Source organism: Scyliorhinus torazame, chromosome 17, assembly GCF_047496885.1.
Source record: "Scyliorhinus torazame isolate Kashiwa2021f chromosome 17, sScyTor2.1, whole genome shotgun sequence".
NCBI classification, from domain to species: Eukaryota; Metazoa; Chordata; class Chondrichthyes; order Carcharhiniformes; family Scyliorhinidae; genus Scyliorhinus; species Scyliorhinus torazame.
Window position 1 is genome coordinate 26764874 of NC_092723.1, and position 144179 is coordinate 26909052.

A 144179-nucleotide genomic window follows, 5' to 3' on the forward strand; every position below is an offset into this window, starting at 1 on the left:
CTTCCCCATTACGAATCTTGCCCAGACGACATCCAGACCCATAACACAGATGACCGAGACGCCTTCCGTTTTGCGGTCATTGACGGGAACCGAGTTAACACGATCAATCCGGGTGATGAATGGTGTGCCACCCTGACGGTCAACCGATCGTCGATAACTTTCCGCCTGGACACTGACGCCTCCGCCAACCTCATAGCATGGTCAGCCTTCTACGCCATGAAGGTCAGACCACCAATTCGGCCGTCCCGGTGCAGGATGGTCGACTACAACGGGAACGTTATCCCGGCTATGGGATCCTGCCAGCTCCAGGTGACACACAACACACACACGGCCACACTCTCATTCGAGATAGTCGGCTCATCGAAGGACTCCCTGCCAGGCGCACAGGCATGCAAGGCTCTCCACCTCGTGCAACGAGTCCACTCTCTCTCTCCAGACGGAACGTCTGACTTCCCGGATGCAGAGTTTAACGCACAGCTCCAATCGCTCCTCGCCCACAACCAGGAGGCATTCGAGGGCATGGGAACACTGCCACACACCTCTAGAATTCGGCTCAAACCAGACGCCACCCCGGTCATCCACGCACCTCGCAGGGTCCCTGCGCCACTCAAAGACCGCCTCAAGCAGCAACTGCAGGATCTCCTGGACCAAGGGGTCCTATCCAGAGTCACGGAGCCTACGCCATGGGTCAACTCCATGGTGTGTGTCAAGAAGCCCTCCGGCGAGCTCCGGATCTGTATTGATCCTAAAGACCCCAATAACAATATTATGAGGGAACATTACCCCATACCCAAACGGGAAGAGATCATGAGTGAAATGGCCCAGGCGAAAATATTTACCAAACTGGATGCCTCTAAAGGCTTTTGGCAGATCCAACTGGATCCGTCCAGCCGAAAGCGTGCACTTTCAACACCCCTTTCGGCAGGTTCTGCTACAACCGAATGCCATTTGGCATCATCTCGGCATCCGAGGTCATTCATAGGATCATGGAGCAGATAATGGAAGGCATCGAAGGGGTGCACGTCTACGTGGACGACGTCATCATCTGGTCCACCACACCACAGGAGCACATCTATCGTCTCCAACGCGTCTTTGCACGCATACGTGAAAACAGCCTGCGCCTCAACCGAGCCAAGTGTTCTTTCGGCCAAACCGAACTGAAGTTCCTGGGGGACCACATTTCCCGGTCAGGGGTCCGTCCGGATGCAGACAAGGTGAGCGCCATCACAGCCATGCCGCAGCCGGCAGACAAGAAAGCAGTGCTACGTTTCCTAGCCATGGTTAACTTCCTGGGGAAGTTCATTTCCAACCTTGCCTTCCACACGACAGCTCTGCGCCACCTCGTCAAAAAGTCCACGGAGTTCCAGTGGCAGCACACACACCAGCAGGAATGGGAGGAGCTCAAACTCAAGCTCTCCACTACACTGGTACTGGCGTTTTTCGACACGTCTCGTGCCACTAAAATCTCGACTGATGCCAGCCCGGCATTGGGGCAGTGCTCCTGCAGCGGGACGACACTGCGTCATGGGCCCCGGTCGCCTATGCCTCGCGGGCCATGCCCCCACAGAGCAACGCTACGCGCAGATCGAAAAGGAGTGCCTGGGCTTGCTGACCGGTTTGGACAAGTTCCATGATTATGTGTATGGTCTTCCCCGGTTCACTGTTGAAACTGACCACCGCCCCCTGATCAGCATCATAAACAAGGACCTGAACGAGATGACCCCTCGCCTCCAGCGCATCCTACTTAAACTCAGGAGGTATGACTTCCAACTGGTCTACACCCCAGGGTAGGACCTTATCATTGCGGATGCCCTATCGAGAGCAGTGAGCACGCCGTCAGATTCGGAGGGGTTCGTATGTCAGGTCGAGGCGCAGGTGGCCTTCACATCGGCAAATCTGCCAGCTGACGGCTCCAGTCTGGCCCGTATTCGCCGAGAGACTGCGGCCGACCCCCTTCTACAACGTGTGATGAGCCACATGACGGGAGGGTGGCTCAAAGGGCAGTGCCCGCAGTTCTACAATGTCTGAGACGACTTGGCCGTCATTGATGGTGTCCTTCTGAAGCTGGACCGGATTGTGATTCCACACAGCATGCACAAGCTGGTTCTCGACCAACTACACGAAGGCCACCTGGGGGTCGAGAAGTGCAGAAGGAGGGCCCGAGAGGTATACTGGCCGGGCATCAGTGACGATGCCCAACCTGCCAAAAGTTTCAGCCGGCGCAACCTCCTGAAACGCTTCTGCCCCATGAGCTGGTGACGTCCCCATGGGCGAAGGTGGGTGTGGACCTCTTTCACGCGCTCGGCAGGGACTATGTCATCGTCGTAGACTACTTCTCCAACTACCAAGAGGTCATACGCCTGCCCGATTTGACGTCGTCCGCTGTCATAAGGGCCTGCAAAGACACCTTCGCTCGCCACGGCATTCCGATAACTGTCATGTCGGACAATGGGCCCTGTTTCGCCAGCCAGGAATGGTCATCGTTTGCTGCCTCGTATGGCTTCACACACATGACGTCTAGCCCTCTGCACCCCCAGTCAAATGGAAAGGCGGAGAAGGGCGTTCACATTGTCAAGCGGCTCCTCTGCAAGGCTGCTGCTGCCGGATCGGATTTCTGCCTCGCCCTGCTGGCCTATCGCTCGGCCCCACTAGCCACTGGTCCCTCACCAGCCCAGCTGCTGATGGGTCGCACCCTCAGGACTACTGTACCTTCCATTCTGGTGCCCACGATCGACCATGCTCCGGTACTGCACAAGATGCAACAACTGCAGCGCGGTCGCCAGAAGAGGGCATATGACACATGGGCAACTGATCTTCCCGCCCTGGCCCTGGAGACGAAGTCCGCATCCACCTACCAGAATGTGGCTGGTCAGCACCTGCCGAAGTTCTCCGACGCGTGGCTCCCCGCTCGTTCCTGGTTCGCATGCCTGATGGATCCGTTCGTCGGCGCAATCGCCGGGCTCTTCGCCTGCTTCCACGCTCGCTACGAGACCTTACACCGACACCGTGCCCTCCTGTTGTTCCTGTTTTCGACTTTGTGGAGCTGCCTGCTTCCATGCCCCTTCCATTGTCGCCCGTGGCCAGGCCCGTTCCTCAGCCGGTGGTTCCAGACCCACCCTTCAGGTGGTCAACCTGAATTCGTCGCCCACCTACTAGACTGGACTTATGAGATTGTTTATACATTGAACTCATGCAACCACTTTGTTAATGTGTTTATGTTCTTATCGTTACAGGAATTTGCTTTATCGTTCAACATTTCCCCGTTCTTTGTTCATGGTACAACCTCATTGTTATGTCACACCTGCCATCGCCCCTTGTATATAGTTAAACCCCATGTACATGCTGTAAATATTGCACAAGCACACATTTAGCTACACTCAGTACACATCTTTATTTATAACCACGTAGGCACACAATCCTGTAAAAAGGGGGGGATGTCATGATATTCAGGTGAACATCACAGCACATACATACACACATAATGATGGACAGATCAACGGACCAATCAACACACACATCACGACAGCCAATCACGGACAAGAGCATACACAGTACAAAGCAGGGAACACGACACTTCCTGGGCACTCGAGCAGGAGAGAGCTCAGAGCACAGCCAGCCACTCAGAGGTTCACCATGTGCTGAATACCAGAGTTTGCTATGTTTATAGTTCAATGAAATAAAACTGTGTTGTACCATTCGCAAATGTGTTGGTTCGTCTGTGTGTCAGAGTACCCAACACTTCAGTGGGGATGACAGTTGTGACTCCTTGACCGTGTCTTTCTTGGAGCCCTTTTCTGAGGTGTTCCCCTGGGAGGCAGGAGAGGGTGCCACCCGGGATGGGCCAGCACAGTCGGCTGGAGGACCTGTGGGAGAATGGACATGTAGTCAGTGGGAGGGATGGGTCAGTCAGTAACGCTATAACAACTCAAGTTTGACAGGTCCTTTGGCTGGGGCCTTGTGACTCCTCGCCTCTGTGGCATCCACCAGCCTCCGCGTTGGTGACCGTTCTGTCTTTGGTCACCCCCATCACCTCCAGGGCATGCTGCTCGAAGGTGGTAAGGATTATTGGGCGGGATTCTGTGATCCTGAGGATAAGTTTTGGTTTCCGACGGCGTCAACACGGTCCCAGGAACAGCAATTTTGGCCCCTACAGGGGGCCAGCAGGGCGCTGGAGCGGTTTAAGCTGCTCCAGCTGCTGATCCGGCTGTGGAATGGGCAGCGGGGATGCATGCATGCGCAGTGGGAATGGCGCGAACCCGCGCATGCGCAGTTCCACCGGCGCGATTTCTGCACACGCACGGTGTCTCCCTGGTCCGCGCCGGCCCCGACCCAACATGGCGCAGGAGTACTGGCGCCGGCGCGGAAGAAAGGAGGCCGGGAGACAGCGAGGCCAGCCTGCCGATCCGTGGGTCACGATCGTGGGCCAGGCCACATCGGAGGCACCTCCCAGGGTCGGACCCCCCTTGCACCCCCCACAGGCCACCCCCGGACCCTTCAACGACGAGGTCCGGCCGGCTCAGAGCAGGTTAGAACAGCGCCGGCGGGTCTCGTTTTTTTTTTTACGGCCCCATCCGGGCCGGAGAATCATGGGGGGACCGCACAGAGCGGCCCCCGACCGGTGCTGCGCCGACCACGCTGGCCCCGATGACGCCGATTTTCCTCTCTGCAGAGAATTGCGTCCCGGTGCCGGGGCGGCGTGGCGTGATTCGCGCAGCCCGCCGGCGATTCCCCGACCCGGCGCAAGGTCGGAGAATCCCGCCCACTATGTCTGGCACACGACCGCTGGTCTGGGTCTTCTCCTGGCGATTGAGGGAGAGCTTTTCCTGAGGAGACACAGAGAGGGCATCGATAGCCACCGCCTGATTCATAGTGCTGGAAGTGGGGGTGTGAAGGAAGGGTTGGGAGGGTTTGGGGGAGGGGTGGGTGTGAGGGAAGAGGTGGGGCGGTTGAGGGAGAGGATGTGTGAAGGACAGGTTGGGGGGTTGAGGGAGAGGGGGGGTGTGAAGGAAGAGGTGAGATGGTTGCGAGAGAGGAGGGTGTGAAGGAAGGATTGGGGGGGTTGAGGGAGAGGGCGGTGTGAAGGAAGAGGTGAGGTGGTTGAGGGAGAGGGGGTGTGAAGGAAGGGTTGGGGGGTTGAGGGAGAGGGGGTGTGAAGGAAGAGGTGAGGTGGTTGAGGGAGAGGGGGTGTGAAGGAAGGGTTGGGGGGTTGAGGGAGAGGGGGTGTGAAGGAAGAGGTGAGGTGGTTGAGAGAGAGGAGGGTGTGAAGGAAGGGTTGGGGGGTTGAGGGAGAAGGGGTGTGAAGGAAGAGGCGAGGTGGTTGAGGGAGAGGGGGTGTGAAGGAAGGGTTGGGGGGTTGAGAGAGAGGGGGTGTGAAGGAAGAGGTGAGGTGGTTGAGAGAGAGGAGGGTGTGAAGGAAGGGTTGGGGGATTGAGGGAGAGGGGGTGTGAAGGAAGAGGTGGGGTGGTTGAGGGAGAGGGGGTGTGAAGGAAGGGTTGGGGGGTTGAGTGAGAGGGGGTGTGAAGGAAGAGGTGAGGTGGTTGAGAGAGAGGAGGGTGTGAAGGAAGGGTTGGGGGATTGAGGGAGAGGGGGTGTGAAGGAAGAGGTGGGGCGGTTTAGGGAGAGGGGGTGTGAAGGAAGGGTTGGGGGGTTGAGGGAGAGGGGGTGTGAAGGAAGAGGTGAGCTGGTTGAGAGAGAGGAGGGTGTGAAGGAAGGTTTGGGTTGATTGAAGGGAGAGGGGGAGTGGAGGATGGGTTGGGGTCACATGGAGAGTTGGGGGTGGATACCCTCGTGGGGACGGAAAGGTCTCGGATGGGGTGGGGGGGGGCATTGGTGTCTACTGACTCGTGCTGCCCGGTGTAGGTCGTTGACCTTTTACCGGCACTGGAGGCCAAACCTCCTGGTCACATATCTGGCGCTCACTGCTGCTGCCACCTTGCCCTATGGCTCACCCCCTCGGACCCTCGGAGGATCAGGACATCCCTCCTGGCCTCCACTGCATCTAGCAGCCTCCCCAGGTCTGCATCCCTGAGTCTTGGGGCCTGTCACCTTAGCGCCATTGATGCGTGCTGGCTGGGATTGACTGAGAGTGCTGCTCGAGTGCTGCTCGACCTTGTTAGCGGGTGTGTGTGTTTGGCGGGGGGGGGGTTGAGGGGGGGCGGTTACTGGCGAGCCCGGTGCCGGCGAATCGGCTGGCAAGCCTTCATTTCTGGCGAGAAGCCCATGGGGCCTTGTTAAGTGGACCAGTTAACGTTGAATAGCGTTGCCGGCCTTGCTGGGCCGTGCGCCGGGAATCCCGCGGCAATTCCCGCTCGCTACAACACTTGGAAATGTTTCCAGAGAATCGGGCCCTTTGTTGCTTCTCCAAATATTCTGGTCACTCCCCATTCAGAAAATATTTCAACTTGTCATTCTTGGATCCAATGTTGATGACCTCACCCTTCTCCACTTTGGACTTTATCCATCATAGTTTAATCAATTCTCTCCAGTCCTTTCTCTTTCCATACACACAACTGTTATTCTTAATGAAGTGTCCTCTGCAAATTGGGTTTGACATCTTTATATTCCTTTATCCAAGTCAGTGACACATGTGGTGAAAAGTTGATTCCCTTGTAATCCCAGGGGAACACCACTTGCCATATCCTTCCAATTCGAGACGCTTGCATTAATTTGTACTCTCCATCCATTCCAACATCCTCCTGGACTCTCTTATTCTATCCTGGGAAAACCTGTTGTTTTTGTCCTAACATGCACCGAACCCTATTCACCCATCATCCCTCTGCCCTTTGCCCTCCACATTACTATTTGCCATTATTATTCAGTCCTTTCTGGTTGACATGGGAAAGAAAACAGCAACATGATATACTGAAGTGAACTTCATCACTCTATTTCCTTATCCCAACTAAGTGATGGATCAGTGATGGGTATAATTTGACTGTTTTAATAAGGAAAATCCTATTTGGATTCAATGCTAAATAATGCCTTCATTTCATTATGTTTTCATATTCTCCCATGGTCACACTCCATCCAGTCTCTGTAACCTCCTGAAGCTCTGCAACCTCCAATATCCCTAAACGCCTCTAATTCTGATCTCTTAAGTGTCCCTGGTTTTAATGGCTCCATCAATGCTGGTTGCATCTCTGCTGCCGGGACTCGAATATGTAGAATTCCTTCCCTAACCCTATCTCCCTCCCACCCCTCCTTTAAGAAGCTCCTTAAAACAGGGAAACACTTTCTCCAAACCCTTGGTCATCTGACCTAAATATCCCTTTTTATGGCTCAGAGTCAATTTGGGTTTGATAATACACTGGGGATGGTGCTTGTGATGATGAGAGACAATAAGAGGGCTGTATCTAACCCCATGTTGTACCTGTCCTGGGAATGTTTGATAGCAACAGTATAGAGGGAGCTTTACTCTGTATCTAACCTGTGCTGTACCTGTCCTGGAAATGTTTGATGGGACAATGTGGAGGGAGCTTCACTCTGTATGTCACCCTATGCTGTATCTGTTCTGAAAGTGTTTGATGGAGGTAGTTTGGAGCGAAATTAACACTGTATCGAATACTGTGCTGCACCTGGGGGTGTTTGATAGGACAGTGTAGAGGGAGCTTTACTTTGTGTTTAATCCTGTGCTGTACCTGCCCTGGAAATACTTGAGGGGACATTGTAGAAGGAGCTTTACTCTGTACCTAACTCTGCATTTTACCTGCCCTTGGAGTGTTTGAAGGGGACAGTGTAGAGGGAGCTTTATTTTGTACCTAACCCATGCTTTACCATTCCTGGGAGTGTTTGATGGAAAGTGTAGAGGGAGCTTTACTCTGTATCTAACTCCATGCTACACCTGTCCTGTCCTGGGAATATTTCATGGGGCAGTGGAGGGGAGCTTTACTTTCCATTTATCTCCATGTTCTTCCTGCCTAGGAGTGGTTGATGGCAACATTGTAGATGGAGCTTTCGTCTGTACCCAAACCTGCATTGTACCTGTCCTGAGAATGTTTGAAGGTGACAGTCTGGGAGGAGCTTTACTCTGCATCTAACGCTATGCTGTACCTGCCCTGTGAGTGTTTGAGGGAGACAATGTTGAGGGAGATTTACTCTGTATCTAATGCTGTGTCATACCTGCCCTGGGAGCATTTGACAGGGACAGTGTAAAAGGAAGCTGAACTCTCTATCTATCCCCATTCTGTACCTGCCCTGGGAGTATTTGATGGGGACAGTGTAGAGGGAGATTTGTGACCATTCGGGACTCAGAGTGAGGATTAACCCATGGTGAGAGAGGCTCCTGGGCAGAGACATTTTGGGAGCTAGCTACAGCCATGAGGCTACTGTACAATTGTTATTTATAAATACCCTTTGTGTTTACTAATAATGTCTATGAAAGTACATGTTTACATCTGGCGACAATGTTAAATTATCCTGACACTGCCTCTGGCCCGACACCTGTGAGTATCCTGTTTTAATTGAAATCTGAAAAAAAAGTACTCACCAGAATGCCTCTCTTTGGACATATAGACCCATTTGACTTCTCCACAGACGACTGGCCAAAATACATTGAGCTCCTTGGATATTATTATCAAGCAAATGAAATTGGGGAGGAGGCAAATTGCAAAGCAATTCTCCTAAGTCTTTGTGAAACGCAGACCTTTAATCTTATTCACAGTCTTATAGCCCCAAGTGCACCCGACTCCAAATTATTTGGTGAGCTCATAGATATAGTCAAGGTTCAATTGCATCCTCAATTATAAGTCATTCTTTAAAGATTCAAATTTAATTCAAGGGTGAGAGCCCAGATGAATAAATCATGACACATATTGCTAAACTGAAGCAATTATTGGAGTATTGTGGCAGGGTACGGGATTGCTTAGTCTGTGGTGTAATCAATGACCCTTTTCCACATAGATTGCTTGCAGAGATTGATGTAAATTGTAAAGGAGCAATGGAGATAGCGCAGGCCATGGAACGCACTGCAAAAGGTGCACAAGGGCTGCAGGGCACACAGAATGGCGCCATTCATCACTTAGGGCAGGAATCTGGGCGGCATGTGGCGCAGTGGTTAGCACTGGGACTACGGCGCTGAGGACCCGGGTTTGAATCCCGGCCCTGGGCCACTCTCCGTGTGGAGTTTGCACATTCTCCCCATGTCTGCATGGGTTTCACCCCCACAATCCTGCAGACTGGAAGGTAGCTCATGTCACTCCAATATTCAAAAAGGGAGGTAGAGAGAAAGCAGGGAATTATAGACCAGTAAGCCTAACATCGGTAGTGGGGGAAATGCTTGAATCCATTATCAAGGACTTTATAGCGGAACATTTAGAAAGCAGTGGCAGGATCAGTCAGAGTCAGCATGGATTTATGAAGGGAAAATCATGCTTGACAAATCTGTTGGAATTCTTTGAAGATGTAACCAGTACAGTTGACAAGGGGGAGCCAATCAATGAGGTATATTTGGACTTTCAGAAGGCGTTTGACAAAGTCCCTCATAAGAGATTATTGTGCAAAATTAAAGTGTATGGGATTGGGGGAAATGTATTGAGGTGGATAGAAAACTGGTTGGCAGAGAGGAAACGAAGAATAGGGATTAATGGGTCCTTTTCAAATTGGCAGGCAGTAACCAGTGGGGTACCACAGGGATTGGTGCTGGGACCCCAGCTATTCACAATATATATTAATGATTTGGATGAGGGAACAAAATGTGACATCTCAGAGTTGCAGACGATACCAAGTTGGGTGGGAGGGTGAACTGTAACGAAGATCCAGGGATCCTACAGCATGATCTGGACAGGTTGGACGAGTGGGCAAATCAATGGCAGATGCAGTATAATTTGGATAAGTGTGAGGTTATTCATTTTGGAAACAAAAACAGGAAGGAAGATTACTACCTGAATGGTGTAAATTGGGAGAAGGGAGTGTTCAGTGGGACCTGGGTGTCCTTGTGCACCAGTCGCTGAAGGTAAGCATGCAGGTGCAGTAGACGGTAAAAAAAAGGCTAATGGTATGTTGGCCTTCATTGCGAGAGGTTTCGAGTATAGAAGCAGGGATGTGTTGCTGCATTATACAGGGCCTTGGTGAGGCATGTGGAGTATTGTGTGCAGTTTTGGTCTCCTTCTATGAGGAAGGATGTTCTTGCTCTCGAGGGAGAGTGCAGTGAAGGTTTACCAGACTGATTCCAGGGATGGCAAGACTGTCATATGAGGAGAGATTGACTAGGTTGGGATTGTTCTCGCTGGAGTTCAGAAGAATGAGGGGGAAAGCTCATAGAAACGTATAAAATTCTAACAGGACTAGACAGGATAGATGCAGGGACGCTGTTACCAATGATGGGTGTGTCCAGAACCAGGGGTCACAGCCTGAGGATTCAGGGTAAACCATTTCGGACAGAGATAAGGAGACATTTCTTCACCCAAAGAATGGTGAGCTTGTGGAATTCATTGCCACAGGAAGTAGTTGATGCTAAAACATTGAATATATTCAAAAGGGAGAATGGGATCAAAGGCTTTGGGGAGAAAGCAGGATTAGGCAATTGAGTTGGAATAATTAGCCATGATCGTGATGAATGGTGGAGCAGGCTCGAAGAGCCAAAAGGCCTCCTCCTGCTCCTATCTTCTATGTATCTATGTATCTATGTGCAGGTTAGGTGGATTGGCCACGCTAAATTGTCCTTTAATTGGAAAAAAAATAATTGGGTACTCTAAATTTTAAAAGAAACTTAGGGCAGGAACCTGCATCCAGCCCTGGCTCCAAAACCTCTGAAGCAGCTGCAAGGCAGGAAACAATTTCAGCCACCAATAAAACAAAAGATACAGAATAAGCAATCCGTCAGTAATGCATAAAGTGGAATGTTACCAATGTGGCGGTCACCACATTCCTGAATCAGATCGGTTTAAGGAGGCTGAGTGTTTTTATTGTCTCAGAAGAGGACATTTGATAAAGCAGTGCAGAGCTAAGTCAAGATCGCCGAGTAATCAACCAACCATGCTGTTACAAGTATACAATGTGGAAGAGCTGAGCATCAGTGATTCTGGTATTCACTCTCTGTTTAATCGAAAAACAGGCAAGATAGACCCTGTCACTGTAACACTCCAGGTAAATGGGAAGCTTCTTAAGATGGAAGTGGATACAAGGGCATCAGCCATTGTGATGGGCGAACATACATTTCAGTACCTAAGAGAGGGAGTCCAACCATTGAACCTGAAGAGCACTTCTGCTACGCTGAAGATTAATACAATAGAAATAATAGAAGTAAAAGGCACCACAATGGTACCTGTAAACAATGGACAACAGTCTACCCAGCTCCCCGTGATAACAGTGACGGACGGTGAAGGACAAAGCCTTCTCGGTTGCAATCGGCTTAAAAATGTTAAGTTGAATTGGGCCGAGAGTTTTCAAGAGCAGGAAGGGGGACTGCCGGATAAGAAAATACGACAACTTCTTCTGAGATGAACTCTGCAAAATCAAAGGGCTCCAAGCTACTAGTTATGTGGATTTAGAGACGACATCCAGATTCTTGAGGACAAAACCAGCATCATCTGCCTTATGAGAGAAAGTGGATACTGATTTAAGCAAGTTGGAAGAACTAGGCATCATCCAGCCAGTTCAGTTCTTGGAATGGGCAGCACCTATAGTTCCCGTATTGAAACAGGGCCATCTGCATTTGCGGCGATTGTAAGCTAACTGTTAATCAGGCCACCAAGCTTGACAAACATCCAATGCCGAGAATTGAAGACTCGTATCCAAAGCTGGCAGAAGGTCGATCTTACACAAAGCTGGATATGAGTCACGAGTACCAGCAACTTGCATTAGATGTCGCTTTCTGTGATATGTCATGATAAAACACACACAAAGTCCTATTCCAGCACAGAAGCCTTTCTTTTGGTGTGTCTTTGGCATATGCAATATTTCAAAGGACAATGGAGAGTCTGTTACAGGGACTTCCTTCCAACTGGATCGACAAAGGGTGAGCATCCAACAAACTTAGAGAAGATGTTAAAGAGATTTCAGGAGGCTTGAGTTTGCTTCAAGAAAGAGAAGTGCACCTTTCAAGCCACTGAGGTAACCTATCTGGGTCACCGTGTAGATGCACAAGGATTACACCCAGTGGAAGAAAAGGTCAAGGCGATAAAGGAGGCGCCTGCCCCACAAACACAATGGAACACAAATTGTTTTGGGGGACGGTAAACTACGATGCACATTTTTTACCAAACTTATCAAATGAATTGGCCCCCTTGCATATTCTGCTAAAGAAGCACCATCATTGTCTTGAAAAGCTCTCCAGGAGGAAGCTTTCAACAGAGTCAAGGCATTGTTGCTCAAATCTGTTAGTACACTTCAACCCATCTAAAGAACTGACATTGACCTGCGACGCTTCTCCATATGGTGTTGGTGCCGTGTTGTCCCATGAGATAGACAATAGCTCTGAAAAGCCAATAGGGTCTGTGTCAAAAACTCTCTGAGGACTAAAATCACCTGCTCACAAACTGAGAAGGAAGAACTATCAATAGTCTTTGGCATCAAGAAATTCCACCAGTACCTACGGTGAGCGTTAATTCTGTCTGCTTATGAATCAACTTTCAAGCACTGACCTGGAACTCACAAAGCGAATGTGGCTGCTCATAACCATTTACCCTTGCAAGGAAGTACCACCTTTACTCCAGTACCACAAGAAATCATATAGCATTAAATCTTTAGACATATTGCCAGTCTTGGTGAAGCAGATCAGGCATTAGACCAATCAAAATCCTGTACCTGTCCTGGGAGTGTTTGGTGGGGACAGTGCAGAGGAAAGTGCAGGTCCTCACAGACCGCATGGTTCGGTTGGAGCAGCAATTGGATACACTTAGGAGCATGCAGGTGGCGGAAAGCGTCATAGATCGCAGTTATGTAAATGTGGTCACACCCAAGGTGCAGGCAGAGAAATGGGTGACCACCAGAAAGGGCAGGCAGTCAGTGCAGGAATCCCCTGTGGTTGTCCCCCTCTCGAACAGATATACCCCTTTGGATACTGTCGGGGGGGATAGCCTATCAGGGGAAAACAGCAGCAGCCAGAGCAGTGGCACCACGGCTGGCTCTGATGTTCAGAAGGGAGGGTCAAAGCGCAGAAGAGTAATAGTAATAGGGGACTCTATAGTCAGGGGCACAGATAGGCGCTTCTGTGGACGTGAAAGAGACTCCAGGATGGTATGTTGCCTCCCTGGTGCCAGGGTCCAGGATGTCTCCGAACGGGTAGAGGGAATCCTGAAGGGGGAGGGCAAACAGGCAGAGGTCGTTGTACATATTGGTACTAACGACGTAGGCAGGAAGGGGCATGAGGTCCTGCAGCAGGAGTTCAGGGAGCTAGGCAGAAAGTTAAAAGACAGGACCTCGAGGGTTGTCATCTCGGGATTACTCCCTGTGCCACGTGCCAGTGAGGCTAGAAATAGGAAGATAGAGCAGATAAACACGTGGCTAAACAGCTGGTGTAGGAGGGAGGGTTTCCATTATCTGGACCACTGGGAGCTCTTCCGGGGCAGGTGTGACCTGTATAAGAAGGACGGGTTGCATCTAAACCGGAGAGGCATAAATATCCTGGCCGCGAGGTTTGCTAGTGTCACACGGGAGGGTTTAAACTAGTATGGCAGGGGGGTGGGCACAGGAGCAATAGGTCAGAAGGTGAGAGCATTGAGGGAGAACTAGGGAATAGGGACAGTGTGGCTCTGAGGCAGAGCAGACGGGGAGAAGTTGCTGAACACAGCGGGTCTGGTGGCCTGAAGTGCATATGTTTTAATGCAAGGAGCATTACGGGTAAGGCAGATGAACTTAGAGCTTGGATTAGTACTTGGAACTATGATGTTGTTGCCATTACAGAGACCTGGTTGAGGGAAGGGCAGGATTGGCAGCTAAACGTTCCAGGATTTAGACGTTTCAGGCGGGATAGAGGGGGATGTAAAAGGGGAGGCGGAGTTGCGCTACTTGTTCGGGAGAATATCACAGCTGTACTGCGAGAGGACGCCTCAGAGGGCAGTGAGGCTATATGGGTAGAGATCAGGAATAAGAAGGGTGCAGTCACAATGTTGGGGGTATACTACAGGCCTCCCAACAGCCGGCGGGAGATGGAGGAGCAGATAGGTAGACAGATTTTGGAAAAGAGTAAAAACAACAGGGTTGTGGTGATGGGAGACTTCAACTTCCCCAATATTGACTGGGACTCACTTAGTGCCAGGGGCTTAGACGGGGCGGAGTTTGTCAGGAGCATCCAGGAGGGCTTCTTAAAACAATATGTAGACAGTCCAACTAGGGAAGGGGCGGTACTGGACCTGGTATTGGGGAATGAGCCCGGCCAGGTGGTAGATGTTTCAGTAGGGGAGCATTTCGGTAACAGTGACCACAATTCAGTAAGTTTTAAAGTACTGGTGGACAAGGATAAGAGTGGTCCGAGGATGAATGTGCTAAATTGGGGGAAGGCTAATTATAACAATATTAGGCGGGAACTGAAGAACATAGATTGGGGGCGGATGTTTGAGGGCAAATCAACATCTGACATGTGGGAGGCTTTCAAGTGTCAGTTGAAAGGAATACAGGACCGGCATATTCCTGTGAGGAAGAAAGATAAATACAGCAATTTTCGGGAACCTTGGATGATGAGTGATATTGTAGGCCTCGTCAAAAAGAAAAAGGAGGCATTTGTCAGGGCTAAAAGGCTGGGAACAGACGAAGCCTGCGTGGAATATAAGGAAAGTAGGAAGGAACTTATGCAAGGAGTCAGGAGGGCTAGAAGGGGTCACGAAAAGTCATTGGCAAATAGGGTTAAGGAAAATCCCAAGGCTTTTTACACGTACATAAAAAGCAAGAGGGTAGCCAGGGAAAGGGTTGGCCCACTGAAGGATAGGCAAGGGAATCTATGTGTGGAGCCAGAGGAAATGGGCGAGGTACTAAATGAATACTTTGCATCAGTATTCACCAAAGAGAAGGAATTGGTAGATGTTGAGTCTGGAGAAGGGTGTGTAGATAGCCTGGGTCACATTGTGATCCAAAAAGACGAGGTGTTGGGTGTCTTAAAAAATATTAAGGTAGATAAGTCCCCAGGGCCTGATGGGATCTACCCCAGAATACTGAAGGAGGCTGGAGAGGAAATTGCTGAGGCCTTGACAGAAATCTTTGGATCCTCGCTGTCTTCAGGGGATGTCCCGGAGGACTGGAGAATAGCCAATGTTGTTCCTCTCTTTAAGAAGGGTAGCAAGGATAATCCCGGGAACTACAGGCCGGTGAGCCTTACTTCAGTGGTAGGGAAATTACTGGAGAGAATTCTTCGAGACAGGATCTACTCCCATTTGGAAGCAAATGGACGTATTAGTGAGAGGCAGCACGGTTTTGTGAAGGGGAGGTTGTGTCTCACTAACTTGATAGAGTTTTTCGAGGAGGTCACTAAGATGATTGATGCAGGTAGGGCAGTAGATGTTGTCTATATGGACTTCAGTAAGGCCTTTGACAAGGTCCCTCATGGTAGACTAGTACAAAAGGTGAAGTCACACGGGATCAGGGGTGAGCTGGCAAGGTGGATACAGAACTGGCTAGGCCATAGAAGGCAGAGAGTAGCAATGGAGGGATGCTTTTCTAATTGGAGGGCTGTGACCAGTGGTGTACCACAGGGATCAGTGCTGGGACCTTTGCTCTTTGTAGTATATATAAATGATTTGGAGGAAAATGTAACTGGTCTGATTAGTAAGTTTGCAGACGTCACAAAGGTTGGTGGAATTGCGGATAGCGATGAGGACTGTCGGAGGAGACAGCAGGATTTAGATTGTCTGGAGACATGGGCGGAGAGATGGCAGATGGAGTTTAATCCGGACAAATGTGAGGTAATGCATTTTGGAAGTTCTAATGCAGGTAGGGAATATACAGTGAATGGTAGAACCCTCAAGAGTATTGAAAGTCAAAGAGATCTAGGAGTACAGGTCCACAGGTCATTGAAAGGGGCAACACAGGTGGAGAAGGTAGTCAAGAAGGCATACGGCATGCTTGCCTTCATTGGCCGGGGCATTGAGTATAAAAATTGGCAAGTCATGTTGCAGCTGTATAGAACCTTAGTTAGGTCACACTTGGAGTATAGTGTTCAATTCTGGTCGCCACACTACCAGAAGGATGTGGAGGCTTTAGAGAGGGTGCAGAAGAGATTTACCAGAATGTTGCCTGGTATGGAGGGCATTAGCTATGAGGAGCGATTGAATAAACTCGGTTTGTTCTCACTGGAACGAAGGAGGTTGAGGGGAGACCTGATAGAGGTATACAAAATCATGAGGGGCATAGACAGAGTGGATAGTCAGAGGCTTTTCCCCAGGGTAGAGGGGTCAATTACTAGGGGGCATAGGTTTAAGGTGAGAGGGGCAAGGTTTAGAGTAGATGTACGAGGCAAGTTTTTTACGCAGAGGGTAGTGGGTGCCTGGAACTCACTACTGGAGGAGGTAGTGGAAGCAGGGACGATAGGGACATTTAAGGGGCATCTTGACAAATATATGAATAGGATGGGAATAGAAGGATACGGACCCAGGAAGTGTAGAAGATTGTAGTTTAGTCGGGCAGCATGGTCGGCACGGGCTTGGAGGGCCGAAGGGCCTGTTCCTGTGCTGTACATTTCTTTGTTCTTTGTTCTTTGTTGAAACTTTATTTTGTATCTAATGCCATGCTGTAACTTCCTTGGGATCGTTTGATGGGGAGAGTGTAGAGGGAGCTTTAGTCTGTACCTAACCCAGTGCTCCACCTGTGCTAGGACTATTTGATGGGTACAGCGTAGAGAGAGTTTCAGTCTATACCTAACCCTGTGCTCCAACTGTGCTGCGACTGTTTTATGGTAGTGTAGAGGGAGCTTTCCTTAGTTTCTAGCCCATGCCGTACCTGCCCTGGGAGTGTTTGATGGGCCAGTGTAGAAGGGACTTTACTCCGTATCCAACCCTGTGCTGTACCTGTACTGGGAGTGATTGACGGAAACAGTGTAGTGGGAGCTTTACCCTGCATCTAACCCTGTGCAGTACCTGTCCTGGGAGTGTGTGACGGGGACAGTGTAGTGGGAGCTTTTAGTTTAGTATCTGACCGCATGCTTTACCTGCAATGTGAGTGTTTGATGTGGGCAGTGTAAAGTAGCTCTTTAATCCCATGATGTACCCACCCTGGAGTGTTTACTGGGGACAGTATTAATGGAGTTTAAATCTGTATCTAACCCTCTGCTGTCCCTGTCATGGGAGTGTTTAATTTACTGATGATAAAAAGCTAGGTGTGGAGGTGAGTTGTGCGGAGGATACTGAGAGTCTGCAAAGGGATATACGCAGCTTAAATTAGTGGGGAACAAGATGGCAGGTGGAGTATAATGCGGAGATGTATGAAGTTATTCACTTGGGTCAGAAGATTAGAAAAGCAAAATATTTTGTTATCGGGTGCATTTGTATGAGGAATGCAGACAGTGAGCATGCAGATGCAGCAAGCAATTAGGGAGGTAAATTATATTTAGCATTTATTGCAAGCGATTGGAATACATGGGTTAAAAAGTATTTCTCCAGATGTACAGGGCTTTGGACCACTACTGGAACATTGGGATGAATTATTTGGATGGCTGACTCCTGGCTCCCACCATCCAAAGAGTGGCACTGACTGCCCTACAGCCGTTTCATACTCGAATGAGTGTTAAGTAGCTGCAGGTGGGACTTCTGTCCCTTACTCGGGAAAAAGTTTCTCCTGCGAGAGATGCCGGCCAATCTGACGGATGCTGAGAGATTGTTTCCTCTGGCTGGGAACTCAAGAACACGGGGAGCGCTGCCTCAGGGTAAGGGGCTGATCATTTTGGACAGAGATTGGGAGAAATGTCTTCATTCAAAGGGTTGTGAATCTTTGAAATTCTCCATCCCAGAGGGTTATAGATGCTCCATCGTGGGATATATTTGAAGTCTGGGATAGACAGAGTTTTGGTCACTCAAAGAATCAAGGGATATGGGGAATGGGCAGGAAATGGCGTTAATATCTAAAATCAGCCATGATCTTATTGGACGTCGGGAGAGGTCCAATGGTTGCATTGCCTACTCTTGGTTCTATTTCATATGTTCCTGCTGCTTTTCCTGGAGGCAGATTGTAAGTGTTGACAGCAACCTGCCCAGCACCCATGGGAAGTGAATTGAGGCTGGTAATGAAGCAATTAGCTGATATTTTCTAAGGGTAATCAAATCCTGCTGACGGCATACGGGGCCACACACAGTGTTTGCGAACTGACAGGAGGCTAGTGTACTGAAGGATGAACGAAGTTCATGAAAATAAAATGGTATCTGCGTGTTAAAGATTCAAATTAGTAAAGCTGAAGCCATGTACAGGCAGGGGTTTGCAATTGTCCCCTGGAGATTGATGTCACGGACTGTGCTGATGGAATGAAGTTCCTACTGTTTCCCCATTTCACTCCTTAATTTTATCTACCCTCTCTGGGCCGTTTCATCTCAGCAGCATCCTCTCTGTAGAGACACTGAAGACCCCTCCTGTCATGCACTTAATCATTTGCCAACCCATCCGCCCTCCCTAAATGAATGGTGATCCCCAGAGCAGCCTATTCATTAGATACTTCGCCAAGCACCAACGTCCCACCTGATTAAAGGCCTTACCTGTCATGCGGTGATCATAGAATCATAGAATTTACAGTGCAGAAGGAGGCCACTCGGCCCATCGAGTCTGCACCGGCCGTTGAAAGAGCACCCCACTTAAACCCATGCCTCCATCCTATCCCCCTAACCCACCTCACCTTTTTGGACACTAAGGGACAATTTAGCTTCGTCAATCCACCTAACCTGCACCTCTTTGGACTGTGGGAGGAAACCGGAGCAGCCGGAGGAAACGCATGCAGACTCGGGGAGAGCGTGCAGACTCTGCACAGACAGTGACCCAAGCCGGGTATCGCACCTGGGACCCTGGAGCCGTGAAGAAACTGTGATAACCACTGTGCTACAGTGCTGCCCCAAGGGCATTAAACACCACCCATCAGGTTTCCAAAAGCAATACTTTGAGTTCTGAATGCTCCTGCGCCAATGTCTGCTGAGCTGTGAGAGGGATGCAAATCCTTCTTCCAACCCTTACCTTTGATTCCACTCGCCCTCCCCCACATTATTTCACTGTCTCTTTGTCCTCAGGCTCTGGGATATTCACCATTTAAAAGTAAATTGTTCTTCATGCTCCATTGAATAGAAATACTGCTAGAAATGCAGGTCTTATGGAAGTTGTTTGTGCTGCGGCGTCACGCCAATTAGAAATAAACAGCAGAAAGCAGCTAAAAACTAACAGTTCAGAGATGACTGTGTCGAATCTACAGATTCATGGTGGCCAAAACAATGACCATTGGATCCCTGAGGGTTCAGTTTAGTTTGACGTTTGCTGATGTCACTGGAATTGCCTTTAAATTTGATTTGCTCTTTCCCATTCCCAAATGGTTCAATTGGTCAAAGTCCAATGGAAGTGGTATAAACAAAGGGTGGGATTCTCCGTAGCCCAATGCCGAAATCGGGAACGCCGATCAAGCGGAGAACGGCTCCCCATGGCAAAATCGCGGCAAGATACCGGGTCGCGATGCTCCGCCCCCTCCAATTCGGCATCATTGCGACGCTCGAAGTAGCCAACCCGTTCGCATCTAATTATCGGGCCCACCCGCGATGCTCCACCTCCGATGGGCCGTGTTTCCAACGGTGTGGTCCACGTGTGCTCTCAACAGTCGTGAGCCTGACGTGGTGGCTGCTGAGAGAGAGAGAGGGCGTACGGACGGTGTCCACCACTGCCATACGTTACCGACAGTCGTGCCGGTGGCCAGGGGGCTTCTGCTAGGGCTGGGGGAGAATTGGGGGTGGTTGGGAGGTGGTCTGTGGGGCCGGGGCTGATGGGTACGTGGTCCAGCACATGGCACCATCTTTTTGGGCGCGTTCGGTGTGAGTGGGGGTGTAACTGTATGTGCGGCAGTGCGTGCCCATCACGGACCCAGCGATTCTCCCACCATTTTTCACGCGTTCTGCAGATGTTTCACGCATCGCCGGTGCTAGCCCCTCAGCGGTAGTGGAATCAGTGCGGGTGTGGCGCGAATCCTTCCATCGTGGAACTCCACAGATCCTCCATTGGCGTCAGCACAGCCCAGAATCTTTAGGGATCTACTTCTTCATGTTGGCTCTGTTATTGCCAGAGATAATGAAAAAGCCTGATCAAATCAGGAACTAACCATTCACAAGAACACAAGAAATTGTGGCAGGGGCAAACCATCGGCCTCTCTCGCCTGCTCCACCATTCGATACAATCATGGCTGATCTTCAGCTTCAACTCCATTTTTCCACTTGTTTTCCACAGCCCTTAATTTCCCATGAGACCAGAATTCTGTCTCTCCCAATAATGGAGCACCCACAACACTCTGGGGTAGAGAATTTCAAACATTCATTACCCTTGGAGTAAAGAAATATTTCCTCACCTCAGTCCTGAATGATCCGCCCCTTATCCAAGACCGCGTCCGTGTTTCAGGTCCCTGATAAACGGGGACAATCTCTCAGCATCCACCTTATCAAGCCGCCTCAGAATGTTGTAGATTTCAATGAGGTTACCTCTCATTCTTATAAACTCCAGAGAATATCAACCCAATTTACTCAGCCTCCCATCATGGGACAACCCCCTCACCCCATGGACCAATCTAGTGAACCTTCGCTGTCCCACCTTCAGTGCAAGTATTTCCTTTCTTGAACAGGGGTTTTTCATGTTGATAGGCAGTGAATCGTGGAGTGCTACAAGGATCAGTGCTGGGCCTCAGCTATTTACAACCTATCTTGATCACTGAAGTGAAGAGATAGACAGCAATGTATCTACATTTGCTGGTTGTCCCTTTCGTGGAGACCACCACTGCACACACTGGGCACGATCTACTGGTTGTTCACGCCAGTGGGATATTCCAGTCCATGTCAACGCACCGGTTTCCCGGTGACGATTGGCAACGGGGGGGTCGGTAAATCCCATTGGCGGGAAACCTCCTCTGCAGAAAAATACACGGTGGCTTGGCCAGTAAGTCCAGCCCACTATTTCAGATATGGCCACACCAAAACCCTATATAACTGCAGCAGAACCTATTTATCCCTGTATTCCAATCTCCTTGTGATAAAGGCCAACATGCCATTTGCCTTCCGAATTGCTTGCTGCACCTGCATGCTAACCTTCTGCATTCCTTGTACAAACGCGTTCAACTCTCCTTGAAGATGAACGCTTACAAGTCTCTCACCTTTTAAAAATATCCTGCTTTTCTATTCTTACGACCAAAGTGAATAGCTGCACACTTCATGTTACACATCATCTGCCATCATGTTACTCACTCACTTAACCTGTCTATAGCTCTTTGCAACCACCCGTGTCCTCCCCGCAGTTTACCTTCGCACCAAGCTTGGTATAATCATCTGTTAACCAATTCACTATCCACAATAAAATATCACCTGAACTCCATGAGCCCTTACCTTGCTTTTAGTGCGACACCTTATCAAATACCTTTTGGAAATCCACATACACTACACCTACTTTATCTACCACACTCTCGTAAATTTGTCAAACAGGATTTCTGTTTTGTAAAACCATGTTGACTTGTTCTAATCATTCTAGGCATTGCTAAGTGCATTGTTAAGACTTCCAAGAAGAATAGGAAGCTAGGAAAGGTGGAGGGTTGGCAGTGTTAATCAAGGACGGCATTGGTGGGGAAGTTAGAGATGTTCTTAATCCAGGAGATGAGGATGTAGAATCAGTTTGGGTGGAGATGACGAATTGTAGGGGAAAGAAGTCACCAGTGGGCGTGGTCTACAGGCCCCCTAATGGTAACCACAATGTAGAACAAAATATACAAGAAGAAATAGTGGGTGGTTTTGATTAAGGAACAGCAATAATCATGTGTGACTTCAATCTACTTATAAGCTGGAAAAATCAGATTGGCAGTAGCCTGGATGAAGGGTTTTTGAGATGGTTCCTTAGAGCAGCATGTTCTGGAACCAATCAGAGAGCAGGTTGGTGTTGTGTAATGTGACATTGGCCTGAATTTTGTATTTGAGGCCGGAGAATTCGGCGGCCGGCGGGGTCTGGATTCACGCCGCCCCCCCCGGCGATTCTCCGAGCTGGCGGGGGGTTAGCGAGTCCCGCCCCATGTTGTTAATGTGATATTACCATGACTGGCCAACTAACGGCTACCTAGCGGGAAATGTACTCTGTCAAAGGGTGAGCGCTGCAGGGGAAAACGGGAGGAGAGTGGGCTGAGAAAGAGGACAGTGTGGACTGCCGCTTCCAATGTGCTCCCTCAGGGCGTTCCCTGTTTTTTCTTTCTCCTTTCTTGAAATGTAGTGTAGCATTCGCCAATTTCCAATCCAATGGGACCGTTTCCAAATGTAAGAAATTTTGGGAAATAGGTAGTGCATCCACTATCTCTGCAGCAATCTATTTTAGAATCCTAGGGTACAGGCCATCAAGTCAAGGGATTTGCTGGATTTCGCTCATTTAAGTTTTGCTAATACTTGCTTCTCAGAATGAATGTGAAGGGCTGAATGGCCTCTCCTGCTTTTATTTTCTATGTATTATGTTCAATTTATTGTTCGCTGATTCTGATGAGAAGAATATGATCTGCGAGTATGGGTATTATGTCTTACTGATTAAGCTGTTCCAAAATGTAGGGCTTTGCTCGATGGTTATGTTTTAAAATGTCTCCTTTAACTTAACGTGATATCCTGGATAGAGGGGCATTGTGGTCAAACTACATCTCTGTCCAGAGATAGGCCCATGTGTGATCTGGTTGTCAAGAGGAAAGAAATCCAAACTGAAACCTATCGAAAATAAAGTGACAATTTTCACACATTGGAACAGAAAAGGGACAGCTGTTTTTCAGAAACAGATGCAGGGACATTGAGAGTGAGACAATGCAGCTTCTGCTATGAGAGCCAAAAAAATTCTAATTTTGTGTTAGCAACCAATCCGGGTGCTGCTGAGAGCTGGTCCTCTGTTGAAAAAGAAGCAGAAACTAAATTGTACTGGAGATGTAAGGAACTCGGAGTCGCAAAGGTGGGACTTGCTCGTGGAAGTTGGTATTGGAATATTCAGGCTGCGTGAAATGATTTCTGAAGGTCACTGCAAAATTCAACTTGTGTGGAAGGGAGCAGTGAGCCTGCTGGAAAGCTGAAAATTACGCTATGTAGCAGACAATGGTACGATGCACAGCTAAAGGGTACGTAAGACAGAGCTCAATTCATACAAAAGTACCCTTTCTTTAGTCTGATATTTAAACTGCTTGTATATTGTTTGATTTATGTTGATTTTAGTTTGTTTGCTTCAGTAAAAGTCTCAAGCTGTGAAATGTTGTTCTTCTGTTATTTGCATTGGTCATTTAAGAAATTCATTTATTTTGAACAAAAAGTGACCCAAAGAAGAATCAAATTGGACTGGAAATATTAATTCTGGCTCATGTTCCACAGATGCTATAAGACCTGCAGAATTTTCCCAGCACTTTTGAAGTTATTGGTCTCTTGAAAATATTGATACACCAAGAACCAAACTGAACATCGCCGATCCCGGAGTTTGTCGTCAAGCATCCCCAGCAAGGCCTTGCAATGAGGAAATCTATCATTCCTGGAGAGATGACATCCGTTCATCTCTCAGCAAAGCCTCCACATGGAGGTGAGAGGCAGTACCTTATTGAATAGTGGTCAAGTGGAGTAAGCACAGGGAAACAGCTGACCGGCAATCCTCCACAGCCTTCATATTTGCACAACCTTTACCTTTAAAAAAAAATTAATTAATTATATCTCCGTTTCCGACAGTTGCTTGCCATTCAGTGATAAAGACGTGACCCTCATACTAGTCAATCACAGCCCTGAGATGTTGTCGGGAGTGCCATTGCACCCATTTCAGCTTTGACATTCAATGTGAAGGAGTTAAAGGCAAAGTTTGACGAACTTGATCGAGGTCTCTGTTGAATTAGCCGAAAGTTTGAGTTGTGTCGTATGTTTGATGTGGAATTCCAAAGGGTGTTTAATAAAGTACCGCAGACAAAACTTGTTGTAGTCAATGGAACAGGAGCAGTAGGAGACCAGTGTCACAGGACTGTATTTCAGACTGGGCGCAGGTATATGGTGATGTTCGCCCAGGGACGAGACCACTGCTCTTTCTGAAATATATCAATGGCCACAACCTAAATACACAGGGCAGAATTTCAAAGTTTGCAGCTGCCACAAAATTGGAAAAGTGGTTGGGGAAAAAAAGGGACAGGAACACATTTCAGGATGGCAGAGAAAGTTATATGTAGGCAGACACGTGACAGATGAAATTTATTGCAGAGAAGGATGAAATTATACATTTTGGAAGGTAGAATGAGGCGACGCAACATAAACTAAATGGTACAATTTGAAAGGGGAATAATAATAATCTTTATTAGTGTCACAAGTAGGCTTACATTAACACTGCAATGAAGTTACTGCGAAAAGCCCCTAGTCACCACATTCCGGCGCCTGTTCGGGTACACTGAGGGAGAATTCAGAATGCCCAAATTATCTAACAGCACATCTCTTGGGACTTGTGGGAGGAAATCGGAGCACCCGGAGGAAACCCACGCAGACAAGGGGAGAACATGCTCCTCACAGATAGGCGGGAATCAAACCTGGGACTCTGGCGCTGTGAGGCAACAGTGCTAACCACTGTGCTACCGTGCCGCCCTGTAGGGCTGCTGATACACAAACCTCTGAAGGAGGTAGGTCACGTTGCACTGTATTGCCTGAAAGGGCACGAGAAGCAGATTCAGTAGCAAGTTTCAAAAGGCCATTGGATAAATATTTGAAAAATAACATTTGGCACGGTTGTGGGGAAAGAACAGGACAGTCGGGTTAATTGGACAGATCTTTTCATAAAAGCCAGCCCAGATATGATGGGTTGAATGTCCTCCACCTGCGCTCTCTCGATCCTTGCTTGTGGGTGTTTACAGCCAGCTCCATTTTGAGACATAAAACAGTAGTGTTAACTCGAAAAGGAATAACTCTTTATTTCCACACAAATATGCTTGAACAATTTCATGCTTAACAACATACAAACAAGTGTTATTGCCAGAGACACAGAACATGGAACACTACAGCACATGGAGCAGGCACAGAAACGTAACCATCAAACTTACCCACGTCACAGTTCCCCACTGACGCCCATTCTGGTTTAGAATATCAAGAATATTCTGGAAATACACAACTGATCAGTCAGGCTAATGTTTCAGGTGCAGGCTGTGGTTCTCTGTTGCTCTCTTTACTCCGACGGCGCTGTTTAAATCCAGTATTTTTTTGTATTTATTTCAGGTTTACTGCTCGTTCTTGCTGGGTTATTGATTTCACTGCAAACTGGCAAGAATTAAATTCATGTCACGAAACAGGGGCCTGACTTAGTTCAGTGCGGAGAAGCGACTTGCAACACGAGAGGACATTGTTTACTTCAAAGAACTTTTGATATTTTAACTTTGTTGCTAGGATACAACTCAAACATACCAGTCTTCACAATAAAGCACTTATGGAGATAAAATTCACACACCTCCCTTCTAATTCAACAATAGACAGTAATAGACAAGTATAAAATGTTCAACAATAATGATAAAATAAAGGTCGTTAATCTATTGCTGGAATTCCAAGATCTTTGCACATTATGATCGAGAATGTTAACAAATGCCTATAGTTTATGTATAGAAATGTCTTTATATATATATATATATTTATTTTCTTCATTTTACATATTTTACAGAACCACCATGCACTCATGCTTTTACAGGATTATATAGATATATTACAACACATTTAATTATTATGAGTGTCCAATAATTCTGAGTTCCTGATCTTCAACCCAGATTGAGGCAGCCTGGAACCATCCATTGCTTCCCTCCAGGACAGGACTTTGGATAAAGCATGGAAGCTCGACCTTTTCCCTCTGACCTCTGCTGTTTGCCATTATGAGAGGGTGATCACTTCTGCTTGAGTGTAATTAACTTTGAGCACATCTTTGCAGTTCTCTGTGGGCCAAGAATAAAACAGCAGAAAATACAACAAAGATAAAAAGAGAGAGAACTCCCCAACCAGGCTTGGCATGGTGGATCATTTGACAGGACAAGGCAAGTCTGAAATAATAATAGCTTATTGTCACAAGTAGGCTTCAATGACGTTACTGCGAAAAGCCCCAGTCGCCACATTCCGGCACCTGTTCAGGAGGCCGGTACGGGAATTGAACCAACGCTGCTGGCATTGTTCTGCATTACAAGCCAGCTGTCTTAACCCACTGTGCTAAACCAGCCCCTGTATGCATGTGTAGGATTTAGTGAGTAAGTGTAAGAGAGAGAGTGTGAGAGAAAGACGGCATGAAAGAAAGAGCATGTGTGAGTGTCGGTGTGAGTGTGTTTGAGATTGTCCGTGTGTGTGTTTGTACGTATGTGAGGATGAGTGTTTGTGAGAGCGTGAATGTGTGTGAGAGAATGTGTGGGGGTTGGTGTAGTTATGAGTGAGTGTATGGATGTGGACGCGTGTGAGTGAGTGCATATGGATGTGAGTGGGTGTGAGTGTTTGTGCATGCATGTGTGTGAGTAGATGCGTGTGTGTGTGGGAGTGAGTGTGTGTGAGAGAGGGAGTGTGAACGTATGGGTGTTGTGTGTGTGGGTGTGAGAATGTGTGTGCGTGTCTGTTAGTGCGTGTGTGAGTGAATATGTGTGTATGAGTAGGTGTGTGATTGAGAGTGTGTGGGTATGAGCGTGTGTGAGTGTGACTGTGTGTGTGATTGTGTGTGAATATGTGTGCATGCAAGCATATGAGAGCGTGTGTGAGTATAATGGTGAATGCAAATGTGAGTGTGTGTGTGAGAGTGAATGTATGTGTGCGTTAGAGAGAGAACGTGAATGAATGAGTGTGTGTCAGTCTACGTGTGGTTCAGTAGCTGTGTCTGTGTGTGAATACGTATGTGTGTGGGTGAGAGTGTGCGTCTGTATGAAAGTGTGTGTGTGTGTTTGAGTAGTTGTGTGTGTGTGTTTGAGTATGTTTGTGAGTAGGTGTGTGTGAGTGAGTGTGGGTGTGAGTGTGAGTTTGTGCGTGTGTGGCATGTGTTTAAATGTAAGTGTGTGAGTGTGTGTGTGCACACAAGTATGAGTGTGTGTGAATATAATGGTGAATGTGAGTGTGTGTGTGAGAGAGAGAGTGTAAATGTGAGTGTCTGTATTTAAGTAACTGCGTGTATGTGTGAGTGAGTGTGTGCATGAGCATGTGTGTGAGTGAGTGCGAGCATGTGTGTGGGTATATGCTTGAGTAGCAGTGTGTGTGAGTCTGAATATGTGTGTGAGATAGAGTGTGAATGTATGAGTGTGTGTATGAGTAAATGCGTGAATGTATGTGTAGGTGTGTGTATATATGTGTGCGTGTGTGAGAGAGATAGTAAGTATATATATGAGTGTGCCTGTAACTGTGTGTGTGTAAGTGGGTACATGTGAAGATGTTTGCATGAGTGTGTGAGTCTGAGTGTGTGTGAGAGAGACTGACTCTGTATGAGTGTGTGAGAGAAGGTATACGTGTGCCTGTGTGAATATGAATATGTGGCTGTGTGTTTCTGTGTGTCAGGGTGAATGCGTGTTTGAGTGAGTGTGTGTGTAAATGTGTGTGTGCAGAGATAAGTGTGTGTAAGTCAGTGTGCATAAGTGAGGGTGCCTGAGAGTGAGTGAGTGTACATGTATGAGTGAGTGTGATTGTGAATGTGTATGAGTGAGGTGTGTGTGATTTGTGTGTGAGTTAGTTTGTGTGGATGAGTGTGCATGTGAGTGCAATTGTGAGTGTTTGTGTGTGTGAGATTCTGAGTGTATATGAGTGCGTGTGAGCAGGAATGTGTGTGTGAGTGTGTGTCGGTCTGAGTGTGTATGAATATGTGTTTGCATGTTTGAGTTTGGGTGTGATTATGTGTGTGTGAGGGTTAGTGTTTGTATGAGTGAGTGTGTGTGTATGTGTGCGTGAGGGTTAGTGTTTTTTTGAGTGTGTGTGTGTGTATGTGTGCGTGAAGGTTAGTGTTCCGTGTTTGCGTGGATTTCGCCCCCACAACCAAAAGATGTGCCGGATAGGTGGACTGAACACTCTAAATTGCCCCTTAATTGCAAAAAAATGAATTGGGTACACTAAAAAAAATTGACGGTTACTGTTTATGTGAGTGAGTTTGTGTGTGAGCATGTGTGCATGTGGGTTAGTGTTTGTATGAGTGAGTGTGTGTGAGTATGTGTGCGTGAAGATTAATGTTTGTATGAGTGAGTGTGTGTGAGTATGTGTGCGGAGGGTTAGTGATTATATGAGTGAGTGTGTGTGTGAGTATGTGTGCGTAGGGTAAGTGTTTGTATGAGTGAGTGTGTTTGGGTTTGTGTGTGTGAGGGTTAGTGTTTGTATGAGTGTGTGAGAAGATGTGCATGAGGGTTAGTGTTTGTATGAGTGAGCATGTGTTTCAGTATGTGTGCGGAACATTAGTGATTGTATGAGTGAGTGTGTGTGTGAGTATGTGTGAGAAGGGGGAGTGTTTGTATGAGTGAGTGTGTTTGAGTTTGTGTGAGTGAGGGTTAGTGACTGTATGAGTGAGTGTGTGTGTGTGAGTATGTGTGCGTGAGGGTTAGTGTTTGTATGAGTGAGTGTGTGTGTGAGTATGTGTGCGTGAGGGTTAGTGTTTGTATGAGTGAGTATGTGTTTCGGTATGTATGCAGAACATTAGTGATTATATGAGTGAGTGTGTGTCTGAGTTTGTGCGTGAGGGTTAGTGTTTGTATGAGTGAGTGTGTGTGAGTATGTGTGCGTGAAGATTAATGTTTGTATGAGTGAGTGTGTGTGAGTATGTGTGCGGAGGGTTAGTGATTATATGAGTGAGTGTGTGTGTGAGTATGTGTGCGTAGGGTAAGTGTTTGTATGAGTGAGTGTGTTTGGGTTTGTGTGTGTGAGGGTTAGTGTTTGTATGAGTGTGTGAGAAGATGTGCATGAGGGTTAGTGTTTGTATGAGTGAGTATGTGTTTCAGTATGTGTGCGGAACATTAGTGATTGTATGAGTGAGTGTGTGTGTGAGTATGTGTGAGGAGGGGGAGTGTTTGTATGAGTGAGTGTGTTTGAGTTTGTGTGAGTATGGGTTAGTGACTGTATGAGTGAGTGTGTGTGTGTGAGTATGTTCGCGTGAAGGTTAGTGTTTGTATGAGTGAGTGTGTGTGTGAGTATGTGTGCGTGAGGGTTAGTGTTTGTATGAGTGAGTATGTGTTTCGGTATGTGTGCAGAACATTAGTGATTATATGAGTGAGTGTGTGTCTGAGTTTGTGCGTGAGGGTTAGTGTTTGTATGCGTGAGTGCATGTGAGTATGTGTGCGAAGGGTTAGTGTTTGTATGAGTGATTGTGTGTGAGTATGTGTGCGTAAAGCTTAGTGTTTTATTATGAGTCAGTGTGTGTGTGAGTATGTGTGCAAGAGGGTTAGTGTATGCATGAATGAGTACGTGTGTGAGTATGTGTGCAGATTATTAGTGTTTGAATGCGTGAGTGTGTGTGTGAGTATGTGTGCGTGAAGGTTAGTGTTTGTATGAGTGAGTGTGCGTGTGAGTGTGTGTGCATGAGGGTTAGTGTTTATATGAGTGTGAGTGTGCATATGTGTGCGTGAGGGTTAGTGTTTATATGAGTGTGAGTGTGTGAGAGTATGTGTGCGGACAGTTAGTGTTTGTATGAGTGAGTGTGTGTGTGAGTATGTGTGCGTGAAGCTTAGTGTTTTATTATGAGTCAGTGTGTGTGTGAGTATGTGTGCAAGAGGGTTAGTGTGTGCATGAATGAGCGTGTGTGTGAGTATGTGTGCGGACAGTTAGTGTTTGTATGAGTGAGTGTGTGTGTGAGTACATGTGCGTGAGGGTTAATATTTGTATGAGTGAGTGTGTGTGTGAGTGTGTGTGCGTGAGGGTTAGTGTTTGTATGAGTGAGTGTGTGTGTGAGTGTGTGTGCGTGAGGGTTAGTGTTTGTATGAGTGAGCGTGTGTGTGAGTATGTGTGCATGAGGGTTAGTATTTGTATGAGTGAGTGTGTGTGTGAGTGTTTGTGCATGAGGGTTAGTGTTTGTATGAGTGTGAGTGTGTGTGCGTGAGGGTTAGTGTTTATATGAGTGTGAGTGTGTGAGAGTATGTGTGCGGACAGTTAGTGTTTGTATGAGTGAGTGTGAGTGTGAGTATGTGTGCATGAGGGTTAGTGGTTATATGAGTGTGTGTGTGAGTATGTGTGCGTGTAGTTTAGTGTTTGAATGAGTGAATGTGTGTGTGAGTATGTGTGTGTGAAGGTTAGTATTTGTATGAGTGAGTGAGTGTGTGTAAGTATCTGGGCATGAGGGTTAGTGTTTGTATGAGTGAGTGTGTGTGTTAGTATCTGTGCATGAGGGTTAGTGTTTGTATGAGTGAGTGTGTGTGAGAGTATGTGTGTGTGAAGGCTAGTGTTTGTATGAGTGAGTGTGTGTGTGTATATGTGTGCGTGAAGGTTAGTGTTTGTATGAGTGAATGTGTGTGTGAGTACGTGTGCGGAGGGTTAGTGTTTGTATGAGTGAGCGTGTGTGTGACTATGTGTGCGTGAATCATAGTGTTTTATTATGAGTCAGTGTGTGTGAGGATGTGTGCGGAGGATTAGTGTATGTATGAGTGCGTGTTTGTGTGCGTATGTGTGCATGAGGGTTAGTGTTTATAGGAGTGTGTCTGTGTGTATGTGTGCGTGAGGGTTAGTGTTTATATGAGTGTGTGTGAGTATGTGTGCATGAGGGTTAGTGTGTTTAAGAGTGATTGTGTGTGTCAGTATGTGTGCAGAGGATTAGTGTATGTATGAGTGAGTGTGTGTGTGAGTATGTGTGCATGAGGGTTAGTGTTTGTATGAGTGAGTGTGTTTGGGTTTGTGTGTGTGAGGGTTAGTGTTTGTATGAGTGTGTGAGTATATGTGCATGAGAGTTAGTGTTTGTATGAGTGAGTATGTGTTTCAGTATGTGTGCGGAACATTAGTGATTGCAAGAGTGAGTGTGTGTGTGAGTATGTGTGCGGAGGGGGAGTGTTTGTATGAGTGAGTGTGTTTGAGTTTGTGTGTGAGGGTTAGTGTTTTTATGAGTAAGTGTATGTGTGAGGAGGTGTGCGGAGGGGTAGTGTTTGTTTGAGTGAGTGTGTTTGAGTTTGCGTGTGTGAGGGTTAGTGACTGTATGAGTGAGTGTGTGTGTGTGAGTATGTGTGCGTGAGGGTTACTGTTTGAATGAGAAAATATCTGTTTGAATATGTGTGCGGAGCATTAGTGTGTGACTGAGTGTGTGTTTCAGTTTTTGTGTGAGGGTTAGTGTCTGTATGAGAGAGTCTGTGTTTGAGTTTGTGCGTGAGGGTTAGTGTTTGCATGAATGAGTGTGTGTTTGAGTTTGTGCGTGAGGGTTAATGGTTGTATGAGTGACTGTGTGTCTGTGAATATGTGAGCGTGAGGGTTAGTGTTTGTCTGAGTGAGTGCGGGTGAGTATGTGAACGGAGGGCGAGTGTTTGTATGAATGAGTGTGTCTGTGATTATGTGTGCGGGAAGGTTGGTGTTTGTATGAGTGAGTGTGTGTGAGTATGTGTGCAGAGTGTTAATGTTTGTGTGAGTGTGTGTGTGTGAGTATGTGTGCGTGAGGGTTAGTGTTTGTATGAGTGTGTGTGTGTGGGTATGAGTCTGTGAGTTTTAGTGTTTGTCTGAGTGAGCGCATTTGCGTATGTTTGCTTGAGGGTTAGTGTTTATATGAGTGTGCATGTATGTGTGCAGAGGGTTAGTGTTTGTATGAGTGTGTGTGAGTATGTGTGAGTGAAGGTTAATGTTTATGTGAGTGAGTTTGTGTGTGAGTATGAGTCCGTGAGTGTTACTGTTTGTATGAGAAAATATGTGTGTGGTGCATTAGTGTGTGACTGAGTGTGTGTTTCAGTTTGTGTGTGAGGGTTAGTATTTGTATGAGAGAGTGTGTGTTTGAGTTTGTGTGTGGGGATTAGTGTTTGCATGAGAGAGTGTGTGTTTGAGTTTGTGTGTGAGGGTTAGTGTTTGTATGAGTGAGTGTGTGTTTGAGTTTGTGTGTGTCAGGGTTAGTGTTTGTATGAGTGAGTATGTGTTTGAGTATGTGTGCGGAGCATTAGTGTTTGTATGACTGAGTGTGTCTTTGAGTTTATGTGTGAGGGTTAGTGTTTGTATGAGTGAGTGTGTGTTTGAATTTATGTGTGAGGGTTAGTGTTTGTATGAGTGAGGGTGTGTTTCAATTTGTGTGTGAGGGTTAGTGTTTGTATGAGGGAATGTGTGTGATATGTGTGCATGTGGGTTAGTGTTTGTATATGTGAATGTGTGTTTGAATTTGTGTGTGAGGGTTAGTGTTTGTATGAGTGAGGGTGAGTTTGAATTTGTGTGTGAGGGTTAGTGTTAATATGAGCGAGTATGTGTTTGAGTATGTGTGCGGAGCATTAGTGTTTGTATGAGTGAGTGTGTCTTTGAGATTGTGTGTGAGGGTTAGTGTTTGTATGAGTGAGTGTGCGTTTGATTTTGTGTGTGAGGTTTAGTGTTTGAATGAGTGAATGTGTGTAAGTATGTGTGCGTGAGGGTTAGTGTTTGTATGAGTGACTGTGTGTGTATGTGTGTGTGAGGGTTAGTGTTTATATGAGTGTGTGTGTGTGTGAGTATGTGTGTTGAGGTTAGTGTTTGTATGAGTGAGTGTGTGTGAGCATGTGTGCATGTGGGTTAGTGTTTGTATGAGTGAGTGTGTGTGAGTATGTGTGCGTGAAGATTAATGTTTGTATGAGTGAGTGTGTGTGAGTATGTGTGCGGAGGGTTAGTGATTATATGAGTGAGTGTGTGTGTGAGTATGTGTGCGTAGGGTAAGTGTTTGTATGAGTGAGTGTGTTTGGGTTTGTGTGTGTGAGGGTTAGTGTTTGTATGAGTGTGTGAGAAGATGTGCATGAGGGTTAGTGTTTGTATGAGTGAGCATGTGTTTCAGTATGTGTGCGGAACATTAGTGATTGTATGAGTGAGTGTGTGTGTGAGTATGTGTGAGAAGGGGGAGTGTTTGTATGAGTGAGTGTGTTTGAGTTTGTGTGAGTGAGGGTTAGTGACTGTATGAGTGAGTGTGTGTGTGTGAGTATGTGTGCGTGAGGGTTAGTGTTTGTATGAGTGAGTGTGTGTGTGAGTATGTGTGCGTGAGGGTTAGTGTTTGTATGAGTGAGTATGTGTTTCGGTATGTATGCAGAACATTAGTGATTATATGAGTGAGTGTGTGTCTGAGTTTGTGCGTGAGGGTTAGTGTTTGTATGAGTGAGTGTGTGTGAGTATGTGTGCGTGAAGATTAATGTTTGTATGAGTGAGTGTGTGTGAGTATGTGTGCGGAGGGTTAGTGATTATATGAGTGAGTGTGTGTGTGAGTATGTGTGCGTAGGGTAAGTGTTTGTATGAGTGAGTGTGTTTGGGTTTGTGTGTGTGAGGGTTAGTGTTTGTATGAGTGTGTGAGAAGATGTGCATGAGGGTTAGTGTTTGTATGAGTGAGTATGTGTTTCAGTATGTGTGCGGAACATTAGTGATTGTATGAGTGAGTGTGTGTGTGAGTATGTGTGAGGAGGGGGAGTGTTTGTATGAGTGAGTGTGTTTGAGTTTGTGTGAGTATGGGTTAGTGACTGTATGAGTGAGTGTGTGTGTGTGAGTATGTTCGCGTGAAGGTTAGTGTTTGTATGAGTGAGTGTGTGTGTGAGTATGTGTGCGTGAGGGTTAGTGTTTGTATGAGTGAGTATGTGTTTCGGTATGTGTGCAGAACATTAGTGATTATATGAGTGAGTGTGTGTCTGAGTTTGTGCGTGAGGGTTAGTGTTTGTATGCGTGAGTGCATGTGAGTATGTGTGCGAAGGGTTAGTGTTTGTATGAGTGATTGTGTGTGAGTATGTGTGCGTAAAGCTTAGTGTTTTATTATGAGTCAGTGTGTGTGTGAGTATGTGTGCAAGAGGGTTAGTGTATGCATGAATGAGTACGTGTGTGAGTATGTGTGCAGATTATTAGTGTTTGAATGCGTGAGTGTGTGTGTGAGTATGTGTGCGTGAAGGTTAGTGTTTGTATGAGTGAGTGTGCGTGTGAGTGTGTGTGCATGAGGGTTAGTGTTTATATGAGTGTGAGTGTGCATATGTGTGCGTGAGGGTTAGTGTTTATATGAGTGTGAGTGTGTGAGAGTATGTGTGCGGACAGTTAGTGTTTGTATGAGTGAGTGTGTGTGTGAGTATGTGTGCGTGAAGCTTAGTGTTTTATTATGAGTCAGTGTGTGTGTGAGTATGTGTGCAAGAGGGTTAGTGTGTGCATGAATGAGCGTGTGTGTGAGTATGTGTGCGGACAGTTAGTGTTTGTATGAGTGAGTGTGTGTGTGAGTACATGTGCGTGAGGGTTAATATTTGTATGAGTGAGTGTGTGTGTGAGTGTGTGTGCGTGAGGGTTAGTGTTTGTATGAGTGAGTGTGTGTGTGAGTGTGTGTGCGTGAGGGTTAGTGTTTGTATGAGTGAGCGTGTGTGTGAGTATGTGTGCATGAGGGTTAGTATTTGTATGAGTGAGTGTGTGTGTGAGTGTTTGTGCATGAGGGTTAGTGTTTGTATGAGTGTGAGTGTGTGTGCGTGAGGGTTAGTGTTTATATGAGTGTGAGTGTGTGAGAGTATGTGTGCGGACAGTTAGTGTTTGTATGAGTGAGTGTGAGTGTGAGTATGTGTGCATGAGGGTTAGTGGTTATATGAGTGTGTGTGTGAGTATGTGTGCGTGTAGTTTAGTGTTTGAATGAGTGAATGTGTGTGTGAGTATGTGTGTGTGAAGGTTAGTATTTGTATGAGTGAGTGAGTGTGTGTAAGTATCTGGGCATGAGGGTTAGTGTTTGTATGAGTGAGTGTGTGTGTTAGTATCTGTGCATGAGGGTTAGTGTTTGTATGAGTGAGTGTGTGTGAGAGTATGTGTGTGTGAAGGCTAGTGTTTGTATGAGTGAGTGTGTGTGTGTATATGTGTGCGTGAAGGTTAGTGTTTGTATGAGTGAATGTGTGTGTGAGTACGTGTGCGGAGGGTTAGTGTTTGTATGAGTGAGCGTGTGTGTGACTATGTGTGCGTGAATCATAGTGTTTTATTATGAGTCAGTGTGTGTGAGGATGTGTGCGGAGGATTAGTGTATGTATGAGTGCGTGTTTGTGTGCGTATGTGTGCATGAGGGTTAGTGTTTATAGGAGTGTGTCTGTGTGTATGTGTGCGTGAGGGTTAGTGTTTATATGAGTGTGTGTGAGTATGTGTGCATGAGGGTTAGTGTGTTTAAGAGTGATTGTGTGTGTCAGTATGTGTGCAGAGGATTAGTGTATGTATGAGTGAGTGTGTGTGTGAGTATGTGTGCATGAGGGTTAGTGTTTGTATGAGTGAGTGTGTTTGGGTTTGTGTGTGTGAGGGTTAGTGTTTGTATGAGTGTGTGAGTATATGTGCATGAGAGTTAGTGTTTGTATGAGTGAGTATGTGTTTCAGTATGTGTGCGGAACATTAGTGATTGCAAGAGTGAGTGTGTGTGTGAGTATGTGTGCGGAGGGGGAGTGTTTGTATGAGTGAGTGTGTTTGAGTTTGTGTGTGAGGGTTAGTGTTTTTATGAGTAAGTGTATGTGTGAGGAGGTGTGCGGAGGGGTAGTGTTTGTTTGAGTGAGTGTGTTTGAGTTTGCGTGTGTGAGGGTTAGTGACTGTATGAGTGAGTGTGTGTGTGTGAGTATGTGTGCGTGAGGGTTACTGTTTGAATGAGAAAATATCTGTTTGAATATGTGTGCGGAGCATTAGTGTGTGACTGAGTGTGTGTTTCAGTTTTTGTGTGAGGGTTAGTGTCTGTATGAGAGAGTCTGTGTTTGAGTTTGTGCGTGAGGGTTAGTGTTTGCATGAATGAGTGTGTGTTTGAGTTTGTGCGTGAGGGTTAATGGTTGTATGAGTGACTGTGTGTCTGTGAATATGTGAGCGTGAGGGTTAGTGTTTGTCTGAGTGAGTGCGGGTGAGTATGTGAACGGAGGGCGAGTGTTTGTATGAATGAGTGTGTCTGTGATTATGTGTGCGGGAAGGTTGGTGTTTGTATGAGTGAGTGTGTGTGAGTATGTGTGCAGAGTGTTAATGTTTGTGTGAGTGTGTGTGTGTGAGTATGTGTGCGTGAGGGTTAGTGTTTGTATGAGTGTGTGTGTGTGGGTATGAGTCTGTGAGTTTTAGTGTTTGTCTGAGTGAGCGCATTTGCGTATGTTTGCTTGAGGGTTAGTGTTTATATGAGTGTGCATGTATGTGTGCAGAGGGTTAGTGTTTGTATGAGTGTGTGTGAGTATGTGTGAGTGAAGGTTAATGTTTATGTGAGTGAGTTTGTGTGTGAGTATGAGTCCGTGAGTGTTACTGTTTGTATGAGAAAATATGTGTGTGGTGCATTAGTGTGTGACTGAGTGTGTGTTTCAGTTTGTGTGTGAGGGTTAGTATTTGTATGAGAGAGTGTGTGTTTGAGTTTGTGTGTGGGGATTAGTGTTTGCATGAGAGAGTGTGTGTTTGAGTTTGTGTGTGAGGGTTAGTGTTTGTATGAGTGAGTGTGTGTTTGAGTTTGTGTGTGTCAGGGTTAGTGTTTGTATGAGTGAGTATGTGTTTGAGTATGTGTGCGGAGCATTAGTGTTTGTATGACTGAGTGTGTCTTTGAGTTTATGTGTGAGGGTTAGTGTTTGTATGAGTGAGTGTGTGTTTGAATTTATGTGTGAGGGTTAGTGTTTGTATGAGTGAGGGTGTGTTTCAATTTGTGTGTGAGGGTTAGTGTTTGTATGAGGGAATGTGTGTGATATGTGTGCATGTGGGTTAGTGTTTGTATATGTGAATGTGTGTTTGAATTTGTGTGTGAGGGTTAGTGTTTGTATGAGTGAGGGTGAGTTTGAATTTGTGTGTGAGGGTTAGTGTTAATATGAGCGAGTATGTGTTTGAGTATGTGTGCGGAGCATTAGTGTTTGTATGAGTGAGTGTGTCTTTGAGATTGTGTGTGAGGGTTAGTGTTTGTATGAGTGAGTGTGCGTTTGATTTTGTGTGTGAGGTTTAGTGTTTGAATGAGTGAATGTGTGTAAGTATGTGTGCGTGAGGGTTAGTGTTTGTATGAGTGACTGTGTGTGTATGTGTGTGTGAGGGTTAGTGTTTATATGAGTGTGTGTGTGTGTGAGTATGTGTGTTGAGGTTAGTGTTTGTATGAGTGAGTGTGTGTGAGTATGTGTGCAAGGGTTAGTGTATGTATGAGCGAGTGTGTGTAAGTATGTGTGCGTTAAGGTTAGTGTTTGTCTGAGTGAGTGTGTGTGTGAGTATGTGTGCGTGAGGGTTAGTGCTTATAGGAGTATGTGAGTGAGTATGTGTGTGGAGGGTTAGTGTTTGTGAGTGTGAGTGTGTGAGAGTATGTGTGCGGGGGTTTAATGTTTGTCTGAGTGATTGTGTGTGTGAGTATGTGTGCGTGCAGGTTAGTGTTAATGTGAGTGAGTTTGTGTGTGAGTATGAGTCCGTGAGTGTGACTGTTTGTATGAGAAAATATGTGTTTGAATATGTGTGCGGTGCATTAGTGTGTGACTGAGTGTGTGTTTCAGTTTGTGTGTGAGGGCTAATGTCTGTATGGGGGAGTCTGTGTTTGAGTTTGTGCGTGAGGGTTAGTGTTTGCATGAATGAGTGTGTGTGTGAGTATGTGAGCGTGAGGATTAATGTTGTATGAGTGAGTTTGTGTGTGAGTATTTGTGCGGGAAGGTTAGTGTTTGTATCAATGAGTGTGTGTCTGAAGGTTAGTGTTTGTATGAGAGAGTGTTTGCGTATGTGTGCGGAGGGTTAGTGTTTGTGTGAGTGATTGTGTGTATGAGTATGTGTGTGTGCAGGTTAGTGTTTATGTGAGTGAGTTTGTGTGTGAGTATATGAGGGTTGGTGTTTGTATGAGTGAGTGCGTGTGAGTATGTGTGCGGAGTGTTAGTGTTTGTATGAATGAGTGTGTGTGTGAGTGTGTGCGCGTGAGGGTTGGGTATATATGAGTGTGTGTGTGAGTATGTGTGCATGAGGGTTAGTGCTTGTATGACTGAGTGTGTGTGTGAGTATGTGTGCATGAGGGTTTGTGTTTGTATGAGTGAGTGTGTGTTTGAGTGTGTGCGTGAAGGTTAGTGTTTGTCTGAGCGAGTATGTGTGCCGATGGTTAGTGTTTGTATGAATGAGTGTGTATGTGAGTATGTGTGGGGGACGGTTAGTGTTTGTATGAGTGTGTGTGAGTATGTGTGCGGAGTGTTAATGTTTGTGTGAGTGAGTGTGTGTGTGAGTATGTGTGCGTGAAGGTTAGTGTTTGTATGGGTGAGTGTGTGTAAGTATGTGTGCGTGAGGGTAAGTGTTTGTTTGAGTGAGTGTGTGTTTGAGTTTGTGCGTGAGTGTTAGTGTTTGCATGAGTGAGTGTGTATTTGAGTTTGTGTGTGAGGGTTAGTGTTTGTATGAGTGTGTGTGTGTGTGTGTATGTGTGCGTGAAGGTTAGTGTTTATGTGAGTGAGTTTGTGTGTGAGTATGTGTGCATGACGGTTAGTGTTTGTATGACTGAGTGTGTGTGAGTATGAGTCTGTGAGTTTTAGTGTTTGTCTGAGTGAGCACATTAGCCTATGTTTGCTTGATGGTTAGTGTTTATATGAATGTGTGTGTATGTGTGCAGAGGGTTAGTGTTTGTATGAGTGAGTGTGTGTAAGTATGTGTGCGTGAGGGTTAGTGTTTGTATGAGTGAGTGTGTATGTGTGCAGAGGGTTAGTGTTTGTATTAGTGAGTGTGTGTAAGTATGTGCGTGAGGGTTAGTGTTTGTATGAGTGAGTGTGTATGTGTGCAGAGGGTTAGTGTTTGTATGAGTGAGTGTGTGTGAGTATGTGTGCAGAGGGTTAGTGTTTGTACGACTGAGTGTGTGTAAGTATGTGTGCGTGAGGGTTAGTGTTTGTATGAGTGAGTGTGTGTTTGAGTTTGTGCGTGAGGGTTAGTGTTTGCATGAGTGAGTGTGTGTGTGCGAATATGTGAGCATGAGGGTTAGTGTTTGTATGAGTGAGTTTGTGAGTATTTGTGCATGACGGTTAGTGTTTGTATGAATGAGTGTGTGTGTGAGTATGTGTGCGGGAAGGTTAGTGTTTGTATGAGTGAGTGTGTGTGAGTATGTGTGCGTGCTGGTTAGTGTTTATATGATTGAGTTTTGTGTGAGTATGTGTGCATGAGGGTTCGTGTTTGTATGAGTGAGTGTGTGTGAGTATGTGTGCGGAGGGTTAGTGTTTATACTGGTGAGTGTGTGTGTGAGTGTGTGTCCGTGAGGGTAAGTGTTTGTATGAGTGAATATGTGTTTGAGTATGTGTGCGGAGCATTAGTGTTTGTGTGAGTGAGTGTGTGTGTTTGAGTTTGTGTGTGAAGGGTAGTGTTTGTATGAGTGAGTATGTGTGTGTGAGTATATGAGGGTTGGTGTTTGTATGAGTGAGTGCGTGTGAGTATGTGTGCGGAGTGTTAGTGTTTGTATGAATGAGTGTGTGTGTGAGTGTGTGCGCGTGAGGGTTGGGTTGATACAAGTGTGTGTGTGGCAGTATGTGTGCATGAGAGTTAGAGTTTGTATGACTGAGTGTGTGTGAGGATATGTGCATGAGGGTTTGTGTTTTAATGAGTGTGTGTGTGTGAGTAGGAGTCTGTGAGTTTTAGTGTTTGTCTATGTGAGCGCGTTTGCGTATGTGTGTGTGAGGGTTAGTGTTTGTATGAGAGATTGTGTGCTTGAGATTGTCTGTAAGGAGTTTGAAGAAGTGAGTGTGTGTGTGAGTATGTGTGCGTGAGGGTTAGTATTTGTATGAGAGATTGTGTGTTTGAGATTGTGTGTAAGGGTTAGTGTTTGAAGGAGTGAGTGTGTGTGTGAGTATGCGTGCGTGAGGGTTAGTGTTTGTATGACTGAGTGTGTGTGTGACTATATGTGAATGAGGGTTAGCGTTTGCATTAGTGAGTGTGTGTGAGTATGTGTGTGTGAGGGTTATTGTTTTTATGAGTGAGTGTGTGTTTGAGTATGTGTGCGGCGCATTAGTGTTTGTATGACTGAGTGTGTGTTTGAGTTTGTGTGTGAAGGTTAGTGTTGCATGATTGAGTGTGTGTTTGAGTTTGTGTGTGAGGGTTAGTGTGTGTATGAGTATGTGTGCGGAGGGTGAGTGTTTGTATGAGCGAGGGTCTGTGTGTGCATGTGTGCGTGAGGGTTAATGTTTGTATGAGTGAGGTGTGTGAGTATGTGTGCGGAAGGTTATTATTTGTATGTGTGAGTGTGTGTGTTAGTATGTGTGTGCATGAGGGTTCGTGTTTGCATGAGTGAGTATATTTTTGAGTCTGTGAGTGGAGCACTTATATGAAAGTGTGTGTTTGAGTTTGTGTGTGAGGGACAGTTTTTGTATGAGTGAGTGTGTGTGTGAGTATGTGTGCGTCAAAGTTAGTCTTTGTATGAGTAAGCATGTGTGTGAGTATGTGAGGGTTGGTGTTTGTATGAGTGGGAGCGTGTGAGTATGTGTGCGGAGGGTTAGTGTTTGTATGAGTCAATGTGTGTGTGAATATGTGTGCATGAGGGTTAGTGTTTGCATGAGTGAGTGTGTGTGTTTGTATGTGTGTGTGTGTGAAAATGTGAGCATGAAGGTTAGTGTTTGTATGAGTGCATGTGTGTTTGAGTATGTGTGCTTTAAGGTTAGTGTTTGTATGAGTGTGTGTGTGAGTATACGTGCGTGAAGGTTAGTGTTTGTCTGAGTAAGTATGTGCTTGTGTATGTGTGCGGAGCATTAGTGTTTGTATGAGTGAGTGTGTGTTTGAGTTTGTGTGTGAGGGTTAGTGTTTGTATGAGTGAGTGTGTGTGTGAGTATGTGTGCGGAGGGGTAGTGTTTGTATGAGTGAGTGTGTGTGAGTATGTGTGTGGAGGGTTAGTGTTTGTATGAGTGAGTGTATGTGAGAGTATGTGTGCGTCAAGGTTAGTGTTTTTATGAGTGAGTGTGTGTGTGAGTATGTGTGCGTGAGGGTTAATGTTTGAATGAGGCAATGCGTGTGAGTATGGGTGCGTGAGGGTTAGTGTTTGTATGAGTGAGTACGTGTGAGTATGTGTGTGGAGGGTTAGTGTTTGTATGAGTGAATGTGTGTGTGCGTATGTGTGCGTGAAGTTTAGTGCTTATGTGAGTGAGTGTGTGTGTGAGTATGTGTGCATGAGTGTTACTGTTTGCATGAGTGAGTGCGTGTTTGTAAGTGTGTGCATGAAGGTTAGTGTTTGTATGAGTGTGTGAGTATGTGTGCTTGAGGGTCAGTGATTTGTATGAATGAGTGTGTGTGAGTATGTGTGCGGAGGGTTAGTGTTTGTATGAGTGAGTGTGTGTGTGAGTATGTGTGTGAAGGTTAGTGTTGCATGATTGAGTGTGTGTTTGAGTTTGTGTGTGAGGGTTAGTGTGTGTATGAGTATGTGTGCGGAGGGTGAGTGTTTGTATGAGCGAGGGTCTGTGTGTGCATGTGTGCGTGAGGGTTAATGTTTGTATGAGTGAGGTGTGTGAGTATGTGTGCGGAAGGTTATTATTTGTATGTGTGAGTGTGTGTGTTAGTATGTGTGTGCATGAGGGTTCGTGTTTGCATGAGTGAGTATATTTTTGAGTCTGTGAGTGGAGCACTTATATGAAAGTGTGTGTTTGAGTTTGTGTGTGAGGGACAGTTTTTGTATGAGTGAGTGTGTGTGTGAGTATGTGTGCGTCAAAGTTAGTCTTTGTATGAGTAAGCATGTGTGTGAGTATGTGAGGGTTGGTGTTTGTATGAGTGGGAGCGTGTGAGTATGTGTGCGGAGGGTTAGTGTTTGTATGAGTCAATGTGTGTGTGAATATGTGTGCATGAGGGTTAGTGTTTGCATGAGTGAGTGTGTGTGTTTGTATGTGTGTGTGTGTGAAAATGTGAGCATGAAGGTTAGTGTTTGTATGAGTGCATGTGTGTTTGAGTATGTGTGCTTTAAGGTTAGTGTTTGTATGAGTGTGTGTGTGAGTATACGTGCGTGAAGGTTAGTGTTTGTCTGAGTAAGTATGTGCTTGTGTATGTGTGCGGAGCATTAGTGTTTGTATGAGTGAGTGTGTGTTTGAGTTTGTGTGTGAGGGTTAGTGTTTGTATGAGTGAGTGTGTGTGTGAGTATGTGTGCGGAGGGGTAGTGTTTGTATGAGTGAGTGTGTGTGAGTATGTGTGTGGAGGGTTAGTGTTTGTATGAGTGAGTGTATGTGCGAGTATGTGTGCGTCAAGGTTAGTGTTTTTATGAGTGAGTGTGTGTGTGAGTATGTGTGCATGAGGGTTAATGTTTGAATGAGGCAATGCGTGTGAGTATGGGTGCGTGAGGGTTAGTGTTTGTATGAGTGAGTACGTGTGAGTATGTGTGTGGAGGGTTAGTGTTTGTATGAGTGAATGTGTGTGTGCGTATGTGTGCGTGAAGTTTAGTGCTTATGTGAGTGAGTGTGTGTGTGAGTATGTGTGCATGAGTGTTACTGTTTGCATGAGTGAGTGCGTGTTTGTAAGTGTGTGCATGAAGGTTAGTGTTTGTATGAGTGTGTGAGTATGTGTGCTTGAGGGTCAGTGATTTGTATGAGTGAGTGTGTGTGAGTATGTGTGCGGAGGGTTAGTGTTTGTATGAGTGAGTGTGTGTGTGAGTATGTGTGTGAAGGTTAGTGTTGCATGATTGAGTGTGTGTTTGAGTTTGTGTGTGAGGGTTAGTGTGTGTATGAGTATGTGTGCGGAGGGTGAGTGTTTGTATGAGCGAGGGTCTGTGTGTGCATGTGTGCGTGAGGGTTAATGTTTGTATGAGTGAGGTGTGTGAGTATGTATGTGGAAGGTTATTATTTGTATGTGTGAGTGTGTGTGTTAGTATGTGTGTGCATGAGGGTTCGTGTTTACATGAGTGAGTATATTTTTGAGTCTGTGAGTGGAGCACTTATATGAAAGTGTGTGTTTGAGTTTGTGTGTGAGGGACAGTTTTTGTATGAGTGAGTGTGTGTGTGAGTATGTGTGCGTCAAAGTTAGTCTTTGTATGAGTAAGCATGTGTGTGAGTACGTGAGGGTTAGTGTTTGTATGAATGAGTGTATGTGTGTGAGTATGTGAGGGTTGGTGTTTGTATGAGTGGGAGCGTGTGAGTATGTGTGCGGAGGGTTAGTGTTTGTATGAGTCAATGTGTGTGTGAATATGTGTGCATGAGGGTTAGTGTTTGCATGAGTGAGTGTGTGTGTTTGTATGTGTGAGTATGAAGGTTAGTGTTTGTATGAGTGCATGTGTGTTTGAGTATGTGTGCTTTAAGGTTAGTGTTTGTATGAGTGAGTGTGTGTGAGTATACGTGCGTGAAGGTTAGTGTTTGTCTGAGTAAGTATGTGTTTGTGTATGTGTGCGGAGCATTAGTGTTTGTATGAGTGAGTGTGTGTGTGAGTATGTGTGCGTGAGGGTTATATGAGTGAGCGTGTGTGTGAGTATGTGTGCGGAGGATTAGTATTTGTATGAGTGAGTTTGTATGAGTATGTGTGCGTGAGGGTTCGTGTTTGTATGAGTGAGTGTGTGTGTTTGAATACATGTCAATGAGTGTTAGTGTTTGCATGAGTGAGTGTGTATATTTGTGTGTGTGTGCATGAAGGTTAGTGTTGGTATGAGTGTGTGTGTGTGAGTATGTGTGCGGAGGGTTAGTGTTTGTATGAGTGAGTCTGTGTGTGAGTATGTGTGTGAGGGTTAGTGTTTATATGAGTGAGTGTGTGTGAGTATGTGTGCGTGAGGGTTAATGTTTGTATGAATGAGTGTGTGTGAGTATGTGTGCGTGAGGGTTAATGTTTGTATGAGTCAATGCGTCTGAGTATGTGTGCGTGAAGGTTAGTGTTTGTATGAGTGTGTTTGTGATTGAGTATGTGTGCGGAACATTAGTGTTTGTATGAATGAGTGTGTGTTTGAGTTTGTGTGTGAGGGTTAGTGTTTGTAAGAGTGAGCGTGAATGTTAGTGTTTATGTGGGTGTGTGTGAAAATGTGTGCGTGACGGTTAGTGTTTGTAGGAGTGCATGTGTGTTTGAGTATGTGTGTGTTAAGGTTAGTGTTTGTATGAGTGAGTGTGTGTGAGTATACGTGCGTGAGGGTTAGTGTTTGTATGAGTAAATATATGTTTGAGTATGTGTGCGGAGCATTAGTGTTTGTATGAGTGAGTGTGTGTTTGAGTTTGTGTGTGAGGGTTAGTGTTTGTATGAGTGAGTGTGTGTGTGAGTATGTGTGCGTGAGGGTTAATGTTTGAATGAGTCAATGCGTGTGAGTATGGGTGCATGAGGGTTAGTGTTTGTATGAGTGAGTGCGTGTGAGTATGTGTGTGGAGGGTTAGTGTTTGTATGAGTGAGTGTGTGTGTGAGTATGTGTGCGTCAAGGTTAGTCTTTTTATGAGTGAGCGGTGTGTGAGTATGTGTGCTTGAGGGTTAGTGTTTGTATGAGTGCATGTGTGTTTGAGTATGTGTGCGTTAAGGTTAGTGTTTGTCTGAGTGAGTGTGTGTGAGTATGTGTGCGTGAGGGTTAGTGTTTGGCTGAGTAAGTATGTGTTTGAGTATGTATGGGGAGCATAAGTGTTAGTATGAGTGACTGTGTGTTTGAGTTTGTGTGTGAGGGTTAGTGTTTGTATGAGTGAGTGTGTGTGATTATGTGTGCGTGAGGGTTATTGTTTGTATGAGCCATTGCGTGTGAGTGTGTGTGCGTGAGGATTAGTGTTTGTATGAGTGAGTGTGTGTGAGGATGTGTGCGTGAAGGTTAGTGTTTGTATGAGTGAGTGTGTGTGTATGTGTGCCGAGGATTAGTGTTTGTATGCGTGAGCGTGTGTGAGAGTATGTGTGCATGAAGGTTAGTGTTTGTGTGAGTATTTGTGCGTGAAGGTTAATGTTTGTAAGAGTTAATGCGTGTGAGTATGTGTGCGTGAGGGTTAGTGTTTGTATGAGTGAGTGTGTGTAAGTATGTGTGCGTGAAGGCTAGTGTTTGTGTGAGTGAGTATGTGATTGAGTATGTGTGCGGAGCATTAGTGTTTGTATGAGTGAGTGCGTGTTTGAATATGTGTGCGTGAGTGTTGGTGTTTGTATGAGTGAGTGTGTGTATGTGTGCGAAGTGTTACGGTTTGTATGAGTGAGTGCGTGTGTGTGTATGTGTGCATGAAGCTTAGTGTTTATGTATGTGTGTGTGAGTATGTGGGCATGAGGGTTAGTGTTTGCATGAGTGAGTATGTGTTTGAGTACGTGTGCGGAGCATTAGTGTTTCTATGAGTGAGCGTGTGTGTGAGTATGTGTACATGAAGGTTAGTGTTTGTATGAGTGAGTGTGTGTATGTGCTAATTGTTAGTGTTTCTATGAGTGACTGTGTGTGTGAGTATGTGTGTGTGAAGGTTAGTGTTCATGTGAGTGTGTGCGAGTATGTGTGCATGAGGATCAGTGTTTGCATAAGTGAGTGTCTGTGAGTATGTGTGCGATCGGTTAGTGTTTGTATGAGTGAGTGTGTGTGTGTGTGTGTGAGTATGTGTGCATGAGGGTTAAAGTATGTATGAGTGAGTATGTGTTTGAGTTCATGTGCGGAGCATTAGTGTTTGTATGAGTGAGTGTGAGTTCAGTCTGTGCGTGAGAATTAGTGTTTGCATGAGTGAGTGTGTGATTGGGTTTGCGTGTGAGGGTTCGTGTTTGTATGAGTGAGTGTGTGTGTGTGAGTATGTGAGCGTGAGGGTTAGTGTTTGTATGAGTGAGTGAGTGTGTGTGAGTATGTGTGCGGAGCGTTAGTGTTTGTATGAATGAGTGTGTGTGTGAGTATGTGTGCTTGAGGGTTTGCGTTTATACTCTTCCAACTTCTTCCATCGGGCAGGAGATACAGAAGTCTGAGAACACGTACGAACAGACTCAAAAACAGCTTCTTCCCTGCTGTCACCAGACTCCTAAATGACCCTCTAATGGACTGACCTCATTAACACTACACCCTGTATGCTTCATCCGATGCCGGTGCTTATGTAGTTACATTGTATATGTTGTGTTGCCCTATTATGTATTTTCTTTTATTCCCTTTTCTTTTCATGTACTTAATGACCTGTTGAGCGTCTCGCAGAAAAATACTTTTCACTGTGCCTCGGTACACGTGACAATAAACAAATCCAATCCAATCCAATCTAATATGAGTGTGTGTGTGTGTGTGTGCCTATGTGTGCGTGAAGGTTTGTGCTTATGTGAGTGAGTGTGCATGTGTATGTGTGTGTGAGGGTTAGCGTTTGTATGAGTGAGTGTGTGTCAGTATATATGAATGAGGCTTAGTGTTTGTTTGAGTGAGTGTGTGTGTGAGTATGTGTGCGTGAGGGTTAGTGTTTGTATGAGTGAGTGTGTGTGAGTATGTGTGCAGAGGGTGAGTGTTTGTATGAGTGAGGGTGTGTGTGAGCATGTGTGCCTGAGGGTTAGTGTTTACATGAGTGAGTGTGTGTGAGTATGTGTGCGTGAACGTTCGTGTTTATGTGAGTGTGTGTGCGAGTATGTGTGCGTCAAGGTTAGTGTTTGTATGAGTGAGCGTGTGTGTGAACATGTGTGCGTGAACGTCAGAGTTTGTTTATGAGTCAGTGTGTGTGTGAGTGTGTGTGCATGAGGGTTAGTGTTTCTTTGAGTGCGTGTGTGTTTGAGTATGTGTGCGGAGCATTAAGGTTTGTATGAGTGTGTGTTTGAGTTTATGTGTGAGGGTTAGTGTTTATATGAGTGAGTGTGTGTACGAGTATGTGTGCGTGAGAGTTAGTGATTGTATGAGTGAGTGTGTGTGCGAGTATGTGTGCGTGAGGGTTAAGTTTTATATGAGTGTGTGTTTGAGTATGTGTGCGGAAGGTTAGCGTTTGTGTGAGTGAGTGTGTGTGAGTATGTGTGCAAGGGTTAGTGTATGTATGAGCGAGTGTGTGTGAGTATGTGTGAGTATGTGTGCATGAGGGTTCGTGTTTGTATGAGTGAGTGTGTGTGGGAGTATGTGTGCGTGAGTGTTAGTGTTTGTATGAGTGAGTGTGTGTGGGAGTATGTGTGCGTGAGTGTTAGTGTTTGTATGAGTGAGTGTGTGTGGGAGTATGTGTGTGTGAGGGTTCGTGTTTGTATGAGTGAGTGTGTGTGGGAGTATGTGTGCGTGAGTGTTAGTGTTTGTATGAGTGTGGTGTGTGAGTTTGTGTGTGTGAGGGTCAGTGTCTGTATGAGTGAGTGTGTGTGTGAGTATGTGTGTGAGGGCTAGTTTTTGTATGAGTGAGTGTGTGTGAGGGTTATTGTTTATATGAGTGAGCGTGAGTATGTGTGAAGGTTAGTATGTGTAGGACTGAGCGAGTGTGAGTGTGGTAAGGGTGGGGTGGTGCGATTTAATGAAGGTGATGGGGAGCTGGTGAGAGCCTCTTGTTGACTCCCATTGCGATGGCCAACGAGGTACTTAACTGGGCAAGAGGGGGACTGCCCTGTAATTTCCCATCCCCCCACAGACATGGGTGCTGCCAGCCAATCACAGGCTAAGCTGTGCACTGCCTGTCAGTGCCAGTGGGATCAGTGGCAGTTTCTGACATTGCACCCACTCAGGAGCCAGGATCATGGTGGGCCCGAGGCCACAGGCGAGTGATAGCTCGATTAGGGTCCTGGGGTGAACCCTGAGGCACGAGGCTGGCCCTGGTTGCGCCTCCCTGAATGTCAGATTCCCTGATGCCAGGTCCCTTGATCAGGCGCTGAGTGACAATGGAGCACCCCTCACATCTTCCCACTGCCCGGTCACACAGAGAAGCTGACACCATATGCCAGTATGCTGGTCAAGCTGTGCGCAGGGCGAGTCCGCTGCCCACCATTGTGAGCCAGGGAGAGGCCCTGAAGTGGGCATTGAATTATTCTGGAAACTTCAATGGGCCTGCCTGCAATGGATGTACTTCTGGCAGAGATGGGAAGAAGGCAGAGTCACTACCCAGCACCAACTTGCCCAACTAAATGTCCCCTGCCACCCAATGCACCTCGAAGGAGATTATTAATTACCCCTCCTGTTCTGTCCTCCATCGGTGAACTCACCAGGTGTCAGTAAGAAGCAGGCTGACCCTTTCTTGCACCTGTCCCTGGAACTGGAATATTTGTGCATCCTATTCTCATCAGGTGTTAGCGGTTGATTCAGTGCAGCACTCTCCTCATCTGATAAGGCCATGTTCGCTTCACCATTCTGTTTTGAGTCTTGGAATATATACAGAATTTCTGCTCAGTATCTTGTATACATCACTGCAACAATACTTTATCTTTTCCCAGACAAGGCAAGCCACAAATTGAAGCAGGAAAGAACAGTTTACAATGCAATTGCTTCTCAGAAACTGCTGGAGAAATAACAGCAGGTGGAGCCGATTTCACTGCCACACGCGTGCCAGGAGCAGACTGCACTGTCACACGTGTGCCCAGAGCTGGGATCCCTGCCGCACGCATGCCAAGATCCAGATGCACTCTTACACATGCGCCAGGAGCTAAATGCAGTGCCACACATGTGCCAGGAGTCAGGTGCACTGTCACATATGTACCACGAGTCAGGTGCACTGTCACACATGTACCACAAGTCAGTTGTGCTGTCACACATGTACCATGAGTCAGGTGCACTGCCACACATGTACCAGGAGTCAGGTGCACTGTCACATATGTGCCGGGAGTCAGGTGCACTGTCACACATGTACCACGAGTCAGGTGCACTGTCACACATGTACCATGAGTCAGGTGCACTGCCACACGTGCCAGGATCCGAGTTCACAGCCACGCATGTGTCAGGATCCGCGTGCACAGCCACGCATGTGTCAGGATCCGAATGCACAGCCACGCATGTGTCAGGATCCACGTGCACAGCCACGCATGTGTCAGGATCCGCGTGCACAGCCACGCATGTGTCAGGATCCGAATGCACAGCCACGCATGTGTCAGGATCAGTTTGTACAGCCACGCATGTGTCAGTATCCGCGTGCACAGCCACGCATGTGTCAGGATCCACGTGCACAGCCTCGCATGTGTCAGGATCCACGTGCACAGCCACGCATGTGTCAGGATCCGCTTGTACAGCCACGCATGTGTCAGGATCCGACTGCACAGCCATCAGGAAGGACAAGGGTAGCAGACACATGGAAATCCCACCACCTGGAGGTTCCACTCCAAGTCACTCACCATCCTGACTTGGAAATATATCGCCATTCCTTCGCTGTCACTGCGTCAAAATCCTGGAACTCCTTCCCTTACAGCACTCTAGGTTTATGTATACTTCAGGGAAATGCAGTGATTCAAGAAGGCAGCTCACCACCACCTTCTGAAGGGCAATTTGGGATAGGCAATAAATGCTGGCCTAACCAGTGATGCCCACATCCCGTAAATGAATAAAGAAATAATGATTCTAACAGCATAAATGGAGACTATTCTGCCCATTGTGGCTGTGCTACCTCTTGAATGAGTTACCCAAGTAGTCCCAATCTCCTACTCTTGCGCCATCACCCTGCCCATTCACCATCACATTCACTTCTGAAAGTTCCCGCTGAGTCTGCTTCCACTGCCCTTCAAACAGCACATTCCAGATCACAACACACTGTCAATATCAATGTTTTCCACATAGGAACATAGGAATTAGGGGCGGAATTCTCCGCAATCGGCGCGATGTCCGCCGACCGATGCCAAAAACGGCGCAAATCAGTCCGGCATCGCGCCGCCCCAAAGGTGCGGAATCCTCTGTATCTTGAGCGGCCGAGCCCTAACCTTGAGGGGCAAGGCCCGCGCCGGACTGATTTCGGCTCACCAGCTGGCGGGAAAGGCCTTTGGTGCTCCTCAGCTGCCGCGAAACTGACTTTGCCGGGCGGCGCATGCGCGGGAGCGTCAGCGGCTGCTCATGGCATCCCCACGCATGCGCAGTGGAGGGGGTCTCTTCCGCCTCCACCATGGTGGAGACCATGGCGAAGGCGGAAGGAAAAGAGTGCCCCCACAGAACAGGACCGCCCGCGGATCGGTGGGCCCCGATCGCGTGCCAGGCCACCATGGGCGCACCCCCCGGGGGCCAGATCGCCCCACGCCCCTCCCCCCCCACCAGGACCCCAGAGCCCACCCGCGCCACCTTGGACCGCCGGTAAGAGAGGTGGTTTAATCCACGCTGGTGGGACAGGCATTCCAGCAGCGGGACTTCAGCCCATCCGGGCCGGAGAATTGCCGGGGGGGGGGGGGATACCCGCCCCCGCCGAATATCCGGTGCCGGAGAATTCGGCAACCAGCGGGGGCGGGTTTCACGCCAGCCCCCAGCAATTCTCCGACCTGGCGGGGGTTGGGAGAATCCCGCCCTAGATGCACAATTAGGCAATTCAGCCCCTCGAGCTTGCTCCACTATTCAATCAGATCATAGCTGACCTCCTTTTGGTCTCAAATCTACCTCCCTAACTGTTCCCCATTTCCCATTAACCCATTTTTAAACAGAAATAGATTTATCTCCTTCTTGATTTAATGAATCAGACTCCACGCAGCATGAGGCAGAAGTTCTAGAAGTTCACCACCCTTTGCAAGGTGTCAGGATCCTGTCTCACAGCGGATACCTGTGACCTCTTGTTCGAGATTGCTCCACAAGGGGGAACATTTTGTCTACATTTACTTTATCAATCTCTTTTAATATTTTATATACCTCGATCAGATCCCCTCTCATCCTTCTAAACTCCAGAGAGTATAAGCCCAAATTGTTCAATCTCTCCTCATACGTCAACCCCTTCATCCCCGGAATCAATCCGGTGAATCTCCTCTGACCAGCATTCAATGGCACCACATCCTTCCTCAAATAAGGAGACCAAAACTAGACACAATGGACTGGATTCTCCGACCCCCCGCCGGGTCGGAGAATCGACGGGGGCTGGCGTGAATCCAGCGCCTGCCGGTTGCCGAATTCTCCGGCACCGGATATTCAGCGGGGGCGGGAATCGTGCCGTGCCGGTTGGCGGCCCCCCCCCCCCCCCCCCCGGTGATTCTCCGGCCCGGATGGGCGAAGTCCCGCTGCTGGAATGCCTGTCCCGCCGGCGTGGATTAAACCACCTCTCTTACCGGCGGGACAAGGCGGCGCGGGCGGGCTCCGGGGGTCCTGGGGGGGTGCGGGGCGATCTGGCCCCGGGGGGTGCCCCAACGGTGGACTGGCCCGCGATCGGGGCCCACCGATCCGCGGGCGGGCCTGTGCCGTGGGGGCACTCTTTTCCATCCACCTTCGCCACGGTCTCCACCATGGCGGAGGCGGAAGAGACCCCCTCCACTGCGCATGCGCGGGGATGCCGTGAGCGGCCGCTGACGCTCCCATGCATGCGCCGCCTGGCAAAGTCATTTCCGCGCCAGCTGGCGGGGCACCAAAGGCCTTTCCCGCTAGCTGGCGGGGCGGAAATCAGTCTGGCGCGGGCCTGGCCCCTCAAGGATAAGGCTCGGCCACTCAAGATGAGGAGGATTCCGCACCTTTGGGGCGGCGTGATGCCAGACTGATTCCCGCCATTTTTGGCGCCGGTCGGCGGACATCACGCCGATTGCGGAGAATTCCGCCCTTTGTCTCCATTTCGGAGAATAGCGCCCACGGTCTTACCAACCATACAATTGCAACAACACTTCTCTACTCGTATACACCAGTCCATTTGATTTTTTTATTACAGGCTGTACCTGCATACTGACTTTCTGCGATTCATGAACAAAGATACCCAGATCCCCTGCACAGACACATTTTGAACCTGCTTTCCATTTAGATAATAATTTGCCTTTCTATTTTTTTTCAGCCAAAATGGATAACCTCGCACTTATCCACATTAAACTCCGTCTGCCAAATTTTGGCCCATTCTCCGAGCCTACCTATGTCCGTCTGTAAACTCTTTATCTCCTCTTCACTGTCTACTTTCCCACCTATTTTAGTATCATCCACAAATTTTACTCTGCTACACTCTGTCCCAGCTATGTTTCTTTTGGGATTTGTCTTAAATTTGCCTTCCTCTATCACATCTCTCCTTAACCTTCTCTGCTCTAACAATCCCAGCTTTGTCAAACTCTCTGTAAAAACTGAAAATCTTTATCCCTGGAACAATCTGATAAATCTTTGCTGTTTGTTCCTTTCAAAGTATTTCTTGCTTTTCTCTTTTTACTCCCTTAATCTTCTCTTCCTATCTTCATTTCTCATTCTGTCGCTACTCTCCTTCTCTCTTCTGTCTCTATGGGAGGCACCGTGGTTAGACCTGCCGCCTCACAGTGCCAGGGATCTGGGTTGATTCTGTCTTTGTGAGGTTTGCACGTTCTCCCCGTGTCTGCATGGGTTTCCTCCGGGTGCTCCGGTTTCCTCCCACAGTCCAAAGATGTGCAGCTTAGGTGGATTGGCGGTGCTAAATTGCCCATTAGGTGGGGTTATGGGTTTACAGGGTGGGGGAGTGGGCCTAGGTAGGGTGCTCTTTCAGAGGGTCGGAGCAGACTCAATGGGCCGAATGGCCTCCTTCTGCACTGTAGGAATTTTATGGGTCTTTCCTTTCATTTCCTTTGTCTTCTTTTGATTGGTTAAGGGCCTCAGTTTCAGACACCTGTTGGCCTTGTGGCAATGTGACCCTGAGCATTAAATCAGGACCTGGAATGTAACTTTAAAGAGTTTCTGTGCTAACATGACGCTGCGCAGAAGACGCCACATAGCCTCAGCAACTGAATAGGAATGAGAAATACATCTTCTGGAATGACACAAAGACAGGACAGCAACGCTCACACACAAGCTCTGAAATGTAACAGAATTCAGGTCCTACCTGAGTTCTTTCTCTCTTTGATTTCTTCGGCAGTACTTGCATTGCTGTCACCCTGGGTGTTGTTGAGTGGAGAGCTCAGGGCTGACTTGCAATGGCCCGAAGACTTGGCATGTGGCCCACTGGGGATGTGTTTCCTCCGTTTCTTGGGGAGTTTTTGCTTGGCCATTGCCAGGGAATAATACATTCCAAAGTTATTGACAATGACTGGCACAGGCATCGCAATGGTAAGCACACCAGCCAGGGCACACAGTGCTCCCACTAGCATACCTGACCATGTCTGGGGGTACATGTCACCATAACCAAGGGTAGTCATGGTGACGACTGCCCACCAGAAGCCAATGGGGATATTTTTGAAGTGAGTGGGACTCCCACTGTTGGGGTTTTCCCCCAGCCTCTCTGCATAGTAGATCATTGTGGCAAAGATGAGGATTCCCAGAGCGAGGAAGATGATAAGTAAGAGGAACTCATTGGTGCTGGCTCTTAAGGTGTGTCCCAACACCCTCAATCCCACAAAGTGCCGGGTCAGCTTGAAGATCCGTAGAATCCGTACAAACCTGACAACCCGAAGGAAGCCCAGAACATCCCTTGCTGCCTTGGAGGTCAACCCACGAAGTGCCAGTTCCAGGTAGAAGGGCAGAATGGCCACAAAGTCAATGAGATTCAGCATATTCTTAATAAACAGCAGTTTATTGGGGCAGAAGGAAATACGGACCAAGAACTCTAGAGTGAACCACACGACACACACGCCTTCCACATACATGAGCGCAGGTTCTGTCACCACTTCATACACATTCACCAGTTGAGTGCTGTTCCCAACGCCTGTACTTTCCGTCAAGTTAATGATCTTGTTGAATGCTTCGTGTGTCTCAAGGCAAAAGGCGGTGATTGACAGGAGGATGAAAAAGAGGGACACAAAAGCAATAAGCTGCAAAAGAAAAATAATGCGGGTCAGACAAAAGTCAGAATCAGAGCTTCAAATCTGCAATAGCCACTCAGGAATGAGTTACTGCCTGGTGAAAGGAGACCATCTGAAGGTGCGGAAGAAATATACACAGGTTGTGGATACGTTGGCTTTAATAGCTTGCAACCTTTTCTTAAATACTTTTCTCCTGATTGTCAAATGCCGACTATATCAACAACAATAAAATGCATTTATATAGCATCTTTAATCAGCAAAATAGCACACTGTAAACAATTGATAAACCAATCTATCCTTTTTAAGATCCTTGTCAGTGAAATTCTCCCATTTGATCACTCAGGATGTAACTCATAGAACAACACAATCATTGATCATTGCTGCCTAGCTCAACTCGTTCTGTCACTCAACAATTTCTCCTTTAACTTGTCTCACTTCCTGCAAATAAAAGATGCGATTATGGGTACCCACATGGACCCCAGCAATGTCTGTTTTTTTGTGGGGTATGTGGAACATTCCTTTCTCCAGTTTTACTCAGGTTCCCTCCCCACAACTCTTTCTCTGTTACAGCGATGACGGTATTGGCTCCGCTTCATGCTCTCGTCTGGACCTGGAAGAACTTATCGATTTTGCTTCCAATTTCCACTCCTCTCCGACACTTCCTTTCCTTGAACTCACTGTCTCTATTTCTTTCCCTCACCCTGTCAGCATTCCGCAGGGACCATTCCCTCCATGACACCTGGTTCCACTCCTCCAACACCCAACTCCTCATCCCCCTTCGCATGGTACCTCCCCATGCAATCTCCATACAGTCGCAGAATGTGAAAGACCTGCCCCTTTACCTCCTCACCATCCAAAGCCCCAAACACTCGTGAAGCAGCGATTCACTTACACTTCTTTCAATTTAATAATAATAACCTTTATAGTCACAAGTAGGCTTACATTAACACTGCAATGAAGTTACTGTGAAAAGCCCCTAGTCGCCACATTCCGGCGCCTGTTTGGGTACACGGAGGGAGAATGTCCAAATTACCTAACAGCATGGCTTTCAGGACTTGTGGGGGGAAACCGGAGGAAACCCACACAGACACGGGGAGAACGTGCAGACTCCGCACAGACAGTGACCCAAGCCGGGAATCGAACCTGGGACCCTGGCCCTGTGAAGCCATAGTGCTAACCACTATGCTACCGTGCTGCCCATATTTAGTCTACTGCATTCACTGCTCCCAATGAGGTCTTCTCATTGGGCAGCATGGTAGCACAAGTGGATAGCACTGTGGCTTCACAGCGCCAGGGTCCCAGGTTTGATTCCCCGCTGGGTCACTGTCTGTGCGGAGTCTGCACGTTCTCCCCGTGTGTGCGTGGGTTTCCTCCGGGTGCTCTGGTTTCCTCCGACAGTCCAAAGACGTGCAGGTTAGGTGGATTGGCCATGATAAATTGCCCTTAGTGACCAAAAAGGTTAGGAAGGGTTATTGGGTTACGGTGATAGGGTGGAAGTGGCTTAAGTGGGTCGGTGCAGACTCGATGGGCCGAATGGCCTCCTTCTGCGCTGTATGTTCTATGTTTTCTACACCGGGGAGATTAAACACACACTCGGTAATCGCTTTGAGGAACACCTTCACTCAGTCCACAAGCATGATCCAGGCCTTCCTGTTGCTTGCCATTTTAACTCATGCCCTCATTGTGTATTGAGTCTGAAGAGATAGGAGAGGTCTTGAACGAGTACTTTTCTTCTGTATTTACAAATGAGAGGGGCGATATTGTTGGAGAGGACAGTGTGAAACAGATTGAGGCAATACTTGTTAGGAAGGAAGATGTGTTGGGCATTTTGAAAAACTTGAGGATAGACAAGTCCCCCGGGCCTGACGGGATATATCCAAGGATTCTATGGGAAGCAAGAGATGAAATTGCAGAGCCGTTGGCAATGATCTTTTCGTCCTCACTGTCAACAGGGGTGGTACCAGGGGATTGGAGAGTGGCGAATGTCGTGCCCCTGTTCAAAAAAGGAACTAGGGATAACCCTGGGAATTACAGGCCAGTTAGTCTTACTTCGGTGGTAGGCAAAGTAATGGAAAGGGTACTGAAGGATAGGATTTCTGAGCATCTGGAAAGACACTGCTTGATTAGGGATAGTCAGCACGGATTTATGAGGGGTAGGTCTTGCCTTACAAATCTTATTGAATTCTTTGAGGAGGTGACCAAGCATGTGGATGAAGGTAAAGCAGTGGATGTAGTGTACATGGATTTTTGTAAGGCATTTGATAAAGTTCCCCATGGGAGGCTTATGCAGAAAGTAAGGAGGCATGGGATAGTGGGAAATTTGGCCAGTTGGATAACGAACTGGCTAACCGATAGAAGTCAGAGAGTGGTGGTGGATGGCAAATATTCAGCCTGGATCCCAGTTACCAGTGGCGTACCGCAGGGATCAGTTCTGGGTCCACTGCTGTTTGTGATTTTCATTAATGACTTGGATGAGGGAGTTGAAGGATGGGTCAGTAAATTTGCAGACGATACGAAGATTGGTGGAGTTGTGGATAGTAAGGAGGGCTGTTGTCGGCTGCAAAGAGACATAGATAGGATGCAGAGCTGGGCTGAGAAGTGGCAGATGGAGTTTAACCCTGAAAAGTGTGGGGTTGTCCATTTTGGAAGGACAAATATGAATGCGGAATACAGGGTTAACGGTAGAGTTCTTGGCAATGTGGAGGAGCAGAGAGATCTTGGGGTCTATGTTCATACATCTTTGAAAGTTGCCACTCAAGTGGATAGAGCTGTGAAGAAGGCCTATGGTGTGCTCACGTTCATTAACAGAGGGATTGAATTTAAGAGCCGTGAGGTGATGATGCAGCTGTACAAAACTTTGGTAAGGCCACGTTTGGAGTACTGTGTACAGTTCTGGTCGCCTCATTTTAGGAAGGATGTGGAAGCTCTGGAAAAGGTGCAAAGAAGATTTACCAGGATGTTGCCTGGAATGGAGAGTAGGTCTTACGAGGAAAGGTTGAGGGTGCTAGGCCTTTTCTCATTAGAGCGGAGAAGGATGAGGGGCGACTTGATAGAGGTTTATAAGATGATCAGGGGAATAGATAGAGTAGACAGTCAGAGACTTTTTCCCCGGGTGGAACAAACCATTACAAGGGGACATAAATTTAAGGTGAAAGGTGGAAGATATAGGAGGGATATCAGAGGTAGGTTCTTTACCCAGAGAGTAGTGGGGGCATGGAATGCACTGCCTGTGGAAGTAGTTGAGTCGGAAACATTAGGGACCTTCAAGCAGCTATTGGATAGGCACATGGATTACGGTAAAATGATATAGTGTAGATTTATTTGTTCTTAAGGGCAGCACGGTAGCATTGTGGATAGCACAATTGCTTCACAGCTCCATGGTCCCAGGTTCGATTCCGGCTTGGGTCATTGTCTGTGCGGAGTCTGCACATCCTCCCCGTGTCTGCGTGGGTTTCCTCCGGGTGCTCCGGTTTCCTCCCACAGTCCAAAGATGTGCGGGTTAGGTGAAGTGGCCAATGATAAATTGCCCTTAGTGTCCAAATTGCCCTTGGTGTTGGGTGGAGGTGTTGACCTTGGGTAGGGTGCTCTTTCCAAGAGCCGGTACAGACTCAATGGTCCGAATGGCCTCCTTCTGCACTGTAAATTCAATGATAATCTGTGATTAATCTAGGACAAAGGTTCGGCACAACATCATGGGCCGAAGGGCCTGTTCTGTGCTGTATGTTCTATGTTCTCACGCTCACATGTCTCTCCTTGGCGTGCTGCATTGTTAGACTATAAGATGTAGGAGCAGCAGTAAGCCATTCAGCCCATCGTGTCTGCGCCGTGAATCAATGAGTTCATGGCTAATCTGATATGATCATCTTCAACCCCACTTTCCCTGCCTTATCCCCATAACCCTTGATTCCCTTACTAATTAAAAATCTGTCTATCTCAGCCCAGCCTCTACAGCTCTCTGAGGAGAGGAATTCCACAGATTCACTGCCCTCTGAGAGAAGAAATTCCTCTTCATCTCGGTCTTTTTAAAAAATAAATTTAAGACTACCCAATTCATTTTTTTTTCCAATTAAGGGGCAGTTTAGCATGGCCAATCCACCTACTCTGCACATCTTTTGGGTTGTGGGGGCAAAGCCCACGCAGACATGGGGAGAATGTGCAAACTCCACACGGACAGTGACCCAGAGCCGGGATTGAACCTGGGACCTCAGCGCCGTGAGGCAACAGGGCTAACCCACTGCGCTACCGTGCTGCCCTTCATCTGTCTTAAACGGATGACCATCTTACGGACTCTGGTCCTAGATTCTCCCACAAGTGGAAACAACCTCTCAACATCTACCCCGTCCAGTCACCTGAGAACCCTATATAAACTAGATTAGAACTTTTTTATCCACGCAGATGTGAAAATCTGTTGATAGCTTCACCTCCAATATAACATATAATCATAGTCATTAGTTCAAAACAGTAAATATTTCATCTATCGCTACATTCATACTTTTGTGCATATGTGACATAGCATGGTAGCACAGTTGGCAGCACAGTTGGTTCACAGCTCCAGGGTCCCAGGTTCGACTCCCGGCTTGGGTTACTGTCTGTGCGGAGTCTGCATGTTCTCCCCGTGTGTGCGTGGGTTTCCTCCGGATGCTCCGGTTTCCTCCCACAGTCCAAAGATGTGCAGGTTAGGCGGATTGGCCATGATAAATTGCCCTTAGCATTCAAAAAGATTAGGTGGGGTTACGGGGATAGGGTGGAGGCTTAAGTAGGGCAGCTCTTTCCAAGGGCTGGTGCAGACTCGATGGCCGAATAGCCTCCTTCTGCACTGTAAATTCTATGATCCATTCCATACAAAATTAACATACTGCACACTGCCATTAAAGCACTACTGCAGTTAAAATAAATAAAAACAAGTTAAATTTACATGATGTTATTTAGTAAGCCTATGGTACTGGGAACAAAAGACCACCTGAACAGATTTCTCCTAGCAACAGGCATTCTAAAGCATCGGCCCAAAGGGAGACTTTCAAATTGATGATATAAAGAGCTCAGGGATCACCGATCATGCCCGAAGCATTTCTCTTAACTGTGTTGTTAAATAAATCGAGAGCTGTTGTGTTTGCTGTCTACCAGTGATTTTACCTGCAGTGTTGCCAATTCAGGCCAGTTAACCCAGGTTACCATACCAGACTGCCTTGTTGAATATTAAAACACTCTTCCGGACTATGATTTAACATCTCTAAGACATTGTGACTCACTCCAAACCCTTTCAGTTTTCTAATTAAAAACCAACACCAGCTAGCCTTCTTGAAGATAAAGTTGGTATTCTCAATATTGACACAATATAGAATCCCGACCATAGAATCCTGACAGTGCAGAAGGAGGCCATTCAGCCCATCGAATCTGCATTGGCCCGATGAAAGACCATCCTATCTAAGCCCACGCCCCCTTCCCCATCCCAATAACCTCACCTAACCTGCACATTTTTGGACTGTGAGAGGAAACCAGAGCACCCGAAGGAAACCCACGCAGACATGGGGGGAAAGTACAAAGCCCACACAGTCACCCAAGGCCAGAATCGAAGCCAGGTCCCTGGAGCTGTAAGGCAGCAGTGCTAACCACTGTGCCACCCATATATATCCCAATAAGGTCACCTTTCATTCTTTTAAACGCCAATGAGTACAGGCCCAACCTACTCATAAGGAAATTCCTCCATAGCCAGGATCAACCTAGTGAACCTTCTCTGGACTGCTTCCAATGTAAGTATATATTTCCTTAGATAAGGGATAAATCTGCTCACAGTATTCCAGGTGCGATCTAACTAGTGCCTTGTATAGTTTTAGGAAGACTTTCCTATTTGTATAATCCATTCCCTTTGAAATAAAGGCCAACCTTTAATTTGCCTTCCCTATTATCTGCTGAAGTTGCATGCAAACCTTTTGTGATTTATGTCTGAGGACTTTTCAAATCCCTCTGTGCTGCAGCTTTCTGCAGTCTTTCTCCATTTAAACAATGTTCAACTCCTTTATTCTTCCTGCCAAAGGCTGAAATTCTCCGGCCTTTCACATGACGGGATTCTCCGGTCCCACAGGCAGCGCACCGCCTCCCGTGGGTTTCACGGTGGTGCGGGGTAGATTCAATGGGAATTCCCATTGACAGCAATGGGAACAGAGAATCCTACCGTCAGCGAATGGTGCGACCACTCCAGCCACCGAGAAACACAAGGATGGGAGGTTGAAAAATCCCACCCCATAACTTCACATTTTCCCACATTATATTCCACCTGACAAGTTTTAGCCCACTCACTTAACCTGTCTATATCCCTCTGTAGACTCTTTGGGGTGGATTTTCCACATCCCTTGCAGCGGGGGTTCAGAGTCAGTGGGACCGGAGGATTGCTCTGGAGAATATAGCCGGAAACTCCCCCCCTTTGTGTCACCCTCATCACTTGACTTTGCACCTATTTTTGTGTCATCCACAAACTTGGCAACAGTATATTCACTTCCCTTGTCGAAGTCATTAATATATATTGAACATAAATGTAGCCCAGCACTGATCCATGTGGCACTCCACCAGTTGCAGGTTGCCATTCTGAAAATGCCCCTCTTAACTCAACTCTTTCTCTTCTATTAGCTAGCCAACCTCTATCCATGCTAATATACTACCCCCAGTACTATCTTATCTTATTAAGTAGCCTTTTGTTCAGTACCTTATCAAACACTTTTTGGAAATCTAAGTATATTACATCTACTGTTTCCTCTTATTCCATCCTGCTTGTTACCACCTCAAAGAATTCTAATAAATTTCTCAGGCATGATTTCCCCTTCATGGAGCCATGCTAACTCTGCTAGATTATATTATGGGGGGGGGATTCTCCATCCCTCCGCACCCATTTTCGGATGCGCCGCGCCCCCGCCAGCAGGTGGATTCCCTATCCCGGAAGCCAGCCAATGGCTTTTCCCATTGTGGGCACTCGCATACCATTGGGAAATCTGTGGGCATGAGTCCTCTGTCGGCAAAACGGAGAATCTTGGCGATAGAGAACCCAGCCTTATGCATTTCTTTTTTAAAATAAATTTAGAGCACCCAATTATTATTTTATTCCAATTAAGGGACAATTTAGCATGGCCAATCCACCTAACCTGCACATCTTTTGGGTTGCGGGTGAAACCCATGCAGATGGGGGAGAATGTGCAAACTCCAGACGGACAGTGACCAAGGGCCGGGATTCGAACCAATGTCCTCAGCGCCGTAGTCCCAGTGTTGTCCACTGCGCCACCGTGCTGCCCTGCCTCATGCATTTCTAACTGCTCTTCTATTACACCCTTTATGATAGACACTCACATTTTCCCAATGACAGACATTAAGCTAACTGACCTATAGTTAGCAGGGGCGAGATTCCCCGACCCCCCGCCGGGTCGGAGAATCGCCGTGGGCTGGCGTGAATCCCGCCCCCGCCGGTTGCCGAATTCTCCGGCACCAGAGATTCGTCGGGGGCGGGAATCGCGCCGCGCCGGTTGGCGGGCCCCCCCCCCGCGATTCTCCGGCCCGGATGGGCCAAAGTCCCACTGCTAGAATGCCTGTCCCGCCGGCATGGATTAAACCACCTACCTTACCGGCGGGACAAGGCGGCGCGGGCGGGCTCCGCCGTCCTGGGGGGGCGTGGGGCGATCTGGCCCCGGGGGGGGTGCCCCCACGGTGGCCTGGCCCACGATCGGAGCCCACCGATCCGCGGGCGGGCCTCTGCCGTGGGGGCACTCTTTTCCTTCCGCCGTCGCCACGGTCTCCACCATGGCGGAGGCGGAAGAGACTCCCTCCACTGCGCATGCGCGGGGATGCCCTGAGCGGCCGCTAACGCTCCCGCGCATGCGCCGCCCGGCAATGTCATTTCCGCGCCAGCTGGCGGGGCACTTTCGCCAGCTGGCGGGGTGGAAATCAGTCCGACGCGGGCCTAGCCCCTCAAGGTTAGGGCTCGGCCCCAAGATGCAGAGGATTCCGCACCTTTGGGGCGGCGCGATGACCGACTGATTTGCGCCGTTTTTGCCGCCGGTCGGCGGACATCGCGCCGATACCGGAGAATTTCACCCCTGTTTTTTTGTCTCCCTTTTTGAATAAGGGTGTTACATTGGCCCAGTACAAACTGGAGATACAGCACCACATCTTTCCATTAGGTTCTGGATTCAAAATTGAGTTCAACAACTTCAGACCATGCAATCTCTGCTCATCTTGAACCCTTTTTTAAATCAAATATTTTTTTCCCAACTCCCCCCCCCCCCCCACCCCCCTCCCCCCCCTCCCCCCCTCCCCCCCTCCCATGGGCATCCGTCACTTGTTCTTGAGTACTGCTTTCACAGAGTCCTGTGAAACGCTTGGTCTGCATTTAATGTATTCTGCTATCTGGCCTTTGAGCCACTACATTATTCTTTAACACAATCATTAACATTCCCTTTGTCTTGTGTCCATGACATCCTTGTCAAATCTCTCCTGAGCTCTCACCTACCCCGGGGCTGGTTTAGCACAGTGGGCTAAATAGCTGGCTTTCAATGAAGAATGTCAGCAGCGCGGGTTCAATTCCCGTTCCAGCCTCCCTGAACAGGCGCCGGAATGTGGCGACTAGTGGCTTTTCACAGTAACTTCATTGAAGCCTACTTGTGACAATAAGCGATTATTATTATTTTGCTCCACCTGCTCCACCCCTCTGAAACAGTATGAATTCCATCACTTTTCCACTCTCTTTATTCCTGAAGAAGTTACATGGACTCGAAATGTTAACTCTGTTACTCCCTCCACAGATGCCACCAGACCTGCTGTGTTTTTCCAGGGTATTCTGCTTTTATTTCAGTTTCCAGCATCCACAGTATTTTACTTTTATTACCTTGATCCTCATTCATCAGTTCAGTCAAGACATGTCGTTTGCATTTATAGTTTTATCCTTTGAAGCTTTCTTAAGAGGTATTTTATCAAACACCTCTGTGAGGAAAACAAAAAGTGTCAGCCGAGCTATTTTGAGCTGAAGGTTTTGAAATTCCTCTGGTTGTAGAAGGATAATGTAATCTGTGAGAACAGAGATGGAAACTGTCCAGAAATCCAATCATCGTGCAACATTGACTAGAAATTAAATATTAATGGTGGACATTCTCAAAGGGGCATTGGCTCAAAAACAGGAGAGGACATTTCAGTAAATAGCTGAAGAAAACAAAACACGGAAAGAATAATCTCCTCCGAACATACGAATTAGGAGCAGGAGTAGGCCACTCGGCCCCTCGAGCTTGCTATGCCAATCAATAATCATCTGATTGCAACCTCAACGCTACATTCCTGCCTACCCCCGAAACCTCTCACCCCGCCTTGTTCGTCAAGAATTTCTCTTCCGCCACCTTGAAAATATTCAAAGATTCTGCTTCCATGCTTTTTAAAAAGAGTTCCAGAAACTCACAGCCCTCTGAGGAGAAATGATTTCTCATCTCCGTTTTGAATGGGCGACCCCTTATTTTTGAACAGTGACCCCTCGTTCTAGATTCTCCCACAAGAGGAACCATTGGGCTGGATTCTCCACACCACGTCGCCCAAATGGCGGCCGACGCCGGGGCAGAGAATCCATTTCCCCGCATGGGATCGGGACCGGCGCTAGTTCCCCGATTCTCCAGGCCCCGAAAAGCGGCCGTGCCGCATATTGCCTACCTGCGGCCATTTTTAGAGGCCCGCCCCGCCATTCTCCCCCCCTGACCAGCCAAAGTCCCAATGCCATCGATCGAACATGGTCCTGCCGGTCGGGATACGAGCGTGGCGGCTGCGAACTCAGTCCGCGGCCGCCCTGGTCGGGGGCGAGCCTATCGGAGGGGGGTTTTTGGGCGGGTGGACCGGGTCGGTCGTGTGGCCGATCGGGGGCATTATGTTTAAGGTCCAGCTCTGCGGCCTGAGTCCACTATGGAACACGGCTCGGCCGCTGGAGGCCGCCGCCATTGCGCATACGCGGCCTCTGACCCGGACGTGTGGGGGCCCGTATCTGGAGCTAGTTTTACAATGGTTCACTGCTAGCCCCCTGCAGTGCTAAGAATATATAGCCCTTTCACGCCAGTATTTCTGGCGTGAAAGTCCACAGTTTTTATGACAGCGTGAGGACATAGACCCAAAAACAGAGAATCCAGCCATCCAGGACCTCAAAGGTAGAATCTCAGGATTGCTACCAGTGCCATGAGCTAGTCAGAGTAGGAATGTCAGGATAGATAGGATGTATGCGTGGCTCAAGAGATGGTACAAGAGGGAGGGATTCAAATTCATGGGGCATTGGAACCGGTTCTGGGGGAGGTGGGACCAGTACAAACCGGACGGTCTTCAACTGGGCAGGACTGGAACCGATGTCCTAGGGGGGGTGTTTGCTAGAGCTGTTGGGGAGAGTTTAAACTAATGTGGCAGGGGGATGGGAACCGATGCAGGAAGTTGGAAGGTAGTAAAACAGGGACAGATACAAAAGGCAGTAAGGGGGAAAGTGTAAGGCAGAGAAGCCATAGTCAAAAATCAAAAAGGGCGACAGTACAAGGTACAGTGACTGAGGGGAGCTCAGTGAATAGGACCAGGAATACTAAAAGGAATAAAACGGGAAGTGAAAGCATTAATGGTAAGCGACGCGGCAGGTTGTTACATGAAGATATGGGTTCAACGACAAGGAAAATTACGAGAAAGGTTAAGAGGAAATATAACTTAGGAGAGGTTACTGATCGAGGTGTTAAGATTCAGAACAAAGGTAAAAAAGCCAATATAAGTGTACTTTACCTGAATGCTCGTAGTATTCGGAATAAGGTAAATGAGCTGATGGCGCAAATCATCGTGAATGACTATGATTTAGTGGCCATTACTAAAACATGGTTAAAGGATGGTCACGACTGGGAGTTAAATATCCGAGGGTATCAAACTATTCGGAAGGACAGCGTGGATGGTAAGGGAGGTGGAGTAGCTCTGTTATTTAAGGATGACATCCGGGCAACAGTAAGGGATGACATTGGTGCTATGGAGGATAAGGTTGAATCCATTTGGGTGGAAATCAGGAATAGTAAGGCGAAAAAGTCACTGACAGAAGTAGTCTATAGGCCACCAAATAGTAACATTATGGTGGGGCAGGCAATAAACAAAGAAATAATGGATGCATGTAGAAATGGTACAGCAGTTATCATGGGGGATTTTAATCTACATGTCGATTAGTTTAACCAGGTTGGTCAAGGCAGCCTTGAGGAGGAGTTTATAGAATGTATCCGCGATAGTTTCCTAGAACAGTATGGAATGGAACCTACGAGGGAACAAGCTGTCCTAGATCTGGTCCTGTGTAATGAGACAGGATTGATTCAGGATCTCATAGTTAGGGATCCTCTCGGAAGGAGCGATCACAATATGGTGGAATTTAAAATACAGATGGAGGGTGAGAAGGTAAAATCAAGCACTAGTGTTTTGTGCTTAAACAAAAGAGATTACAATGGGATGAGAGAAGAACTAGCTAAGGTACACTGGGAGCAAAGACTTTATGGTGAAACAGTTGAGGAACAGTGGAGAAACTTCCAAGCGATTTTTCACAGTGCTCAGCAAAGGTTTATACCAACAAAAAGGAAGGACGGTAGAAAGAGGGAAAATCAACCGTTGATACCTAAGGAAATAAGGGAGAGTATCAAATTGAAGGAAAGAGCATACAAAGCAGCAAAGATTAGTGGGAGACTAGAGGACTGGGAAATCTTTAGGGGGCAACAGAAAGCTACTAAAAAAGCTATAAAGAAGAGTAAGATAGATTATGAGAGTAAACTTGCTCAGAATATAAAAACAGATAGTAAAAGTTTCTACAAATATATAAAACAAAAAAGAGTGGCTACGGTAAATATTGGTCCTTTAGAGGATGAGAAGTGGGATTTAATAATGGGAGATGAGGAAATGGCGGAGGAACTGAACAGGTTTTTTGGGTCGGTCTTCACAGTGGAAGACACAAATAACATGCCAGTGACTGATGGAAATGAGGCTATGACAGGTGAGGACCTTGAGAGGATTGTTATCACCAAGGAGGTAGTGATGGGCAAGCTAATGGGGGTAAAGGTAGACAAGTCTCCTGGCCCTGATGGAATGCATCCCAGAGTGCTAAAAGAGATGGCTAGGGAAATTGCAAATGCACTAGCGATAATTTACCAAAATTCACTAGACTCTGGGGTGGTCCCGAACATGACACCACTGTTTAAAAAAGGAGGTAGGCAGAAAGCGGGTAATTATAGGCCAGTGAGTCTAACCTCTGTAGTAGGGAAGATGCTGGAATATACCATCAAGGAAGAAATAGCGAGGCACCTGGATGGAAATTGTCCCATTGGGCAGACGCAGCATGGGTTCATAAAGGGCAGGTCGTGCCTAACTAATTTAGTGGAATTTTTTGAGGATATTACCAGTGCGGTAGATAACGGGGAGCCAATGGATGTGGTATATCTGGATTTCCAGAAAGCCTTTGACAAGGTGCCACACAAAAGATTGCTGCATAAGATAAAGATGCATGGCATTAAGGGGAAAGTAGTAACATGGATAGAGGATTGTTAATTAATCGAAAGCAAAGAGTGGGGATTAATGGGTGTTTCTCTGGTCGGCAATCAGTAGCTAGTGGTGTCCCTCAGGGATTAGTGTTGGGCCCACAATTGTTCACAATTTACATAGATGATTTGGAGTTGGGGACCAAGGGCAATGTGTCTAAGTTTGCAGACGACACTAAGATGAGTGGTAAAGCAAAAAGTGCAGAGGATACCGGAAGTCTGCAGAGGGATTTGGATAGGCTAAGTGAATGGGCTAGGGTCTGGCAGATGGAATACAATGTTGACAAATATGAGGTTATCCATTTTGGTAGGAATAACAGCAAAAGGGATTATTATTTAAATGATAAAATATTAAAACATGCTGCTGTGCAGAGAGAACTGGGTGTGCTAGTGCATGAGTCGCAAAAAGTTGGTTTACAGGTGCAACAGGTGATTAAGAAGGCAAATGGAATTTTGTCCTTCATTGCTAGAGGGATGGAGTTTAAGACTAGGGAGGTTATGCTGCAATTGTATAAGGTGTTAGTGAGGCCACACCTGGAGTATTGTGTTCAGTTTTGGTCTCCTTACTTGAGAAAGAATGTACTGGCACTGGAGGGTGTGCAGAGGAGATTCACTAGGTTAATCCCAGAGCTGAAGGGGTTGGATTACGAGGAGAGGTTGAGTAGACTGGGACTGTACTCGTTGGAATTTAGAAGGATGAGGGGGGATCTTATAGAAACATATAAAATTATGAAGGGAATAGATAGGATAGATGCGGGCAGGTTGTTTCCACTGGCGGGTGAAAGCAGAACTAGGGGGCATAGCCTCAAAATAAGGGGAAGTAGATTTAGGACTAAGTTTAGGAGGAACTTCTTCACCCAAAGGGTTGTGACTCTATGGAATTCCTTGCCCAGTGAAGCAGTAGAGGCTCCTTCATTAAATGTTTTTAAGATAAAGATAGATAGTTTTTTGAAGAATAAAGGGATTAAGGGTTATGGTGTTCGGGCTGGAAAGTGGAGCTGAGTCCACAAAAGATCAGCCATGATCTCATTGAATGGTGGAGTAGCCTCGAGGGGCCAGATGGCCTACTCCTGCTCCTAGTTCTTATGTTCTTATGTCTCCACATCCACCCTGTCAATATCCGTCAGGATCTTATATTTTAAATTCACTTCGCCTCTTACTCTTCTAAACTCTATGGCTACAAACCTAATCTAACCAACCTTTCCTCGTAAGACAACCCGTCCATTACTGGTATTAGTCCAGTAAACCTTCTGATGCATTTACGTCCTCTCCATCCGATGCATCCTAGGTCTTGCCTCATCGCATTGTGATTGCCTTTCCCCCAGATGTAACTGTTGCCCTGCCGTATATACCTGTCCCTTTCCATCACTAGAGTTGATGTGATGGAATTGTGGTCACTGTCACCAAGGTGCTCACCTACCTCCGGGTCTGGCACCTGTCCTGGTTCATTGCCCAGTGCCAAGTCCAGTGTGGCCTCGCCTCTCGTTGGCCTATCTTTATACTGTGTCGGGAAACCCTCCTGCACAAATTGACAAAAACAGACCCATCTAAAGTACTCAAACTGTAGCGTTTCCAGTCAATATTTGGAAAGTTGAGGTCCCCCATAACAACTACCCTGTTGTTTCCGTTCCTATCCAGAATCATCTTTCCGATCCTTTCCTCTACATCTCTGGGGCTTTCGGAGGCCTGTAGAGAACCCCTAACAGGGTGACCTCTCCTTTCCTGTTTCTAACCTCGGCCCATACTACCTCGGTGGACGAGTCCTCATCGAACATCCTTTCTGCCATCGTGGTACTGTCCTTGACTGGCAGTGCCGCCCCTCCCTCTCTTTTGCCACCTTCCCTGAGCTTGCTGAAATATCTAGAGCCCGGCACCTGCAGCAACCATTCCTGTCCCTTCTCTATCCATGTCTCCGAAATGGCCACAACATCGAAGTCCCAGGTACCAACCCATGCCGCAAGTTCACCCACCTTATTCCGGATGCTCCTGGCATTGAAGAAGACACACTTTAAACCACCTTCCTGCCTGCCGGTACACTCTTGCAACTTTGAAACCTTATAGAGGTTTATAAGTTGATCAGGGGAATAGATAGAGTAGGCAATCAGAGACTTTTTCCCCGGGTAGAACAAACCATTACAAGGGGACATAAATTTAAGGTGAATGGTGGAAGATATAGGGGGGATGTCAGAGGAAGCTTTTTTACCTACCTAGTAGTGGGGGCATGGAATGCACTGCCTGTGGAAATAGTTGAGTCGGAAACATTAGGGACCTTAAAGCGGCTATTGGATAGGTACATGGATTACAGTAGAATGATAGGTGTAGATTAATTTGTTCTTAACCTTGAACAAAGGTTCGACACACCATCGTGGGCCGAAGGGCCTGTTCTGTGCTGTATTTTCTACGTTCTATGTTCCTTAACTAAGGAGTCCATATTCCAGATGTGGTCGCACCAATGCCCTGTACAACTGAAGCACAACCGCCCTACTTTTATATTCAAGTCCCCTCACAATAAACAATAACATTCTATTAGCTTCCCTAATTACTTGATGTAGCCGTATTCCAACTGTACCTGCCCTGGGAGTGTTCGATGGGGACAGTGCAGAGGGAGATTTACTCTGTATCTAACTGTCCTCTTATGTTTGATGGGGAGCTTTACACTCTAACCCTGTGCTGTACCTGCTCTGCATGTGTTTGAGGGGGACAGTGTCGGGGAAGCTTTGCATTGACCCTCCTATAACATGGGTCACAATTTTGTGAAGGAATGTTTTGGGGGTACTTTCTCAAATGCTTTCTTAAAAGACATATCAATAACACCCACCGCATTCTCTTTGACCTCTGTTACTTAAAAGAATATTTTTTAGTGTTGAGACGTTTTCCAGCCCCAACATGTACATTAGGGGTAGTCGATCTCTGTTTCCCTGATATTATGATCCCAGACCAAACTCCAATGGTTGCAAGGATGCCAGACAGAAACCCCAATATTTTATTTCAATTTCCTACGACTGTGAGGAAAGGATACTTCGCTCCAGGAGTGATTTTATGCTCGAATAGGGATATGTGGCGGGATTCTCCGCTATCCGGTGGAGGCGGGCCGTACCGGCGCCGAGGAGTGGCGTGAACCACTCCAGCGTCGGCCCGCCCGGAAGGTGCGGAATCCTCCGCACCTTCAGGGGCTAGGCCGGCGCCGGCAGGGTTGGCGCCGCGGCAGCTGGCGCCGAAGGGCCTCCGCCGGCCAGCGCGAGTTGGCGCATGCGCGGGAGCGCCAGCGTCTACTGGCATCATCCCAGCGCATGCGCAGGGGGTTCTTCACTGCGCCGGCCTGGCGGACCATTACACCGGCCGGCGCGGAGGGAAAGAGTGCCCCCACGGCACAGGCCCGCCCGCGGATCGGTGGGCCCTGATCGGGGGCCAGGCCACCGTGGGGTCCACCCCCAGGGCCAGATCCCCCCGCGCCCCCCCCCCCTCCCACCGAGGACGCCGCAGGCCGCCCGCAGAGCCATGTCACGCCAGTACGGACCTGGTGTAATATATGCCAGCGGGACTGGTTGAAAACAGGTGGTCACACGGCCCATTGCGGGCCGGAGAATCGCCGGGGGGCCACTGCCAACAGCCCCCGACCAGCGCAACGCCATTCCCGCCGGCGCTGAAAAGGAATCCGGCAGCTGGCGTCGGGGCGGGATTCACGCTGCCCCGCGGCGATTCTCCGGCCCAGCGGGGGGCCGGTGAATCCCATCCATGGTCTATTAAAACAAATTTATTACTAACTTTAACATCATAAGGACAATTCAATTACCAGTTAACCAAAGCAGTGCAAAGAAACAATCCTAACTGCTTTCTTTATCTCCACTCAAACAAAACTCTAGTCAGGTCACAATCCACTTTTGAATACAGTTAGCAGATCAGGAATACTTGCCATAAAGAGATGTCCTGGATTAACCACTTTGAGAAAGCGATATCCTTCAGGATCCAGCTTGCAGATTCTTGCCTGTTTCAACTCACTGGTTAAACTGTCAGTCTTTGAAATTGCTCTTATCCTGTTCACAGGCAAATCTTTCACTCATTGCCTTAAGATCAGCTGCAGGTCTGTCCACAGTCAAATCCTTATCTGACTGTTTCTCCAGAAACTGTTAGTCTGTCCACAGACAGATCTTTAACTGAACTGTATTGAGAGCACTGCTTCTAGCCTGTTTACATCTAAATCTAAAATTAAACTTCAAAGCCGAAAAGCTTAACACCCGACTGGTTCAACTCCGTCTGCCTCCATTAACTACATTAACTTAATATGCTGGTGCGGGATTCTCCTCTACCCGGCGGAGTGGGCTGTACCGGCGCCGAGGAGTGGCGTGAACCACGGTGTCGGGCCGCCCAGAAGGTGCGGAATCCTCTGCACCCTCAGGGGCTAGGCCGGCGCTGGAGTGGTTGGCGCCGCGCCAACCGTGCCGAAGGGCCTCCGCCGGCCGGCGCGAGTTGGCGCATGCACAGGAGCGCCAGCGTGTTCCCAGAACCGCTGGTGTGATTCCTGCGCATGCGCAGGGGGTTTCCTCTCCGCGCCGGCCATGCCGGAGCTTTACACAGGCCGGCGCGGAGGGAATGTGTGCCCCCATGGCACAGGCCAGCCCGCAGATCGGTGGGCCGTGATCGCAGGCCAGGCCACCGTGGGGGCCCCCCGGGCCGGATCCCCCCGCGCTCCCCTGAGGACTCCGCAGACCGCCCTCAGAGCCAGGTCCCGCCGGTACAGACCTGGTCTAATCCACGCCGGCGGGACTGGTGGAAAACGGGCGGCCACTCGGCTCATCGGGGACCGGGGAATCGGCGGGGGAGGGGGGGAGGGGGGGGGGCACTGCCAAAGGCCCCCGACCGGCAAGGCGTGAACGCCGCCCCCGCCAAAAAAACGACACCGGAGAATTCGGCAGCCAGCGTCGGCGATTCTCCGATCGGAGAATCCCGCCCAATGTCTCTAATTATCTACTCCCCAGAAAACCCTGTCAATATAAACAAAAGTGCATTAGCCCAAACGTTTACAGTGCTTTAACTGCATCTCTGGCTCCAAAAGGTCTAGCTGCCTTTCAAATCAAGGTTTCAAAAAACATGACTGCAGCGGTCATACACACACTACCCCAAGTTTTTAACCCTTACTGCACCAAATACATATAATGCAATATATCTGAAATTCCTACATTCATCACACTAAGTCGGATGGATGAGTGACTCAATGCTCCCAGAACATGGTATTGAGCTGTTTCGATTTGGAATGCAAATTGCTGGTCTGTGCTGAGGTATTTAGTCTAAGTTAAGGTAACAGATTAGGAACAATTGCTCTCCTAGTGTAGGGAGAAATCACAAATTGTCTGAATGTGAACCTGTGACTCCTGCACGCAAGTGCTGATCTTGACTGGGGGCAAGACCTGACACACCTGTGGTGCCCCTCATAGTTCAATAGCCTTAACAGCCCCATTTTAGATTTACAATGAGGAAGGACCGATCTGATGAGTTCCTGGAACTGAGTTAGCACCTCATGGGTAGGTCGCTGTTAAAAACTGGATTTTTAATTGAAGCTGTTCTGACTGCAATATTTAACATCCTGCTTTGATCAGCTGACTGTACAAACAGGGTTTGGTCAATGGTCTCTCTTTCCTTAATTAAGCTGCAGAATATTTCTTCTTGTCAGATTCTGGACTCCGATTTCCACAGTGACAGCTCGTACTTTATCAGAATTGTTCTTGCTTTCGCCCAAGGCTTTGATGATTGATTCTGGAATAACGGATGATGATTAGTTTAAATCTACATCAAAATCTAATGGCTGTCCCCAGATGACATCTAATTTCTCAAAGGCATGAATCCAACACGATTCCATCTAACAATAACTTGCATTTGTATAATGCCTTTAGCATAATAAAACCACACAAGGTGTGTCATGATCTGCAAACATGCAACCAATGAACACTCAGAATAGGACACAACCAATGGGCAGTCAGGACACTCAGAGATGGCATCACCACAAGGAGGCATGACATAAACACTATAAAATGGATGAGGCACTCACATCCTGCCTCTTTCCACAGACAGACATCTAGAGAGTTAGACAGAGTTGATCAGCAGCATCACACCCCAGCACGTGGCTTAGAGCAAGCTGGTACAGTTAGACTGAGTTACTACAGTTAGATTAGCAGAGAGTCGAACTCATTCGAGAACTGTGTTAATAGTTCAACAAACACGTTGAACTAATTTCAGAGTCTGGAGCATCCTTTAATTAAGACTGCATCAAGTAGCAGCCTGTGTTATCCGAAGCAGCATAACACAACATGATACCAGGACTGACTTTTCAATCTATTTAGTTTAACTCACCAAGATCCTTGACAACCAGCTACTGAATACAGGCACAATGGACAAGATTCAGGCTCCTCGTCAGCTCAGGACCACCGGCAATCTTAGTGCCAACTGGCGATCATTCAAGCAGAAATTTCAACTATACGTGGAAGCATCTGGCCTCAATGGCGCGACCGATGCTCGGAAGATATCTCTTCTACTCACCACTGCGGATGACCATGCGATAGAGATCTTCAACTCCTTTCACTTTTCCGAAGGGCTGGACAAAACGAAGTACCAAACCATCCTGGACAAATTCAACAGCCACTGCGAGGTGGACACCAACGATATCTTTGAGTGCTACATCTTCAAGCAGAGGATGCAAGGTAAAGACGAATCCTTCAACTCCTATCTAACTAACCTTAGATTGCTCACGCAATCCTGCAACTTCGGAGATATCACTGACTCCATGATTAGAGACCAAATCATTTTAGGAATCCACTCCGATCCTCTGCGAGAGCAATTGTTGAAAATCAAGCACATGACCCTGCCAGTTGCGATTGAAACATGTACTGTGCATGAACACTCTAAAAATCGCTATTCACAGTACAAAACGGCGGAAAGTGAAAAACAAGCCTCCCATGAGGTGGAGTGTGTTCAGGCCATCTCCTAGATGCAGCGCCTCCACATTGACAAAAGTGGCAATTTTGTGCGCTCTTCCCAGGGCCCGATGCATGCGCAATTCGATCGGGAACATGAAGCGGCCGAAAACTGCACTGCGCAGGTGCAGGTGTCCGAGAACCGCACCGCGCATGCGCAACGACGCACTGAGTGCCATGACACGGCGTCATGACGTGTGCGAACTGCGGCACCGCCCATTATAAAAAAACCGCCCTGCAAGAGGCAAACGCTGTTTAAACTGTGGGAAACCAAACCACTATGCAGCCCTGTGTAGATCTGCACCACCAGTTAGGAGCCAGCGCTCCCAATTCCAACAGCGGCGCATCAGAAGTGTGCAACACCGAATGCATGACTCTGACCCAGGCAGTGTGACGGATCCAGCTGATGAATACCTGGACATCACTTACCGAGTGGGCATTATTACGAAGTGCGAATACGCCACACCGGACACATCGCGAGTCCAATCAATCCTGGCCGTGGACTCCGAGGACGAATGGCACGCAGTGATGAAGGTCAACCACTGCCCCATCCGGTTCAAACTGGACACAGGTGCCTCTGCCAACCTGATTTCGCAGGTGGACTTCAAGAGAATTAAGAAGCCCCCCACATTCCTTCCAGCTGCCTGCAAACTACTGGACTACAATGGAAACGCAATCAATGCACTGGGGTCCTGCCATCTGCAGGTGTTCAGCCGCCACACAAAAGAAAGCTTACGCTTCGAGATTGTTAAACCAGACAGGGCATCCCTGCTAGGTGCGCACACCTGCAAGCAACTGAACCTCATTCAAAGGGTCTACACCACGACGCCGTCCCATTCGGATATTCAGGCCAGCATCGACGACATCCTAACCCAGTACCCAGATGTATTTAGCGGGATGGGCACGCTGCCATATGAGTACAAGATTCTACTGAGGCCTGATGCCAAGCCAGTGGTCCACGCACCATTACGTGTCTCTGCTCCACTGAGAGAGCGCCTGAAGGCAGAGCTCACGGGTCTACAACAAAAAGGCATCCTCTCCAAGGTCACTGAACCAACCGACTAGGTCAGCTCGATGGTGTGCGGAAAGAAGCCTTTGGGGGACCTACGCATCTGCATTGACCCCAAGGACCTAAACAAAAATATTATGCGGGAACATTACCCATCCCGAAGAGGGAAGAAAGCACGAGTGAGATGGCACACGCGCGCTTCTTCACAAAATTGGACGCAACCCAAGGATTTTGGCAAATCCAACTTGAAGAATCCAGCAGAAGCTCTGCACCTTCAACATGCCTTTTGGCAGATTCTGCTACAACCGAATGCCATTTGGCATCATCTCGACATCAGAGATTTTCCATCACATCATGGAACAGATGATGGAGGGAATAGAAAGGGTTTGTGTCTACGTTGACGATATCATAATCTGGTCCACAACCCCAGAGGAACATGTGTCGTGACTCAAGAAAGTATTCCGACGCACACATGAACATGGCCTCAAGCTAAACAGGTCCAAGTGCTGTTTTGGGACATCCACGCTGAAGTTACTGGGCGATCAGATTTTGCAACACGGTGTGCGCCCGGACACAGACAAAATTAAAGCCATCGAGGCAATGAAAGTCCCTGATACAAGAATGGTCAATTTCCTTAGCAAGTTCATCCCGAATTTGGCCACACACACCACAGCCCTATGCAATCTGGTGAAAAAATCAACCGCCTTTGAGTGGAAGGCAGAGCACCGAACAGAGTGGCTGGAGCTGAAAGCCAAACTCACCATTGAGCCTGTCCTTGCATTCTTTGACGCAGACCGAGAGACCAAGATATCCACAGATGCGAGGCAGGATGGCATTGGGGCGGTGTTGCTTCAAAGTTGACGACATGTCATCCTGGGTACCAGTAGCATACATGTCACGGGCAATGACACCCACTGAGACCAGATATGCGCAGATTGAGAAGGAGACTTTAGGTCTTCTCACAGGCATCCTCAAATTTCATGATTATGTCTACGGCTTGCCAACATTTACTGTTGAGACGGATCATAGGTCTCTGGTCCACATCATCCAAAAGGACCTGAACGACATGACGCCTCATTTGCAGAGAATTCTGCTCAAACTCCAGAGGTATGATTTCAATTTGGTGTACACACCTGGCAAGGAGCTCATTATCGCCGATGCATTGTCCCGCTCCGTCAACTCACCCAGTGAAACACTGGCGATCACCCAGCACATTGAATTGCAGGTACAACTGTGTGCAAGCACTCTCCCGGCAACAGATGAGAAGATTGTTCTCATCCGAGAAGAGACGGCCAAAGATCCCCTGTTGCAGCGAGTCATCCACAACCTCAGCAATGGCTGGCAGAAAGGGCAATGCCCTCAATTCTATAACGTCAAGGACGACCTGACGTTGATCGACGGCATCCAGCTCAAGCTGGACAGGATAGTCATCCCGCTACGTCTCCAGAGCATGGTGCTGCGGCAGATTCATGAGGGACACCTGGGCGTAGAAAAGTGCAGACGCAGGGCCCGGCAAGCTGTCTACTGGCCCGGCATCAACCAGGACATCACGGACATGGTCCTGAACTGCGAAACCTGTCAGGGGTTCCAACCAGCGCAGTGCAAGGAGACGCTCCAACCACATGACTGAGAGACCTCTCCGTGGTCCAAGGTTGGCATTGACCTAGTCCACGCGAATAGTCGCGACTATATCTTAATCATCGATTACTTTCCGAACTACCCTGAGGTGCTGAAGCTGCCAGTCCTCACCTCACAGACCGTCATCAAAGCGTGTAAAGAGACATTCTCATGGCATGGCAACCCGAACACCGTCATGAGCGACAATGGCCCGTGCTTCCACAGTCGAGAATGGTCCACGTTTGCCAAGAGCTACAATTTCAGGCATGTCACCTCCAGTCCACACTATCCGCAGTCTAATGGCAAAGTCGAAAAAGGGGTGCACATCGTTAAGCAGCCCATCCGCAAGGCCTCGGACTCCGCTTCCGACATACACCTTGTACTACCTGCATACCCGGCGACTCCCTTGTCCACTGGCATGTCGCCAGCCCAACTGCTGATGAACAGGGACCTGTGGACGACGCTTCCAGCCATACATCTGCCCAACCTTGATCACCTCCCGGTGCTGCAGAAGATGCAGCAGCTTTGCGACAGCCAGAAGCAGGGCTATGACACACATGCCACCGATCTGGACGTGCTATCCCCGGCAGACACGGTCAGGATCAAGATACCGGATGGTGGGTGGTCTGCTCCGGCTGTCGTTGTTTGACAGGCTGCGCCCATATCCTATGTCATACGTATACTGATGGCTCCATTGTGCGAAGGAATCGAAGGGCACTGCAATAAGTTGCTTGCCCACAACCACTTTCCCCTCTATTGTCACCTGTCGAATTGCCACCTCCAGACACCTCAATCTACGAGGCCACCAGTCGTGCCTCCCACTCGCCTGTCAAGACACCGTCATCCCCTCCACCACCTCTCCGGCGGTCGATGAGGATCAGACGCAAGCCTCAGAGACTGGACTTATGAGCATTTGTTTTGTTTGTTCTGTTCTGTATTCCTCAGTCAGTCACATTAGACAGACATATGCAAACATGCAACCAATGAACACTCAGAATAGGACACAACCAATGGGCGGTCAGGACACTCAGAGGTGGCATCACCACAAGGGGACATGACATAAACACTATAAAAGGGATGAGGCACTCACACCCTGCCTCTTTCCACAGACAGACATCTAGAGAGTTAGACAGGGTTGATCAGCACATAGCTTAGAGCAAGCTGGCACAGTTAGACTGAGTTACTACAGTTAGATTAGCAGAGAGTCGCACTCATTTTAGAACTGTGTTAATAGTTCAATAAACACGTTGAACCCATTTCAGAGTCTGGAGCATCCTTTAATTAAGACTGCATCAAGTAGCAGCCTGTGTTATCCGAAGCAGCATACCACAAGGTGCTTCGCAGGAGTTGACATGCTGACCTTAATGAGATGGTGGGTTGGGGGTGGCCCGTGATCAGGTTGGGTCAGCTTGGCAAAATCTGGTTGGAGGGGGTAATCAAGTTTTTCTAGGTCGGTGTGGCAGGGGGTAATCAGGTTGGGTTGGTTGAGCGGCCAGGTTGGTTGGAGTTTGGGGTAATTGGGTCGGATTGGATGGGCAGTCAAGTTGGGGGGTTGGAGTAGTTAGGTCAGGCAGGAAGTCGAGTGCGTGGGTCGGCGTTGTTGGGTCAGAGACGGCAGTTGAATTGGGTTGAGGGGACAGTGGGATCAGGAGGTGAATGGGTCAGGTGGGCAGTTTGGTAAGGAGGGTAGTTAGGTTGGGGTGGGGTAGCAGTCAAGTTGGTTGACCAGTCGGGCCGGGTCATGGTGTGGATGAGTTGGTTGGGGTGGGCAGTCAGGTCGGGAGACTCATTGGATGTGTGGCGGGGACGGGTGGTGGGGGTTGATTGGGTTGTGGGCAGTCATCAGGTCAGTTTGCAGAGGGTGACTGGGGGCTGGGTTTGGTTGTGGTGCTCTGTTCAGTTATGCTGGCTAATCTCAGAATTAGATCCATTATTAACCCGAGTAACATTTCTCTGCAAGTATCCAGGTAAATCCTGATGGGTCGGGGTTGCCACACTGATTTCAGTGTCAGGAGGCTTTTACGGAGGGGCCCAGACAGCACTAACCAGCCTATTGGATGTTCAAACCTCTCAGGCATTTACAGTGCATGTTCACACTCTAAGACTTCCACAGGGTTCCAACACCCAATACAGCCTTATTTCGAGGACAACGGAAGATTTGAACCAATAGGAGAGATGATTAAAAGCTTGGTCAAAGTAGGTCTTAAGGAGTATCTTCCAGATAGGATAGCAGGATCATTTGAAATCTCAGAGGGTCATCACTGTTCTTTTGAGAGTCGCCTCAGACCCAGGAAAGGACCTCAGGGATATGAGCCTTGACCAACAACAGAACCAGTGAATTTTTGGTGGGGATGGGGGAAGAGTGAGAAGCACGAGAAGACAGCAGCTGCTCACGGGCGCAAGATCCTTTCAGAGAAGCACTTGTTTCCTTTAAGCCGGCATGGGGAAAGCAACGGGAAACCACCTCATGTACTTTATTCCCGAGTCATATTGCACATTGAAATTAAAAATGAGGGGCTCCTACCAATAAACTGAAATGGAAAGCACATGACCACAAGGCATGGAATGAGCATGGGACATGCTTTTAGCCAGCTCACCTGGAGGAGTAAAAAGAGATGACGAGGCAGCGGGGTTTGGGAAGGGAATTTCAGAGCCTGGGGCTCAGGCAGCTGAAGGTATGGCCACCAATGGTGGAGCGTTAAAATCAGGAAAGCTTAAAGGGACAGAATTGGAGGAGCTCGGAGATCTTGGAGAGTTGTGGGGCAGGAGGATATTGCTGAGATAGCGAGGACACGGAGGGATTTGAAAACAAGCATTAGAATTTAAAAATCAAGACACTTAGGGTCAGTACTTGAAACCCCAGAGCACGTAAAGCCATCGACCAAGTGCTGGAAAATGGGATTAGAATAGATTGGTGGTTGGTGGTTGGTGGAAGGGCCTCTTGCTGTGCTGTAAAACTTTATGATTTTACACTGCTTGACCAGGAGTCGATGGAGGTCAGTGAGCACAGGGGGTACAGGGGAATGAATTTGGTGAAAGTCAGGACACAGAGTCTTAGATGACCTCATGTTGATGGGCAGTAGAATGTGGGAGGTTGGCCAGGGGAGTGTTGGAATTGTCAAGCCCAGAGGCAACAAAGGAATGAATGAGGGTTTCAGCAGGAGATGAACTGATGGGAGTGAGTCAGGCAATGTTATGGAAGTGGAAATAGGTGGGTATTTGTTGGGGAATAAAGGTTCCAATTCTGCCATAAGAATTGGGTGACATTGGGCGCGATTCTCCGAGCCCCACTGGGTCGGAGAATCGCCGAGGGCTGGCGTGAATCCCGCCCCCGCCGTGTCCCGAATTCTTCGCCGCCAGAGATTCGGCGGGGGGGGGAATCGCGCCACACCGGTCGGTGGGAATCGCGCCGGTCGGCGGGCCCACCCCCGGCAATTCTCCAGCCCACGATGGGCCGAAGTCCCGCCGCTGTCAACCCTCTCCAGCCGGCGTGGATTAAACCACCTTGTGAACGGCGGGACAAGGCAGCGCGGGCGGGCACCGGGGTCCTGGGGGGGGCGTGGGGCGATCTGGCCCCGGGGGGTGCCCCCACGGTGGCCTGGCCCGCGATCGGGGCCCACCGATCGGCGGGCAGGCCTGTGCCATTGGGCACTCTTTTTCTTCCGCCTTCGCCATGGTCTTCACTATGGCGGAGGCGGAAGAGATCCCCTCCACTGCGCATGCGTGGGGATGACGTCAGCAGCCGCTGACGCTCCCGCGCATGCGTCGCCCGGCAAAGTCCTTTCGGCGCCGGCTGGCGTGGCGCCAAAGGCCTTTCCTGCCAGCCGGCGGAGCGGAAACCACTCCGACTCGGAAACCACTCCGACTCGGGCCTAGCCCCTAAAGGTGAGGGCTTGGCCCCTAAAGGTGCGGAGACTTCCGCACCTTTGGGGCGGCCTGACGCCGGAGTGATCCGCGCCATTTTTGGCGCCGGGTAGCGGATATCACGCCAGTTTGCGGAGAGTCCCGCCCATTGTTCATCAAACTTCCCTGCAACCTGGCGGCATTTCACATTGTTTTCATTCATCAATTGGATGTGGGGTTCACTGGCTCAGCCAACATTTATTGCCCATCCCTGATTGCCCTTAAACTGAGTGGCTTGCTAGGTCATTTCAAAGGGGGTCACATGTAGGACAGACCAGGTAAGGGTGGCAGATTTCCTTCCCTAAAGGACATCAGTGAACCACATGTCTTTTTACAACAATCGACAATGGATTCATGGTCACATTCGACATTTTAATTCCAATTTTTTATTGAATTCAAATTTCACCATCTGCCGTGGTGAGATTTGAATGCAGATTCCCAGAGCATTAGCCTGGGACTTTGGATTATTAATCCACTGAAAATATCACTACACCATGTCCATTTGCTGCCTGATTCTATGATTTACCTCTGACCTACGGTAGAATGACTGGTAATCGAAGCGTCCAAGAACAAACATTACCTTCACAGAAAGAAAGGTACATTGGTTCTGTAGCGCACAAAGACTCCGTGAGACGAATAGAGTGAAGTCGATGAGGGTTTATTAAGCGTGTCTGTTCCCCAGCAGCCCGATAGTAAACTGGCCTGTAGGATCTGTCAGCCAATGACATTAGGGCTTCCAGTCCCACATGACCCCCAATACATACTACCACAGGTTCCCAGGTTTCTGACATTACTGCATTCCAAATGTATTTGTGGGTGAAGGGAGAGAAATATTTAACCCTCACTGGGAGCCATGCCTAGAGGCAGGGGTTCTGTTGTGTGGTCAGGGTTTAGGTGAGGTTTGAGGATCGTCTAATCTCCCAAAAGCATGCTGCCCGAGTTCTGAACTATTTATTTGCAGTGTTTACTCATTTGGACCTCTACACAAAACTGGAGCATCACCTCCTTCCAGATCGTCCTTACTTCTCAGCCATGTGGTCTGACATTATTATTACATCAGTATCATACATGCTTCTGATGTTAACCCTTCAGCCTACACTTCCCTCCTCTTTATAGCCATCATATTTACATCAGCCTACATCGCCCCCAAAAGTCTCAGGCTTCACAGGGTTATTCCCGGAGGTCCTTTGACCATTCTCCCTGTTCTTGGTCTGATCTCCTGTTGAGGTTGGGATATTCCATACTCTCCCTTCGGTTGGTGTGAGTGCTCTTCTCCTGGGTGACTGTAGAGCTGGTGATAAATATTTCTTCTTCATCAGGACCCGAGTAGTAAGCTCAGGTTTCTTTTGGCTTTCTCGCCAAGGATATTAAGGTGTTGCGGTTTCTCCTTATGATACCCTGGTCTGTCTCACCCTGCATGATCTTGGTTGTGGAGTGTTTTCAATGATGGTGCCATCTATCTGCTGGTCTCAGACCCATACTCCCTTGCTGGGTTTCAGCACTGGTAACTCACGGAACTGGTAATTGAGGGCAAGGACTTTATGTTTTGATTGGTTCAGGGTAGCAGACAGCAGATTTTATGTCTGTATCATTGACGCCAGCTCCATGTTTGAGTCAGGCCAACTATGGGCAGCTTCATTTGTAACAAGAACACCAGCCTTTGTAAAAGGTTGGCCCTATCAATACTGGCCATCAATAATATGTTTCATTGGCACACTCCCTGAAGAGCTCTTGTTTATTTACTCATGCAATTCTGAGGTCAGCAACGCAATTAAACCATTGTTAAGTATTTACTTAACAACAGGTACATGTTTGGAAATCGAACATTTCACTCAGTCCATTCAATGTCAAAGTGATGAATAAAATGTTGATTCTTTTGTCCCTTGTATGTGTGCAGACAGGTGCCACTGATGGACAATGGATCAGTTCCTTGTTTAGTTAATGATATGGCTTATACCCTTGATACACACACCAGGGAATCAAACAATTCTCTTTTATATGAGCCTGGATGTGTCAAATGTCACCCAGGGATTGCCAATTTTCATTTGAAGATATTCCAGGTTATGTCACATTTAATTTCTCTGTGCAAAAATTGGCTCCAGAGCATCCCAAAGTAGTTTACAGCTAATGAACTGCTCTTAAAATTGTGTCACAGTCGCAATGCAGGAAACCTGGCAGCCAATGAGTGCACAGCAAGCTCCCACAATCAGCAATGTGATAATGGCCAGATTTTACCCGTTTTAGTGATTTTGATTTGAGGATTACCTCCGGCCAGGGCACAGAGGTAAACCTCCCCACCCACCTCGCCCCTCTCAACCCCTCCACCCCCGCTCCTTCTGAAAAGAATGGCGAATTGAGGAAGAGGTTTGCTTATGACGGAATGAGGGGGGGGGGGAAATGAGAAGATGGTGGTAAGAGAGGGGGCAGAGAGGATATGGACTGTAGAATTGCTGGGTGATGGGAGAAGGAGGGACAAAGAGTTCTGTGCAGAAACCTAAACTAAAAAGCTTTCAGACCGATTCCTGATGAATGAAAGGCATTGAGGTGGTCCCAGGCCCTGTCTCCAATATTGCGCTGACTTCTAGTTGAGTTGGAGTATGATAATTCCCTGCAACTGTTGTCAGGTGGATAAACCTCCACAATTATCAAGAATGAAACGAACGAATAGAAGAAGGAGCAGATTGTCATTCAGCTCAATCTTCCAGTCTGGTTGGCATGGCAGAAGTTGTTCCCGGACAAGGGTTGCCTCTGGTTTCTTCCCTGCTTTAACCCTTTCACTTACAAAAGCCAAGAGGAGTCAAGAGCTGGAGCCATGGGTATATCCTGGAGTCACACATCAGCCAGGAGACACTAACTGTTCAGTAGCTCAGTGCAATGGCTGGCATTAGCAAAATACTGAGGATGCTGGAAATCTGAAATTAAAAATAGCAAAGGCAGGAAATTCTCAGCAGCTCAGGCAGTGATCCACACTCAATCCCCGAGGAAGAGCACTGGTCAGTCACCTTCACAGACACGTTACCACACACTGACATTCACACTTCCTGTCCTTTCAACATTCACTTTCTTTCAAGGGTTTGAACAGACTTTGGTGTTAGTGCAAGGATTCAGAAAATATAAAAGGCAGTGAACACTTCATCGGGGCAGTAGCGCTGTCACTATTCCGACTGTTAATGTTCCCTTGAGCCATTTACTTTCATTCCGGTAAAAGTTCTTAGTTTAACCAAGTGTTTGCAGGCATCGAACAATAGTGAATTAATGGATTCCTCACAGGTTAAATACGCAGATGCATTAAATATAAGCTCTTAGATTTGATGCCCTGTCAAGTCTCTGGTCTGCTCACCTGCTGTTTCATGTTGACAGAATGCGATTCCTTGCCCTTACCCTCCACCTCATTAACCCACATCAGAGAATCATATAATTTACAGTGCAGGAGGCCATTTGGCCCATCGAGTCTGCGCCGGCCCTGGGAAAGAGCACCCTACTTAAGCCCACGCCTCTACCTTATCCCCGTAACCCAGTGACCCCACCTAATCTTTTGGACACTAGGGGCACTGTAACATGGCCAATCCACCTAACCTGCACATCTTCGGGCTGTGGGAGGAAACAGGAGCACCCGGAGGAAACCCACGCAGACACGGGGAGGAAGTGCAAACGCCACACAGTCACCCATGTCCAGTATTGAACCCAGGTCCCTGGAGCTGTGAGGCAGCAGTGCTAATCTCTGAGACAAGTCTTAGATGCTTGATCTTCTTCGAGTAAATGCGCAATTTTGCATTTCTGTTGTGCAGCCCCCAGCCCATCCTGAAACCAACCAAAAGGTTAGGTGAGGTCACTGGGTTACAGGGATAGGGTAGGAGGCGTAGGCTTAAGTAGGGTGCTCTTTCCCAGGGCCGGTGAAGATTCAATGGGCCAAATGGCCTCCTCTGCACTGTAAATTGTATGATTCTCTGATATGGGGTAATGAGGTGGAGGGTAAGGGCAAGGAAGGCCTTCTCAAAGAGTATTCACAGTACACATGTGAACTCTTTAACCTGGGGTTACCGCTCTCTCTGGATCTGTAAAGACTTAATTACCTGCAAATGCTCGCATTCAAAGTATCGTCTTGCATCTTTGACTTTGTCTATAGAAATGTTTCTGGAACATACCTCTTCATTCACCTGAGGAAGGAGAAATGCTCCGAAAGCTAGTGATTCGAAACAAACCTGTTGGACTTTAACCTGGTGTTGTAAGACTTCTTACGATTCTTATTCTGGATTGTTCTTTCTCCTGTCCCATATTCAGCCTAAACCTTATGATACAAATATATAAATCCGACTTCATTATTCAATGCGCTGAGTAGAATCTGTGTCTAACTAAACGCACGGGAGAGCTGGATACAGTCACTGTGGATGCTGTGTCTGATGAGATTATCATCTCCACTGCAGTGTTGCTATGGTGCTGTGAGATGTGTTGCTGTGCCTGTTTACAGATGAGGTACAGCAACAGACCAGTGACACCACAGCAGGGACACATCTGGTACGACCTGTTTATCAAACAACTGTGCTAGTTCATTAATCCAGACATCTAACAGACAATTCCTTGTCGCACTGGGTTGGGGGTCTGGGCGGCAGCCCCTCTAAACTGAATGAGTGCAACTACGTAGACCGAAGACTGTGAAGGAAAATTAGAAAGGGTTAGAGAGAGAGATTCAGTGAGACAGAAAGTGAGACAGACGGAGATACAGTGAGACAGGGAGTGAAACAAGGAGCGAAACAGGGAGGGAGACACGGAGTGAGACCCGGAGAGTTCCACTGAGACAGAGGGAGAGACAGTGAGATGGAGAGAAAGAAATACATTCATCACCATAATCTATAAATATTAAAATCTCCTTGATCTCTCCTCTTTCACAATAAAAATAGGTATTTCAAAGGGAGTGTTCACATCTGGATAATAGCAGGCAGAAGTTGAGCAAGAGGAAGGTTAAATTCCTCTTTAAATTATAAAAAAAGTCACTATCTATAATAGCCCAGACATCCAATTTCACAAACTCTTTAACAGCTTTCAGTGTCTTGCATTCAACGTCAATTAAAAAGGAAAGACTGGCATTTATATAGCAACTGTGCTAACGAAGAATCAATGAATAAGGGAAGAGCTGTGGATATTAAATCAGAGCAGCAGAAAGTGGAAGCCCCTAACCTGCTTCCAGATAATTGTAAACAGTGAAACTCGCCTGTTCCTCAGTTACCCGTCCTCCCTCCAGATTTTACGAGCCATGCAGTGTTCCAGCTATCTACTCATCCTGCGTTCCTGCAACTCCTCTCCTACTCTTGTTCTTTTATTTCATTTAGCCTCTTTGGTTTTGAGTCTTCTCCTCTCCTGAAGCTGGAGATGATATGCAGTTACTCGTCACCATCTTGCTCCTGGTTGTTTTCACTTGTTTTTCATTTCTTGCTTTCCAGTCTCCCAGTATTTCTCCGACCTCCCATCCTTTGTATCCACCGCCATTATATATTTTTCACATCTTCTCTGTTTTATGCCCTCGCTCTTTTGATAGCCTCTATTCCATATCCCCTCCTCCATGGTGTTCTGGTCCTTAGGCCGAGTTAGGGAAACTTATTGTGAACCTTTATCCTTACTACATGTAGATTTTGTCTTAAGAACAAGATGTTAAGGTCACTGAGAACCAGTTATACTGGAAACTGAAAACTGCTTGGCCCTTATGCTGACTGCTGCAGATGGTGCCTTGTCAGCTTGATGAACGATCAATGACCACTAAAGCGAGATTCTAGTCCAACTGAAGGCTTTAATAAGCTAGATGTTTTCCCCAGCAGCTCAGGTACAGAATGAGGGCTGCTGGGGCGGCACGGGTTCTTATACCCCGCCTATCAGGGCGGAGCTATCATACACTCTAACCAATAGCAAGCATACAGTTTCCACAAATGGTGCTTTAGCCTATCAGATACCGTAATACCTATAATACCACACAGCTTTTAGTTGATATCTTTGCCAAATTGTCCTTTAAGGCTTTAGTATACTATACACTATATAAATTCAAAAATTCCTGAGAATAATTGTTGACTGTCCTAATAAATTGTTCTTAGTAAACCCAAATCATTTGTCTCCCCACAACACCCAACTATCTTCAGCTGCTTTATCAATCACCTTCCTTCCATCATAAGGGCAGAATTGAAAATGACTTGATGATTGCACAACATTCAGTTCCATTTGTGCCTCCTCAGATATTGGAGCAGTCCCTGTCCAAATGCAGTAAGACCTGGACAATATCCTGGGCAGCACGGTAGCACAGTGGTTAGCACTGTTGCTTCACAGTGCCAGGGACCCGGGTTCGATTCCCGACTTGGGTCACTGTCTGTGCGGAGTCTGCACGTTCTCCCCGTGTCAGCATGGGTTTCCTCCGGGTGCTCCGGTTTCCTCCCATCATCCAAAGTTGTGCAGGTTAGGTGGATTGGCCATGCTAAATTGCCCGTAGTGTTCAAAGGTTAGGTGAGGTTACGGGTTACAGGGAGAGGGTGGGGGTGTGGGCTTAAGTAGGGTGCTCTTTCAAGGGCCAGTGTTCACTCGATGGGCCGAATGGCCTCCTTCTGCACTGTAAATTCTATGATTTGGGCTGACAAGTGCCAAGTTACATTCATGCCGCACAAGTGCCAGGCAACGACCATCTCGAACAATAGAGGATCTAACCATCACCCCTTGAGATTCAATGGCATTACCATCGCTGAATCACCCACTATTGTCATGTGAGAGTACCCTTTAAGAAATGGGTGTTTAAGAAATGAAGCTTTAAGAAATGGAGCTGCTCATGTTACTGGAGTGGTGTCAGAATGTGTGTGGAGCTGAGCTCCACTTCTGCTTTTTTAGTTTCAGTTTGAGAAAGCTTGGGTGTGTCTGTGAGCTGCACTGCTGTTGATCTCTCTGCCATGAAAAACTATCTGTGGATCATTTGGTGAATTCAGAAGAAGTATAAATGTTTTCAGTCTTGAATGAAAACCCTGATGTGCTCCTGTTTGGAGGTTTGTTAAGTATTTTGGATGTTAAAAGAATGGCATACAGATTACTTGGTGTTGTATTCTTTGGGGGGTGTATTTGATTTACTGGTTGCTAAGATGTTCACTGTTTGTTTTAGAAAGGTTAACTTGAGTCCATAGAATAAACATTGTTTTGTTTTAAAAACCACTGGTCCATTTTCTGCTATACCATACCTGTAGAGTGAGCCGTGTGCTCCCCATACCACAATCTATTCAAAGTTGTGGGTCAGGTGAACTCCATGATACATTTTGGGATTCTCTAAACCCTGGCCCATAACAATTGGGGGCTCGAGGGGGATAAAAGTCTATCTATTGGATTGGCTTAGTGAACTTAAAGACAGTGAGGGGTGAGCATATTGTGGCTGCTTTTCAGGTGTGGTAGTTTAGTTTAAGTGGGGAGTGTGTTGTGGGCAATGGCTCTTTCAGAGGCTCATACGTTTTTGGGGGTGGAGACTGTCACACGCAGTACCGTAGGTACAGAGACTAAAAGCAGACTGGTAGATTTGGCAAAAACATTGCTGTTAACATTACCTGAAAAAATGCGAAAAGATGAGGTAATTATGGCGATGGTTAAGTATTTAAAGTTGCCTGAGATAGAGTTTGACTCACTGGAAATGGCAAAAATTCAGTTGCCAATTAAACAAATGGAACATGAGAAAGAATTAAAGCAGCTTAATTACGAAAGAGAGAGAGAGGAAAAAGAAAAGGAGAGAGAAGAAAGGAGAAAAAAAAGAATAGCCCAAGCAGAACAAAAAGAAAGAGAAAGGGAGATACAGATCAGAGGAAAAGATAAAGAGAGAGTTTGAACTTCAGAAAATGGCCATGAAACATGACAGTCAGTTAAAATTGGCAGACGTAAAGGGAAACGTACAGTTGGATGATAGTGCTGAGGATAGTGAGAAAGAGCGTCAAAGTCGAAGGCTTGGTGGGAATCTATTTAAATATGTCCAAGCATTGCCAAGGTTTGACGAGAAGGAAGTGGAAGCCTTTTTCATTTAATTTGTGAAGGTAGCTAAACAAATTAAATGGCCACAGGACATGTGGGTATTACTGATTCAAACAAAGCTGGTAGGTAGGGCTAGTGAAGTGTTTGTATCACTACCGGAGAAGGTATCGGGGACGTATGAGGAGGTGAAAAAATCCAACTTTGGTGCATATGAGCTAGTGCCTGAAGCCTACAGACAAAGGTTTAGAAATTGAAGGAAAGAATTTGGTCAAACATACATGGAGTTTGAAAGGATCAAACAGAGTAATTTTGATCGGTGGATAAGGGCTTTGAAAATAGACCAAACATATGAAGCTCTCAGAGAAATTATACTTTTGGAGGAGTTTAAAAATTCAATTCCTGATGTAGTGAGAACTCATTCATAGATTATCATAGAATTTACAGTGCAGAAGGAGGCCATTCGGCCCATCGAGTCTGCACCGGCTCTTGGAAAGAGCACCCCACCCAACACCTCCACCCTATCCCCATAACCCAGTAACCCCACCCAACACGAAGGGCAATTTTGGACACTAGGGGCAATTTATCATGGCCAATCCACCTAACCTGCACATCTTTGGACTGTGGGAGGAAACCGGAGCACCCGGAGGAAACCCACGCAGACACGGGGAGGATGTGCAGACTCCGCACAGACAGTGACCCAAGCCGGAATCGAACCTGGGACCCTGGAGCTGTGAAGCAATTGTGCTATCCACAATGCTACCGTGCTGGAAGAGCAGAGGGTTAAAACTGTGAGATTAGCAGCAGAAATGGCAGATGATTATGAATTAGGTCATAAATCAAAGATTGGTTTCCGACATCAGTTTCAGCCTGTGAGGGATAGAAACTGGGGATATGAGAAATACACAAGTGGTAAAGGTAAAGGTGATCTGATGGGAGATAATAAGGAGAGTGTACCTCAGAATAAAAAAGAAATCCGGGATGGTGGAAAAGAAATGAAAAGTTTCAAATGTTTTCACTGTAATAAACTAGGCCATGCAAAGTCACAGTGTTGGTGGTTGAAGAAAAGCACTGGGAAGGCAGATGTGGTAAAACAGGATAAGACACAGGTTTGTCACAGTGGTAAAGGAAAGCCCAAGTGAAGCAAAGGAGGTGCAAAAGATTGTACAGCCTGATCAAGAGGTGATTGATAAGAAGGTGCCAGATCTCTTTAAAGAGTTTACTCATGTGTATCAGGAGGAGCAGGTAAAGAAGTCACAATTTTAAGAGATACCGGTGCTAGTAAATCTTTAATGGTAAGAGATGAGGAGTTATGTAGTTTGGGAAGAATGTGGGTAATATGTGGAATTCAGGGTGAGCGGTGTAGCGTTCCTAAGGTTGGAAAGTCCAGTGAAGAGTGGTGAAGTGGTAGTAGGAGTAATAGAGAAACTATCTTGTCCAAGAATACAGGTTATCTTGGGTAATGATATAGCTGGATCGCAGGTGGGAGCGATGCCTACTGTGGTTGATAAGCCAGTGGAAAATCAGACAACTGAAGTGTTGAAGGACAAATATCCTGTGATTTTTCCGGAATGTGTGGTAACAAGGTCGCAAAGTCACTGGTTAAGACAAGAGGAGAAATCAAAGAGTGAAGATGAAGTTGAAGTGCAATTATCAGAAACGATTTTTGATCAGATGGTTGAAAAAGAACAAGAACAGGTGGTGGATATAGCGGATATTTTTAGTTCAGGAAAATTGGCGGAGTTACAACAAAAATATCTAGAAATAAAACGGATGTATCAAAAAGCGTACATGGAAGAGGAATCTGAGTGTATACCAGAGTGTTATTACCGTAAAAGTGATGTCTTGATGAGAAAATAGAGACCTTTACATATGCAGGCGGATGTGAAGTGGGCAGACGGTCATCACGTAGTATTGCCGATAGGCTACAGAAAAGAGGTGTTGCGAGTTTCACAGGAGGTACCAGTGGGATGTCATTTGGGAATAAGGAAAACTCAAGCTAAAATCCAGAAGCATTTTTATTGGCCTGGACTACATAAAGATGTAGTTAAATTTTGTCAATCATGTCACACACGTCAAGTGATAGGGAAACCTCAGGCAGTGTTAAACCCAGCGCCCTTAATGTCCATTCCAGCATTTGAGGAACCTTTTACAAGGATCCTAATTGATTGCGTATAACCGCTTCCAAAAACAAAAAGTGGGAATCAATATCTTTTGACTATAATGGATGTGTCTACTAGGTTTCCAGAGGCCATTCCAGTACATAATAGTACAGCTAAAAAGATTGTGGAGGACTTACTTAAATTCTTTACTGGATATGGACTACCCACAGAAATATAATCGGATCAAGGATCAAATTTTATCTCCAGGTTATTCAAAGAAGTGATGGATAGCTTCGGAATAAAACAATTTAAATCAACTGCGTACCATCCAGAATCGCAGGGAGCATTAGAAAGGTGGTATCAGACATTAAAGACAATGTCGAGGGCTTATTGTCAAGATTATTCAGAGGATTGGGATAAAGGAATTCCAATCGTACTGTTTGCAATTAGGGATGCACCTAATGAGTCAACCAAATTTAGTCCTTTTGAACTAATTTTTGGGCAGGAGGTAAGAGGACCACTTAAATTGATTAAGAAAAAATTGGTGAGTGAGAAATCAGAAATTACATTATTGGATTACGCGTCAAAATTTAGGGAACGATTAAATAGAGCAGGTGAATTGGCTGGACAACATGTGAAACTTGCACAAAGTGTGATGAAATGGGTAGCGGACAAGAAATCAAATGTTTATAGTTTTACCAGTGGAGATAAAGTTTTAGTGTTGTTACCAGTGGTAGGTGAGCCTTTAAAAGCTAGGTTTTGTGGACCGTATCAGATTGAAAGGAAATTAAGTGAGGTGAATTATGTGGTAAAAACACCAGATAGAAGGAAGAATCACCGAGTGTGTCATGTGAATATGCTTAAAAGGTACTTTGACAGGGAAGGAGAGAAAAAGGAGGAGGTTTTAATGATTCTAACTCAAAGTGATGAACCAAATCCAGATGACTGTGAATTTGACATATCTCAAATTAAAATAGGAAAATGAGAATGTTCTTAAAAATTGGGATAAATTGTTGAGTTATCTTCCAGAGGAAAAACAAACTGACCTGAAAGAGTTATTGATATCATATGGGCAAGTTTGTAGAGATAAATTGGGAAGTACTAAAATGGCTATACATGATGTAGATGTGGGAAATGCTGTTCCTATCAAACCAACATCCATACATACTTAACCCTTTAAAATTGGTACAGGTTAACAAAGAGATTGAGAGTATGCTTAAAAATAGCATAATTGAAGTGGGTTGCAGCCAATGGAGCTCACCCATAGTGATGGTGCCTAAACTAGATGGTACCCAACATTGTGGACTATAAAAAGGTGAATGCAGTTACAAGAACGGACTCTTATCCTATCCCACGTTTGGAAGATTGCATTGAGAAAGTGAGACAGTCCACTTTTATTTCCAAATTGGATTTACTTAAAGGTTACTGGCAGGTACCTTTATCCGAAAGGGCGAAGGAGATTTCAGCTTTTGTGACTCCAGATGGTATATACCATTTCAAGGTTATGCCATTTGGCATGAAAAGCGCCCCAGCTACATTTCAACGGTTAACTAACAAAGTCATTTTAGGATAACCCAATTGTGCGGTATACATCGACGATCTGGCAATTTTCAGCCAGACATGGACAGAACATTTGAAACATCTGATGGAGTTGTTCGACCGACTTCTGGAGGCTTTTGGTGATAAATCTAGCCAAAAGTGAATTTGGAAAAGCCCGAATCACTTTCCTTGAGGAGTTTTCGATACCCTCGAGACAAAGGGAAATAATGCGATTTCTTGGCATGAGTGGATTTGATCGAACATGTGTGCAAAGGTTTTGTAGCGTGGTTGCTCCACTGATGGATTTGCTGAAGAAACGTCGAAAATTTCAATGGACAGCGGAGTTTCAACAGGCATTTGACTGCCTGAAAGTTGTGATAACCAATGCTCCAGTGTTGGAGAATTACAAGGGATTCTGTGATTAAATTGAACTCATGTATCTGACTTTAAAGAGACATGCCGAGGCGTAGAGAATTAGACGCATCGTGCAGAGACCTTCCTGCTCAACGAGACTGTCAATCATGAAGGATTTCAGTTGGAGGAAGAAGAACAGAAAAAATGGACTTTATTATTATACCTGTTTGCGTGTGTTGTTTTTTTAAACGAACAAGTATATTTACTGTGTGCATTTCTTAAAGGATGGTGAAAAGGTGAAAAATGAAACCATCTTGAAGTTGGTGGTTTGGTTTTTTTTCTTGGGGGGGAGGTGTCATGTGAGAGTACCCTTTAAGAAATGGGTGTTTAAGAAATGTACCTTTAAGAAAGAGAGCTGCTCATGTTACTGGAGTGATGTCAGAGTATGGGTGGAGCTGAGCTCCACTTCTGCTTTTTAGTTTCAGTTTGAGAAAGCTTGGGTGTGTCTGTGAGCTGCACTGCTGTTGATCTCTGCCATGAAAAACTATCCATGGATCATTTGGTGAATTCAGAAGAAGTATAAATGTTTTCAGTCTTGAATGTAAACCCTGATGTGCTCCTGTTTGGAGGTTTGTTAAGTCTTTTGGCTGTTAAAAGGACGGCATACAGATTACTTAGTGTTGTACTCTTTGGGGGGGTGTATTTGATTTACAGGTTGCTAAGATGTTCACTGTTTGTTTTAGAAAGGTTAACTTGAGTCCATAGAATAAACATTGTTTTGTTTTAAAAATCCATTTTCTGCTATACCATACCTGTAGAGTGAGCCGTGTGCTCCCCATACCACAATCTATTAAACGTTGTGGGTCAGGTGAACTCCATGATACACTTTGGGATTCTCTAAACCCTGGCCCATAACAATATCAACATCCTGTGGGCTTACCATTGACCAGACCTGAACTGGACCAGCCATATAAATAATATGGCTGCCAGAACAGATCAAAGACTAGGAATCTTGCGGCGAGTAACTCACCTCCTGACTCTCCAAAGCCTGTCCACCACCTACAAGGCACAAGTCAGGAATGGAATGGAATACTTTCCACTTGCCTGGATAAGTGCAGCACCACAACACTCAAATAGCTCGACACCATCCAGGGCAAAGCATCCCACTTGATTGCTCCCCCTTCCACAAACATTCATTCCCTCTACCACCGACGAACAGTGGCAGCCGTGTGTACCATCTACAAGATGCACTGCAGGAACTCACCAAGGCACACGTAGAGACACACACACGCATGCAGAGGCACACACGCACAGATAGGTGCATGCAAGCAGGTACTTGCACACATACACAGACATACATGCACCTCCATATCGAGTCATAATCAGAGTCATACAGCCCAGAAAAGGCTCTTGAGCCCATCATGTCTGCACCTACCTGATCTAATCCCATTTCCCATCACTTGGTTAGAAACCCTGTATTCTATGGCATTTCAAATCATCTAAATGCTTCTTAAATGTTGTGCAGGTTCTCGCCTCTACCACCCTTTCAGACAGTGAGTTCCAGATTCCCACCACCCTCTGGGTGAAAAGGTTTTTCCTCAAATCCCCTCTGAATGTCCAGCCCATAAACTTAAATCTATGCCTCCTGGTTATTGACCTAAGGGGGAAAGTTTCTTCCTATGCATAGACACATACCTGCAATTACAAACATAGGCATATACACGTACAGATACACAAACATAGACATATATTATCCCCACACTTGTTGCACTCTGGTTCTATGGGTCCTAGATGGCTGATAAGTCCAATACATGAATGCTGGACTCTGCCACATGGAGGAGCAGGTGGACCTGCGAGGGTAGATGCGTTTAGAGTTTTCTCTCCGACTCCTTGACTTCGCTTCTGAATAATCCTGACAAAGTCTCTCGGCGTGTTCAGTTCCTTCCTGAATAAGTCTTCTCATATTGGTCAGTCACAAGCCAGGGTTTTTCATGAGTTGGATGTTCCACCTCCTCATAGATGTCCTCACCCAACATTTCACAAAATTCCCTGGATTTGGGGAAGGTTCCATTGGATTGGAAAACAGTGAATGTAACTCTTTTATTCAAAAAGGGAGGGACACAGAAAGCAGGAAACTACAGGCCAGTGACTTTAAGATACGTCTTAGGGAAAATGTTCATACATATTATTAAGGATGTTATATAGCAGGGCGAAAAATTCAATGAAATCAGGCAGAGTCAACATGGTTTAGTGAAAGGGTAATTATATTTAACCAATTTATTGGCGTTCTTTAAAGAATTAACATAGAACATTACAGCGCAGTACAGGCCCTTCGGCCCTCGATGTTGCGCCGACCTGTGAAACCACTCTAAACCCCATCTACACTATTCCCTTATCATCCATATGCCTATCCAATGACCATTTGAATGCCCTTAGTGTTGGCGAATCCACTACTGTTGCAGGCAGGGCATTCCACGCCCTTACTACTCTCTGAGTAAAGAACCTACCTCTGACATCTGTCCTATATCTATCTCCCCTCAATTTAAAGCTATGTCCCCTCATGCTAGACATCACCATCCGAGGAAAAAGGCTCTCACTGTCCACCATATCCAATCCTCTGATCATCGTGTATGCCTCAATTAAGTCACCTCTTAACCTTCTTCTCTCTAACGAAAATAGCCTCAAGTCATAGAACATAGAACATAGAAAATACAGCACAGAACAGGCCCATCGGCCCACGATGTTGTGCCGAACCTTTGTCCTAGATTAATCATAGATTATCATTGAATTTACAGTGCAGAAGGAGGCCATTCGGCCCCCTGAGTCTGGACCGGCTCTTGGAAAGAGCACCCCACCCAAACTCAACACGTCCACCCAACACCAAGGGCAATTTTGGACACTAAGGGCAATTTATCATGGCCAATCCACCTACCCTGCACATCTTTGGACTGTGGGAGGAAACCGGAGCACCCGGAGGAAACCCACGCAGACACGGGGAGGACGTGCAGACTCCGCACAGACAGTGACCCAAGCCGGAATCGAACCTGGGACCCTGGAGCTGTGAAGCAATTGTGCTATCCACAATGCTACCGTGCTGCCCTTAAGAACAAATAAATCTACACTATATAATTTTACCGTAATCCATGTACCTATCCAATAGCTGCTTGAAGGTCCCTAATGTTTCCGACTCAACTACTTCCACAGGCAGTGCATTCCATGCCCCCACTACTCTCTGGATAAAGAACCTACCTCTGATATCCCTCCTATATCTTCCACCTTTCACCTTAAATTTATGTCCCCTTGTAGTGGTTTGTTCCACCCGGGGAAAAAGTCTCTGACTGTCTACTCTATCTATTCCCCTGATCATCTTATAAACCTCTATCAAGTCGCCCCTCATCCTTCTCCGTTCTAATGAGAAAAGGCCTAGCACCCTCAACCTTTCCTCATAAGACCTACTCTCCATTCCAGGCAATATCCTGGTAAATCTTCTTTGCACCTTTTCCAAAGCTTCCACATCCTTCCTAAAATGAGGTGACCAGAACTGTACACAGTACTCCAAATGTGGCCTTACCAAAGTTTTGTACAGCTGCATCATCACCTCACGGCTCTTAAATTCAATCCCTCTGTTAATGAACGCGAGCACACCACAGGCCTTCTTCACAGCTCTATCCACTTGAGTGGCAACTTTCAAAGATGTATGAACATAGACCCCAAGGTCTCTCTGCTCCTCCACATTGCCAAGAACTCTACCGTTAACCCTGTATTCCGCATTCATATTTGTCCTTCCAAAATGGACAACCTCACACTTTTCAGGGTTAAACTCCATCTGCCACTTCTCAGCCCAGCTCTGCATCCTCAGCCTTTCCTCATAAGATCTTCCCTCCATACCAGGCAACATTCTGGTAAATCTCCTCTGCGCCCTTTCCAATGCTTCCACATCCTTCCTATAATGCGGCGACCAGAATTGCACGCAATACTCCAAATGCGGCCGCACCAGAGTTTTGTACAGCTGTAACATGACCTCATGGCTCCGAAACTCAATCCCTCTGCCAATAAAAACTAACACACCATACGCCTTCTTAACAACCCTCTCAACCTGGGTGGCAACTTTCAGGGATCTATGTACATGGACACTGAGATCCCTCTGCTCATCCACACTGCCAAGAATCTTACCATTAGCCCAGTACTCTGTCTTCCTGTTATTCCTTCCAAAATGAATCACCTCACACTTTTCTGCATTAAACTCAATTTGCCACCTCTCAGCCCAGCGCTGCAGCTTATCTATGTCCTTCTGTAACTTGTAACATCCTTCCGCACTGTCCACAACTCCACTGACTTTAGTGTCATCTGCAAATTTATTCACCCATCCTTCTACGCCCTCCTCCAGGTCATTTATAAAAATGACAAACAGCAGTGGCCCCAAAACAGATCCTTGTGGTACACCACTAATAACTGGACTCCAGTCTGAACATTTCCCATCAACCACCACCCTTTGTCTTCTTCCAGCTAGCCAATTTCTGATACAAACTACTAAATCACCCTGAATCCCATGCCTCCGTATTTTCTGCAGTAGCCTACCATGGGGAACCTTATCAAATGCTTTACTGAAATCCATATACACCACATTAACTGCTTTACCCTCATCCACCTGTTTGGTCACCTTCTCAAAGAACTCAATAAGGTTTGTGAGGCACGACCTACCCTTCACAAAACCGTGTTGACTATCTCTAATCAAATTATTCCTTTCCAGATGATTATACATCCTATCTCTTATAAACCTTTCCAAGATTTTGACCACAACAGAAGTAAGGCTCACTGGTCTATAGTTACCGGGGTTGTCTCTACTTCCCTTCTTGAAAAAGGGGACAACATTTGCTATTCTCCAGTCTTCTGGCACTATTCCTGTAGACAAAGATGACTTAATGATCAAAGCCAAAGGCTCAGCAATCTCCTCCCCAGCTTCCCAGAGAATCCTAGGATAAATCCCATCCGGCCCAGGGGACTTATCTATTTTCACACTTTCCAGAATTGCTAACACCTCCTCCTTATCAACCTCAAGCCTTTCTAGTCTAGTAGCCTGAATCTCAGTATTCTCCTCGACAACATTATCTTTTTCCTGTGTGAATACTGACAAAAAATATTCATTTAGCACCTCTCCTATCTCCTCGGACTCCACACACAACGTCCCGCTACTGTCCTTGACTGGCCCTACTCTTACCCTAGTCATTCTTTTATTCCTGACATATCTATAGAAAGCTTTAGGGTTATCCTTGATCCTACCTGCCAAAGACTTCTCATGTCCCCTCCTAGCTCTTCTTATCTCTCTCTTTAGGTCCTTCCTAGCTAACTTGTAACTCTCGAGCGCCCTAACTGAACCTTCATGTCTCATCTTTACATAAGCCTCCTTCATCCTTTTGACAAGTGTTTCGACTGTTTTAGTAAACCACAGTTCCCTTGCTCAACCACTTCCTCCCTGCCTGACAGGTACATACTTATCAAGGACATGCAGTAGCTGTTCCTTGAACAAGCTCCACATTTCCATTGTGCCCAGCCCCTGCAGTTTTCCTCTCCATCCGATGCATCCTAAGTCTTGCCTCATCGCATCATAATTGCCTTTCCCCCAGATATAACTATTTCCCTGCAGTATATACCTATCCATTTCCATCACTAAAGTAAACGTAATCAAATTGTGGTCACTATCTCCAAAGTGCTCACCTACCTCCAAATCTAACACCTGTCCTGGTTCATTACCCAGTACCAAATCTAAACAGGCCTCGCCTCTCGTTGGCCTATCTACATACTGTGTCAGGAAACCCTCCTGCACACATTGGACAAAAACGGACCTAACTAAAGTACTCGAATTATAACGTTTCCAGTCAACATTTGGAAAGTTAAAGTCCCCCATAACAACTATCCTGTTGCTTTTGCTCCTATCCAGAAGCATCTTTGCAATCCTTTCCTCTACATCTCTGGAACTTTTCAGAGGCCTATAGAAAACCCCTAACAGGGTGACCTCTCCTTTCTTGTTTCTAACCTCAGCCCATACTACCTCAGTAGACGAATCCTCATCAAACGTCCTTTCTGCCACCGTAATACTGTCCTTGACTAACAATGCCAACCCTCCACCTCTTTTACCACCTTCCCTGAGCTTACTGAAATATCTAAACCCCGGCACCTGCAACAATCATTCCTGTCCCTGCTCTATCCATGTCTCCAAAATGGCCACAACATCGAAGTCCCATGTACCAACCCATGCCGCAATTTCACCCACCTTATTCCGGATGCTCCTGGCATTGAAGAAGACACACTTTAAACCACCTTCATGCCTGCCGGTACACTCCTGCAACTTTGAAACCTTACTCATGACCTCACTACTCTCAACCTCCTGTATACTGGAGCTACAATTCAGGTTCCCAAGCCCCTGCTGAACTAGTTTAAACCCTCCCGAAGAGCATTAGCAAATTTCCCCCCCAGGATATTGGTACCCCTCTGGTCCAGGTGTAGACCATCCTGTTTGTAGAGATCCCACCGACCCCAGAATAAGCCCCAATTATCCAGAAATCTGAAACGCTCCCTCCTGCACCATCCCTGTAGAGATGTGTTGTGAATGAAGGGGAACTGGTGGTTGCACTGTACTTAGATTTCCAGAAAGAATTTAATATAGTGCCACATCAAAAGTTATTGCGGGAAAATAATCTCATGGTATAGGGGTAACATGGATAGAAGATTATCTAGCTCAAAGCGAATACAGAATAGGCATAAATTGATCTTTTTCTGGTTGGCATGATATAACAAATAGTGTGCCACAGGAATAGTGCTGCCACTTTTTGCAATTGATATAAATGACTTTCATGAAAGGATTAAAGATATGGTCAGGATTTTCCGGTCCATCAGCCGCGCCTTCTGGCACTGCGTGCCCCCCACCGGCAACGGGATTCTCTGTTCCTACAGCCAGCCAATGGGATTTCCCAATATGGACATCTCACACTGTCGGGAAACCCACAGGTGTGGGTGTGCTGCCTGCGGACTGGAGGATTCCTCCGATGGAGAATTCCGCTGATGGTTGCTAAATCCGCTAATGGAGTGAAGATAAATAGGAAAGTACTGAAGTGGACACAATGAGGCTACAAAGGGGTAAAAGTAGATTAAGTGAGTGGGCAAGGATCTGATCAATGGAGTATAATGTGGGAAAATGTGAAATTGTCCACTTTGACAGGAAGAATAAAGAAGATGCATATTTGGGGCGAATCTCCAGGACTGTTAGACTTCGCAGGAATTCCCGCTGGTCCATTGAATCGGGCATTTGGCACACTACCCAGAACAACGGGAACCTGATCAAAATCCGTTAGCATCCATTTCAATTTCATTAGCGAGATTGAAGTGGAATGTGCGGCTTCCCAGAATGCTCCTGCACCCCCCCCCCCCACCCCCCCCCCACCCCCCCCCCCCCAGCTGAAAGTCTTCCAAATCACTACTGGTCCCTAAACGTATGAACCAGGTGCCAAGGATACTGATGGGGAAAAAGTGGGTAAATACCTTCTCAGCACTTACCTCCAGGATTACAAGGGGGGTGCCTCCATGGAGGAGGGGTCAGGGGGGCTTGGGTTGGGTTGGAGGGGCTCAGGTCAGGGGCCTTTCCCAGTATGGTGGCCATATGGCAAGTTTTCCTTCTATAGCCTTGAAAGCCTTTAAACTCTCTCCCAGCACATTAATTTCAATGAACTGTTAATTGAAGGTAAAAGTCTTCCCTTTGAAGTTTTTTGCACATTCAATTTCATTCCCCTTTAACCTTTTCAAGCCTCTGGGATTGCTGAGAAGTCTGAAATCTTTGAACTGCATTGTTTACATTCAATTCCATAGTCCATTACCTTTTACGTCTATTGATTGATAGGTCCAGGCTATTTCAAAGCAGGGAAAGCTTTGTTTTAAAGCTCTTTATGGGCATTAACTCTGATTTTCTTCCTCTTTTGGGCATATGTTGTCTCTGACCACTGCTGGGGCTTAGTCTGTTCTGAAGTCCTTATAAGGACCAGGTGCTCTGTAGGAGAGCTGCATCCTGGCACACTGGTAGTACTGACCTGGCACTGCCAAGGGGCAGAACCTGAAGGGGGAGGGTCTCGAAGGAGGACCCTGAAGATGGGAGGCCTTTGGCGAACCCATAGTGGGGTGTCAGTTATTTGGGGAGGGAGACCTCTCAGCGATTGGGGAAGGAGCCTTGCTAGCGATTAGGGGGCGGGTGTAGTGTTATTTTCTGAGATCAGGGCGCCTTTTTTTTCTCACCCTGGCTCCACAATAACTTTGAAGCGTAGGAATTGTGATCTGGGTCGTGCTCAGCCGCCCGGCACGAATCACACCCGGAGATCACATTTAGAATTTGTTTGGGAGAATTCTGCACAGTATTGAAATAGTGAGAGATTGCAGAGCTCTGAGGTGCAGAGGGATCTGGGTGTCCTAGTGTATGAATCACAAAAGGTTAGTGCGCAGGTATAGCCAGTGTTTAGGAGAATGCTTACTAGAATAGTAGCTAGTATGGGTGGCTTGTCCTATGAGAAAAGGTTGCACAGGCTAGGCTTGTATTTACTGGAGTTCAGCAGAGTACGAGGTGACTTAATTGATGAATATAAGGGCCGGGATTCTCTGACCCCCCCCGCAAGGTTGGAGAATCCCCTGGGGGATCCCATCCCGCCACTCCGACGGCAGCTGCCGTATTCTCCGCTGCCGGCTTTCGGGCCGGGGCGGGGATCACGCCACACCGGCCAACGCCCCCCCCCCCCCCCGGCAATTCTCTGGGCCCTGATGGGCCGAGCGGCCGTCCATTTCTGGCCAGTCCACCGGGGGAGGGGGGAGGGGGAGGGGATGGGGAGGGGAGGGGGAGGGAGGGGAGGGGGAGGGAGGGGAGAGGGGAGGGGGGGGAGGGGAGGGGAGGGGGTCTGTCTCTGAGCAGGGAGGGGGGGTCTGTCTCTGAGCAGGGAGGGGGGTCTGTCTCTGAGCAGGGAGGTGGGGTCTGTCTCTGAGCAGGGGGGGGTATGTCTCTGAGCAGGGGGGGTCTGTCTCTGAGCAGGGAGGTGGGGGGTCTGTCTCTGAGCAGGGAGGGGGGGTCTGTCTCTGAGCAGGGAGGGGGGGTCTGTCTCTGAGCAGGGAGGGGGGGTCTGTCTCTGAGCGGGGGTGTCTGTCTCTGAGCAGGGAGGGGGGGTCGGTCTCTGAGCAGGAAGGGGGGGTCTGTCTCTGAGCAGGGAGGGGGTGGGTCTGTCTCTGAGCAGGGAGGGGGGGTCTGTCTCTGAGCAGGGAGGTGGGGGTCTGTCTCTGAGCAGGGAGGGTGGTCTGTCTCTGAGCAGGGGGGGTCTGTCTCTGAGCAGGGAGGTGGGGTCTGTCTCTGAGCAGGGGGGGGGTATGCCTCTGAGCAGGGAGGGGGGGCCTGTCTCTGAGCAGGGAGGGGGTGTCTGTCTCTGAGCAGGGAGGGGGGGTCTGTCTCTGAGCAGGGAGGTGGGGGTCTGTCTCTGAGCAGGGAGGGGGGGTCTGTCTCTGAGCAGGGAGGTGGGGGTCTGTCTCTGAGCAGGGAGGGGGGGTCTGTCTCTGAGCAGGGAGGGGGTGGGTCTGTCTCTGAGCAGGGAGGGGGGGTCTGTCTCTGAGCAGGGAGGGGGGGTCTGTCTCTGAGCAGGGGGGGGTATGTCTCTGAGCAGGGGGGGTCTGTCTCTGAGCAGGGAGGTGGGGGGTCTGTCTCTGAGCAGGGAGGGGGGTCTGTCTCTGAGCAGGGAGGGGGGGTCTGTCTCTGAGCAGGGAGGTGGGGGGTCTGTCTCTGAGCAGGAAGGGGGGGTCTGTCTCTGAGGAGGGGGGGGGTCAGTCTCTGAGCAGGGGGGTCTGTCTCTGAGCGGGGGGGTCTGTCTCTGAGCAGAGAGGGGGGGTCTGTCTCTGAGCAGGGAGGGGGGGTTCTGTCTCTGAGCAGGAAGGGGGGTCTGTCTCTGAGCAGGGAGGGGGGTCTGTCTCTGAGCAGGAAGGGGGGTCTGTCTCTGAGCAGGGAGGGGGGGTCTGTCTCTGAGCAGGGAGGGGGGGTCTGTCTCTGAGCAGGGAGGGGGGTCTGTCTCTGAGCAGGAAGGGGGGTCTGTCTCTGAGCAGGGAGGGGGGGGGTCTCTGAGCAGGGAGGGGGGTCTGTCTCTGAGCAGGGGGGGGGGGTCGTCTCTGAGCGGGGGGGGGGGGGGTCTGTCTCTGAGCAGGGAGGGGGGGTCTGTCTCTGAGCACGGGGGTGGTTCGTCTCTGAGCAGGGAGGAGGGGGGTTCGTCTCTGAGCAGGGAGGGCTGGTTCTGAGCAGGGAGGGGGGGGGTCTGTCTCTGAGCAGGGAGGGGGGGTCTGTCTCTGAGCAGGGAGGGGGGGGTCCGTCTCTGAGCAGGGAGGGGGGGGTTCGTCTCTGAGCAGGGAGGGGGGGGTTCTGAGCAGGGAGGGGGGGCTCTGTCTCTGAGATGGAACACTCGCTATTTCCCCTCTCTCTGACAGATGGTTGCCGTGGCCAATCAGTAGCCCCCTGGACTCCACCATTAACCTGCACCGACTGATCTAACCAGACACAGTTGGTGTGTTTTGCTCAGATTGTTTCTTGACAATGCATTTGTTAAATGAAGGATTGAGCTCATTCGTAAGTGAAATGCTTTTCAAAGTTGCTAATGTGTGCTTGGGAGCCAAGTAATCCGACACGTAATGAGTAAATGCATCTGGAAAATTTTTAATGTCGAGTGGATTTTCTGATATTATTATTGTTTACAACAATTTCTCAAGTGAAATCTGCACCAATTGTATTACAGAATCAAAATAGTTGAAGCGATGAGCTGTTTCTACCAGATTTTGATTCTTACCTGCATCCAGCTTTTGTGAATGGGAACAGTTTGTGAAGCACATTTTGATGAAGGGAGAATCTCGTCTATATTTTCCAACATAACTGGTGCTGTTCTGCAATAATACGCCACTTCTCACAGGCACATTCAATCAGCCCTTAAACAACCTCCAGCCTGACATATAGTGGGCAGCACGGTAGCACAAGTGGCTTCACAGCGCCAGGGTCCCAGGTTCGATTCCCCGCTGGGACACTGTCTGTGCACAGTCTGCACATTCTCCCCGTGTCTGCGTGGGTTTCCTCCGGGTGCTCTGGTTTCCTCCCACAGTCCAAAGACGTGCAGGTTAGGTGGATTGGCCATGATAAATTGTCCTTCGTGACCAAAAGATTTATTGGGTTACGATGAAAGGATGGCAGTGTGGGCTTAAGTGGGTTGGTGTAGACTCGATGGGCCGAATAGCCTCCTTCTGCACTCTATGTTCTATATTAATCCATGTTAATCTGGTAAATACTGAACTATTTCAAACTTCACGTTCTCTACATTTCCCTCCTCCCAAAGTGTCCTCAAGTCTGTCTTTTTTTATTGTTCTGTGGGATGTGGCTGTCTCTGTCTATGTCACCATTTATTGTCCATCCCTAGTGGCCTTCAGAAGGTGCCTTCTTGACCCCTGCAGCCCCTGAGGTGTAGGTGTACCCACAATGCTGTTAGGGAGGGAGTTCCAGGATTCTGATCCAGTGACACTGAAGGAACGATGATATATTCCCAAGTCAGGATAGTGAGTGACTTGGAGGGGAACTTTACAGGTGGTGGTGTTCCCAGGTAAACCCCCCCCCCCAACCACAATTTCCCTTTTCTATTGTTGACTCTTAGTCTAGGTTTGATTAATCTCACTTTATTACCTCTCCACCCTGTTACAAATGCCTGCTCTTTGACCATGAATTTGATCATTCCTCCTCGCAAGCTTTATTCACACCCCTGCACATGAGCTATGTCCATCTTTCAAAACCCTGACCTTATCTTGCTTCAATGAGAGGACTGTCCTTTTATCACAGAATCATAGAATTTACAGTGCAGAAGGAGGCCATTCTGACCATCGAGTCTGCACCGGCTCTTGGAAAGAGCACCCGACTTAAGGCCACACCTCACCCCTATCCCCTGAACACAGCAACCCCACCTGACCTTTTTGGACACTAACTTACCATGGCCAATCCACCCAACCTGCACATCTTTGGACTGTGGGAGGAAACTGGAGCAGCCGCAGGAAACCCACGCACACATGGGGAGAATGTGCAGACTCCGCACAGACAGTGACCCAAGCGGGAATCGGCCCTGGGACCCTGGAGCTGTGAAGCCACTGTGCTACCGTGCTGTCCACTATACACAAGCACAATAAAATACCCCTGTTACTTTACAGACTCTTCTGCAAATCCCCTCTAAATTCCTGCTCCTTAACTTAAAATCTATGCCCCCTGATTACTGACCTCTCTGCTAAGGGGAAACGTTTCTTCCTATCTACCATGTCAATCCCTCATAATTTTGCACACCTCGATCAGACCCACCCTCAGCCTTCTGTGCTCGAAGGAAAACAACCCCAGCCTAACCAGCCTCTCCTCATAGCTGAAACGCTCCAGCCCAGGCAACATCCTGGTGAATCTCCTCTGCACCCTTTCTAGTGCAATCACATCCTTCTCAGAGTGTGACGACCAGAGCAGCACATAATAATCTAATTGTGGCCCAACGAGTGTTTTATACAGCTTTATCATAGCTTCCCTGTTCTTATATTCTATGCCTCGGCTAATAAGTGCCCCAAATGCCTTCTTAACCACCTGGCCTGTCCTTATCTACCTGCCCTGCTGCCTTCAGGGAGCTTTGGACATGCACCCCAAGGTCCCTCTGTATTTCCTAGCATCCTACCATTCCTTGCATGTTCCCTTGCCTTGTTAGTCCTCACAAAATGTATCACCTCACCCTTAGTAGGGTTGAATTCCATTTTCCACTGCTCTGCCCGTATAACCAGCCGGTCTATATATCATCCTGTAATCTAAGGCTTTCCTCCTCACTATTTACTATGCCACCATTTTTTGTGTCATCTATGAATTTATCATACCTCCCACATTCATGTCTAGATCATTCATGTGCACTACAACAGTCAGGGACCCTATGGTACGCCATGAGCCCAATGTGACACAACAAAGTCACGACTTGTGTTATCACAGCTGCTCAATGGTTGAAAACACGTTCAATATACAGTGTATTTAAAAAAAATCAGAAATAACTTTTCTTCCTCAACATTTTCAGCCCATTCAATAATTAATTGGTTAATTTCAGACTGAATCTTAATTTAAGAACACGTCTGGTGGACATCTGTTCCTGTTCCAATTGTCGTGGACAGATAACCCCATTCTACCACTTGTTATGTTTCTCTGAGCCAGTAGATGTTTCCATAGAATCTCTACAGTGCAAAAGGAGGTCATTCGGCCCATCGAGTCTGCACCAACCCTCTGAAAGAGCACCCTACTCAGGCCCAATAGCCCGCCCTATCCCCGTAACTCCACCCAAGTTTTGGACACTAAGGGGCAATTTAGGCGTGGACAGTCCAACTAACCTGCACATCTTTGGACTGTGGGAGCAAACCAGAGCACCTAGAGGAAACCCACACAGACACGGGGAGAACGTGCAGACTCCACACAGTCATCCAAGGCCAGAATTGAACCCCGCACCCTGGCACTATGAGGCAGCAGTGCTAACCACTGTGCCACTGATTTTGCTGAATTTGATGCCATTTTGTCCTCTAACTGGCTCAATTATCTTTGGTCATCTTCATAGGCAGAAAGCGTGTGTGTCTGGCTCTCAGATTAACCTTTGAGGAACCAAGGAGGCTGCTCCCAGTAAACAGCTGTACAGAATTCTAGTATTTTCCCTGTCTCTATTCACATCTTAAATAGTGTGTGTGTTTATATTGGTGTGTTTGTGTACATGTCTGTATCCACATCCATGTCTGGGTGTCTGTGTTTACGTCTGTCTGTCTATATGTGTTATGGCTATATGCGTCTGTCTGTCTGCCTACATGTATGTCTGGGTGTGTGTCTATCTGTGTCTCTGTCTTTCTAGGTGGATGTCTGTATGTGTCTCTTTTTATGTGCCTGTCTGCGTGTGTTTCTGTGTGTCTGGATGAGTGTCCGTCTGTCTGTGTCTATGTTTGGGTGGGTGTCTGCCTGTGTCTCTGTCTGGATGGGTGTCTGTGTACGCCTCTGTGTCTCCCTGTGTCTGGATCTTCGTTCCACTCCCTTTCAAGCCATAGATACCGAACGGGTGGGTATAGCTTTCGAAAAGTGGAATCGTAGTGAAGAACTCAAGATGTATTGCTGAATAATTGACAGAACTCCCTCGCTCTGATTTACAATGGCTGTGCATTGAAGTGCTGGTGCTGAACACTCAGCCCCGAAGTCATTCGCTGGTCCTCCCAGACCTCAACTAAGGGCTGACCGATCAGCCTTTCATTTAAAACAGGTTTCAAATATTCCTTACTTCAGACCAGGCTGGTGAGTGTCAGAAATGAGTTGATTCAACAAGGGTTTGAATTCCAATTGCCCCCCACCCCAAGCCCGGGTTTCTGTCGTTTAATTTTATTTAGTTAAATTATAAAGATGATTTTCGTTGAACCATAAGACGGGCTTTAGTCAATGAGCTTGTGTAAAAATTCTGCTTCACGTTTTACTCAATGAATGGCAATGTGCAAATGCAAACCTGTGGCAATCTCGGTAGTGTTCTTTATCAGAAATTGACTAAAGAGCCGGTGAAATTGACCAGAGGGCGTTAACCCCTTCCTTACCCTTGCTGCCCGAGAGGAATAAGGGTCTTCAAAAAGTGCCCAGATTTTGGGTCGCCACTTCCTCCAACAGTTGCCAGGAGCCGAGGGCTTGGAGTTCCCCTCCCCGAGACCCAGACTCCGGCCGGGGTCCGGCTCCACGCCCGTATCCTCGTCCCTCTCGGCGCCGTCGCAATTCCCATCGGGGGGCTGGAAGATGTCCAGAGCCTCCTCCGCTTCCCGGTGCTGCCGGTAAGATATCCAACAGCAGGGTTCCACATCGGTCTCGTCCAGCCCCCAGAAAGCCAGCTCTTCCTCAAACAGGGGTCCGCACACATCCGCCGGGCAATGCAGCTTGCCCGTCCGGTAGTAATTCAGGACGTAGGCGAAGATGCCCGGGTGGCGGTCAAAGAAGAACTGCCTGGACTTGTGGTCGAAGTCGAAGTTTCCCTGGGCTCCGGGCTCGGTGAGCACAGCCAGCCGGGTCCCCGGCAGTGTCTGCAAGGTGCTTTTGTACGTCTCATGCCTGGTTCCACCCACGTTAATGGTGATCCTCTCGCTGTCCTCTCCCTTGGCCATCTCTGCTTTCAGACATGGTTTAGAAGGAGCTTTATTCCCTGGCTTGCGTCCCCGGTAAGATGAAACACACACGGAGCTTATCATACGGAGCCTCTGGCTTCACTCACTCTCCAAATCTCCCCCCGAGGAGCATCGGCTTTTATTTCGGCGCTTGTTTTTTTTTTCTTTTGAGCCCGGATCAAGTTACTGGAGAGGGGACAGGGCGATCGGGTGGAATCAGAGCGAGCAGTGACTGTGATACTGATGTTGGCAGCAATTGGAGAGAGAGAGTGGGAAAGGGTGGGAAAGGATGGGAGCCGCCCTGAGATCCCCCCCCACACACACACAGACTGAATCAATCCCACACACACAGACTGACCACCTGGTTCATTGAGCCGCTAGACTGCCTGGCATCAAAAACATACGGGAACAACTCCTGCCTGCTCTCCTTCCCAAATGGGTTGAGTCCTCAGGCGCAGCAACAGTTTGCTCCTGTCCCACACGCAGGGATTTCTCAATTCACCCATCAGTTTGGTCTCGTTGACAGGTTGCTGAGGGTCAGTGAAGCCTTTCTCACCGCCCGGAATATTAACCTGTCTCTGTGTTAACCACTCCATTGGCTTTTTGATCTATACACAACAGGAACAACTCCACTCACTGTCAGATCACAGAATTGACAAAGCCAGGAGAATCTTCCATCCTGGTCGAGTCGTTCAATGTGATCATTGGCTGATTATTAATTGTTGGCTGATTATTAATTATTGGTTGATTATTAATGATTGATTATTGGCTGATTATTAATTGTTGGCTGATTATTACTTATTGGTTGATTATTAATGATTGATTATTGGCTGATTATTAATTGTTGGCTGATTATTAATTATTGGTTGATTATTAATGATTGATTATTGGCTGATTATTAATTATTGGTTGAGTATTAATTATTGGCTGATTATTAATGATTGGTTGATTTTTAATGATTGGTCGATTATTGATTATGGCCTGATTATTAGTTATTGGTGGATTATTAATTATTGGTTGATTATTAATTATTGGTTGATTATTAATGATTGATTATTGGCTGATTATTAATTATTGGTTGAGTATTAATTATTGGCTGATTATTAATGATTGGTTGATTTTTAATGATTGGTCGATTATTGATTATGGCCTGATTATTAGTTATTGGTGGATTATTAATTATTGGTTGATTATTAATGATTGGTTGATTATTGGCTGATTATTGATTATTGGTGGGTTATTCAGTATTGGAGGGTTATTAGTTATTGGCTGATTATTAATTATTGATTATTGGCTGCTTCACTCCAGTCACAAGTCAAAATATTCAGGCTCTCACGTCTCCCTCCCCGGGTCCGGATGTTAAGACCATTAAAGAGGCAGCAGCAGAAGTGAGGGGACGGAATGGATTACTGACATCGCCGGAGTAAGGGTGGGGGTGGCTCTTGGAGGGACAGGGTGAGGTACCCTGTGTCTAAAGTGGCGATGGAGATTTTGAGGGATGGAAGAGAAGACAGGTCCCTCTTCCGGGGAGAAGGGTCCCTCTTCCAGGAGAAGGGTCCCTCTTCCGGGGAGAAGGGTCTCTCTCTGCCTGGGTAAGGGGGTCTCCCTCTCTGCCTGGATAAAGGGGTCTTATAGAACATACAGTGTAGAAGGAGGCCATTCGGCCCATCGAGTCTGCACCAACCCATTTAAGCCCTCACTTCCACCCTATCCCCGTAATCCAATAACCCCTCCTAACCTTTTTTCTTTGGTCACTAAGGGCAATTTATCATGGCCAATCCACCTAACCTGCACGTCTTTGGACTGTGGGAGGAAACCGGAGCACCCGGAGGAAACCCACGCACACACTGGGAGAACGTGCAGACTCCGCACAGACAGTGACCCAGCGGGGAATCGAACCTGGGACCCTGGCGCTGTGAAGCCACAGTGGTATCCACTTATGCTACCGTGCTGTCCAGGGTCTCCCTCCCTGCCTGTGTAAGGGGTGCTCCCTCTCTGCCTGGGTTATTGGGGTCTCGCTCTACCTGGATAAGGGGTCTCTCTGCTGGGGGGGGGGAGTGCTCTCTGTCACCTTCTCCTCCTGGGCTACCCGCCCCTAAGGTAATTTTAAAAAAGAAGATATTTGAAAAGAGGAATAAAGTTGAGAAAGCTGGAAATACCCAGCAGGTCAGGCAGCTTCGCTGAAGAGAGGAGCGGGGTTAATGTTTTCGGTGGATAACCTTTCAGTTGAAACATTTTCTCCACAGATCACATTTTGCCAGCCCTGCCAGAAAATCGATAATCCTAAATTACAAGTATTAATTGATACATCGTCCATTGGCAGTTAATTATTACAGATCAGGAGTGAATATTGTTTCAACTCCTGGACCCAAGACTTACTGGGAAGAAGCACAAATAATTTCTCCTCATTTTTATTTCTGATGTTTAATCTCTTTGGTTTAGAATTTCTTGGATTGTCGAAGATACAATTTTAAAAAATCTATTTTTATAAATTGCTCCTTTCTGCCGCCAGTGGCGTCAAGCGACTGGAATCTGAATGAATATAAACCTCCAGCAGCTGCTGCTAAACAGCATAAATCAGAAACACACAGGAGCCAGCACTGTCTATTCTGTATAGTAGTCCCCTCGCAGTCAGGCAATCGAGGGTGTTATCCAGATGCAGACCCACCTATTCCGAACACACATCACAGGTAAGGACAGAAAACCTTGGATTTAAATCTGTCCATCAAATGTAGAAAATGACAAACATGTTTAGAACAAAGAACAAAGAACAAAGAAATGTACAGCACAGGAACAGGCCCTTCGGCCCTCCAAGCCCGTGCCGACCATACTGCCCGACTAAACTACAATCTTCTACACTTCCTGGGTCCGTATCCTTCTATTCCCATCCTATTCATATATTTGTCAAGATGCCCCTTAAATGTCCCTATCGTCCCTGCTTCCACTACCTCCTCCGGTAGTGAGTTCCAGGCACCCACTACCCTCTGCGTAAAAAACTTGCCTCGTACATCTACTCTAAACTTTGCCCCTCTCACCTTAAACCTATGCCCCCTAGTCATTGACCCCTCTACCCTGGGGAAAAGCCTCTGACTATCCACTCTGTCTATGCCCCTCATAATTTTGTATACCTCTATCAGGTCGCCCCTCAACCTCCTTCGTTCCAGTGAGAACAAACCGAGTTTATTCAATCGCTCCTCATAGCTTATGCCCTCCATACCAGGCAACATTCTGGTAAATCTCTTCTGCACCCTCTCTAAAGCCTCCACATCCTTCTGGTAGTGTGGCGACCAGAATTGAACACTATACTCCAAGTGTGGCCTAACTAAGGTTCTATACAGCTGCAACATGACTTGCCAATTCTTATACTCAATGCCCCGGCCAATGAAGGCAAGCATGCCGTATGCCTTCTTGACTACCTTCTCCACCTGTGTTGCCCCTTTCAATGACCTGTGTACCTGTACTCCTAGATCTCTTTGACTTTCAATACTCTTGAGGGTTCTACCATTCACTGTATATTCCCTACCTGCATTAGCCCTTCCAAAATGCATTACCTCACATTTGTCCGGATTAAACTCCATCTGCCATCTCTCCGCCCAAGTCTCCAGACAATCTAAATCCTGCTGTATCCTCAGACAGTCCTCATCGCTATCCGCAATTCCACCAACCTTTGTGTCGTCTGCAAACTTACTAATCAGACCAGTTACATTTTCCTCCAAATCATTTATATATACTACAAAGAGCAAAGGTCCCAGCACTGATCCCTGTGGAACACCACTGGTCACAGCCCTCCAATGAGAAAAGCATCCCTCCATTGCTACTCTCTGCCTTCTATGGCCTAGCCAGTTCTGTATCCACATTGCCAGTTCACCCCTGATCCCGTGTGACTTCACCTTTTGTACTAGTCTACCATGAGGGACCTTGTCAAAGGCCTTACTGAAGTCCATATAGACAACATCTACTGCCCTACCTGCATCAATCATCTTAGTGACCTCCTCGAAAAACTCTATCAAGTTAGTGAGACACGACCTTCCCTTCACAAAACCGTGCTGCCTCTCACTAATACGTCCATTTGCTTCCAAATGGGAGTAGATCCTGTCTCGAAGAATTCTCTCCAGTAATTTCCCTACCACTGAAGTAAGGCTCACCGGCCTGTAGTTCCCGGGATTATCCTTGCTACCCTTCTTAAACAGAGGAACAACATTGGCTATTCTCCAGTCCTCCGGGACATCCCCTGAAGACAGCGAGGATCCAAAGATTTCTGTCAAGGCCTCAGCAATTTCCTCTCCAGCCTCCTTCAGTATTCTGGGGTAGATCCCATCCGGCCCTGGGGACTTATCTACCTTAATATTTTTTAAGACACCCAACACCTCGTCTTTTTGGATCACAATGTGACCCAGGCTATCTACACCCCCTTCTCCAGACTCAACATCTACCAATTCCTTCTCTTTGGTGAATACTGATGCAAAGTATTCATTTAGTACCTCGCCCATTTCCTCTGGCTCCACACATAGATTCCCTTGCCTATCCTTCAGTGGGCCAACCCTTTCCCTGGCTACCCTCTTGCTTTTTATGTACGTGTAAAAAGCCTTGGGATTTTCCTTAACCCTATTTGCCAATGACTTTTCATGACCCCTTCTAGCCCTCCTGACTCCTTGCTTAAGTTCCTTCCTACTTTCCTTATATGCCACACAGGCTTCGTCTGTTCCCAGCCTTTTAGCCCTGACAAATGCCTCCTTTTTCTTTTTGACGAGGCCTACAATATCACTCGTCATCCAAGGTTCCCGAAAATTGCCGTATTTATCTTTCTTCCTCACAGGAACATGCCTGTCCTGTATTCCTTTCAACTGACACTTGAAAGCCTCCCACATGTCAGATGTTGATTTGCCCTCAAACATCCGCCCCCAATCTATGTTCTTCAGTTCCCGCCTAATATTGTTATAATTAGCCTTCCCCCAATTTAGCACATTCATCCTCGGACCACTCTTATCCTTGTCCACCAGTACTTTAAAACTTACTGAATTGTGGTCACTGTTACCGAAATGCTCCCCTACTGAAACATCTACCACCTGGCCGGGCTCATTCCCCAATACCAGGTCCAGTACCGCCCCTTACCTAGTTGGACTGTTTACATATTGTTTTAAGAAGCCCTCCTGGATGCTCCTTACAAACTCCGCCCCGTCTAAGCCCCTGGCACTAAGTGAGTCCCAGTCAATATTGGGGAAGTTGAAGTCTCCCATCACCACAACCCTGTTGTTTTTACTCTTTTCCAAAATCTGTCTACCTATCTGCTCCTCCATCTCCCGCTGGCTGTTGGGAGGCCTGTAGTATACCCCCAACATTGTGACTGCAAAGAGAATTGTTGCGGAAACAATTGTTCCAGAAACAGATTAATGGGAGACCAGGAATTTAGGTGTGTGTGGTCTCGAGAGGCTGGACAGTGTGAGTGAGACGCTGGACGGTGTGAGTGAGACGCTGGACGGTGTGAGTGAGACGCTGGACGGTGTGAGTGAGACGCTGGACGGTGTGAGTGAGACGCTGGACGGTGTGAGTGAGACGCTGGACGGTGTGAGTGAGACGCTGGACGGTGTGAGTGAGACGTTGGACGGCCCGAGTGTGAGTGAGACGCTGGACGGCCCGAGTGTGAGTGCTGACGGCCCGAGTGTGAGTGCTGACGGCCCGAGTGTGAGTGCTGACGGCCCGAGTGTGAGTGCTGACGGCCCGAGTGTGAGTGCTGACGGCCCGAGTGTGAGTGCTGACGGCCCGAGTGTGAGTGCTGACAACCCGTGACAACGCAGAATCGCCGAGCAGAAACTTATAGCCAAGTTCCGCACACATGACTACGGCCTCAAGTGGGACCTTGGATTCATGTCGCATTACATTCACCCCCACCATCTCGTTGGGCTTGCGAAATCCTACCAACTGTCCTGCTTTGAGACAATTCACACCTCTTTAACCTGTGATCAATCCTCTCTCCAGTTGCTCTGCCTGGACCTGTAAAGACTTAATTACCTGCAAAGACTCGCATTCATAGCCTTGTCTTACATCTTTTACTTTGTCTATATATGTTTCTGGAACCCACATCTTCATTCACCTGAGGAAGGAGCAGTGCTCCGAAAACTACTGATTCGAAACAAACCTGTTGGACTTTAACCTGGTGATGTAAGACATCTTACTGTGCTCACCCCAGTCCAACGCCGGCATCTCTACATCATCTCTCCCTGATGACAGCAGGAAAGGTGCCAGATTACCACCACGCGCAACCCCTTCCGCAAGATCCCCAGATATTCTGGTGCAGTCAAAGCCCGGTGAAGGCCTGACATGAGCAGGTATCAAACCAGTTTCTCGGCCTCAATTGTACCCCGACTGCTTTGAAGCATTGGTAAAACTCTGCAATCGTCCCATGTTACTATGGAAAGCTAAAGGCAGTCATAATAAAGGTTTAAACATTGCAGGCATCTCGGACCCTGCTACTGTCTTCACCAACTTTGGCAACTGCCCGTTAAAATATGAAGTCATGTTCGGTTCACTCAACTGGTTGTTAATACTGAAGAAAGGCTGGTCAGGACTTATCAATTATAATTTGTAAACCCAATTGCACATTGAACCTCATCTGTCAAAGCCAAGAATGGTTTGTTTGATGAGGACATAATGTGTGGGACTGTCTGTCAGCCTCAGTTACATATGCACGACGCTGATTGTGTAAGTTCATGTTATTGTCAGTTTCACTTTTCTTGAAAGTGATTGGAAGCCTGAAATTCATGACAAAACCATAAGCAAGCTAGGTTATGGAATGGCTGGCGGACAGGAAGCCTGCTCTTCATACTGAAAAGGAACAACTCATTCTTTTTTTTTTTAATAAACATTTTATTGAGGTATTTTTGGTATTACAACAACGAAATAAACAATGTACATGAATCTATAAACATAGTGCAAAAGCCGTCTCCCTCCCTTACAGGTCCCACCTTTATTTACCCCCTACTCCAAGCTAAACGATTAATTTTCTGCAAAGAAGTCGACGAACGGTTGTCACCTCCGGGCGAACCCTAAAAGTGACCCTCTCAAGGCGAACTTAATTTTCTCCAGACAAAGAAAGCTAGCCATGTCAGATAGCCAGGTCTCTGACTTCGGGGGCTTTGAGTCCCTCCAAGCTAATAGTATCCGTCTCCGGGCTACCAGGGAAGCAAAGGCCAGAACATCTGCCTCTTTCTCCTCTTGGATTCCCGGATCTTCCGACACCCGGAAAATCGCCACCTCTGGACTCGGTGCCACCCTTGTATTTAACACCTGATGTGTTTGGCAGGTAGGTTCGATGTGGACTGCACTCGATGCAGGGAAGCTAGAAACAGACGTCTAACACTGGAGAAGATCCAACACTGTTTTATTCAATGATAGAACTGATATACATATTCAGCTGTGGGTCGACACTATACTGAACTGACTGGAGACCTTGTAGTAGCCTGACCAGACTTACTAGCTACCGCATGGTGTTTGCACTTGCTAGCTCGTGGACTCTGACTGTCTCAGTGGCTGGGTCCCGAGAGAGCGGGAAACCTAGTGCCCTCTGGCTTTATAGTGGTAGTGTCCTGTCTGGTGATTGGCTGCACTGTGTTGTGTGCTTACTGGTCATCCTGTGTGTCAATCACTGCCTGTCTGCATCTCATTATATACATGAGTGGATATTATGACATCGTGGACATGACATCTGCAAACCCCTGCCAAAATCCCCTAAGCTTCGGACATGTCCAGAACATGTGGACATGGTTCGCTGGTCCTCCCGCACACTTTGCACACCTGTCTTCCACCCCAAAGAATCTGCTCATCCGGGCTACTGTCATGTGAGCCCGATGAACGACCTAGAATTGTATTAGGCTGAGCCTGGCACATGTTGTGCGCGCGTTGACTCTACTCAATGCGTCCGCCCATAGACCATCCTCTATCTCTCCCCCCAGCTCCTCCTCCCACTTGCGCTTCAGCTCCTCGGTCTGTGTCTCCTCTGACCCCCATAAGTTCCTTGTAAATGTCAGAGACGCTCCCTTCTCCTACCCACCCTCTGGAAACTACCCGGTCCTGAATCCCCCTTGGTGGTAGGAGTGGGAAGTTTGAAACCTGTCTAAGTAGGAAGTCCCGCACCTGCAGGTACCTGAATTTGTTTCCCCTCGCCAACCCAAACTTCTCCAGCGCCCTCATACTCGGAAAGCTCCCCTCTATAAACATATCCCCTATCCTCTCAATCCCTGCTCTCCGCCATCTCCGTAACCCCCTGTCCATCCTTCCCGGGGCAAACCGGTGATTATTACAGATTGGAGACCAGACCGATGCTCCCTCCGCTCCCACATGTCTCCTCCATTGCCCCCAGACCCTCAGGGCCTAAACCACCATGGGGCTGGTGGAGTACTGTGCCGGCGGGAACGGCAGAGGCGCAGTTACCCATGCCCCCAGACTGGTGCCTTTACATGAAGCTGCCCCCACAAGCTCCCATGTCGACGCTCCCCCCACCACCCACTTCCTCATCATGGCTATATTCGCCGCCCAGTAATAGTTGCTAAAATGTGGCAGCGCCAGCCCGCTCTCTCCCTGCCTCCGCTCAAGCATTACTTTCCTTACTCGCGGGGTCTTGCCCGCCCAAACGAAGCCAGTGATCACTTTGTTGACCCGTTTAAAATAGGACCACGGAATAAAGATGGGGAGACACTGAAATACAAACAGGAATCTCGGGAGGACCGTCATCTTCACCGTCTGCACCCTCCCAGCCAGTGACAACGGAAGCGCGTCCCATCTCTGAAAATCGTCCTTCATTTGGTCTACTCGTCGGGCCAGATTTAATTTATGCAGCCGGTCCCATTCCCGCGCCACTTGGATGCCTAGATACCTAAAGCTTCCCCCTACTAATCTAAACGGCAGCTCCCCCAATCGCCTCTCCTGTCCCCTTGCCTGGACCGCAAACATCTCACTTTTCCCCATACTTAGCTTATACCCCGAAAACCGGCCAAATTCCCCTAGAATCCTCATGATTTCTTCCATCCCCTCTGTTGGGTCCGATACATCCAGAACCAGGTCGTCTTATGGGTTCAACTTCAGTCATTAAACCTGAGGATACGTCCTGGGTGCATGTTGGGAACACTCTACAAGTCTGGTAGAATACGAATTAGAAAATAGTGAACGTAACTCCTTTATTCAAAAAGGGAGGGAGACAGAAAACAAGAAACTACAGGTCAGTTAGCTTAATTGACATAGGGAAAAATATGAGAAGCTATTGTTAAAAATGTTATAGCAGGGCACTTAGATAAATTCAAGGCATATGGCAGAATATACATGGTTTTGTGAGAGGCAAATGATGCTTAACCAATTTACCAATGGGGTTCCTTCTGCATTGTAGTGATTCTATGATTCCATAAAGTAACACGTGCTGTGGATAAAGGGGAACTGGTGGATGTACTGGTACTTAGATTTCCAAAAGACACTGCACGGCGCCAAGGTCCCAGGTTCGATCCCGGCTCTGGGTCACTGTCTGTGTGGAGTTTGCACATTCACTCCGTGTTTGCGTGGGTTTCGCCCCCACAACCCAAAGGTGTGCAGGGTCGGTGGGTTGGCCACGCTAAATTTCCCCTTAATTGGAAAAAATGAATTGGGTACTCTAAATTTATTTTAAAAAAAGATTTCCAAAAGGCATTTGATAAGGTGCCACATCAAAGGTTATTTCAGAAAATAAAAACTTCTGGTGTAGGAGTTAACATATTGGCATGGATAGAAGATTGGCTAGCTAACAGGACACAGTAGGCATAAATGGGTCATTTTTTGGGTGACGAGCGGTGTGCCACAGAGATCAATGCTGGATCCTCAATTTTTTACAATTTATATAAATGAATGAAGGGACCAAAGGTACAGCTGTTAAATTTGCTGATGAAACCAAGATAAGTAGCAAAGTAAGTTCTAAAAAGGACATAGGAGGCTACACAGGGACATAGGTTAAGTGAATAGGCAAAAAGATCTGACAAGTGGAGTATAATGTGGGAAAATGTGAAATTATCCAGTTTGGCAGGAAGAGCAAAACATAAGCATATTGTCTAAATGGTGAGAGATTGCACAGCTCTGAGATGCAGAGGGATCTGGGTGTCAAAGTGCATGAATCACACAAGGTTAGTATGCAGATACAGCAATTCATTTGGAAACCTAATAGAATGCTATTGTTTATTGCAAGGGGAATTTAATATAAAAGTAGGGAGGTTTTTTTGGGGGATCTGCAGTCACAGTTAGGCCAGACAAGGTAAAGAGGACAGATTTCCTTCCCTTTTAAAAAAAATTAATTTAGATTACCCAATTCTTTTTTTTCAATTAAGGGGCAATTTAGTGTGGCCAATCCACCTAGCCTACACATCATTTTGGGGTTGAGACCCACGCACACACGGAGAGCAGATTTCCTTTTCTAACCTAAAGGGCATTAGTGAACCAGATGTTTTTTTAAACAATTGTTTCATGGTCATCATTAGACTTTCAATTCTGATTTTTAAATTGAATCCAAATTTCACCATCTGCCCTGGTGATTTTCAAACACGGGTCCCCAGATAATTACCTTGAGTCCCTGGGTTACTAGCCCAGCGACAATACCACAACACCATTGCTCCCCAATACAGTGCATTTGAGGCCACATCTGGAGTACTGTGTGTATTAGTTTCCTTATTTAAGGAAGGTTGGAAATGCGTGGAAGAAGTTCAGAGCAGGTTTACTGGATTCGGGCAGCACGGTAGCACAAATGGATAGCACTGTGGCTTCACAGCACCAGGGTCCCAGGTTCGATTCCCCGCTGGGTCACTGTCTGTGTAGAGTCTGCACGCCCTCCCCGTGTCTGCGTGGGTTTCCTCCGGGTGCTCTGGTTTCCTCCCACAGTCCAAAGACATGCAGGTTAGGTGGATTGGTCATGTTAAATTGCCCTTAGTGACAAAAAGTTTAGGAGGGGTTATTGGGTTATGGGGATAGGGTGGAAGTGAGGGTTTAAGTGGGTCGGTGCAGACTCGATAGGCCGAATGGCCTCCTTCTGCACTGTATGTTCTATGTTTAGTACCGGGAATGGGCGTGTTATCATAGAGTTATAGAGTTTTACAGCACAAGAAGAGGCCATTTGGTCAATTGTGTCTGTGCTGACAATCAAACACCTATCTATTCTATATATATAGGGTCCACTGTAGATTTTGTTGCCCCTCGCCTTGTTAGTCCTCCAAAATGTATCACCTCGACACTTTCCAGAGTTAAATTCCATTTGCCATTGTTCTGCCCATTTGCCATTTGACCAGCCATAAGACCATAAGACATGGGAGCGGAAGTAAGGCCATTCGGCCCATCGAGTCCACTCCACCATTCAATCATGGCTGATTTCAACTCCATTTACCCGCTCTCTCTCCATAGCCCTTAATTCCTCGAGAAATCAAGAATTTATCAACTTCTGTCTTAAAGACACTCAACGTCCCGGCCTCCACCGCCCTCTGTGGCAATGAATTCCACAGACCCACCACTCTCTGGCTGAAGAAATTTCTCCTCATCTCTGTTCTAAAGTGATTCCCTTTTATTCGAAGGCTGTGCCCCCGGGTCCTAGTCTCCCCTGCTAGTGGAAACAACTTCCCTACATCCACCCTATCTAAGCCATTCATTATCTTGTAAGTTTCTATTAGATCTCCCCTCAACCTCCTAAACTCCAATGAATATAATCCCAGGATCCTCAGACGTTCATCGTATGTTCGGCCTACCATTCCTGGGATCATCCGTGTGAATCTCCGCTGGACCCGCTCCAGTGCCAGTATGTCCTTCCTGAGGTGTGGGGCCCAAAATTGCTCACAGTATTCTAAATGGGGCTTAACTAATGCTTTATAAAGCTTCAAAAGTACACCCCTGCTTTTATATTCCAAGCCTCTTGAGATAAATGACAACATTGCATTTGCTTTCTTAATTACGGACTCAACCTGCAAGTTTACCTTTAGAGAATCCTGGACTAGGACTCCCAAGTCCCTTTGCACTTCAGCATTATGAATTTTGTCACCGTTTAGAAAATAGTCCATGCCTCTATTCTTTTTTCCAAAGTGCAAGACCTCGCACTTGCCCACGTTGAATGTCATCAGCCATTTCTTGGACCACTCTCCTAAACTGTCTAAATCTTTCTGCAGCCTCCTCACCTCCTCCATACTACCTGCCCCATCACCTATCTTTGTATCATCAGCAAACTTAGCCAGAATGACCCCAGTCCCGTCATCTAGATCGTTAATATATAAAGAGAACAGCTGTGGCCCCAACACTGAACCCTGAGGGACTCCACTCGTCACCGGTTGCCATTCCAAAAACGAACCTTTTATCCCAACTCTCTGCCTTCTGCCTGACAGCCAATCGTCAATCCATGTTAGTACCTTGCCTTGAATACCATGGGCCCTTATTTTACTCAGCAGTCTCCCGTGAGGCACCTTATCAAAGGCCTTTTGGAAGTCAAGATAGATAACATCCATTGGCTCTCCTTGGTCTAACCTATTTGTTATCTCTTCAAAGAAGTCTAACAGATTTGTCAGGCACGACCTCCCCTTACTAAATCCATGCTGACTTGTCCTAATCCGACCCTGCACTTCCAAGAATTTAGAAATCTCATCCTTAACAATGGATTCTAGAATCTTGCCAACAACCGAGGTTAGGCTAATTGGCCTATAATTTTCCATCTTTTTCCTTGTTCCCTTCTTGAACAGGGGGGTTACAACAGCGATTTTCCAATCCTCTGGGACTTTCCCTGACTCCAGTGACTTTTGAAAGATCATAACTAACACCTCCACTATTTCTTCAGCTATCTCCTTTAGAACTCTAGGATGTAGCCCATCTGGGCCCGCAGATTTATCAATTTTTAGACCTCTTAGTTTCTCTAGCACTTTCTCCTTTGTGATGGCTACCATATTCAACTCTGCCCCCTGGCTCTCCTGAATGGTTGGGATATTACTCATGTCTTCTACTGTGAAGACTGACGCAAAGTACTTATTCAGTGCCTCAGCTATTTCCTTGTCTCCCATCACTAGATTACCAGCATCATTTTGGAGCGGCCCAATGTCTACTTTTGCCTCCCGTTTGTTTTCAATGTATTTAAAGAAACTTTTACTAATGTTACTGGCTAGCCTGCCTTCATAATTGATCCTCTCTTTCCTTATTTCTCTCTTTGTGATCCTCTGTTTGTTTTTGTAGCCTTCCCAATCTTCTGACTTCCCACTACTCTTTGCCACATTATAGGCTTTCTCTTTTGCTTTGATGCATTCCTAACTTCCTTTGTCAGCCATGGCTGCCTAATCCCCCCTCTGATAACCTTTCTTTTCTTTGGGATGAACCTCTGTACTGTGTCCTCAATTACTCCCAGAAACTCCTGCCATTGCTGTCCTACTGTCTTTCCCACTAGGCTCTGCTCCCAGTCGATTATCGTCAGTTCCTCCCTCATGCCCCTGTAGTTACCTTTATTTAACTGTAACACCTTTACATCTGATTCTACCTTCTTTCTTTCAAATTGGAGATTGGGTTCTACCATATTATGATCACTGCCTCCTAAGTGTTCCCTTACTTTAAGATCTTAATCAAGTCTGGCTCATTACATAACACTAAGTCCAGAATGGACTGTCCCCTCGTGGGCTCCATCACAAGCTGTTCCAAAAAGCCCTCCTGTAAACATTCAATGCATTCCCTTTCCTTGGGTCCACTGGCAGCATTATTTACCCAGTCCACCTGCATATTGAAGTCCCCCATGATCACTGTGACCTTGCCTTTCTGACATGCACTTTCTATTTTGTGGTGCATTTTGTGCCTCTGGTCCTGACCACTGTTAGGAGGCCTGTACATAACTCCCGTTGTTTTTTTTGCCTTTGTGGTTCCTCAACTCTACCCACACAGACTCCACATCATCTGACCCTATGTCGTTTAGTGCTATTGATTTAATTTCATTCCTAATTAACAAGGCAACCCCGCCCCCCTCTGCCCACCTCTCTGTCTTTTCGATAGGTTGTGAATCCCTGGATGTTTTAATGCCAGTCCTGAACCCCCTGCAACCACGTCTCTGTGATGCCTACCACATCATACCTGCCAGTCACAATCTGGGCCACAAGCTCATCTACCTTGTTCCGTACACTGCGCGCATTTCAATATAGCACCTTTAATTCTCTATTGACCGTCCCTTTTTGTTTTCTTAGTGTGGTGGACCTTGGTTTACTGAGCCCATCTATAGCATCCTGCAATCGATGGTTTTCCACCTCGCTATTTACAATCCACCAATTCTTTTGTCATCTGCGAACTTACTGATCACACCTCCCACGTTCACATCTAGATCATTAATGTACACTACAAACAGCAAGGGACCCAACACTGATCCCTGTGGTAACCACTAGACACAGGCTTCCAGCCCTCTGCCTCCTGACATTAAGTCAATTTTGGATCCAATTTTGCCAAAATGCTCATGGGGTCTTAACCTTCTTGACCAGTCTCCCATGCGGGACCTTGTCAACAGCCTTACTGAAGACCATGCAGGCTATATTAATTGCACTACCCTCATCTATAACCCTCATAACCTCCCCAAAAAATTGAATCAAATTTGTTAGACACGATCTCCCCCTGACAAAGCCATGCTGACTTTCCTTGATTAATTCTTGCCTCTCCTTGTGAAGATTAATTCTTTCCCTCAGATCAAGAACAAATTGGCCGCAATTCTCCGCTCCGCGACAGAGCACGGGTGCCGGCGGGAAAACGAGCGCGTTATACCTCGCTGCTGGCGCCCATTCCGAGACGGCATTCTCTGGCCTACAAGGGCTAGCAAGGGGCTGGTGGGAAGCGTGGGGCGCAGCCTCGGAGACCCGGCGCCACGTAAACAACGCGGCGTTGCGGCGTTCAACAGGTGATGCGAGCGCACAGGCCATCGACGGGGGTCCATGGCGCCATGACGAGCAGCGCCCAGGTTCACACACCACGACCTGGAGATGCTGCTGGATGCCCTAAAGGAGAGTTGGGGGCGTCTGTACCCCGGACCTGACCGGAGGGTGCCAGCCAACATGGCCCGGCGTCTGTGAAGGGAGGTGGGCACGGCCGTGAGTGCCAGCGCAGTGGCTCCCAGGACTGGCGAGCAGTGCCGCAATAAGCTCCACGACCTACTGAGGGCAGCCAGGGTGAGTATCCAGCAGTGTGCCCATGGCACCAACCCCCCTACTCCCCACATGTGTGACTCCCATCCCCTCCCCAGTGGGATGGTACAACCACAGCCGTGAGGCACATGGCTACAGCCACCCATACAAGCCGCGTTGGCCCTGTGCCCTGTGCAACCAACTGCATGCAGTGGACCGCCTAACAATGCTGTTTTTTCTCTGACGGCGCCGTTGCCGTTCTCCCCGAAGAAATACACCACAAGTCCAGTGGTGGTGGCAACACTAAAGATTTGGGGGCAGTGGAGACGACATAGGGGAAGGACGGGAGCCTCGGTGCGGTCCCCGATAAGAAATAACCATAGGTTTGTCCCGGGGAGAATGGATGGGGGATTTGGAGCATGGCAAAGAGCTGGGGTTGTGGAACTGAGAGATCTGTTCGTAGATGGGACGTTTGCGAGTCTGGGAGCGCTGACGGAAAAATATGGGTTGCCCCAAGGGAATGCATTTCGGTATATGCAACTGAGGGCTTTCGTGAGGCAACAGGTGAGGGAATTCCCGCAGCTCCCGACGCAGGAGGTTCAGGATAGAGTGATCTCAGGGACATGGGTGGGGGATGGTAGGGTGTTGGATATATACAGGGAAATGAGGGACGAGGGGGAGATCATGGTGGATGAGCTGAAGGGGAAATGGGAAGAAGAGCTGGGGAAGAGATTGAGGAGGGGCTGTGGGCTGATGCCCTACGTAGGGTAAACTCGTCGTCCTCGTGCGCCAGGCTAAGCCTGATACAATTCAAGGTTTTACACAGGGCGCATATGACCGGAGCACGGCTCAGTAAATTTTTCGGGGTAGAGGATAGGAGTGGGAGATGCTCGAGAAGCCCAGCAAACCACACCCACATGTTTTGGTCATGTCCGGTACTACAGGGGTTCTGGGTGGGGGTGGCAAAGGTGCTTTCGAAGGTGGTGGGGGTCCTCAGGGGTGTTTTTGTATAAGTATTTGTATTAGGCTATGTATATTGGATTGTTTGATTTTATTTTTGGACAGTAATTATTTTTGATAGGGCAGTTGCCATTTAGTTTATATATTATTTATTTATTTGTTAAAAACGGCCACTGTTATTTATACTGTTTTATTGTTGTAAAAAGGAAAATCTTTGTATTGTTTGGTTTGGCCAAAAGATTTGAATAAAATATATTTTTTTTAAAATAATTTTTAAAAATGCTGTCCCCCCCCTCCCCCCCGTCCCCCCCCCCCGCCGCGCCGCCCCCCCCCCCTCCCCCCAGGAAAAGAGTGTCCATTACCAACGGGAGCGAGCCCGAACCGGAGGGGGTGAACCTGACCTGCGCCAGCTCACTGTGCACGAGCAGAGGGCACTGGACATAGCCGGTGCACACAAAGACAGGGAGATTGCCCATGCCGAGGTCAGGGGCGCGCCACCAAGTGAGATCCCCCCCTGCCTGTCCCCCTTCCCCTCAGCCCTCTCCCCTCAGAAATCTCCCCTCAGCCCTCTCCCCTCAGCCCTCTCCCCTCAGCCCTCTCCCCTCAGCCCTCTCCCCTCAGCCCTCTCCCCTCAGCCCTCTCCCCTCAGCCCTCTCCCCTCAGCCCTCTCCCCTCAGCCCTTTCCCCTCAGCCCTCCCCTCAGCCCTTTCCCCTCAGCCCTCTCCCCAGCCCTTTCCCCACAGCCCTTTCCCCTCAGCCCTTTCCCCTCAGCTCTCTCCCTCTCACCCCCCGCCATCGCAGAGACACTCACCTCGGTTGGCCATGTTAGTGATGAGGCTTCTGGGTCACTAACTGGTGCGCACCACACAGCCGCTCCAGTACAGCAGGTGGAGGTAGGAGCAGCCGAGGGGCCGGACGGTGGGAGGGCAGACCACGGGCAGCCCACCCCGGCAAACACCTGTCGCCCGGATGGGTCCCGGGTCCCTTGAGTTCCCCGCCCACCCATAGGCCCGATGCAGTCGAGGACCCAGGGGCGTGAGAAAGTGACGGCTGGCTTCCAGCACCTGCAGATGGAAGTGCAGGCGTGCATCCACGTCCAGGAGCAGGAAATGGTGCCGGTCATGAGTGCCACACAGGCCACCACCGCACGGGCTGCGTCCGCGGTGGAGACAATGGTGGCGACGGTGTCGGGCATGGGTCTCAGCCTGCAAGGCCTGGGGCTATCCGGGCACGTGGCCTACGCGGCCCGGGACAGGGCTGCCGTCGCACAGGAAGCCATGGGCCAGAGCCAGCAGAACATCGCAGAGGTGCTCAACAACCTGGTCCAGTCCCAGCAGGCCACGGCCCAGTCCCAGCAGGCCATGGCCCAGTCTCTGCAGGCCATCGCTGACAGCATCAGCGCCATTGGCCAGGTGATGGATGGCGTTGTACAGAGCCAGACACGGAATGCGCACTCCCTGAGCTCCATGGCTGTGAACGTCCAGATCCTGGTCAATACCAGCGCGGGCCTCCAGGACTGGCAGCGCCAGGTGATGCCGATGCCCCATGTGCTGGATCCGCCCGCACCCCCATCCCACGGAGAGCCCCGGGGGCCACCGGGCACCCCGGGGGGGAGGAGGTGCTGGGGCCCGTCCCGGGTCCCCCTGCAGGAACCCCACGCCACTTCCGCCCCCCCCCTCCACAACGCCCCTGGTGCACCTGGTGGGCAGCGGGCAGAACAGGGTGGCACCACACCATCCCAATTGCCCGAAGTGCTACCTGGCCCTGGATGGAAGCGGCCGCTGACGGGTCCCCAGTCACAGGGCAGGAATCAGAGGAGTCCACCTCCAGTTCTGCTGTACCATCTGGGGAAACACCTAGATGTAGTCATTGATGTGTTGGGTACTCTGGACCTTCACCTTCAGCGAAAGTGAGAGAGTTGAAGATATGGATGGCGTGGTCCCCGGCCATGGAAAGGAAGAGAGCAATATTCCTGGCGTCTGAAGCAGCTTCCAGATCTAGCTGGAATTGTTGTTTAAAGATTTTCCAGTTCGCACCGACATTGCCGGTGATGCGGAGCGGCGGGGGAGGGCGGACGCTGTCCACACTACCGGATGGCTGATTGCTGGTCGAAGGCAGATCACTTGAAGGCAGGTCTGTTAAACTCTAACATCACATACTGCTACCGTGATGCATTGGGTACTCTGGATCTGTGGAGATTGCGTTTACCTTAGCAGTAACATAGACAGGCTACCAACACTTGTAATAGTACAACACTATTTTATTTAACTAAGAGCTGTTAAACGTACTTGCACTGTGGGTCGACACTATGTTAGATTGACTGAAGACCTATGCCTAACCTGACCAGCCTATACTGCTTGCACATGGTGGATGTTTGTGCTACTGACTGCGGGCTCTGTCTGTCTCAGAGGTTACATCCCGAATGAGCGGGAAAACTAGTGCCCTCTGTCTTTATAGTGACCGTGCCCTAACTGGTGATTGGCTGCTGTGTTGTGTGTGTTGATTGGTCTTACAGTGTGTCAGTCAGTGTGTGTCTCTGCACCATCATCTACTGATGTGTATATTATGACAGTCAGCCAGTAAGGTAGACACGGATGAGTGAGTTGACACGGGTGCAGGGCACAGATTAGTTAGAAGGACTAGGGCACATGTACAGGACATCTGTTATTAAACACATTCCACACCTATACGAACTGCCTCTGTCCTCTGTCCTATACGTGCGGGGGTGGGGCGGGGACTGTGTGCCCGTGTGTGTGTGAGGGGTGCTGCGATAGAGGTTGGGCTCCGGTGCGTGTGACCTGCGGCCGACCGCCCCCGCACCCCACGCCCCCCCCCACGGTTTCCCCACGCCAGCCGGCCCTGGCCATACGACAGGACCATGAGATGCAGTGTCAGGGCTGCGTGCAGAGTCCACCCAGGTGGAGGGTCGTGATGTGGCCATGAGTCAGACATTGTCGAACAAGCCCATCGCAGAGCAGCCTGTCATCATCCTCCATGCCTTGGAGCAGACCCGCGTACACCATCGACCGTGCCCCCATCCCATTGTGCCGCAGGCAGATGTGTCATGGAGGTGTGCATGCGGGTATTGTGGTGGTGGGGGGGTTGGGGGTGGGGGAAGTCAGGGTGTTGTGGTGGTGGTGGGGTGGGCGTGGGGGAGGTAAGGGTGGTCGTCCGTTGGGGAGGTACCGAACCCGCTGCCTGTGCCCATACCCATCACTACTGCCGCCCACCATGGTCGCCGAAACAGGCAGCTACCAGCGGCTCAGGTGCCACCTGGCCCAGCCGGCGACACCGGGCAGCCTTGTGTTCCCGTCTATCCCCCATGTCCCGTGCATCGGCTCCCCCCTCGCCATCCCTCTCATCTGGGGAGGAGTTCCCCTCATCCTGACCGTCCTCCTCCTCCTCCAGCACATTGCCCCCCTGCTGGGATATGTTGTGCAGGACGCAGCAGACCACGACGATGCGGCCGACCCTCTCCTATGGGTACTGGAGGACCTCTCCAGAGCAGTCCAGGCATCTGAAGCGCATCTTGAGCAGCCCAAAGCACCTCTCGACCACACCCCTGGTCACTGCATGGGCATCGTTGTAGAATTGCTCCGCGTCGGTCTGTGGCTTCCGTATAGGCGTCATCAGCCATGACCGCAACGGGTAACCCCTGTCGCCCAGCAACCAGCCTCGCAGCCGGGGGCAGTGTCCCTCGAATATGGCAGGGATGAACGATTGGGCCAGTATAAAGGAGTCATGCACATTGCCAGGGTACCTGGCGCAGACGGACAGGATTGTCATCCTGTGGTCGCAGACAATCTGCACTTTCATTGAATGTGTACCCTTCCTGTTTAGGTACATGGTCCTTTTCTCCGAGGTGGGCCGCATGGCGATGTGCACTCCATCGATTGCCCCCTCCACCATGGGTATCCGGGCAACAGCTGGGAACCCTGCTGCGCGGGCATCCTGGTGGGCGCGGTCCACAGGGAACTATATGTACCGGTTCGCGATGTCGTACAGGGGTCGGAGTCGGCCCGGATGCACCTGTGCACCGATGGCTGGGAGATGCCAGACAGGTCCCCACTCGGCGACTGGAACGACCCCGTCGCGAAGAAGTTGAGGGCGACCGTCACCTTGACAGCCACCGGGATGGCATGTCTACCCCCGGTCCCACGTGGTGCCAGATGTGCAATCCGGTGGCAGACGTGGGCGACGGTGTCGTGGCTCATCCGCAGTCTCCTCCTGCACGCCCTGTCCGGGAGGTCCTCGAAGGACATGCGGGGCCGGTACTAACGGTGTCACATCGGATGCCTCCGTGGCCGTGGCAAACCTTCCTCCTCCTCCTCCACCTCCTTCCCCTCGGCACCTCCGTGCTGTGGCTCCCGCACGGTGTGGTGCCCCTCCTGTGCCTCTCGGGCGTGCGGCACTGAGGCCTGGGCGGCTTGCACGTACCCGACTGCAGCCCGCTGCTGTACTGCTGGCTCCACCACCTCCCTCTCATGCCCGTGCTCCAGCTCCCACTGGGCCTCATGCAGGGCAGCAGCCCCCGCCACGGCGGCCAACATCGCTGGAAGATGGCTGAAACATTGTACGATCTGTAGGGCATGGGAGTAGACAGGGTTTCATCATTGGTATACCCCCCTCCATGACCAGGTGCCACGGGCAGCATGGCAGGCCCAGTTGCCAGCACGCACCCCACCCTCGCCCCCTTGGTGCCCTGGCACCTGTCGGCCGTCCCCCCTGCCAGAGCCGCTGGCACTGCCCTTACGGGGGGCTGTCATTTGTGCCGCCCTGGAGCCACCTGCCGATGGGTGCCGCTGATTAACAGGTCTTTGTGGAATTCTTTGAGAGATTGTACAGGTCAGAGCCACCTGGGGGAGACCGGGAGATGCAGGAATTTCTAGATGGGATGGAGTACCTGAGGTTAGGGGAGGGGGACAGGGCTAGATTAGAAGGAGCGATAGTTGAGCAGGAGATAATAGATGCGATTGGGAGGATGCAGTCGGGAAGGTGGCAGGACCGGATGGGTTTCCGGTGGAATATTATAAAAAATTCAAGGATAGGCTGGCACACCTGATGGTGAGGATGTTTGAGGAGGCGATATTGGGGCAGGCATCAATTTGGTATGGAAAGGGATAGTGCGGAGGGGATAGAGCATAGGGTGTCCTTATATGCTGATGACTTGCTGTTATACATGTCGGAACCGAGTGGGAAATACTGGAGCTGCTTTGGGTGTTTGGGTCTTTCTTGGGGTACAAATTAAATCTAGACAAGAGTGAGCATTTTGTGGTGTCTCAGCCAGGGGTGGGGGCAGGGGTGGGCGGGGGGAGGGGGTGGGGGGGGGCTGCCAATCCGTAGGGCAGGGACACACTTTAGACACCTGGGGGTGCAGGTTGCTCAGGATTGAGGGGGGCTCCGTAGGTACAACATTTCTCGTTTGGTGGGGAGAGTGAAAGCTGATCTGGCAAGGTGGGATGGTCTCCCTCTGTCACTGGCGGGTCGGGTACAGGTGATTAAAATGAACGTGTTGCCACGATTTCTGTTTATTTCCAAATGCCTGCCGATTTTCCTGCCAAAGGCATTTTTTAGAGAGATTGAAGGAATGATTACCTCGTTCGTATGGGGAGGGAAGGTGGCCAGAGTGAGAAAGGTGCTGCTACAGAGGGGAAGGCAGGCAGGGGGTTTGGGTCTTCTGAACCTGATGTATTATTACTGGCGGCGAATGTGGAGATGGTGTGGAGCTGGGTCAGAGGGGTTGATTCCCAGTGGGTCAGAATGGAGGAGAGTTTAGGGGGTCAGGATTGAAGGCGCTAGCAACAGCGCCGCTCCCGATGGCCCCGGGGAAATACTCAGGGAGTCCGGTAATAATAGCTTAATTGAGAATTTGGAGGCAGTTTTGCCAACACTTCGGGTTGGGGGCAGGGTCAAGGCAAATGCCGATTTGGGGGAACCACAGATTTAAGCCAGGGAAGTAGGATAGAAATTTTCGGAGATGGGAGGAGAAAGGAATTTGAACACTAAAAGATTTGCTTCTTGGGAGTCAGTTTGCAGGATTGAAGGAGCTGGAAGCGAAGTATGGGCTGGAGGAGGGGGAAATGTTTAGATACTTGCAGGTTCGAGATTTTGCCAGAAAAGAGATACAGAGCTTCCCGGTGGAGCCAGCCTCCACATTGCTGGAGGAGGTGCTGACAACAGGGGGACTGGAGAAGGGGGTAGTGTTGGCGGTTTACGGGGCTATTTTGGAAGAGGAGAAGGCATCACTAGAAGGGATCAAAGTAATGTGGGAGGTAAAGTTGGGAGAGGGTATGGAGGAGGGGTTCTGGTGTGAGGTGCTCCGGAGAGTGAACGTCCCCACCTCGTGCGCGAGGTTGTGGCTGATGCAGCTGAAGGTGGTATATAGAGCGCACCTCACAAGGGCGAGGATGAGCCGGCTCTTTGAGGGGGTAGAAGATGTGTGTGAATGTTGCGGGGGGGGGGGGGGGGGGGGAAATCACATTTATATTTTTTGGTCCTGTCCAAAGCTAGAGGATTACTGGAAGGAGGTTTTTAGGGTAATCTCTAAAGTGGTGCATGTGAAACTGGACCCAGGTCCTCGGGAGGCCATATTCGGGGTGTCGGACCAGCCAGAGTTGGAAACGGGTGCGGAGGCAGATGTTGTAGCCTTTGCCTCTTTGATTGCCAGATGTCAGATCCTGTTGGGATGGAGAGCAACCTCAGCAACCTCTCCACCCTGTGTCCTGGCGTGGCGGGGGGACCTATTGGAATTCTTAACTCTTGAGAAGGTTTAAGTTTGAACTGAGGGGAAGGATAGAGTGGTTCTACAATTCTTGATGCGTTATTCGTTACGCACTTTCAAGAATTGGAAACATCGAACATTAGGTGGGTTGGGAGGTTTGGGGGGAGGGGGACTGTATGTGTAAAATAGTGACTATGGGTGATTCTCGATTCCTTTTTCTTATTTGTTTATGTTAACATGCGGGCGGCTGTTTGGGGGTTTGGTGGGAGGATGGGATTGCTGTTGTTGATATGGGGATTGACATTGCATTCGTTATAGCTCATTGTTTATTGTTGGTGGGTGTAAATTTGGGAGAAAATGTGAAAAACGAGAATTAAAATATTTTAAAAAGTGGTTAAAAAAGAAATTGTAAAAGTATGTGTCTTGTAAAGCCCAGTGTTTATAACATTGTGAAATAAGTCAGTTCCTCATTTCAGAATGATGTGTGCTTTTATTTATGCGGTTTTGAGCTGTTCTCCCTCTCTGCATTAACACAATGAGCCCCTACATTTGTTAACAAGAGCATTGCATTTTGAAACAAAATAACCAAGATTTTCTACATCCCCAAAATGACTACACTTCAGAAGTAGTTACTGGCTACAATGTGTTTTGAGGCATCTGGTGATTGTAAAAAGTGTTGTCAATGAAAGTCTTTCTTTTCTTCCCCTTTTCATATCTCTGCATTACTCCAATTCCGGCCTCTTCAGCAACCTCGATTTCTATTACCTCAGCTGCCAGAAGTTCTATAATTCCCTCTGTAAGTATCTCTGCCTCTCCGTCCCCCCCTCCTCATTTACTCTTCGAGTGAGCTGTAAATATTCGGCCATTTTGTGTAAAGAGATTATCACACACAGGATTTTTCAGATGGTGGGGTTACCCACCCTGTGCCTGAGGGGGGGTACATTTGATGGGCGCAGGGGACCCCCATAGAATGAACTCTCATCTTGTCTGGCTGCACAGCTAAAGCTTCTGGCCACCTCCGTGGCATAGGCGTCCCTCTGCTGTGGGTAAAATAGTGGTAGGGGTTAGTCGAGGCACCTGTGTTGCCATTAATTGTCTCCACCTCCCCCTGTAAAATGGAGACAGGTCAGGGATGTGCAGGTTGGCAGTAGACAGGCTATGGGTTGCACATGAGGAAACATAGGATTCCATCTATGTGTACCTAAAAGAGATTCTACTCCATGAAGTGCCCACTAATCACAGAAGCCCGAAGACCACCACACTCCCTCTTCAGGGTCACCTGGGCACAGATAAGACCATGGAAAAGAGGCAGGAAAACAGAGTAAACCCTTGACCCTGAACCATAGAAATACTCGTTGCTGACATCATCAAACTTTCTGGAAGATTCCCCGACTTCCCTGAACCTGGGATGGATTCCCGAATCATGGGAAGTTTATAGGTTCCCCCTTCTGAAAGGAATTCTTCTGTGCCCCAATTTCTCCATTTAGAAGGGGGTTAAAAGCATCAAACCTGATTTAGAAATGTGCAGAGATTGTGACCACATCCTCGGTGAACTCCACATGATTGACTAACTGTTACACCTGTCACAGCTGGGACCTGAAGCCCAATCTTTCTCAACTATGTTATCCAGACAAGTCAACAGGCTCGCCATGTGAATTATCCAATCATAGAATAATAAGGCCATTTGGCCCATTGTGTCAGTGCTGGCTCTTTGAAAGATCACTCAAATAGTCCCACTTCCCTGTTTTGTCCCACATCCTTGAAACTTTTCCCTTTCCAGGTTTATCCAATTCACTTTTGTTTGAAAGTTTCTGTTGAATCTGCTTCCTCCCTCCTTGCAGGAGACACATTCCAGATCACAACAACTTGCTCTTTATAGAATCAGGAAGGAGGCCATTCGGCCCATTGAGTCTGCACCGACCCGCCGAAAGAGCACCCTACATAGGCCCACTTCCCCGCTCTATCCCCGTACCCCACGTTTCTTTTCATGTCACCTCTGGTTCTTTGTCGATCACCTCTTGTTACAGACCCTCCTGCCATTTAATAATAATAATCTTTATTGTCACAAGTAGGCTTACATTAACACTGCAATGAAGTTACTGCGCAAAGCCCCTAGTCGCCACATTCCAGCACCTGTTCGGGTACACAGAGGGAGAATTTAGAATGTTCAAATGACCTAAAAGTTTTTCGGGACTTGTGGGAGGAAACCGGAGCACCCGGAGGAAATCCATGCAGACACAGGGGGAACGTCCAGACTCCGCACAGACAGTGACCCAAGCTGGGAATCGAACCTGGGTCCCTTGCTGTGAAGCAACAGTGTTAACCACTGTGCCACAGTTGAAACAATTTTTCCTATTTATTCTAACCTAACTCCTTATAATCTGCTTCTATTAAATCTCCTCTTAACCTTCTTTACTCTCAGGAGAACAATCCCAGCTTCTCCAGTCTCTCCTCATAGCTGAAGTTCCTGGAACCATTCTGAACAAATCCCTCTCCAAGGCCTTAACATCCTTCCTAAAGTGTGGAGCCCAGAACTGGACACACTGCTCCAGCTGAGGCCTAGTTACAGATAATTAAAGGTTATGATAATTTCCTTGCTTTTGTTCTGAAGTCCTCTATTATTAAAGTTAAGGACCGTGTATGCTCTTTTGACAGCTCCCTCGGCTTGTTCTGTTACCTCTACGGATTTTTCAACCTAATCTCACAGGCTTCTCTGTACCTGCACCCACTTTACATTTATACCATTTAGTTTATATTGGCCAGATTTCTCCAGTTGTCAAGGTTCTCCTACCAAGATGTAACTCTTCATTATTCTCCACATTTAATTTAATTGGTTATGCATCTTCCCACCTAACCAACCTGTTGATGCCCTCCTGAAGTCAGCAACATCTCTGAGTTTCATGTCAGTCGCAAACTTTGAAGCTATGTCCTGTATATCCAGGTCCTGTACATCAGAGAAGCAATGGTGTGAATACTGAGAAACCCTCACTCTATAGCTCCCACAAGCCTGAAAAACCACCATTCATCTACTCTCTGTTTACTCTCCCTGACCCAACTTCATGTCCACACAGACTCTGTTCCTTCAATACCTTTGCCATTAATTTGGCCAACTAGTCTGTTATGTGGCAAGCACCTTTTGAAATTCCGTAAACACAACAGCAGCCACATTATCCTCACCAGCCTCTCTTTTACTTCATCAACAAATTCTATCAGGCCTGTCAAACACGTTTTGCCTTGAACAAACCCAAGCTCTTTCATTCATCAACTTATATTTTTCCAAGTGCCAATACATTTTGTCCCAGATTAATGGCCGGGATCCTCCGACCCTGTGCCGGGTCAGAGAATTCCCGGGGGGACGCGGGAATCGCGCCCCGCCGCCCGACGCTGGCTTCCCGATTCTCCCCAGCCAATTCTCGGGCGCCTGTGAGATTCCCGCCGCGCCGGTCGAGTGCCGTTGAAAGCGCCCCCTCCCCCCGGCGTTTCTCCGGGCCCCGATGGGCCGAGTGGCTGACGAGTTCGGCCGAGTCCCACCGGCGTGGGTTACTCAGGTCCCACACGGCGGGACCTGGAAGGTGAGTCTGTGGGGTCCATCCTGGGAGGGGGGGGGGGAATGGGGGGATCCGACCCAGGTGGGGGTGGGGGCCTCCATGGTGGCCTGGTGCGCGATCGGGGCCTACCGATCGGTGGGCGGGCTATTTCCGTGAGGGCCTATGTTCCTCCACGCCGGGTACCTGTAGGGCTCCGCCATATTGCCCGGGGGCCGTCGCGGTGAAGGGAACCCCCGCACATGTGCGGAATTACACCGGCCATAGCGCGCATGCACGGAAATTCGCCGGCCGTCTTGCACATGCACGGAAATACGCCGGCCGTTTCGCACATGCACGGAAATACGCCGGCCGATTCGCACATGCACGGAAATACGCCAGCCGCTCCGCGCATGCGCAGAATCACACCGCCCGTTCCGTGCATGCGCGAACCCACGCCGGCCGTTCTGCGTTGGCTGGAGCTGCGGGGACCACTCCGGCGCCGACCTAGCCCCCTAGGAAGGAGTGCGTTCCCCATTATTGGGGACCGCTGACACCGGAGTGGTTGGCGCCGCTTTTCACGCCAGGCTGGGGACATAGACCCATTATTGGAGAATCCCACCCAATATCTCTAAATATTCCCTCACATCAGGCCGATTGGCCTGCAATTGCTGAGTTTATCTCACTTGCTCCTGTTACTCTAATGTCGAAGAAATTCTCCATTTTCCTTAGTCTGGAGATTGCTACTCAGTCATTTGTACAGCACCTATTTTGATTCACTTGAGGGCTGTGGTTTTGGGAGATTCCTTGATGTGGTGTAGCAGTAATTGTTATTTCCATTATACCGACAGATCTTCAAAACACTGAATCTGCTTTAGGTTCCCACCTCTTGCCTCATACTCACTAACGCCCTGCATACAGTGTTAGCTGAAGGAAAAGACAGCAAACAGCAGCAAGATCTCTCCAGCACGGGCTTCTGATGTGATAAGGAGCAGTATCACTGGAACATAAATGCTGCCTTTCATTTGAGTTTAAAGTCACTCTGGGGCTGGGAAAGATGAATTGGGACAAATTAACTATGTCCTCCGTCTCTCAGTTGCTTTGACCCTATTCTCGAGCTCCCTGTGTCTAAACACTAACACCTTTCGGCCTACCTTCTAAACCTCCCAAGAAACAATCTTTGAAATGTTATGCTCCATCGCCCTTTGCAGCCTTCCTTTCCTTTCTCAGTGGCTCTTTCCCTTGCACCATTTCACCTCAACACATCGGGGCTGCCTCAAAATTAAAAATTGCTGTTCTTTGAAAACCGAACTGAATGGGAAAAGTGAGTACTCTGTGTTTATGTGGCTGGACAAATAACCCCGAGAATGGGAGTTCAAAATCCACTGTGGGAGTTGGAGAATTTGAAATTGTTTTTTAAAAACCTGGATTATAGGAGCTTGGTTTGGGTAAAAAATTGACCTTGAAGCCATAAAAACACAACTGGTTCCCTGCCACCCGTAAGGAATGTCATCCTTATGGATGTGCATAAGATGTGCCCCCCCGCCCCCCCGCCCTTGCCCATATCAATATTGTTGACTCTCTACTGTCCTCTCGTGTGACTCTCAGTTTGGGGTAACTAAGGATGGCCATTAAAAATAATTGCATTTCTATAGGGCCATTCTGGACATCATGATTTTCCAAAGTGCTTCATAGCCAATATGGTTCTCTTGAATCTCGTCCCTGTTGTAAAGTGGCAAATGTGGCAGCAAATTAGCAAACAGCCATATCGCACACACAGCAATGAGATCATGGCCAGGTAATTGTAGAGGGATAAATATTGACCTGGGAATACTCCCTTGCTCTTGTTCAAAACAGTGATATAGGATATTTTACATCCACCTGAGATGACAAATTGGGTCTTGATTTAACATTTTGTCTGAAACCTAGCACCTCTGACAAGGCAGTATTCCATTAGTGTCGACCTGGATTATGCTCTCAAGTCTCTGGTGTGGAACCAGAACCAATGATTTCCTGACTCAAAAGCACAAATGATACCCATTAAACCACAACGGACAATGAAAAGATGTAACACAGAAACCGGAATAGAGACTTACTAACAAGCACAGTCTGAATAGAAGCTACAGTTTTCATGCTATAAGGTTTTTATGAGGGCAGGGAAATAGAGAAAGGAGGAGGCACAACATTAATAAAGGACAATATTAAGCGAGTGAACCAAATGCTAAAAGTAGGGATGAAGGGACAGTAGAATGGTCAATAGGATTCGAGCTGCTGGGTGAAGCTGGAAACAAGACACACAGCTATGCTTTATAAAGAGAGTTTAGTGACTTGGTCAGTCCAACAGCTCTCCTCCCACACAGCCCAGTGTCCCAGCTATCCCCTATTTATACTCTTTTAAAAGAACAAACGATCAATAAAAGAAATAAATTAAGAGAGGGGTGTCAGCCCCTGGTGGGGTACTGTAACAATACCAGAACTTCAAAGGAAACTAACTAACAAAACCAAAATGTCACTCCTGGGTGTAATGATGACCCCCCCCCCCCCCCCACGGCTCCCAATGGTCTTGGATGACCTGAAGCGTGTTGGTGGACATCGCATGCTCCCTCTCTAAGGCCACCAGCCATGAATGTAGCCACGGAAGAGGGCAGACCACTGGATCTGACGACCCACTCGACCACCTGCTGCCCAGACCTGATAATGGCCACCTTGGCCAGGCCTACGAGAAGACTTACAAGGTGGTCCTCCTCCCTGCCTGCCCCATCCCCACCGGGTGATCCTCTATTTATCCTATTTTGAGCTAAATGATCTGACAATTAAACTAAATTAAACAAGCTGAAGGGCAAATTAAAGGAGCAGCAGACTCTTAAACTGACACTGCATCAACCAAAAAAAATAAATCACAAGGGAAACATAAAACATTAAAACAAAAGGTTATTGAAAATGAAATGAAAATCACTTATTGTCACAAGTAGGCTTCAAATGAAGTTACTGTGAAAAGCCCCCAGTCGCCACATTCCGGCGCCTGTTCGGGAAGGCTGTTACGGGAATTGAACCGTGCTGCTGGCCTGCCTTGGTCTGCTTTAAAAGCCAGCGATTTAGCCCTGTGCTAAACAGCCCCTATTAAGGGGGGGTGTAGGGCAGCACGGGGCACAGTGGTTTGCACTGCAGTCTCATGGCACAGAGGTCCCAGTTTCAATCCCGGCTCTGGGTCACTGTCCGTGTGGAGTTTGCACATTCTCCCCGTGTTTGCGTGGGTTTTGCCCCCACAACCCAAAGATGTGCAGGGTAGGTGGATTGAACATGCTAAATTGCCCCTTAATTGGAAAAAATGAATTGGGTACTCTAAATTTATTTTTTAAAACATAAAATTAAGGGGGAGGGGGTGGTGGTGATATAACATCCGGTCACCATGGTGCCCGCCAGGCATGGAAGGTCTTGATCATGCCAACAGACACTATGTGCTCCCCCTCCAGCCCATCCAGCCGTGAATGGGCAGACAGTGGGGTCCTCCTCTCTCCCCACCCCCTTTCCCATCGGGTGATCCTCTATTTGTACTATTTTAGGATGAATCAATTAAACAAACTGAGGGACAGATTAAGGCAGCGGGCTCTTAAGGTGATGCTGCATCAAGAATAAAACAAATGGCAAAGGAAACTTAAAACATCAAATCAAAATGTGATTAATAATAGTCTTTATTACTGTCACAAGTAGGCTTACATTAAGAACATAAGAACATAAGAACTAGGAGCAGGAGTCGGCCATCTGGCCCCTCGAGCCTGCTCCACCATTCAATGAGATCATGGCTGATCTTTTGTGGACTCAGCTCCACTTTCCAGCCCGAACACCATAACCCGTAATCCCTTTATTCTTAAAAAAACTATCTATCTTTATCTTAAAAACATTTAATGAAGGAGCCTCTACTGCTTCACTGGGCAAGGAATTCCATAGATTCACAAACCTTTGGGTAAAGAAGTTCCTCCTAAACTCAGTCCTAAATCTACTTCCCCTTATTTTGAGGCTATGCCCCCTAGTTCTGCTTTCACCCGCCAGTGGAAACAACCTGCCCGCATCTATCCTATCTATTCCCTTCATAATCTTATATGTTTCTATAAGATCCCCCCTCATCCTTCTAAATTCCAACGAGTACAGTCCCAGTCTACTCAACCTCTCCTCGTAATCCAACCCCTTCAGCTCTGGGATTAACCTAGTGAATCTCCTCTGCACACCCTCCAGTGCCAGTACGTCCTTTCTCAAGTAAGGAGACCAAAACTGAACACAATACTCCAGGTGTGGCCTCACTAACACCTTATACAATTGCAGCATAACCTCCCTAGTCTTAAATTCTATCCCTCTAGCAATGAAGGACAAAATTCCATTTGCCTTCTTAATCACCTGTTGCACCTGAAAACCAACTTTCTGCGACTCATGCACTAGCACACCCAGGTCTCTCTGCACAGCAGCATGTTTTAATATTTTATCATTTAAATAATAATCCCTTTTGCTGTTATTCCTACCAAAATGGATAACCTCACATTTGTCAACATTGTATTCCATCTGCCAGACCCTAGCCCATTCACTTAGCCTATCCAAATCCCTCTGCAGACTTCCAGTATCCTCTGCACTTTTTGCTTTACCACTCATCTTAGTGTCGTCTGCAAACTTGGACACATTGCCCTTGGTCCCCAACTCCAAATCATCTATGTAAATTGTGAACAGTTGTGGGCCCAACACTGATCCCTGAGGGACACCACTAGCTACTAATTGCCAACCAGAGAAACACCCATTAATCCCCACTCTTTGCTTTCTATTAATTAACCAATCCTCTATCCATGCTACTACTTTCCCCTTCATGCCATGCATCTTTATCTTATGCAACAACCTTTTGTGTGGCACCTTGTCAAAGGCTTTCTGGAAATCCAGATATACCACATCCATTGGCTCCCCGTTATCTACCGCACTGTTAATGTCCTCAAAAAATTCCACTAAATTAGTTAGGCACGACCTGCCCTTTATGAACCCATGCTGCGCCTGTCCAATGGGACAATTTCCATCCAGATGCCTCGCTATTTCTTCCTTGATGATAGATTCCAGCATCTTCCCTACTACCGAAGTTAAGCTCACTGGCTTATTAACACTGCAATGAAGTTACTGTGAAAATCCCCTAGTTGCCACATTCTGGTGCCTGTTCGGGTACACCGAGGGAGAATTCAGAATGTCCAATTCACCCAACAGCACGTCTTTCGGTGCTTGTGGGAAGAAACCGGAGCACCCGGAGGAAACCCACGCAGACACGGGGCAGACTCCGCACAGACAGTGACCCAAGCAGAGAATCGAACCTGGGACCCTGGTGCTGTGAAGCAACAGTGCTAACCACTGTGCTGCTGTGCCTCCCCACGGTAGGTCATGCATTAAAGGAGTCAATAGAACACCCCAATCCCTGTGGTACCCACCGAACATGGAAGGGCTCGATCATACCAGTGGAAACTGTGTGCTCCCTCTCCAGGGACACCAGGCTGTAAATGTAGCCATGGTAGGGGGCCAGACAGTCGAGCTAGACAACCCATTCCATTGCTCGCTGCTTGGATCTATTTACGGCAAGTTTGGCCAGGCCCAGGAGCAGGTTTACGAGGGGATCCTCCCCACTGCCCTCCCTACTCCACAGTACATGATCCCCTATTTATAGTCTACTTGGGGAAAAAAACAATTAAACTAAATTAAACAAACTAAGATTCAAATTAAAAGAGCCGCTCCTTAGAGATGTACTCCATCAAAAGAAACAGAATGTCTTGGAAATCTTAAAACATTAAAACAAAAGGTGATTAAAGGGGGGACGATAAAACACCCCGGTCAGCGTGAGCTATTGATCATGCCGGCAGGCTCCATGTGCTCCCTCTTCAAGGCCACCCAGCTGTGAAAATAGGTGTAGTAAAGGGGCCGATGGTGCCCCTCAATCGCCTGCTGCCTGGACATGTTGATGGCAGGTTTTGCCAGGCCCAGAACAGGTTCATGAGGACATCCTCCTCCTTTCCCACCCCTCTCCGCACCGGGTACCCATAGATCAAGAGCATGGGGCTAACAAAACTGTAACAAAATGTTTTCCACATAAAAGAAATGGGGGTGCAGTCTATCGCAACTTATGTACACGAGGTGCAGGGACTCCTCAAGGCTGCAAAGATGCAGGCCTCTTGGGAGTCTGTGAACCAACGCATTCTATGGTTGTATGAGACTGTTGTGTGCAAAACCTTCCACCCACTGTTCCGATGTTAAGGTGAAGGACTCCTCCGTAGAGAGACCTCCACAAGGGACCTCTGCCACCAGACGGCAACAAAGTATGCCAAGGCGAGGGCAGGGTGAAGGATGTGCAGCGGCAGCTGGGAAACCCCTCCATGCAGTACTAAAAGGCACAGAGGGCATTTAACCCCTTTTGATAGTCTTTTAGTATAACCAATTAAACTAAGCTAAACAAACTAACTAAGGGACAAATCAAGAGAGGAGCCCCTTAAAGGCACTCTGAATAAAACAAAAACAAATCGTAATCCCCTATTTATAAGTGCTCAGAGTACTTAATTAAACAGAGCCCGTCATCTGTGAATCTTAACAATATAATTAACAAAACATTAACAAGAAACACTCCAGAGTGACATTGGACATGGATCAGATGTAAATACATTGGTCTAATATTAGCTTGTACTGAAGTCAGTGGAATTGAAGGCTGAGGGCGTGATTTAACCATCGTGTTGTGCCTGGCGCAGATCTGGGCACCGGTTAGATAGTGGGAAAGACCAAAATCAAGGTTTGCAAATCAGTTTGCTATCTAACTGACCTGCTCCTGATGGTGAGTATTGGATCATGTTCAAATAGGGCGAACATGTCATTAACCCTAATTTGCATTCATTTCCATCTCATTAGTGAGATTGAAGTCGAATGTAACGTCCTCCCTGGAATGAACCGGCTCCCCAGCGAGAAATCATGTGGCCGCTGTTTGGTACTGTTTTTTTAAAAAACATGAAGCTGGACTAATGGCTGCTGAGGGGAGCTGAGGAGTTGAGTAGCCATTTACATTTTCCATCATGCAAGGGTACTGGAGCTGCTGCCCAGTGCTTGGGGGGGACGGGGGGGGGGGGGGGGGGGGGGCGACGGGAGGGGGGGGGAACGACCCTCAGAGGGCACCCCTAAAGGGGGACCCCTCAGAGGGTTGGGCTTGATCAGGGAGTTGAAGCATTCCAGTTCGGGGGTCACCGCTGTGCCGGGAGTGTGAAGGGGTTTTCGTCTGTGAGGCCTTCAAGCCATCTTTGTGGATACCCATTGTAGGGGCAACTACAGCCGCTGCCTGTCTGTCCTACCAAAAACGTGCAGGACAAAGCCGTGCTCTTGGTTATGTATTAAAGGTCACTTTAACTTCCTTTGACTGTGAGCAGCCTCTAGCTTCACAGCTGAAGACTATTGCTAATAAGGAATTGGCATTGTTAGTTGTGAGAGCACTTCCCAGCTACAGGTTGTCTTTGCTGCTTGCTCCTGCTGGTGGCTGCAGATGCCTGGAGGCTGCTGTTGCTGTTTCCTTCCTTTTCTGCAGCCAGAAAGAAGGACATCTTTCTCTAAGCTACCTGGGTCCTGCAACACCGGATACAGGGGACATATGAGTCCAGAAAGTAATCTGGTTTGAATCAAGAAGACGCTAAGGGACCTGGTGTGCCACATAGTTCCAAATGGGCCACCTGCTAATGCCGTTGAAGAAATGCTTTTGTAAATTGCTGATACTTTTGTTGCTGGTGTGGTGAGTGCGGTATGTAACTGGCACTTCATCTTGGGTTAAATATGCTGGAAATCAAGGATGTTCAACTGAACCTTGAGTGCCAGTGGAATAGGTAGATGTCAGGAATTGGTTCCAGTGAAATTGGGCCATGTGGGAGGGCTGCACAGCTGCAGATCTGGGATGGAGAATGGGACTGGTATGTGGAACAAGTCACTTATTGATGGACAGATCATTTCGACGGCAAAGTTCTGGACGTGATATCATATTTCCAGGCTTCTCCTCTGTTTCTATAGAGGAACCTGAGAGAGGTGATTGTTTCGTTTGTGAAAATGAACTGATGTAGCTTTGTATTGGCAATATGGAACGGTGACGGTTCCTTGTTTAATGGTTAGTGTGATATGTGGAATGTTACGTAGTTGATTTTCAAATCTTTCTTACTGTTGACTGTCTAATAACCAAAAGTGGCTACTCGCGGGCACACGTGCCAAGTCTCAGATGATGCCTATTGCAAAGCATTTAAACCAAACTTTTAAGCCTGAACACTTTGCCTGAACCCTAGTCAGCATCATAAAGGCAGCAGCCAACAATCAGATGCTCAAAAGCTGGACTTCAGCACTAGTGAGTGTGTGGATCAGAGGAGGCCACCTGAGCACGTACTCCCTAATGTTCCCAGCAGGGGTCTGGGGTCTAGGGGCTTTGCTGTGGCGGGGGTGCAGAACGAGGTTTCCCAGAACAACCGACTCGCTGGATGACACTCTTGAGAGAAGGCGGGCCATGTAAAGGTGGGGAGGCTTGGGGGATTTGAGGGTCGCAGGGTGGAAGCCCTAACTGATTGTCAAGTTATCTTCTTCTCCAATTCCTTACAGATACCAAAATGGGTGGTGGTGTCGGTCCCGCAGAGAATGCCCTCACGGTGCTGGTGGAAGACCAGACGGCCAATCGGCGGAGAAGACAACAGCGTAAGCGTAGGCTGGAGGGGGCACCCCATGTGCAGGGGGCCTTGGCACACCCTGAAGACCCGGTTACCCATCAGGCTCAGGAGGACCCCAAAGAGGGACACCAGTGATGGCTCAAGGTGTACCGGTGCCGTTGGTCTTTCGAGGAGATGATGGACAGCATGTGCCGCAGGAGACTCCTTCTCAATGAAGAGACAGTGCGGCACTTGTGCCATGTCCTCACGAACTTGGCACCCCGTGGAGGAGGAGGACACTCACTCCGGATAGCCGTGGAGGTCTCTGCAGCCCTGAAACTTTATGCAACCGGTTCACTGAAGGACGAGCGCAGCATTTCACAGGCTACAGACAACAAGTGCATCCATGATTAACCGACTGACCATGTTCAATTTAATGCCTTTTGAGTAGAATTAAGAAACGTCAGACAATGCAGGATGGTGGTGCCACCTGTTGGTATTCACGAACACACACCCCATTAACTTGCAGATCATTATTTTATAGAATCAAAATAGTGAGCAGGAAATCAGTGCAACAGGTCATAAATTTACAATGGTTCAAAATAGATTGATTTTGGAGCTGGAAAGCAGTGAAATGTAACGTGGCACTGTCATTGAAAGGAAAATTAATGATGCTTTTGATAATGGATCAGAATTACCATCAGTTCCTGGTTCCTTGATCCTCTCCAAGTTCATTCCTTGGACATGTACTGCCACCTTCTGGAGAGATTGGGACTTTCTGCAACACCAACAGTTTCACTTCATGTTCCTATTAAATTAGGGCATGGAGAGAGTGCCAAAGATACACTGGTATGATCCTCGGGATCAATGGCTTTAGTTATAAGGCTAGACCAGAAATACTGGGATAAGTGTCATTAGAGAAAAGTGCATTAATTGACAATATGGCAGAGACGATCTAAGATTGGTCGGAATAATTAGCCCCCATATTTCGGGGAAGGATTTAAGGGAAAGCAGTCTGGTTGATAAACTGTTTGACACGCTGACTGACACACTGATTAATAAACTGGTTGATTAGCTGATTGATATACTGATTGATAAACTGATTGATAAACCTACTGACATGGGAGGCATAGTGACACAGTGGTTAGCACTACTGCCTCACAATAACAGGGTGACTGTGTGGGGTTTGCACTTTCTCCCCTTGCCTGCCTGGATTTTCCGGGTGCTCCGGTTTCCTCCTGCAGGCCAAAGATATACAGGTTAGGTTGATTGGCCATGCTAAATTGCCCCTTCATGACTGGGGATGTGTAGGTTAGGTTCAGGGGTTACTGGGATAGGACTGAGAAGTGGGCTTGGGTGGAGTGCTCTTTCAGAGTTGGTGCAAACTCGATGGGCCGAACGGCCCCCTTTTTCACTGTAGGGATTCTATTATTCTATAAGCTGATTGACAGACTTACTGACACACTGATTTATTAACTGATTGATTAGCTGACTGATATACTGATTGACAAACTGATTGACAGTCTGGTTGATAAACTGTTTGACATGCTGACTGACACACTGATTGACAAAACGATTGATAAGACACAATAATTGACAAGCAAGAAAGCTTATGGCAAAACAGCACAGCTGAAAAGTAGAGCAGATAGGGAGGGTGAGGCAATTGTGGCAAGTTTGTAATTGTGGAGAGATTTGGGGGTAAAGTAGGGACCAGGTGACTTATACCAGTAAGGTAAATATTAAAAGCCCTTACTTAACTTAAAATGAGCACTGTAATTAAGTGGGTTACTTTCCTGGGCATGATGGGATACTTGACTAAATGTGGCACTGGGGATGCTGGCTCAGTGGCTAGCAAAACAGCCTTAACAGCCTGGATAAACATTCTATGCATTGCTATACAGAGGAAGGAGATAAGGGGACCGAAGGCCATACAAGATGCTCCAGTCACAATGGAAATGAGCAGGCCCAAGGCTGAAGGTTGCGATAACGGGAACATTTGTTGTGCCTGAATGATCCAGCTCACTGGTGGAGTACGGTTAAGGATTAATGACTGTCCCAGAACATTGTAGTGAAAAGAGGAAGAGGAGAACTGCATAAATATGTATGGTAAACTTGGAATCATTGAGAGGCACCTTGGGTGACTGAGATTCTCTCCCCCTTACGTTTGCTAAAATAAAATCTTTGTTTGCTTGAATCACTCAGACCTGACATTGTTACCACAACAACTGGGCCGTCAGCAGAATCCTTGTGGCTCAGTTACTAGTGCCAAATCAAATGTCGATAATGGAGGCTGAGT

General features: G+C 47.8%; 1 protein-coding gene across 1 annotated transcript; it reads right to left on the minus strand.

Moving 5' to 3' along the window:
- Positions 1–24984: 24984 nt before the first annotated feature.
- On the minus strand, positions 24985–107264 carry LOC140393794 (voltage-gated potassium channel KCNC1-like). Its single transcript, XM_072480238.1, has 4 exons — positions 106351–107264; positions 52784–53708; positions 48063–48218; positions 24985–26011 (listed from the first exon to the last, which is right to left on the minus strand). The coding sequence occupies exons 1-4, from the start codon at positions 106987–106989 to the stop codon at positions 25950–25952; spliced, it is 1782 nt and encodes a 593-aa protein (XP_072336339.1). The 5' UTR covers positions 106990–107264; the 3' UTR covers positions 24985–25949.
- Between the last annotated feature and the right edge of the window lie 36915 nt (positions 107265–144179).

Excerpts from the sequence above, each read along its gene's own strand:
- LOC140393794 (XM_072480238.1), bottom strand. The coding sequence starts at position 106,989 with ATGATAAGCTCCGTGTGTGTTTCATCTTACCGGGGACGCAAGCCAGGG. Across the intron at positions 53,709-106,350 it reads ATTCCTCTCGGGCAGCAAGG|CTTATTGCTTTTGTGTCCCT; the intron begins GTAAGGAAGGGG and ends TTTCTTTTGCAG. Across the intron at positions 26,012-48,062 it reads CTGCTTCTTACTGACACCTG|AGAACTGCAAAGATGTGCTC; the intron begins GTGAGTTCACCG and ends CTTGGCCCACAG.